This window comes from Phragmites australis, chromosome 1 (genome assembly GCF_958298935.1).
Source record: "Phragmites australis chromosome 1, lpPhrAust1.1, whole genome shotgun sequence".
Taxonomy (NCBI): domain Eukaryota; kingdom Viridiplantae; phylum Streptophyta; class Magnoliopsida; order Poales; family Poaceae; genus Phragmites; species Phragmites australis.
This window is the reverse complement of record NC_084921.1, coordinates 14,072,869-14,216,072: the sequence shown is the minus strand read 5'-3', so window position 1 is coordinate 14,216,072 and position 143,204 is coordinate 14,072,869. Positions and strand designations below refer to the sequence as shown.

At 41.8% G+C, this 143,204-nt stretch overlaps 5 protein-coding genes, 2 long non-coding RNA genes and 1 pseudogene across 15 annotated transcripts; 5 read left to right on the top strand and 3 right to left on the bottom strand.

Annotated features, from left to right (window-relative positions):
* The first annotated feature begins 30,562 nt into the window (after window positions 1–30,562).
* On the top strand, window positions 30,563–33,629 carry LOC133910659 (S-adenosylmethionine synthase 3). Of its 2 annotated transcripts, none has more exons than XM_062352979.1 (2): window positions 30,563–30,746; window positions 32,158–33,629. In XM_062352979.1, exon 2 carries the CDS (start codon window positions 32,168–32,170, stop codon window positions 33,356–33,358), a length of 1,191 nt encoding a protein of 396 aa, XP_062208963.1. In that variant the 5' UTR covers window positions 30,563–30,746; window positions 32,158–32,167; the 3' UTR covers window positions 33,359–33,629. The 2 variants fall into 2 exon arrangements, with proteins under 2 accessions (XP_062208963.1, XP_062208967.1); XM_062352983.1 differs by having other exon boundaries at window positions 30,630–30,751.
* Window positions 33,630–43,224: 9,595 nt separating this feature from the next.
* Window positions 43,225–48,466, bottom strand: LOC133910639 (squamosa promoter-binding-like protein 1). Of its 3 annotated transcripts, none has more exons than XM_062352969.1 (12): window positions 48,166–48,466; window positions 47,447–48,041; window positions 46,644–46,825; window positions 46,310–46,525; window positions 46,151–46,215; window positions 45,980–46,054; window positions 45,760–45,867; window positions 45,506–45,623; window positions 45,247–45,388; window positions 45,028–45,169; window positions 44,332–44,952; window positions 43,225–43,927 (listed from the first exon to the last, which is right to left on the bottom strand). In XM_062352969.1, the coding sequence occupies exons 2-12, from the start codon at window positions 47,953–47,955 to the stop codon at window positions 43,469–43,471; spliced, it is 2,637 nt and encodes an 878-aa protein (XP_062208953.1). In that variant the 5' UTR covers window positions 47,956–48,041; window positions 48,166–48,466; the 3' UTR covers window positions 43,225–43,468. The 3 variants fall into 3 exon arrangements, with proteins under 3 accessions (XP_062208953.1, XP_062208948.1, XP_062208958.1); XM_062352964.1 differs by having other exon boundaries at window positions 46,151–46,218; window positions 48,166–48,465; XM_062352974.1 differs by lacking the exon at window positions 45,760–45,867 and having other exon boundaries at window positions 46,151–46,218; window positions 48,166–48,465.
* Window positions 48,467–67,868: 19,402 nt separating this feature from the next.
* Window positions 67,869–71,917, top strand: LOC133910610 (pto-interacting protein 1-like). 3 transcript variants are annotated; one of them, XM_062352958.1, is made up of 9 exons: window positions 67,869–68,028; window positions 68,771–68,874; window positions 69,007–69,254; window positions 69,334–69,460; window positions 69,576–69,849; window positions 69,929–70,061; window positions 70,191–70,277; window positions 70,549–70,660; window positions 70,780–71,917. In XM_062352958.1, the coding sequence occupies exons 2-9, from the start codon at window positions 68,790–68,792 to the stop codon at window positions 70,782–70,784; spliced, it is 1,071 nt and encodes a 356-aa protein (XP_062208942.1). In that variant the 5' UTR covers window positions 67,869–68,028; window positions 68,771–68,789; the 3' UTR covers window positions 70,785–71,917. The 3 variants fall into 3 exon arrangements, with proteins under 3 accessions (XP_062208942.1, XP_062208933.1, XP_062208939.1); XM_062352949.1 differs by lacking the exon at window positions 70,780–71,917 and having other exon boundaries at window positions 70,549–70,680; XM_062352955.1 differs by lacking the exons at window positions 67,869–68,028; window positions 70,780–71,917 and adding an exon at window positions 68,086–68,275 and having other exon boundaries at window positions 70,549–70,680.
* A 656-nt stretch (window positions 71,918–72,573) lies between these two features.
* Window positions 72,574–75,349, bottom strand: LOC133910595 (nuclear envelope-associated protein 2-like). Of its 2 annotated transcripts, none has more exons than XM_062352940.1 (6): window positions 75,116–75,349; window positions 74,807–75,015; window positions 74,622–74,729; window positions 73,636–74,094; window positions 73,438–73,539; window positions 72,574–72,949 (listed from the first exon to the last, which is right to left on the bottom strand). In XM_062352940.1, the coding sequence occupies exons 2-6, from the start codon at window positions 74,993–74,995 to the stop codon at window positions 72,785–72,787; spliced, it is 1,023 nt and encodes a 340-aa protein (XP_062208924.1). In that variant the 5' UTR covers window positions 74,996–75,015; window positions 75,116–75,349; the 3' UTR covers window positions 72,574–72,784. The 2 variants fall into 2 exon arrangements, with proteins under 2 accessions (XP_062208924.1, XP_062208929.1); XM_062352945.1 differs by having other exon boundaries at window positions 74,807–74,988.
* Window positions 75,350–77,669: 2,320 nt separating this feature from the next.
* Window positions 77,670–79,697, top strand: LOC133910633 (uncharacterized). The gene is made up of 2 exons (XR_009908552.1): window positions 77,670–78,380; window positions 79,487–79,697. It is a non-coding gene; the product is annotated as an uncharacterized LOC133910633 (long non-coding RNA).
* A 5,338-nt stretch (window positions 79,698–85,035) lies between these two features.
* On the top strand, window positions 85,036–86,411 carry LOC133887923 (uncharacterized). The gene is made up of 2 exons (XR_009903673.1): window positions 85,036–85,117; window positions 86,224–86,411. It is a non-coding gene; the product is annotated as an uncharacterized LOC133887923 (long non-coding RNA).
* Window positions 86,412–108,504: 22,093 nt separating this feature from the next.
* On the top strand, window positions 108,505–109,539 carry LOC133931264 (uncharacterized; annotated as a pseudogene).
* A 1,533-nt stretch (window positions 109,540–111,072) lies between these two features.
* LOC133910576 (CBL-interacting protein kinase 1-like) lies at window positions 111,073–118,620 on the bottom strand. Of its 3 annotated transcripts, XR_009908551.1 has the most exons (14): window positions 118,234–118,618; window positions 118,038–118,100; window positions 114,606–114,677; window positions 114,401–114,508; window positions 114,152–114,232; window positions 114,005–114,058; window positions 113,791–113,916; window positions 113,495–113,701; window positions 113,292–113,393; window positions 112,864–112,980; window positions 112,702–112,773; window positions 112,537–112,611; window positions 111,293–112,451; window positions 111,073–111,219 (listed from the first exon to the last, which is right to left on the bottom strand). XR_009908551.1 is itself a non-coding variant. In XM_062352925.1 (13 exons), the coding sequence occupies exons 1-13, from the start codon at window positions 118,420–118,422 to the stop codon at window positions 112,332–112,334; spliced, it is 1,386 nt and encodes a 461-aa protein (XP_062208909.1). In that variant the 5' UTR covers window positions 118,423–118,618; the 3' UTR covers window positions 111,073–112,331. The 3 variants fall into 3 exon arrangements, 2 of the variants coding, with proteins under 2 accessions (XP_062208909.1, XP_062208916.1); XM_062352925.1 differs by having other exon boundaries at window positions 111,073–112,451; XM_062352932.1 differs by lacking the exon at window positions 114,152–114,232 and having other exon boundaries at window positions 111,073–112,451; window positions 118,234–118,620.
* Between the last annotated feature and the right edge of the window lie 24,584 nt (window positions 118,621–143,204).

The following is a 143,204-nucleotide window of genomic DNA, read 5'->3' as shown; positions in this document are numbered from 1 at the left end:
ATATGTCGAATAAGAAGAATACAGCTATATGTTGTCCATGCTATGATTGCAAGAATGAAAAGAAATATTCAAAATCAACGCGTCTACATGCACACTTGATTTTGCATGAATTCAAAGATAATTATGCATGTTGAAACAAACACGCTGAGGAAGAAACTAATGCCGGTGAAATGGATCAAGATCTCCCAGCTGGCAGTATGGGTCAAGGACTCCCTGGCCGCGATACAGGTCATCTCACTGACAATGGCATTTTAGATATCGGTGACGACTACGCCGATATTGTTAAGAATATGGACCATATGATGCGCGATGCCGCAGGGAACGATGAGTATAATGATGGTGAGTTTGCTAAATTTCAGGAGATGGTTCGAGACTTGAAGACCGGTTTGTATCCTAGTTGTAAGGACGAGCACACCTGGCTATATTTGGTCCTTAAACTTTTGCAATTGAAGGCAATCCATCGTTGGTCTAACAGGAGTTTCACAGCGTTGTTAGATTTGCTAGGGGACATGCTTCTGGTGGGGAACATGTTGCCCAAAACCACTTATGATGCCAAGAAGATAATTTAGAAAGAATACATGTGTGTAAGGAGGACTGTGTGTTGTTTTGTGGTGAGTATGCAGATCTGGATGAATACCCTGAGTGTGGAACCTCTCGCTACAAGCGTAGAAATGATGGGGGTGATGGGGAGATAGCCAGTAAGAAGAAAGGGCCTCCTAGGAAGGTGGTATGATATTTTTCTATAATACCCCATTTGAATCGTTTGTTTGCGAACAGAAAGGAGACCCAACTACTGTGTTGGCACAAGAAGTGGTGTAGAAATTTATGAGACTCAACAGATTTCATTCAGTGGAAAACCATCGATATGAAATTTGGAAAGTTTGCTAGAGAACTGAGGAATATTAGGTTTGCTCTGAGCGCAGATGGAATGAATCCATTCGGTAACATGAGTAGCTCACATAGTACATGGCCTGTTGTGCTGTCTATCTACAATCTTCCACCCTGGCTTTGTAACAAGAGAAAATACATCATGTTGACACTTCTAATCTCAGGTTCGATGTAGCCCGACAACGACATCGATGTGTATCTTAGACCTTTGGTGGATGATCTTAAATGACTCTGGTCTAATGGTGTTGAGGTTTGGGAATAGTACTTCACTCTACACGCCATGCTGTTCTGCACCATCAATGATCTATCGACACTTCGTAACTTGTCGAAGCAGAGTAAAGGAGAGAAAGATTGCCCCCAATGCTTAGATGACACCAAGAGTGTGTGGCTAAATAACTCAAAGAAAAGGGTGTACCTATGGCATTGACGTTTCCTTCCCAAGTCTCATGCATACCGGAAGATGAAGCTTCAATTGGACGGCAGAAGGGAGACAACGCCAGCTCGAAGGCATTTTAGCGGGGAAGATGTTCATAATCAAGTCAAGAATATCAATGTTGTCCTTGGAAAGAAAAGGCGCACTTCTATAAGTGATGGAAAGCTAATGTGGAAAAATAAATCAATTCTTTGGGAACTACCTTATTGGATGCACTTAGAAGTTTGCCATTGTATCGACGTCATGCACATAGAAAAGAATATTTGTGATAGACTCATTGGTACACTCTTGAACATCAAGGGAAAAACTAAGGATTATGAAAACACACTAGCTGACTTGAAATACATGGACATAAGGCCTGAGCTTTGTCTCAAAGATACCAATATAAACCTACCAACATCTTGCATCACTCTATCCAAGAAGAAAAAAAAGGAATTATGCAAGTTATTCCGTAGTGTCAAAGTTCCAATCGGTTACTCGTCCAACACCAGAAAACTTGTTTTGGTGAGGGAATTGAAAATGATTGGCATGAAGTCTCATGATTGCCATGTCATGATGACCATGATGCTTGTGGTTGGAACTAGGAACGTCCTACTGGTTAATGTTCGAGAAGCTATCATGAGCCTATGCTTCTTTAATGCAATTTCCCAGAAGATCATTCATGAGACATCACTGGATGACCTAAAAAAATCCTTTTCAAGACTCTATGTCTTCTTGAGGTTTATTTCCCACCAGCTTTTTTCATATCATGGTCCATCTCATTGCTCACCTTGTAAAGGAGATAAGATACCTCAAACCTGTGTTCCTACACCAGATGTATTTATATGAGAGATACATGGGCATTTTGAAGTCGTACGTAAGGAATCAATCTTTGCCTGAGGGATGCATTGCTCAGAGTTATTCTATGGAGGAGGTAGTTGAGTGATGTGTTGGTTACATTGACCCAAAAAAGGCCCATTGGTGTGCCTAAGTCTCGCCACGAACGAAGGCTAGCAGGGATAGGTTGTAACATCCCAGTTTTTAGCCAAAAATCGTTTCCAAATTCAATTCAAATCTATCCTCAAATCAATTCCAAAAGCCTAAAACTTTTTCCCTTTTCTTCTTGGGCCCAATCCATCTCTCTCTTTATTTTCTCTCAGCCCAGCCCACTCCCCTTTTTCTTTTTTTTCTTTCCCTGGCCAGCCCATTCCTTTTCCCTCCAGCACAACTTCCTCTCCCGGCCCACTGTCTCCTCTCTCCTTTATCTCCCACGTACCGGTCTGACCCAGCCTGTCACCGCCTTCTTCCTTCTCCTGCCGCACGGGCTCGCGCCGAGCATGCCAGGCAGCTGGACCCACCGTGCATACAATTGGCATTGTTCCGGCATACAATTGGCATTGTTTCGGCCATCAACACCGATGACATGCCCCACCATCACCTCAATCGAGCCAAGCTAGTCACCGGGAGCCTTTTCCCATCCCAAATCAAGGTCGGGATCCATCGACGGTGAGCTATCCGATGAGCTCCTACCGCAGATCCCCTCAATGTTGCCGCCCTCGTGCCGCCCTAGTGACCCCACCATCTAGCGCCGTCAGCCTGGTCGTCCCTGCCGTCACCTCCCCTGAGGCCGAAATGGGCTGCCTCGGCCCATAGGTTAGCCCAGTAACCGAAGCCCCTACACAGAAGCCGAGCCCTTATGCACAATAGATTTTCTCTTTTCCCCGAAATCCTATTTCTCCAGAGAATATTCTCCCCTTTTCCTTTTTCCAGGTTTAATCTGCCGACCAACTTCTGAAGCACGTATTTCCTCCGTTTCAACTTCGGTTCCAACGATTCTTTCACCAATATTCATCTAAATTTAAATCCTATCTTTTTTCATCAATTTCATATTTATTTAAAATTTATTTTATATTTTATTTGTATTATTAGTGTGTTTGTGTTGTTTGTATGCATGCGTTTTAGATACTAGAGAGTTCGAGGAGGAGGAGCTAGGAACGCAGGACTTCGAGGAGGACCCTCTTGAGGACTTTAGTGGAGACAAGTCTCAATCCATTTCCCTCATTGATCATATTGTACCTAGTTTTATCACCACAACCTGTAGCATTCATTTTCCACCAAACAATTGCCTAAAGTATTATTTATCGGTATAATTTGAATTGTTGATCTAGATAGTCCTATTGTAGATTAGTCAGCCTGATTGTTATCATCTCGTATATAACCTTGATAACCGTATATATTCGTCTTGGCAATATTGGTTACGCTAAGACAAAACCCTTGATACTAGTATGCTTAGGAATGTAGTTGTTACTGTTACTTCATGCTTAATCATAATTAGTTTTGCGAAATGGGTAAAACTTGGTGCTCGGTGCTGTGTGAGTTGTTGGGATGGGAATGTCCACTGGTTAATGATAACAACTGAGAACTGGTTAGAGCTGGGGCAAATCAGGTTCCCGTGGGGAATGCCTTGGGAGTTTTGGGCACTACCTGTGTGGCAGGCCCAGTGTGAATATGTTTGTCTTGGCTCGATTAAGGACCGAGTTGATGTGACATCCTACCTAGTATTTACAGTACAACCACTTGGCCCTATATGTGGTAAGGCTTACTCTAAACCCTGTCAGCTAGTCTACTGGTCGTCCGAAGGCAATGTGCAACGGGAGGCTATGGAGTAGGTGCAAGTAGGTGCAGACTTGTTGACCCGGTTGGAGGCCTAGTTAAAGGTCAGGAACCCCTGGTTAGCTCTCATAGGTGGCTATTGAGATGATGCTTGGGTGGGTAATGGCTTTGTTGAGTCGCACTGCCACGACGATGGTATGTTGCCAAACTCATCTTGTGGGTAAAGTGTACCACTATACAGAGGTAAAACTATTCGCATAGCTGTGTCCACGGTCATGGAGGTTCGGTCACAATAGCTAGCATGAGTTGCGTGTGCATCCTTGGAGTGTGAGTGGGCAGAGTGTGCCTATTTTTGGGAAATAGGTCCGGAAGGGTGTTGTGAGTTGCTGCGGATGGAGTGTCCGGCAACATTAAAACTTGGGCCATGGTGACTTCCACCACGGCCGGAAAACCTCCTTCACTTAATAGTATTGATATGTTATTTTCATAAACACCACCTTATAAAATGAACCTTGCAACTTTATCCTTGTTATTCCATATGCATGTATTTATACCCCTTGCCGTAGAGCAAGGGTTGGGATTTGCTGAGTACGTATGTACTCACCCTTGTTTGTGCTTTCGGAGGATGATCCAGACTTCACCGACGCAGACAGTGAGGCTGATGAGTAGTTTTGGTCGCATAAGCACCCGAGTTGCCTGTGGAGTGGCGTTTTCATCATGTTGTCCTTGGTGTGCTCGCTGATGTCTTGGACTCTCTTGCTCGTGCAATGTTGCTTAGTGCTGTATGTTTTATTAGCTTGGTGGAGTTATTTCACCACTCTCTTTATTGTATGACTATGATTTCACCTATTGTAAGACTCTTATTTACCAATGACTGATCCATGAATTGGTATAATAAAGGTTTTAAACACCAAGGATGACTCAAGGTGCTTCAGGTGGTATTAGAGCCATACTTGGCTGAAGGACGAGACCATAGACCTGGATGTGATAATTTCCTTAAAACTATTTTACAAATCTTCTTATACTTCCCCTTTCCATTGAAAAACCCTTTTTGATGAGCGATGTCTTTCTCTCTATAGATGGAATATCAAGGTTGGGTAATCGAGTACTCCTTGGACACCCCTGGTTTCCTAAAGGTGTTGTACGCTGCCATGACTAAGCTGGGTATTATGGAACACCCAAAGTACGTTGGCAGGGAGTTTGAAGAATATGACATCGAGCGTTGCGAGGTCACCATCCACATTAGAGCTAGTGAAGAACACCTCGACAAAAGCCATGGAGTGTGACCACCACAAGGTTTAGGTTTGCAGATACCTATCAAGTTGTTGCTCGCAAAGCTCTGTGTCACATCTACCAGATCTACGAGAAGCCCATCGGTCATACATCCATAAGGTTCTTTCCCCTAGTGGAGAGGAATTGTCCCACTTGGATGGCTCGGATGAAGACCCTAGAGGGCCTGGGAATGCGAGAAAGTGACCCGACTGTGGTGGCCCTGGCACGGTACCTGTTGGCCATGGACGAGCTATATGACCAGCAGGCAGTAGAGTTAAAGAGGTGCATCTGTCAATCCAAAGAAGCAGAAACACGTGGAAGATCTCTATGTATCCAGCTCGCAGAAGCCAAAGCTCAAGCAGCAGAAGCCGAAAGCCGCATCCTAGCAGCCGAGGAAGCAGTGAAGGCAGTGGAAGAACATCAAAATATGCTAATCAGCGAGGCCTACCTCACTGATCGTGCCAACTGGAGGATCCTCCACCTCCCTGGCATGGAAGAACACCCAGTACTTGAAGGTTTCCCCCTCTATCCCATGGGAAGCATTAAAAGGAAGTTCTTAGAAGTAGTTCTTGCTCCACCACCGCCAACGCCTCATGAAGCTACCGGTGCAGAAGAACCTCTCCCCCTGATCCAGTAGAGCCCCAGCATGGACAAGGATGAGGAGTACATTCTCCTCACCCCACCTGAGAACCCTCTCCCCAAGGAGAAGGAAGACCGCATCGACCCCGCAGAAGCCTAGAACTTTGGAAGAAGTGGGATGAAGCATCTTGGTCCGATCCTAGTATGAGTAGGCCTATGTGTACCCCCCCCCTCCCTTGATGTATCGTAGTTCTGTCATGAGTAGTAACCGCCAGTATTGTACCCCTCTCCCTTTCTCCATTGTATCGAGTTCGTTGTGCTAAGTTTGCTTGTGTGCTTTGCCTTGAGTGAAGTTTTCTCTTGTGTGCAAAGCAAGGCTTGAAGCCTTGCGATCTTCTCTAAAAAGGATTTACGTTTAAAAAAAACATAGCCTCCGCTCTCAACTTATGCTTCTCCTCTACCCTCTCGAGCAGATGGCACCCAAGATGTCCGCCAGGATCTAGCCGCGTCAAGAGGACCATAGGGTTGAAGAAGAAAATAAAGGTGAAAGCGAAGCAGAGAACCAAGGAGGAAATGAGAATGGTCAAAGACTACTAGATCCTCCTATTAATGACTTGGTGGTAGTTATGGCACAACAGACCCATCTGTTAGGAACTCTAGCTCAAGGAATCAACCAACCCTGACAGCAAGAGCAAGGACTTCCCAACAAGATGATTGAGTTTGTCAGGATCAAGCCACCCACCTTTGAAGGATCCGACAATCCCTTGGATGCTGATGATTGGCTAAGGAACATTTAAAGGAAGTTGGGTGCTATCAATTATGCTGGAAGATATAGAGTTTTACTGGCCTCCCATCAGCTTGCTGGTACAGATTGGGAGGAAAGCTTAGCTTGGTGGAGATAAGCTAGCTCAGTTGTACATCGACAATATAGTGAAGCTACATGGAGTCCCCAACAGAATTGTCTCTGATAGAGGTACTCGATTTACCTCAAGGTTCTGAAAGAGTTTGCATACAACCTTGGGAACCAAGTTGAACTTCAGCACTGCTTATCACCCATAGACAGATAGACAGACATATAGAATCAATCAGATCCTTGAGGACATGTTGAGAGCTTGTGCCCTAACCTATGGAAAAGATTGGGAGAAAATCTTAGCCTATGCCGAGTTCTCATATAACAACAGTTACCAGGCCAGTCTGAAGATGTCCCTTTTTGAAGCTCTTTATGGCCGAAAGTGCAGAACACCTTTGATGTGGTAAGAAGAAGAAACCTGGAGTTCAAAGTTGGAGAGTATGTATACCTTAAGGTTTTCACCAATATGAGGTATGCAAAGGTTCCGTGTCCATGGAAAGTTAGCTCTCCGGTATATAGAACCTTATGAAAGAGAAAAGTTGGTGACGTGGCCCACTTGATACAGCTACCACAAGAATTGGCTGACGTGCACAATGTCTTCCATGTCTCCCAACTGAAGATGTGTCCAAGGATACCAGAAGAACATGTCACCATGGAAGCCCTGGATCTACAAGATGATCTCTAGTATCAAGAAGTTCCATTGAAGATCTTAGACGTAGTCACCTGTCAGACCAGAGGATCAACAGTACGTCTATGTTGAGTACGGTGGAGTAGGCACACCGAAGCAGAAGACACATGGGAATGAGAAGATGCCCTCGGGAAAGAGTTTCCCTTTCTATTCGAGGAAGACCCCGATCTCGAGGCCGAGATTCTCCTTAAGTGGGGTAGGTTTGTAACATCCCAATTTTTAGCTAAAAAACGCATTTCAAAATTTAGTTCAAATCTATCCTCTAATCAATTCAAAAATCCTAATAACTTTTTCCCTTTTCTTCTTGGGCCCAATCCATCTCTCTCTTTCTTTTCTCTCAGCCCTGCCCACTCCACTTTTTCTTTTTCTTTCCCTGCCTGGCCCGTTCCTTTTCCCTCCAGCCCAACTTCCTCTCCCGGCCCACTCTCTCCTCTCTCCTTTCTCTCTTGTGCATTGGTTCGGCCTAGCCTATCACTGCCTTCTTCCTCCTCCCCCCATGCGAACTCGGGCCGAGCACGCCTGGCAGTTGGACCCACTGTGCTGACCACCTCTGTCGCCACCTACTACTTGCCATGTTGCCCTCACCAACCCTGACACCTCCCTCTTAGTGTGGTCGCGGCACGCAGCGCTGGCAATGTGCGCTTGCCGGCTGCGCAGCGTTTGGCCAAGCACCGCCCTGTCTCCCATTCTCTCTCTCTCTCTCTCTCTCTCTCTCTCTCTCTCTCTCTCTCTCTCTCTCTCTCTCTCTCTCTCTCTCTCTGCACTCGCATGCTCATGATGGTCGCCTAATCTACACCACAGCCCCTGATGTCGTTGATGTTGGTCCCGCCCTCGCCACACCGCACGTCGGTGTTTCCACCGGGAAACCGAGCCTTTCACCGTGGTAACTCCACCTACTCCGCCTATATAAAGGCCAACCCGAGATCCATCACACCTGACCGCCTCTCAATCGAGCCCCATGCAAGCTCCACTCCCTCCCTTCCCCCCTCCTCTGCTGCTCTTCCTCTTCGCAAATAGGAGCCATCGATGATCCACTAGGCAAAGCCGCCGCTGATCAAATTAACCTCACGGCGAGCTCCACCAGGCTCCTCCCAACATCCCTAGCCCCTCTCGAGCCACCACCATGCGACCTTTGCCTTCGTGCCCCATTGCCATCGCTAGCCACTATTGAAGCTTCACCGGTTAAGTCGAGCGCTGGTAGACCTTCCCCGCACACCTTCCATGCTCCTAGAGCCCACAAACCCAAGCCAAACCATCCCTCCACAAGTTAAACATGCCAATCACCACCACCACAAACTCTAGCATACAATTGCACTGTTACAGCACCACCATCACCTCCGTCGAGCCAAGCTAGTCACCAGGAGCCTTTCCACGTCCCAAATCAAGGCCGGGATCTACCAACGATGAGCTCTCCTGCAAGCTCCCACCGTGGATACCCTTGGTGCCGCTGCCTTCGCACCTCCCCAATGACCTCACCGTCTGGCACCATTAGCCCAGGTGCTGACATCGTTGCCCCTTGTTGTCACCTCCCCTCAGGCCGAAATGGGCCGCCTCGGCCCAGAGGCCAGCCCAGTAACCGAAGACCTTACATAGAAGTCAAGCCCTTGTGCACAACAGCTTTTCTCTTTTTCCCAAAATCCGATTTCCCTAGAGAATATTTTGGGAATATTCTCCCCTTTTCCTTTTTCCCGGTTTAATCTACTGACCAACTTTGAAGCCTGTATTTCCTTCGTTTCAACTCTAATTCCAGCAATTCTTTCACCAATATTCATCTAAATTCAAATCCTATATTTTTTCATTTATTTCATATTTATTTTATATTTTATTTGTATTTATTTGTGTGTTTGTGTTGTTTGTGTGCCTGTGTTTTAGAGACCAGAGAGTTCGAGGAGGGGGAGCCAAGAACGCAGGACTTCGAGTAGGACCCTCTTGAGGACTTTAGTGGAGGCAATACTCAATTTGTTTCCCTTGTTGATCATATTGTACCCAATTTTATCACAACAACCCATAGCAGTCGTTTTCCACCAAATAATTGTATGAAGTATTATTTATCAACATAATTTGAATTGTTGATCTAGCTAAGTCCTATTGTAGATTAGTCACCCAGATTGTTATCATCTCGTATATTACCTTGATAACCCTAGATATCCATCTTGGCAATACTGATTACGCTAAGACGAATCCCTTGATACTACTATGCTTAGGTTGTAATTGTTACAGTTACTTCAAGCTTAATCACAATTAGTTTTGCGAAATGGGTAAAACCTGGTGCTCGGTGTTGTGTGAGTTGTTGGGATGGGAATATCCATCGGTTAATGATGACAACTAAGAACCGGGTAATGGCTTTGTTGAGTCACACTGCCACGACGATCGTATGTTGCCAAATTCAGCTTATGGGTAAAGTGTACCACTTTGTAGAGGTAAAACTATTCGAATAGCAATGTCCACGGTCATGGATGAACTACGTACTATTGGAGTTTGAGTGGGCAGAGTGTGCCCATTTTTGGGAAATAGGTCCGGCAAGGTGTCGTGAGTTGCTGCAGACAAAGTAAAACTTGGGCCCTGATGACTTTCACCATGGCCGGAAAACCCCCTTCACTTAATAGTATTGATATGTTGTTTTCATAAACTCCACCTTATAAAATGAACCCTTGTTGTTATATATGCATGCATTTATACCCTTTGCTATAGGGTAAGGGTTGGAACTTGTTGAGTACATATGTACTCACCCTTGCTTGTGCTTTCAGAGTACGGTCTGGACTTCACTGACGCAGACAGTGAGGCTGATGAGTAGTCTTGGTCACATCTGCACTCGAGTTGTCTATGGAGTGGCGTGTTCATCATGCTATCCCTGTTGCGCTCTCTGATGTCCTGGACTCTCTTGCTCGTGCACTATTGCTTAGTGTTGTATGTTTTATTAATATGATGGAGTTATTTCACCACTCCCTTTATTGTATGACTATTATTCCACCTATTGTAAGACTTTTATTTATCAATGACTGAACCAGGGACTGGTATAATAAAGGTTTTAAGCACCAGGGATGACCCGGGCGCTTCACATGGACTCTTGGGAAAAAGGCAATAACTCCTGCACTAAAGGCATACGAACAAGCTCATTTCCTCATGTTACAACAAATGAATGAAGTGTCTACATATATCGACGAGCACAAGGTGTTGCTACTTCAAGACAATCCAGGGCGCAATGAATCTTGGATAGAGAGGACACATATGAAAACATTCAACATTTGGTTCAGAGATCGAATCAATAAATCAAGTTGTTGCACAAGTAAATTGCTTAAAAAACTGGCAAGAGGCCCCCTATCCACAACCTTGAGTTATCAAGGATATAACATAAATAGCTATATATTTTACACGGTTGCTCAACAATATGCAGAAGAGCACGTACTACGGTCAAAGAGAAGAAATCTAGGAGCTCAGCTACGTGGGCTTCAAGGTACTCCTATTTTGGTGTCGTTGGGTACAGGGCGTTAAGAAAGACAAGTATGGGTTCACTACTGTTGACCTCAAACATGTTGGATACAAGAAGAGCCATTTGTACTCGCGAAGCATGTTTCCCAAGTCTTCTATGTGATCGACATGATACAGAAGAAACGTCACGTGGTTCTCCCTGGAAAAAGATGGATCATCAGAGTTGAAGATGTCGTGGATGAGGATGGGTACAATCAATTTGATGAAAACTCCATAAAGAAGGGATCCTTGTGGCGAAACACCGCTGAAAACGGCAAGTAGACGCCGAATGATGCATGTGAATGTAATTTTGACATTGTAAAATAAGTAGAATCTGTGTCAATTTTCATTTGATTGATACTAAAGAATAGTATTCTAACTAAGTATAATTTCATTAAAGGGGCTGGAAAGGGAAGTCAAGTTGTCAGTTTTGAGGGAGTGAAGAAACAGTTGACCATTTTTTTCTTTGAGTGTTCAATGGCCAAATATTTTGTTTTACAATGTTCTTTTGGGATAAATAGTATTCCAACAATCAGTTCACCAGCTGTTTGATGACTGGTTGCTTAGATTTCCCAAAAATTCTATGATGTTGGTTATTGTCGGTTGTACAGCAGTGGTTGGTCGAACTGGAAAACAAGAAGATGTTTTTTTGAAAGCTGTCACTTCAGCAGCTGTTTGATCTGTGAATGTTTTGTTTGCCAGCTATGATGACCTGCAATCTGAAACTTCTGCTGGATATGAAAGCTTACTGTTATGAAGCTCTTTTAGTTCTTGATTACAGTGCTTTGTTCATAACATCTGGAATCAGTTTTCTCCATTTTAGCAAGAAGAAAAAGAAGCAGATATTGTACCTCCTCAATGAGCTTAAAATTGACTTTGCTGTCGATAACTTGATCACTAATCATGAAAAAAAAAACAAATTTGAGTTCCATGCAGGCATGTTCTTCGAACCGCTGAACTATGCAGTGCAGAATATGCATAGTGAACTAAATGAGGTCATCGCAGGCGGGTTACTAGTTGCCCGTCTGTGATGTATTCAGAAAATTAAAAAAACATGAGGTGCTCGAGGGTCGAACCTATTGTCTCAAACCCTAAGGCTCAGGTCCACCCCAACTATCCTCGAACACCCAACTTTTTAGGTCTTTAAGTCAAACAAATCAAAGAATATACTTTTGTTCATCAAGGTTGTCGAAGATTTGTTCCCAACAATATGTCCATAAATTGAACAAGGGGTACCTTCGAGATCAGAGATCAAGCACGAAACAAGACACACGATGTATACAGGTTCGGACCCCCGGTTGGAGTAATACCCTATGTCCTATGTGAATGCTGTTGTATATTGGTATCTCAAGTATAAGCAATGTGGCTAAACCTATTACAATCAAGTAAATTGGATCTAGACAAATCAAGGGTTGAAGTCGCCGAGTCTCTCAATTGCTAGGCCTTGGTGTCGCTTGCCTAGAGATGCACTGGATTACCCTTTTTTCCTTCACCTTGGGGATCCGAGTCCCCGCCTTATATGGGGCCGAGATACTACCTTGGTTTCAGCTGCAGTAGATAGGGAGTCTGTCAACTTGTCGACCAAGGCAAAGAAAATGAATCTAACCTGGATACTAGTCGTACTCGAGTCAGTCAGGTAACATTAGAGGCCTTCCTAGTATATGCCTTCTAAATGCTCGAGTGTATCCAGATTCGCAGATTCGGTTCTGCAATATTCGGAGTAGCTGAATGCGGGTATAGTGTACCTTGTTCGTATACAGTGTAGTCCTTATGCGTATATACATTGTAGTTATATATTTGACAGTAGCCCCCTAACTCTGCTCAGTATGGAGGGTTCCCACAAGTGCCCACTCAAGTACCGCCAAGTCTGGGCTTGGTCAAGTAAGGTGTATCAAGCTTGTAGTCGAAAGAATCTAGAACGACATGTCATGTTTCAAGCATCGAGTGAGAATGCAATTGGGTCGATGCCCTGCCATTGTCCGGACTCAAGACTCAAAAAGGCTAAAGACTCGACTTATCGACACCCGACTCTGGGTAGAATTAAAAGAGAATTCTGAAATTTGAACCATTGGGTATAGGAGCATTTAATGCGTGTAGATGGGTGTGCAAAGATTGGCACAACGCCATCATCCTGTCTTTCTCACCGATTGAGGCGCCATCGAGATGGTAGTGGTTACCAAAGAGACATTAGCTCGGACTATTTACCCATACAAACCTGAACTATAGCAATATTTCCTCGCTCTTGCCATCAGCCTTCTCGCACAAGCCCCCATCTTTCTCCGCCCAAGCGTGCGTCGCTACAAAGAAAACTTAGATTCATGGATCCCAATTCTCTTGTAAAGACCACCGCTCCTATATCACCGGAGAAGAAGTCCGACACAAAGACTGTTGATGCCTCACCCGAGCAGCTAGACGAGAAGAGGCTCCTAACTAAAGCCTGGGTGATTTCATCGATGCAAGAATCAAGGCTAAAGGAGCTTCAAGCTGAAGGAATAGTTTCTCCTCACGCACTAACAAATTGGATGCTGGCGTCAGGTGAGGAACTCCCTTCTTGTCAGTTTGACCATGAGATTGTGATTTTTGAATTATTTTTTCGTTGTGGATTCAATGTTCCCCCTTCTAAGTTCCTCCTTTCTGTACTCAACTTCTACCAAATTGAGCTCGACCATCTGAATCTGAACTCGATCACTATATTGAGTGTTTTTGTCCATCTATTCAAAGCTTTTTTGGTATTGAGCTGAGTCTGAATTTATTCCAGTATTTCTACCATCTGAAAAGGAACAATGAGAACAAGAGTGTCAGAGGTTGTGGCTTCCAGCTGCGACATGGAATGAAGAACTCCTATATTCCGTCGCTTTAATCTCCTCCATGAAAAAGGACTGGAAAAAAAAAACACTAGTTTTATGTCTTCAACCCCGACCCAGTCCACTCCCCCTTAGTCTATAGAGGCCTCTTTCCCCCACAAAATCTATCTTGGTCGCAGAAGCACCACGAATCCAACCACACTGCCTACTACATCATGAAGATTGGTGGACTCAGGCAACGTGGCATAACTGGGTGGCACATGGCCAAAGACTTCATTAGTCGGAGGTCAAGTCCTTTGAAAGCACAAGATCGCTTTGCCTGGGAGTATTCTAGAGATAAGGACAGCTCCAAGGACGTTGCTTTGGCTATGATAGTCAAGCTCTTTGGAGCGACTTTTTCTTTTTCTAGCTCTGTCTCTATAGGATACTATTGCTCGATTGAGCAAGATGGTTTCTAAAGAGGCACAACCATGCTCTGTGCAACCCTACTCCCTCGCGATTCCTTGACCAGAGGTGGGAATTTCTCAAGTAGGAGAGCAGTGTTGATTACTACTTGTTCAACCTAATTCAACCTTTTGAATTCAGGTCCTAGTCTTTCATCAAGAGCACATCCTCATGACTAAGGTCATTGATCTTGATGACACTTCCTCCTCTGGGGTTGGCCACAATCAAGACTCCTACTCCGCAACCAGCGGTGTTGCCCAAACAGCTAAGGCCAAGGGGAAAACTTCGGTCAATCAAAAAGTCGAAGGGTCTCTTTGATCCAAGAGATTGTCTTTGCTATATGATCCGTTACCCCTCAAGCGTACTCAAAGAAAGAGCCAACTGGTACTGACATCAAGTTGTCAGGTGATTATTTAGTGACTACTTAAACTATCGAGCATTTACCCACTAATGCCTAGCCTGATTGGGTGGCATTTCTTGCAGGAGACCACCAGATCTCCTACTCAATCGCCCCCTCGAGCAACCGGTACGTCTGATGACTCAGTAAGAAAGGTAACTAGAGTTACTTCCCCCACATTGGTCATTCTTCTAAGTATCTACTCTATAAGTCTAGAATGATGATAAATCATTTTGGGCTGGCTTTTTACAGGCTATGGATGCATTGGCTTCGTCTGACCCCCAAGTCAACCCTTCAACAAAACCGATCCAACCAATCGATATGATGAAGAAGAAAGTTACCATCAAGAAGCAGAAGTTGAACATCATCTCGCGCATACCAGTCGCCAAAATGTTTGATTCAAATGCTTATCTTGGCTTGTAACCTTCCTTTCCCTTCCTAACACTGTCGATTTCAGATTGTCGAGTCTAGCAAAATTGAAGGAATACATGGCAGGTAGTTTAGCCAGTCAAGTGGTTCTGGATTCCATCGTTGCACCGCCTTCGCCTCCTTGAGTAGAGCAATCTTCAGCATATGCTCCTGAAGTAAGCTCAAAATTCAGTGCACCTGAGGCTCCCACGAGTCCGCAACTATTGATCCTTGGGTAGTGCTCAAGGATCTCCTCAAGGCTGCAAGTGCCCAGGTGGCTGCTAGCAAGGCTCGGTATTTAGAAGTCGACCATAGCAATTGCCAAATGGAAGAGGATGCCCTGCTTGCTACTACCTGGACAGAAACCTGGACAGAATTGTCGGTTAGTCTACCCACCGATCAGTAGTATGTGATTTGAACATTAGGCAACTACTAATGATTGCTTTTTGTTCGCTTTCCCAGTTCTTATTGATGGACAAGTGAAGACCATCAAAACAAGGATAAATATACGAAACAACTCAGAGGTGACTTGAAGAAGGCGAAAGCTGACCGAAGTGCATTGACCACTGAATGGATCCTGATGGCCACTAAACGAGACACTATAGCTGTCGAGCGGCACACCATGGTTAATGCTTTGAAGAAGACAGATGGTGATTGAAATGTTGTGACTACCAGTCGAGACACTATGGTTACAACACTTAAAGAGCTGAGGGAATAGACCCTCAACCGCATGAACCAATCAATCTCCATCAGCACCAAGACAATGCTTGGTCTCCTCAAGAGCTACAACCCTGACCTCGACATATCAGTAGTGACGGAGGGGTTCAGATGTCCAATAGAGATGGCAACAAGTATCACGCAAAACATTGAGACTCTGATTCCCGCCTTCATCAAGTCTTTAGGACTCAACGTACCTGATGATAAAAGTGAGAGTAGTCCCTCTAGCGGATTTCCTGTTGTTTTGGACTTGAAACATTTGAATTTTTGATCCACAGCTTGGGGATGACTGTAACATTACTGTTATTTTGCCTGTCAAATATGCTATGCCACTGTTTCCTTATCTATGAAATAGTGTTAGCATAAATAGATGCAAACATGATTAGTATATGTTATGACCATCCTCAAAACCGATTAATTGTATATCCGTTGATACATGAAAGCTCAACTAAACATAGTATTAGATGCATTTGTTTTTGAGTTAACACTCGAGGCAACCAAAAGAGTAGGGAGAAATAAAACAGGTTAGTGCAGAACTAGAAAAAGAGATAACACAATGGTTTTTTGCAAACTTTTACTGACTTGCGTAATTAACCAAGATGTGAATGTGAACTCGATACAGAACACATATGGGGCCGACTAGAACTTCAAAAACTTTTGGGTCGTCAGGCGTGAGATGTCTGACAATCCCTTATGCCGTTATGCCTTATGAGGTGTAGTTGTCTGTCATTGACCCAATACATGCCTCCGTTAGTTCTATCCAATGTGGTTGAAGCGTAGGCAGATAAATTTTTGCAAAATAAATATATGTATGAAATATGGTATTATTATGTAGCCCCTGACTCTCTGGTCGAGGAGAAGATTTCTCGATTGGAGAGTAAGAAAGAACATACATGTACCCTAAAAAATGTGTGATGTAGCCCCCGAACTTTCTATTCGATGACTAAACCAAATGGAGAATAAAGTTGTAGCATCGAAAGTATATAATGTAGCCCCTGACTCTCTATTTGATATGATAATAAAGACATAGAGTTGAGCTGTAGCATCAGAGATATACTCAATGTGGCCCCTGACTCATTGATAGTGACTGAATCGAGTGGAAAGTGGAGCATAAGCGCTCATATTATGAAAAGTAGCATCTGGTTCTCGGATTGACGTGATAATCAAAACAGAGAGTGAAGCAAAAGCATCAAAAATATATGATGTAGCCCCTGACTCTATATTTGATGCGATAATCAAGACAAAGAGTATAGCGGTAAACATCAACACATTACTTTCGACCATATGCTCGAAGGAGCCAACCCCCGGTTACATAGCTGTAATTATGTCATAGTCATCGAGTGAATTCAAACTACCGGGTAGGTGAACATTAAAAATCTGCTCTCGTTCGTGCTCGTTTTCACCGCAACTCCTGATTTGACATTTCATAATGATGCATCATCCCTCTACGCTGAGTTTAGACATGCTATAATGTTTCGGTGATGTCTCGACTTCCGCCCAATTCGTTAGCCTGTGAATGCCATGCGACTAAGGCGTCCTCAAAAACGCTATCAGATCTTGATGGTCCCATTTGTACAATACGACCCGTTCCCACGACTATAAATAGGGGGACACTAGGTCGTTTGTTCTTCATCCCCATCTCCTTCCGTTCTTCCTAGCGCATTGCTCAGTAGCACTTGTAGAGATTGAGACCATGACCTCCACTCCATCGTTGTCTCCCAAGCGAAGCCAAGAAATAAAAGAAGCGGGATCCCTCACCCTAAAGCCTCTCACCATGGTTCCACCAGGAACCATCATCATCTCCTCCGATGAGGAGTTGAGTGACAGGCCTACGAGAAGAGAGTGCAGAGAATCCGCAAGAGGTCATCAACCCTTCACCCGATAGCTCCGGTGCTTCCTAAACACCTATGCTGCGGAGCGAGCGACACAGACTGCGCAAGAGGGGGATGAAGATGGTTGTGATCTTGATGAGATCATCGACCAGATCCCCATGAGGTCTTCGGTGATGGAGCCCCTGAGGCTCCAATGGTGAAAAAATCACGGTCGTCATCTCCATCGACAACCACTAGATCGCCTCCGTGTCCTACGGAGGGTCCTTCGTCATTGTCGGCATCGGTCAGTAGCTCCAACACGAATAGGGTCTTCACCTTGGCCACTCTCCCTGGCCCTTATGCTGGTTAGTGGTCAGGACAATCAGCTGCTACCCTAAGGAGGAACAGAATTCCTCAACTCGTTCGAGGGAAAGTAGGCCCTTCCCTGTTTCCAAGAGCTAGGCGAGATCTTTTTGTCAACTTTGCACTAGCCATGCAGGTTGGAAGGAAAAGAAAAGGTATGTAATAGAATAATTAGTCTAATCAAAAGTAATCGACTTACCTTTGATTTACGTTATCTATGAATGAAACTGTCAGAGTTGGTCGATATGCCACGATTTCTCGAGTACCTCACCATTTGGAGTAGATAGTCAAACTAATCCAGGTCGATAACTTATGACACTATGTAGGGCCCTTCCCACTTATGTGATAACTTATGACACCAGGCCTGTTTCTGCACCTTTCGTAGAACAAGGTCCCCAGTAGTAAGCTTCTTGGGCTGGATCTTTTGACTGTGATATCTACGCAATGCCTGCTAATACTTATCTTCTCGTATTGATGCTCAATCATGATACTCCTCGAGTAAATTGATATTTTTTGGTCATAATTTCTCTTTCCCTTCTTCCGAGTAACTTTCCACTCGAGATGATACATACTTTAACTCAGTCAGGAGTATTGCTTATGCTTCGTAGACTAAGAAAAAAGGAGTTTCACCGGTGGCTCCGCTAGTCGAGGTGTGAACAGCCCATAGTACCAAGGGAAGTTCTTTCACACAACATTTCGAGTAGGTTTCCAACCTATCGAAGACCCGAGTCTTAATACCTTGCAAGACTATACCATTTGTGTGTTTCACCTGATCGTTTCTCTGAGGGTGAGCTACTAAAGAAAAACATGTTTTAATGCCGAATTCTTTGCTAAACGCAATAAAGGTCCTGCTTTTGAACTCGCTACTATTATCTGTAATTACACGATGCGGAATGTCATATCAAGTAATTATGCTCATGAACTTCTTGGTTGCTTCAGCAGTGGCTTTTCCTATGGGTTCGACCTTGATCCACTTAGTGAACATGTCGATAGCCACAAATAGAAACTTATAACCCCCTTGGGCCCTTGGGAACAGTCCCAAGAGTGGTCTACCTTTGGAAAAATTGGCAGCTTCCACACTTTTTTACCAGCTCGAAAGCATCCTAGAGGGCAGTCGACCAATAGAATCCTTAGCAGAAAGCCTTCCCGACCGAGGTGCGATAAGACGCATGATTACCACACGTGCCTCCAAGGATATCGAGTAATATTTTATTGTCCTCTTCCTAAGTGATGCACTTAATTAAGATTTCGTTACTCCCCTTTCAATAGAGCTTGCCATCTACCAAAGCGTATAGCTTGGACTTATGCGTAATTTTCTTGTAAACGGATCATCGTCAAGGATCTCTCGACCTTCGAGATAGGCTCAGAATGGAATCATCCAAATAAGCTCGTGTTCAAGTAGTGCAGTTTCTGTGTCTGCTGTTTCTACCTCACTAACCTAACCAGGTTTCTGGTCGAGTTAGGCAGCATCTGTACACCGAACTATCGGGACAAATGGTTTGAGAAGTTTCTCAATGAAGACTCCCATGGGCACTGGTGCTCGAGAAGAAGCGATTCTAGCAAGTTCATCCGCACCAAAGTTATCACTCCTCATGATGTGCGTGACTTCTATCCCTTTGAACTTTTTCTCAAACATTCACACCTCGACCCAATAAGCTGCCATGTTGTCATCTAGGCACTTGTACTCCTTTTGCACTTGGTTTATGACAAGCTATGAGTCCCCTTTCATGAGAAGTCACCTGTTCCAAGTAACGTAGTTATGTGGAACTCGTTTACCAGTCATTTGTATTATGTAACATTATTGGAAGCATTAATATCTAATCGAATGACGTACCTGAGTTCATCGCCTGTCAAAGATTTGAGAACAATGCCAGCCCCCGAACCTTGAAGCGTGAGAAATCCATCAAAGAAGAGCGTCCAGTGGTCCTCGGCCATGTTCTATTTTGTCTCTTCAACATTTGTCCATTCAACGATGAATTCTTCTAGTACTCCCGCCTTAACGCCTGTACACGGTGTGTAGCTTATGTTAAACTTATTGAGCTCAACCGCCCATTATGTGATTCGTTTGGTATCCTCCCTATTGCATATAACATCCTTCAGAAGATACGTCAACATGACGGTGACCATGTGCGCTTGAAAATAATGTCATAGCTTCTGGGAAGTCATCAGAACTGCATACAACAACTTTTGCACTTGTGAGTATCGTAGCTTAGCATCATGTGTAAAACTTCGCTCACGTAGTAAATAGGCTTTTGGATGTTGGCCTCCTTATCGGGACATTCTTGCTCGACCACCAGGACCGTGCTTACAACTTGTGGGGTATGTGCAATGTAAAAAAAAAGCTCCTCTTTTTCGTTAGGCAGGGTTAGAATTAACGAAGATGATAAATACATTTTTAAGTCTTGGAAAGCCTTCTCCGCTTCTTCCGTCCAATCGAACCAGTCGTGTTTCTTTAGCAGTTTGAAGAAAGGCATCCCTCGCTTGCCCATCTTGGAGATGAATCGACTAAGGGCCGCCATGCATCCTATTAGTTTCCTTCAGTGTTCGAGATGACCACATTTGGTTAAGGGCCTCATTTTTCTTGGATTGGCCTCAATGCTTTGACTTGACACTAGAAAACCGAGAAGCTTGCCGAACGAAACGCTGAACATGCACTTCTCGGGGTTGAGCATCATGTGATACTTCCTGAGGTTCTTAAATGTTTCCTTGAGATTGGCAATCAATACACTTTTGGTTTTAGACTTGACTACGATATTATCGACAAAAGCTTCTACATTGCGCAAGCATTCTTCAAACCAAATGGCATTCTCTGCTGGCCGGAGGGGGATTTCGAGTTCATAAACATTCTACTATACCCTCCGGGCAGCAGAGAAGAGGGAACGGAGCCCTCGTCATTTACATAGCAAAATACACCGAAAGGAGTAATAAAAGCAGTTTTTTGTCATCCTCTACTCCCATACTAATTTGGTGATACCCCAAATAGGCATCTAGAGAACATAGCAATGCACAACCCATCGTAGAGTCGACAATCTGGTCAATATGAGGAAGAGGGAAAGGATCTTTAGGATAAGCTTTGTTGAGGTCGGTAAAGTTGGCACATATTCTCCACCTGCCATTGGCCTTCTTGACGACGACTAGATTTGCGAGCCATGTAGAATGATGAACCTCTCAAATGAAGCCCGCATTTAGGAGTTTATCGAGCTCCTCCGTATGGCTTGTTTTCTATCCTCCGCAAAACTTCATTGCTTCTGCACCACAGGTTTGGCGTTGGGTTTCACAGCTAGTCGATGCTCGATCACCTTCCTAGGGACCCCGGGCATATCGGACGGTTGCCACGCAAACATGTCTTGGTTTGCCTGGAGAAAAGCAATGAGATTGAGTTCCTATTTGGGGTTGAGGCTAGACCCTACCTTGATTGTCTTGGCTGGCTCAGATGGGTCGAGGGGTATCGCCTTGACACCACCATCAGTCTTCTTATCCGTGGCGTCGTTGCTGGCTTCACCCTTGATATTGTCGTCGGACTTGGAAGTACTGGTGAAGCTCATGAGCTTGGAGTTCATGTCATTGTCCTGGCCCTGGGTGGCGGTTTGACGCCTCTGACACTTAGACTCCAAGTTTTTGGAGGTATTCATTGTCCAGCATAAGTGCTCAGTCATCTCCAGGCTCTCCTTGTCGCACTTGACCACTATGCATTGATCGCCCTTGACAGTTATGGCACCCTTAGGGCCAAGGATCTTGAGTGTCTGGTAAGTGTAGTGCAACGCGGCCATGAACTTGCCTAGCATTGGGCATCCTAGAATCACGTTGTACCCCATCTCGAAGTCTGCAACATCAAAGGTAAGCTTTTCTGTGCGGAGTTGTCAGGTGCGCTGAACGTGACTAGCAGCTCGATCCGACCAAGAGGCATGTTCGATGAATTTGGAGTCATCCCATGGAAAGGCTCAGCTCCCGCCTTGATCTTCGTCCTTGAAATTCCCATCTTGTCCAACGTCTTAGCGAAAATGAGGTTGAGTGAACTACCCTCGTCGACCAATGTTTGATGGATCTTGATGTTGAGGATGGTAGGATGAACCACGACCGGTATTGACATGGGTGTGAAACCGCGGCTAGGTGGTTGGCTTGATCGAAGGTGATGGGAACCTCCGACCACTTGAGGTATCGAGTAGGCCCTATCAGAGCCAAGTTGACTTCGCTCTCGACTACCTTGTACCTCCTTTTAGATTCATACGTGGTGGATCCTCGAAAGATGTATGCTAAGCTCTGATCAGCCCCATAGAACTCGGGTTCATCTTTATTAGTGTCGGGCTTGGCATGTTTGCTTTTGTAGTCAGCAATTGTAGCCTTGAGTTTCTCATCAAGCTTCTTTCTAAAAACTTGGCATTCATCAAAATCATGCTGGTTGGACCGATGGATGGGACACCACTTCCCGCCACCATGGCTCTAGCCCTTGTTGTCTCTAGTGTTGTGCGACTTGCTTCTCTTAACCTCATCTACGATCCTGTCTGGACCCTTGAGCTGGTCAACAGACTTGCCCTTCTTCCCTTAGTCCTTCAAAGACTTGGGTTTGTCCTTGCCAGATTGAGGGTTTTTGGCGTGAGCTTGAGCCTCAGCATGCTTTGCAAACTTGTCATCCAACTCGAAGAGCTCCTTGACCGTCTGGATCTTTCAGGTAGCTAGGTTCCCTACTAGATCTCTATCTTTGATGCCTCTCTTCAAGGCAATGCTGACCGACCCATCAGAGATACCCGGGATTGTGTTGTGTCTATCACTGAACCTACAGATAAAGTCCCGAAGAGATTCATCCTTGCCCTGGTTCAGCTGATGAAGATCATCTTCCATCCCCGGGTGCTCGAAAGTGCTCTGAAAATTTTTCGATGAGCTGAGCCTTCAACTCGGCCCACGATCGGATAAAATTAGGAGGCAGGTTCAACAATCATCTTGCAGGTCTATCAAGGGTTGTTAGTAGGTAATTGTCCATTACCTTACTAACACTACCAGCTGCTGGAATGACAGTGGTATAGATCTATAACCACTTATTGGGGTTAAGCTTCCCGTCGTACTTCTAGATTGGACTTGCTTTGAACTTTTCAGGCCATCGTATCGACCAGAGCTTGGGTGCAAAGGCCTCACAACCTCCATTTAATTCTTCAGGAGGTGATGGTAGAGGACTATCGCGCCTGTTCCTTCGAATAGGGGAGACACGTCGACCGTGTCGTCCTGGAGATTTGTGATCATTATAATGACGATCGTCTTCATGGCGCTCCCCACGGTTGTTATTGATTACCTCCCGTAAGTCACATCTATCATGAGGGATGAGACTCCTCAAGTCATCTTGGTTTCTGCGCCTATGGATGGGGCAATTGTAATTTGACCTGCAGGACTGCACTCGAGCTCAACCATTCAAGCTTCCTGCCTGTGACCCCTTAACTCGGGGGTGTCTGCACCTGTGGCTTCTTAAACTTGTGCCCTTCGGTCTGGGGCGCCTGCAGTCGCTTGTATTGTTTACTCAAGCGGCTTGGATCTGAGCTGCATCGAGTAAAGTCTTTAGCTAGTTAACCATTGGCATTAAGGGATTTGCCGGATCCAACTCAGGTAAGGATCTTAGAATCAGGTGAGCTCCCTAGTTGTTGGCCTCTAGAGTACTAAAGACTCCACTACCGTGGTTCAAAATATAAAAATAAAAAATCTCAAAATAGACTTGAGCAGAATAGACACCGCCCAATCAAAGCCAAAAACTCAGCTTGATAAAGCACGAAATCCTTTACAATGTGGTCCATGATGTATCGGCGAACTAAGTTCAAGGAGGAACTGAGGTTCAATGACTAGGTTCAAGAGGAACTAAGGTCGTAATGATCGAGGATGTCATGCGGGATGTTCGAGCTAAGAGAAAAATGCATATGGAGATAAGGTTTTGCGATGGACACAGGAGACGGTCTGATCATGAGAGGACGTGAAGACTAATTCATGTCTGAGTTAGAGCAGGCACGAGAGAGTCATATGGTGGCTGAGCTTGAGACAAGAGTTAGTGTCAAAGACGAACTCCGAGTGGGTTAGGAACATGCATGTATGCATGTGAGATGTTGCATGCATGATTATGTGAGAGTTGTTGGCTAATTAGCTTAATTATAGAAGTTATTTGTCCTCTTGTGATTAGAGGAGGATAGAAATTGAATACGATTTAGAGTTGTAGTTCGATTCGGTCATGTTTGTGTGTGTGGCTATCCAATTAATAGTGAGGTTTGTTGTATTGGGTAGACAACGCAACAGAGAGAAAAATAGAGAAATCGTAGAGAGGGTGGTTTTGAGATTTTGTGAAAAGTCTTGTTGAATGCTTTGTAAAGGCATCTTGTAAACTCATCTATGCAATGAAAATCAAGTTTCTTAAGTTGATGAGTTGCTGATTCAGAATTTTCTCTCTGTTCTATATTATGTGTGCTTGGTTTTGGTTTTTGATTAATTTTGTGTTTTATTGAGTTTCATCTTGGTTTAATTCATCCAAAATCTTGCTAGATTATCTAGTGTTTGATCTGGGAAAAATTCAAGTGGCTTTGGTGTGTAGAAACAGAAAGCAGTTTTGTGTGTTCTTCTCTCTTGTCTCTGTTTCCTCCTCTTGTAGACAAAAAACTGATGTAAGGCATGTAACACATCTATTAATATTTCTTTTGCATTATGTACTGTTCTTCGGTGGCTGTGATAATAAGCTCCCCATAGAGAGATTTTTCTTTTAAGCATCTTCTGAAATTATACCTTGGGTATTTTCTTCAATTTGCTGCTAAACTAGGATGGCTTGTACTCTAACAAGTAATCATTTTGTGACTAATTGCTGCTGCTGCTGCTACTGGTGACAACTGCATCCCTGACAATCCTGATGATCATCTTCAGAAGCATGCAGTTACATCAGTAGGCATGCAAAAAAAAAAAAACACTGGCAAACTCCATTTAATTTTAAAATTAAATAGTAGTAATATGTTAGGCACGCAATATGGCTGCTAAGCTTACTAATTTTTGCTGATAAAGGGGAATTCAAAGGTTGGAATGTTAGGCACCAGTGATGATATTTGTATCTGCAATTTTTTCTGAAGTATGTGGCTATTTGAAACAGATGTACTAGCGTATTTTGTTACATTCGATATCTTGTGTACTGATGCATACTTATGTAATGACTTGGTTGTCTGAAACTAATGCATACTTGTGTATGGTTCTCAATGAAAATCCTTGCTGCATACTTGTTGCAGGTCTTTTGTGGGAAAAATCAGGTCCGTGATGAGTAACAGACGGGGAATAAGCAACCACGTCTATGATGAGTACCTAATCACAGACGGGGAATAAGCAACCATGTCTGTGATGTATACCTAATCACAGACGGGGAATAGTAAAACTTGTCTGTGATTTGTCCTTGGAGACGGGTATTAGGTAAAGTTACAGACGGTTTTCTCCCCATTGTAATGATCAAAATTACAGTCGGGTTGTACTATTCCCCTTCTCACATCACAGAGGCAATTTCTCATACGGGTGTCTCCGCCGTATGTGATGTCTGTTACTAACCGTGTGTGATGAGTTTTAGTGAATTTGATTAATGCTCTCTTGAAGACGGTATCACCTTTAACGAAGAATAACTTCCAACCAGGACCGTTTGCTATCTGCGCGTCGATCATCAAGAAGTGCCGATTGTTAAAGTTGTATCGTATAACTCGATTGTTATGTACATATATATTCTAATATAATGTGCATATATATGAATTAGTTATGAATTTACATAAAAATTTCAAATTCTTATTTTGAAATTTGTATGAATTAGTTATGAATTTTGTATATAACATGAATGTGACCTGCACCATGTGATATTACAGATTAAACCATAAATTTACACAAAGTTTTATCTTAATTGGAGTTTGTATGAATTAGTAATAAAGTTTGCATGTTTTAGTTTAGTTTAATAAATAGGTTTAATGTTCAAGTTTTTAACGAAGAACAACTTCTGATAGCATAAATTTAAATTTTGGGTTATAGTAACATGAATGAGACATACATCTTGTGAAAATAATCTCATTTGGAGTCTGTATGAATTACTTATGAATTTTGCAAGTTTTAATGAATTATCTGGAAAATCAATAGTACAGACCATCGGCAATAAATAACTGGCTATACTAATAGTCTAGATGATCCATAATAATGAGCCATCTGTACAATTAATAATACAGATAGGTCATTATTACATAGTGCAGACTGTAATAACAACCCGTCTGTACTATTATTAATATAGATAGGTCATTATTATGGCACGTGTGTATTAATGCCCCCCATATATTTTGGAGGATTTTACGGTGGTCTAAAATTAATATGAGTCATCTATTTTTAGAGTCCAACGATCCAGATTAACTAAGATACTACTCATTTCTCACTGGTAGTATAGGTAGTATATGTGAGTAGTATGGTAGTATTAGGGCTATTTTAGGAAGAAAAATACGTGGCATGAAAGTAATTCACTACAGTTATATATCTCTAAATAGAGTAATATTTTATTGCCATTTTAACATTCTAATCTGTATTCGGCATGAGAGTTCATTTGCTAACCATCGGCTAGGGTTAGCGATCCGATGCTTGCGGTGTCGATCAAAGAAGGCACGGGGTCAATCGGCCCCACGGTCGGCCCTCTGCTGACGGGGTACATCTCCGCCAAGAGCTGGAGTGTCGTGTTCACAATGCTAATGGCGTCGGCGCTCGTCGCGGGGCTCCTACTGTCGAGGCTGGTCGTGGCAGAGGTTGTTGCCAAGATGGAGCCCCGGAGGCCTGCTCCCGCTAGCGACCTACCAGTGTCCTCCATGGATGAACCTTAGACTGTGGAGATGGCAGAGCCTAGTGTGTTTTCGTGGTGAAGTGGAAGTGGCGGGAGAGCAAGCAGACCACCTCTGATTTTAGGCCTGAGGAGTAGGTGCCCTTCTGTCCCAAACTATAGGATCTTGCTCCTGGTGTGTTGTGCTTGTTGCGCTTGTGTGCACCATGGTATTTGTATATGGAATGCCAGGTTGTGGTTGCCGACGAGGATGAATGCGATCAGGCTACATTTCTGCTATTTGTTGGAGACACACATCACCATTTAGTAGTCCCACGATCTTTCTATTAGCAAAAGCATGGTGGGTAATTTTAACAAAATTGCTATAATTACCAAAATATCCAATTACGTGGATCGTCGGATTAGATTTATACTATCTCCTACCTCTAGGTAGTATGGACCACCATAAAAGAGCTCTATATATTTACACTCGCGCCTTCTCTGTTCCCACACTCGCACCACCTCCCCAAACCCTAGCTGCTTCCTCTACTTGATGACCCTAACAACCTAAACCCTAGTCATCGCGGGTGACCTCGGCGCTCCTCCCTGGCGACCTCCCCGGCAACCTCGGTTGCCACTCCTCCCTGGCATCCCCGCTCGTCCCGATGACTCCTCCTGACTTCTCCCGGATCTGGTGACCTCCCTCCCCGGCCTACAGCCTCTCTCTCCGGCGACTTCTCCCGTATCTGATGACCTCCCTCCCCAGCCCGCGGCCTCCCTCCCTGGTGACCTACCTTCTTCATCTCCTCCTTCCTCCCTTGCCGACCAACAGAGGTAAACCCTTTATCCTTGCAGATGACAACACATCTGTAGCAAGTAGCAACAATGTTTGGAATCTATAACAAGTCAATGTTGAGAATGTTCCCTACTCACAGAATTTGGAATCTGACTTCTGGTTCTGTGCAACCAACCTAGATCAGGAGCAGCTGCTTGTGACTATTTTCATAGATCTGGTTCTGTGCAACCAACCTAGATCTGGTTCTGTTTTCATACTGCTACAATGCACAAGTCAATGTTGAGAATGCACAAGAGAATCGTTTTCATAGATCTGGTTTTGTTTTCATACTGCTACATTCTGAACTACATTCTGAACCAGAATTACGAAACTAATGAATTGGAATAATTAATTATGAAACTAATTACACAATTACTTGTTTCATTGGACTAATTAATTTTATTTATTTAAACATTTAGCTACTGATTATCTGTTGTCGATGGGTGGCGGTCTCTCATCAGCTGCGTGACAAGCTACTGGTATGCATATGTTTAGTCTATCATATCAAAATTCAACACATAAACATGAGCAGCGATTAAGTATCGATTATCAATATTAGCCTCAAAGAAAAAAAAAGAAATATCCTGTTTGGGATATTCAAACCTAGTTTCTAAGGCTACCTTCCTGATCAAGATAATCGATCCAGAGGAGTTTGTAATAACAGCAGGAACGGTTAGTAGTATGTACTGAAATATTCTCAAATTATAAGGGCGCAGGGCATATCTTATAACTATGAAAGTTAAGCTACATATTCAAGTAAAGAAGCTAAAAGTAATTCTGTCAAGTGCAGGGGAATTAATGAATAACTCATCAAAATACAGTTTAATACTCATATATGTAAATACTTTTAAGTATAGTGGAGTTATTAAATCATGTACGCAGTCTTGAAATTCAGTGTAGCCTTCTGATTATGTAAATTTTCATTAACTGTTATTAGGTGATGGTTCTTAATAGAAGTCCAATACATGATCATGGGTACACTGTTGTAGGACTTAATCAGCTCAATATTTTTCAACAGTGATAGTGCTAATCTGTACATATTTTTCAACAGCACATCTTGATTATCTTCTGTCTGATGTGGTCACCTCGGTTATCTCTGAATTTCATCTCACCATGCTTTCAAATAGGTGCTGCTAGCACTTCAATTTGAATATAGGTTCTGCTAGCACTTCAAATTAATTATTTCATCTCTACCTATTACTCTAATTTTTGTATAACTCTCCTATCTCAAGAATTGTGCTGAAAAAAATGATCCATCTGATCCCTGAAATTTGACAATATAATCCACATATAGTATTCTTAATGTCTTAATCTTACTCTGCTTCTTAGTCCTCTTTCCTGCATCCATCTCCTTCTGCTCTTCTCTATTTTATCAATGAAGTAATGATCAAAGGCATATGCATCAAACACTGAACTGATATTCTAAACGACAAGTAAAAAAGAACCGAGATAATAGTTTCATATTTAAACACATGTATTTTTGCAATGTATGCAATCCTCCGTCTAATTGAAGCTGTTGTAGTACATTTTTCATTTTTTTTTTCCCGAGTGTTGTGGTAGTATTGGTAGTTAAAACGAGGGCCTCACTTAGAGTTTAGCACAGGGCCTCCAAACTTCGTGGGACGCCCCTGTTCAATATCAATGATACAGAGCAACAAAACACTCTATCAGTTGTCCACCTCACACTCAATCATTCATTCAAGTAACTACAAGCATGCAACCTTTGATCAAGATGTGGTACTATCAGTATCATCCCTTTGACATCACTATGTATTTGCTCTCCAGTCATAAAAAAGTGTTGTTTTAAAAATTGACGTAGTTAGCAATATATTACTTTAATCACTAGTTACTAAGAATAAATAATATGCAAGATATAACAAAATTTCAACATTACGAAACAACTTTTTAAAACAAACTGAGTTCTATCATTTTAAAAAGTTCAATTGAAACATATTGACTGCATAAAACCAAGAACAATACTCGTTTATGACTATAGGGAATACCTAGCTGTATACTCCATCCATTCTCAAATAAATATCATTTAGGGATGCATGCTGCCCAATTTTATAAACTTTGACCGCTAATATACACAATAATTTACATATAAAAATAATATTAGTAAATTTGTCATAAAAAATACTTACAAGCGATTATATTTTTCTGTAATTTTTAGTAACAAATGCTTAAAAAAAACAAGTATAAAAAAATATGTACTAGAGACTATCGATGTTGTACACGACGAGTAAAAAGTAACGAATGTGACATGTAAGTTGATGGAGCTAACACCAACAGCACTCACAACATGCCACCAACTTAGCACGGCACATAACTCAAATTTGTACTCCATTGTGGAACCTGAGCGACGTAAGAAAACTGTTGTTAGCTAGGTTTTCATGGAACCTGAGCGACCTAAGAAAACTGTTGTGAGCCTATGGGTGCGCATGGAACAGGGAATTGCGACTGCCTAAATAAGGCTGTCGGATCGTGCGCGCGAGGGGCTCTGCTAGCGCTCGTGTGCTAATTAGCCTGTAGATGTGGATCGCGACTCCGACTCCACTCGCACTTGCCGGGCCGGATACAGCGAGGGTGACGCGAGCCCCCCCTCACCTGCGAGGTTTTTTATTTTCATATTTTTTAAATAAAAAATTATAAATATATATTTGTTTTGAAAATTTTAAAATCTATACTCATACCACCTGTGTCAGGTTTAAAAATAAAAAAATAGTATGTTTTAATGCTCTTAAAATTCAGAATGCTATCGAAATAATCATGAAAAATTCTAACAAAATTTTATGGTGTAGTGGATCCTAACATCTTAGCTCTTAAAAAAATTTAGATAAAAAAATATGATTTTTACAATGAGAAATAAAAAAAATAAATTTCAAGGATTCTAGAATTTTTTCTTTTTCTCATTGCATAAGTAATTATTTATGTTGATTTTTTTTGAGTCAGATGATAGCATCCGCTACATCGTAGAATTTTTTCATTGTTATTTATATAGTGTTTTGAATTTTAAGAGTATTGGAACGTAATATTTTTATTTTTAAACATGTCTCTACTTCCAACAGGTAACCGAGCATATATTTATAATTTTTTAAAACAGATATATATATATTTACGATTTATTATTTTAAAATAAAAAATAAAAAAATTCCTCACGTGGCCTGCGCTCGCCTTGCTGTCGGCCACCCAACCCCCGTTACTTAACTACTCTACCGCTATCCGGCCGATCCCATCCGGTGGTCACTCGCCTGCCTCCCCCCACCGCACCCGGTGGAGAGAGCTATAAATACCATCAGCGAGCACGCACACGGCCCTGCGTCGGCGGCTGAGCGGGTCGGTTCTCCCATACGGTTCAAGCCTAGCATCGTTCCGTGTTGCTGTCTTCCCATTCGCATCGCCGCCGCCGCTGCCACGAGCTAAGGTGAGGTGCCCTTCTACCGTTTCTGTCTAGCTCCCGTTCCGCTGCTACCCTCGTTTGATCTAGTTCGTCTACCATACTACGCGAAAGGTTAATTGTTCTTTCTTTCTTCTTTTCATTTTGAGGTCTCCTGGGTTTTGTCCCGTAGACTGAGCAAGAAGCGGCCGCTTCTTGATTTGTTCCATCTGCCTTTTCGGGCGCGGGATAGTGGTTATTTTCTGATCAAATTTGTTGTTTAGTAGCCGTGTTGCTGCAGTGCCGAACAGTAGATTACTAACGGGCAGATCACAGCTAGGTCCTCTCTGAGTGGAGGCCAGATCAGGAGTCGCTTCTTCTTGCCAAGGTCTTGTTCTTTTTGGTATCGAATAATATGGAAGGATTAACGCGTAGTAATGGTGAGTGCGCGCTTCTTTAGTTCTCGGCATCTTGCTATCGCGTCCGGAAAGCTTGCAACTTTAATTCTTGTGCACGCGACTGGGAAGTCGAAAGGCACAATTTTTATGCTACCACTGAGTGCGCAGCGAACTAGAATTGGGAGTAGTGGCTTGGTGACGGTGCAACTGGACGGCTTTTGCTGTGAATAATAGCGGATTCGATCTTGCCCTGTTGAGAACAAAGCTAGTGAGTAGTGATTTAGATGCTTCTGCGATGCAAGGTTGGTTATTCACGCGCAATAATAGTAAGGAATGGAGTGGAGTGCGATTTTTTATTCTTTTGTTCGTGGAATCTTTTGCACCTTCGGTAAAATTATGAATTGTCTATCCAGCAGATTCGAGTAGTATCTAGCATATTCCTTAGGATAACCACTTCGGAGTAGTTACAATTGTTAACAGCATTGAATTGGGCACATTTTCGCTGCTGATGATAATTGTAAATAGTATGATTTTTTAGCATATCATGAGGTGCCAAATGCTTGCCTTTTGGGGAAGTTCTAGAAAGTTTACTCTTTGTTGCATGATATTTTCTGTAATATCTACTGTTGTTTTACCTGGACAATTGGTGTCTTAGAGCATTTTTTACCCGTTGTGCTTGCTATATAAGCATCTTCCACAACTGACTCGCTTAAAATTGGACTAAAGTTTTGACAAGACAGTTAAAGTTTTTCCAAGAAATTTCTACTTGGTTTAGTCAGGCCCTGTAAGATAGCACCTCATCTTAGATTTTTCAGATGCTTGCATAGCTAGTAGTAATACTGGGTAATCTCTTGTGATCTTTATCTTATTTTCACTCAGATGCTTGTGCATTCATTGGCTTTCTTATCTTTAATTAATTCCAGCATAAATTTTGCTGGAAAGTAATTTGGATGTATGTCAATGATCAAATATGTTCATCTGAACCTCTTGGAGTGTTAACCATTTTATGGTACACATGTTTGTTCTGACATCTGATATACACATGTTACCGTGTTATGCAGGTCCAAGGAGATGGCCGAAGTTGACACATTCCTTTTCACATCCGAGTCCGTCAATGAGGGACACCCTGACAAGCTCTGTGACCAGATATCTGATGCAGTGCTTGATGCATGCCTCGCTGAAGACCCTGACAGCAAGGTTGCTTGTGAGACCTGCACCAAGACCAATATGGTCATGGTCTTTGGTGAGATCACTACCAAAGCAAATGTTGACTATGAGAAGATTGTCAGGGATACTTGCCGTGGCATCGGTTTTGTGTCCAATGATGTAGGGCTCGATGCTGACCACTGCAAGGTGCTTGTCAACATTGAGCAGCAGTCACCTGACATTGCGCAGGGTGTCCATGGCCACTTCACCAAGCGCCCTGAGGAGATTGGTGCTGGTGACCAGGGGCACATGTTTGGATATGCAACTGATGAGACCCCTGAAATGATGCCTCTCAGCCATGTTCTTGCTACCAAGCTTGGTGCTCGCCTCACCCAGGTCCGCAAGAATGGGACCTGCTCGTGGCTGAGGCCTGACGGGAAGACCCAGGTGACTGTAGAGTACCACAACGACAATGGTGCCATGGTCCCCATTCGTGTCCATACTGTGCTCATCTCTACACAGCACGATGAGACTGTGACAAATGACGAAATTGCTACTGACCTGAAGGAGCACGTAATTAAGCCTGTCATTCCAGAGCAGTACCTTGATGAGAAGACCATTTTCCATCTCAATCCATCTGGTCGCTTCGTCATTGGTGGACCTCATGGCGATGCAGGTCTCACTGGCAGGAAGATTATTATTGACACTTATGGCGGCTGGGGTGCCCATGGTGGTGGCGCTTTCTCTGGCAAGGATCCAACCAAGGTTGACCGCAGTGGAGCCTATATTGCAAGGCAGGCAGCCAAGAGCATTGTGGCCAACGGCCTTGCCCGCCGCTGTGTTGTCCAAGTATCATATGCCATTGGCGTGCCTGAACCGCTCTCAGTGTTTGTGGACACATATGGCACAGGCAAGATCCCTGACAAGGAGATCCTGAAGATCGTGCTGGAGAACTTTGACTTCAGGCCAGGGATGATCATCATCAACCTCGACCTGAAGAGAGGCGGGAACGGCCGCTACCTCAAGACGGCGGCATATGGGCACTTTGGCAGGGACGACCCGGACTTCACCTGGGAGGTGGTGAAGCCCCTCGAGCGGGAGAAGCCTTCTGCATGATCAAAGACTTGCAGCCAGTTCCAGTTTGGAAACCATTTTAGTGTGTATCTTTTCAAGTTGTGATGTTATCTCTGGTACCAGCCAGTCTACCTATCACTGCAAGTTCTCTTTCACTTTCTCCACTCGCTGCTCTAGCAGCAAGTGTGCGTGGGATCTTACGCTCTTAAAGGAGCTTGTGTTGTGGGTGTGCTGCTTGCTTTCTTTTCCTGCTCCTGTAGTGTTAAGCGAAAGACAAACTACTTAAGAAATGAAACTGCCATATTTTTGCGAATCGTCTCGTCTCCGGAATAATTCACTCCAGGGTGATCTCTTGATCAAATTTTTAGAGCTATTGCGTATGATCTTTGCCAAGGCAAGGTAGATGGCTTGTTCCTTTTGAGAAAACAGGTGACCTCTTCTTATTGCAAGTTTGCAACATCTTGGCTCGTCTGATTGCAAAATCTCTTAAATGGTAGGCTTGTCTCGCCTTTCAGCGTTAGGTGTTGATTGGTAAGCGACTGACGCTAGTGTGTGTCCTGATCAGTTTTCTGGTGGGTAATTTGGCGCCATTACGTTCCTAAGAAATCAGTGGAATTTGTCTGGTCCACTGACACTCCGTTAAAAGGCATCAACTATGGAATGAAAATGATGGGATAAATTGAGCATTTGGTTGCCTACCATGATGCTCAACCTAGATCTTACCAATTCTTTTCTATATGAACAAACAATCTTCCAAAAAAATGATAATAAGCATGATAACTAGAGGATGTTTTATCTTTGACTGATTACATGGTTCCAAGATCAACCTAGCTTGAATCAGTAGGATCCAAACTTATGTAGTGCTCATGTACTGTAGCACTCTAGGATAGTGGTAACAGTAATATTACTCAATTTGCTTCAAGCATTTGGTAAGCTGCTGTTGCGCATGTTGGACACAACCTAAAACAGCTAAACCTTATTTGACCTTGTCCTCTCAATCAAAACACGTAAAAGTTTGCTTTCAGTCAAGATCCTCTATCTTCATAACTAAATATTTTTTTTATAACAATCTATAGCTATGTCCAACATACTCTCAGTGCACTACAAGAAATCTGATTATCGATGTTGATCGTCACAATATAACGATATTTTTATCATAAAATAATAATAATGACATACTTTCTATGTCACTCGCTTCGTCACAGAATCTGCATCATAGAATATACTTAGTGACGAAGTCCACGAAATCATCATAGAATGTATTACATTTTTATGATGATTATAATATCATCATGTAAGAGAGACTATTCGGATATTTTATTTGTCATGCAATGTGAGATTAAACGTCGTTATTGGCTTGTGTTCCGTCACTAAAATTCCCACAGCCATTGCTTGTCTATGATGAAATAAAGAAATCATCGTATAGTTCTCTCTATATCATCACGCATCCCCTGAGAACATTAGCAATATAGAAACATATTACATAACAATATGAACATTTAGACCATCTCATTACATCAAGTCACATAATCTTTCACAAAAATATAGACAGCACGGGTCAAGTTCATAGGTGCAAAATATAAGCATGTCTACATCTTGTCATGCATGTAGTCATCACAGACTTCAAAAGGTATTTTATACCATGTTCTACTAAAAACATGATTATCCTGAACTATGCATTCATCAAAGACTTCAAAAGCCACCTTGATCGCATCGGAACGTCCCCTTGATCCATGTACTCTTGTTGTTGCTGCTAGTCTCATGATGCCTACTGTCGGCGAAGGCATAGTGATGGTTCAGCAGGCTTATAGACAGCCCTGTGTACAGGGCAATGGTTAGGACCCTAGCCAGGCACTGTGCCATGCTGACAACCTTGGCCATCTCCATGGGCTCCTCAACCTCACCACTTCTAACCTGCATGTATACAATTTTATTTTAACACAGGAGAATTAGTTGTGTATTTTCGTATGACAGCCCTGAGTGCATTGTGTTTCTACAAATGCAACCAATGCCCACTTCAATAAGTTTAGCAGTAAGTTCTCTTTTTAATAGTTAAATATCCATTCCGTTAGTCTAGTATTAGTTAATTAGGAACCAGAAAAGTGTTGACAAATCATATTAAAGATAGGGTACAAGAAAAAATAAAATCCATCAGGCCTGAAGACTGACAAATCATGTAATAATGCTATAAGATGTTTATGTTATGCATCTCGAGATTAAAACAACAAAGAGTCACACTAATAACACATTACGAAATAATATGACACATCAAAGAAAATTAAATTCTCAACACGAATTGCAATTCTCAAAATTTCACAAATAATGTGGCAACCGAAACGACTTTCTTTCTTTATTGCGCCTACAAACCATCTCTGGAGCATCACTTTTTTTTTTTGACAAATCATATTAAAGATAGGGTACAAGAAAAAATAAAATCCATCAGGCCTGAAGACCGACAAATCATGCAATAATGCTATAAGATATTTATGTTATGCATCTTGAGATTAAAACAACAGAGGGCCACACTAATAACACATTACGAAATAATATGACACAACAAAGAAAATTAAATCCTCAACATGAATTGCAATTTTCAAAATCTCGCAAGAATGTGGCAACTGAAATGACTTTCTTTCTTTATTGCGCCTACAAACCATCTCTGGATTATCACTTTTTTTTTCTCCCTTTTACAAAACCATCCCTAGAGACTAAACAAGTAATTGTCAAAGAGGCATCTAGCAAACATCTATCCTGATAAGCAGCATGCATTCTAATGTTAATCTGCAACAGCCAAGCAATATATCAATGGGGCATACTGTGGGTGCCAATAATAATTAAGCAAATGGAAATGAGCATCACGAGATCATTGGGAGCTAACATCGTCACACAATACAATTAAAAATGGGAAGAAACTAAAATGTTGATTTGCATAACAAAATTAGTCAAGCACTAATCAATGATGAAATATCTATGTGCCGCAAGACAAAATTTCTGTAATATGTTGCAAAATATTTTCACAGAAAAAGAAAAACATAAGCGTAACACAGTAAAGCAAATATCAAAAAACCAATTATCTGTCTCCACACAGATAATAGGCCACATATAAGACGTTGGGATTAGTCAAAGTTGTGTATACGATCCGTGGTCCTACTTGATCTGGTCACAACCATGAACAAAAATGTTAATATAACTATCAAACAGAACTTAAAACATAAGAGAATAAGCATGCACCTGACCTGAGCTCGTCGCTGGATAGCCTATGTGCCACCAATATCCAGAAGGAAAGATCAAGCTGCCCCCATTGTGGTAGTACACTGTGTATCAAAAAACACAAGAAACAAAAAAATTCAATTTCTTGCAAGCATCAGGATCTATCGATCCGGATCTAAAACGCCTGCAACCAAAGATCAACCCAAAGAAAAAATTGTTCAAAGTCACAGGTTCTAATCACCAAAGAATGGAAAGCACTATTCACCCATTGCAGGTCGTGGATGTCACAGGCTCCTAATGACGGAGATGCGTGATGGTGATGGAGACGTGTGATGGCGGCACAACGCATTGGTGGCCGTTTGAGAGAGCGTAGCTGGCCTAGATCTTGCGGATGTAAGATTGAATATACATTTTGGTAAAAATGATGTAGAGAAAGATCCGTTGGTCGGATTGCCCTCAAATTTGGAAAGAAGAAACTAGATTTGAATATGAAAATATTCCAACAAGAATCAAGTTAATCGGATATGTGGATAAAGAATTATGCTAGTCAAAGTAGACTGTATCAACTAAAATTGAGTAGATTAAAATCTAGTTGAGTTGACCAAAAAGCTACTCAGATCAAATCAAAGCTACTTGGAATTTTCTCAGGTCAGACACTAGATATTCTAGCTAGGTTTTGGATAGATTAAACTAAGATAAAACTCGTTAAAAACATAAAATTAATCGAAAACCAAAACCAAGCACGCAAAATGTAGAACAGAGAGGAAATTCTGAATCAGCAACTCATCAACTTATGAAACTTGATTTTTATTATATATGTGAGTTTACAAGATATCTCTCCAAAGCATCCAACAAGGATTTTCACAAAATTCCAAAATAGCCCTCTCTAGGGTTTCTCTATCTTTCTCTCTATTGCGTTGTCTACCCAATATAGCATACCTCTCTATTTATTGGATAGTCATACACACAAATGTGACCGAATCGAACTATAACTTCAAGTCATATTCAACCTGGTCTCTATCCTCCTCTAATCACAAGAGGGAAAACAACTTTCGCTAATTAAGCTAATTAGCCAACAACTCTCACGTAATCATGCATGCAACATCTCACATGTATACATGCATGTATGTAACCAACTCAGAGTCCGTCTCTGACACTAACTCTTGTCTCAAGTACAGCCACCACACGACTCTCCCCTGTCTGCTCTGACTTGAACACGAATTAGTCTTAACGTCCTCTCACGATCAGATCGCCTCCTGCGTCCATTGCGAAACCTTGTCTTTATATGCATTGTTCTCTCAGCTCGAATGCCTCTCATGACATCCTCGATCACCACGAGCATTAATAGCATATCAGACATACAGGAGTAGGGTATTACGCTCCATGTGACCCGAACCTATCTAAAATTCCTTGAGCATTTACTCCTACTAGCCGACGATCATCCGTCCCGCCTAGATCTCATACATTCGCATTAATCTCATGTACGAGGTAGATCCAGAATCAGCGCTCCGGCCGAATCTCAAAGGGGGTTCCTCAAGATCCCCGCTTGCGGTGTTCATCCACCGACAATGTTGGTGGTCAAAATCGTGCACCACTAGTAGAACCATGTGTGGGTGGTCAATTTTGGGCATCTATTCCGATTGTGCCTTCATCTCCACTTCTTTTCGCGCAAAGGGGCATGTGGATGGTCGCCAGCTTTGCAGTGGCAGTCAGATGCATGGTGCACCACTGAGATCTACACAATAGCGTTTCGTGGGATCTTTGAGGTGGTTGGCCAGATTCACTCGACAACAGTCTATTCCAAGTGATGTTGTTGCTGCTATAGATGACTTTGGTGATGTCACATATCAGGTGGGGTGGCCTGTTGATCGGGCTTGCATGCCGTGCGCCACCGTTCTTGTCTTCCTGAGACGCTTTAGCTCCTCCCCTTGCCTGTTTGATCTTCCACCCGACCTTGTCTGCGGAGAGCTAGGCGGCTTTGGTGATGGCTCAATGGGCAGCACGAACTAGCGTTTGGTCAGTTTAGTGGCAATGGTGCTTCGGTCCTCTTCTCACAGCGCGCGTCCTCATCTCGGTGTTTATAGCTTATGGGCTCCTCCCTTTGTTGGTTCTGTCTCTTCCCCCAGACCTAGCCTGCGAGGAGCTCCGAGGCTTGGCGATGTCTCTTTGGAATATATGTGCTTGAGGGGCTAACATTTGTGCCGTTGGTGGCGCTCCTCCGGTGACTGCAATGTGCTATGGCATGATCGTGTTTGCCCTCCTCTACACATTTTGAGAGTGGGAACACCTATAGCAAAAGCCCTGCTTCGGCCTCCTGTCGATGCTAACACCAGCGACACCCTCGGGTGTCGTTCTCTCATTGGAGGCGGTGTTGTGATGCTTTCTTCTCTAGGTGGTTCTCTGGGTGAAAATCCATTTTAGTTTTTCCAGATGGATGATGGTAGTGTCTTTGACATCATTACCTTCTTGGGGTGTCGTCTGGGAGTTTTCTTCCTTGTGTTTTCAGTTTGCGGCTGGCTTGGGTTCGGCACTGGGCTGTTTTGAAGCGGAGTTGCAATGCCTCAAGCCTAGTTTACCTAGGTAGTTGCCTGTTGTGTTGTGGTTTTCAGCTTAAGTTTTTCCTAATTAATTAAGCGTTATTGCCTATCAGGCTCTTCTTCTTATTAATATAATAGGTAATTCTCCTACCAGTTTGTTTCAAACCCCTTGATCGTACATCAGTGGCAAAAGGAAAGGCACCTAACCGCATAATGGAAAAAAAGAGGGAACCCTCTTTTTCTGATGGTAGAAGAGAGAATATGAATGAAACGGATGGGGAAAAGGGGTAAAATTCTCATATTATATTTTTTGTACACATTATTAGCTGATAAAAATTAGAAAATATTATTTCAACTACATACAGGATGAAGTTTGTAATTGTTGACAAAAACCGTGCGTAACTCCAACTAATCAATTAGTTAATTCACATGTATCTATCTTTCACTATATGTGATGGTGGATTTTGAGTGTCTCTTGAGCATTTTGCAGATGCATTGATATTAAGGAGCATATGTGCAGGTATTCATAAATGAATGCTTGTATTTTAGTTTGTATATAGCTAGTGCTTCAACATTGATAGCATGGTATCTGCCACAAACAAACTAAAAGAGAATTCAAATTTTTAAGTTCAAAAAACAAAAAAATGAGGATCATATTCTTTTATTGTATAGATAACACAAAATATGTAGACCATGAAGGGATTCACTTATAGTAATCATGAATATCTTAGATATATACATAGGAAGCCGTTGGAAATCTGTATAATAATATATCCTTTATAAATGATAACAAATCTAACACCATGTATACACATTAATTGATCAATTAATTCACGAGTATCTATCTTTGACTACATCCAATCGCAGATTTTTAGTATCTGTCTAGTGCATTGAACTCACAGTTGCTAGATGCTTTGCTATATATAAGAGCACAAATGTAGGAATCGGACATACAAAAGTCAGTTTAATCCATTTGATCTTTACTTGGTCTCACAGATTAGCAACACGATGGCTGGTAAGAACGTAGCTCGTCTCCTAATATTTGCAATCGTGTATTCCTACAAAGTGAGTGCTTTCAAGGGGATAGAATGTGCAATAAAAGATGACTCTTGGCTAATTGCCATGAATACATCAAAGACGACGGGACAAAACGCGTAAAAAAAATCCCACCAAAAGATTCGGTCTGTTGCAAGAAGGTTCACGAGGTGTTAAACATCAACACCCTTATCGAATGTCTTACAGACGACGAAAACAAGATTGTCAACATTTGGAGAATCAAGATGCTTCCATCCCATTGCAAGCCAATGTAATTGCCGAAGGTAATAAGCGTCTAGGGAATTCTCCAGTTGCACGAGTAAATACTACCATCATCAGTTACTGATCTAGTTTCATAATATATACATCACATATACAGAGACAGTAGTATTTCCATGGATAAGATATGGTATATATATAATGTTTAGCCATCAAGTCATGTAGTAATATACTAGTTTTGACATCATACTAGAAAGAAGCGTGTTATACATATGTCCATAATACATTGACCACCTTCCTAACAGCTTTGTTTAGAACTATTTTCCCAGGACCTGGTGTTCAGGGGCGTTGTCATTGCAGATGGAATGCATGCCCGCAATAAAGAGTTTGCAAGAATATCAACTCCCTAGTTAATAAAATCGACCGAAAGTACCATACTTGTGAGACAGATGTTATATTAAGGGAAAGTTACTGATAAATAATTGGGATGCGCTCTTTTTCCATCACGGTTTTGCCAACAAGTGCTGCTATACACATAAAAACTTATTCGTGAAATCCACTCGAAGAACTCATCGTCACATGATATTTTTTTAAACAAACGGCATCAGACAGTGCCCGTTTTTATTATAATATATAGCAGAAAAAAATATAAAAGTATAGTCTTAGGAGGTTATAATCAGAAAAAGGAAAAAAATACAACAACCAAAATAGTAAGCAACTACAACAATTAACTACTTGATCAGTTGGACATAGGATCGTAACAATCGAGCCACCATGACATCACCTGCCACATTATCAAGAGCATGGCTGCCCTTCACCGAACCAACCACCGTCGAGCCACCGTGCCCTGCAAGGCCACCACCACCGCAACCATCAGACACCGGCCGCCATCAACGAAGCACCACCTAACCACCAAAAATACCATATCACCAAGAACTGAACTAGCCGCCGCCATGCGGGGCTAGCCGCCACCGTGGCGCCAAGCTGTCGCTAGCCCCAACACAACTCGACTCTCACTTGCAAACATCAAAACCCTAGTCTTGACCGAAGTGTAGAGGAATTCATCGCGAACCGCACCACACCAAGAAGATCGTCGCTGGGCAAGACCCGACGTCACAGTGCTGCTGCAGCACCGCATATACCCACCAACCAAAATATCACACCAGATCTGATTATCTTCGAGACCACTCAATCATTGTCTCGATCACAACACGCGTCCCACACATATCATTAGACACCACATTTTGAATCTAGTTTGCCTCGCTATCAGGGATGCAGCCCCGCACTGTAACTCGTACAGATCCTCGTAGTGCTAAGCCGCCCCAAAATCTCGACCTGACCATACGCACAGATGCCGAGATACTGTCAGCACTCAGCAACACCGATCCAACTCAACCTCAAAAATCCTTCGCCGCGCTGAGCCGCTACCAAAATCACGACCTCACCATACGGACAGATACCTAGATGCTATCCTATCAGCAACACCGATCCGACTCAACCTCGAAAATCCTTCGCCGCCTCCACCCCTTGCGACCACCAAAATCGCCGCAGCCACAATCACCGCACCAACCACACCGAGCCTGCCGCTGCTAAGCAAGGCAAGACGCCGCAGGCCGTCACCGCGCCAACTCACATGCCAGCTCTTGCCGCCCTCACACGGCCACCACCACGCGACGTCCCGAATCGAACTTGCCTCTGCCCTGCGAACTGGCCTCCAGACGCCTCCAGCCACCGCCCATCATCGTCATCGGCGCGGCCCCGGCTGGATCTGATCGGCCCCACGTCGATCCGCCCGGCCCAGACCAGACCCGGCCCCCAGCCGCCACCAGCCACTGCCAGTTGTCGTCGTCGGCGCGGCATCCCCAAGAAGCTCAACTGAGGGAGCCAACCGCGCACTCCATCATCGCCGCTACATTCCCAGCCTATCGCTCGTCGTCGTCTCTCCGGCGGAGTGCGCCCCGCAGCACGAGCTTGACCAGCGCCACAACGCCCCCACGAGGCCGCCACAACACAGTTTGGCGCGCCGACGGTGCGCTCACCACCGCCTCCGTCCGATAGCTCCCAGGCCTAGCGAGAACCAACCGTCCCAGGCGCGGCGATGCTAGATCAGGTCGAATCCAGGCGCATCGACGCCGAAACCGGCCGCCATGGATGCCCCAGCCGCCGTCCCTCAAGATGCCACGAGGGAGAGGACAGCGACGCGGACGGAAAGGCTTGCCTTCATCGCATGATCGAAGGCAAGGCTTGATTTAGTTCGGAACTAATTAATGTAAAAAAGAAAGCCATCTTCGTGCTTTCTTGATCCGTGAATCAGTGAATGTTTAGTACTCTTGCTTATGGACTTTGCCAAAACTGATCCGTGAATCAGTTGGTTTGTTACTTTTGACAAAACTGATTGCAACATTTTCTTGGCCTGGGAGCACTTCTGAATCCGGTTGCAACATCTCTTGGACTGTGGACTTGTCTCTCTTTTCAGCACTACGTGTTGGTTGGTATGCGACTGAGGCTAGTGTGTGTCCTGATTGGTTTTTTGGTAGTTCATTCTGGAGCCATTATGTTCTTAAGAAATCAGTGGCATTTGTTTGGTCCACTGACACTCAGACAAATGACATCAACTATGGAACAAAAATAATGGGAAAGGTGAGAATTTGGCAACCTACCATGCTGCTCAACCTAGATCTGACCAAATTTTGGTTTATGTGAAAAAACTATCTTCCCTAAAAAAATGATAATAAGCTGCACAACTAGAGCTCCTTCATCGCTGAGCTCTCGCAACAATTCCATTATCATAGCTAGAAATCTCAGTATGATCCAAACTCATGTACTTACCACTCTACGATAGTGGTAGATGGACAAATAGTAATATTACCGAGTTCACCCAGGCATTTGGGAAATTGCTATTGCAAATGTTGGACATAGCCTTGACAGCTATTTGAACGTTTCCCTCTCAATCAGAACCAGTAAAAGTTACATTTCCAGTCAGGATGCATATGCATGGGCAGTATGGATTCCACAGATTGTACAACAAAAATATATTGCAATCTAGTCTAATAAATATGCGCATTACAAGAATTTAGCTTCATTTTCAACACAAGCAGCTTCCTATATTCACCGCACATTGAATTGGCTTTGTAATTGCTTGTGCAGTCGATCACTTGGGGCCCCAATTGATGTGATCCCAGAGGAAAGGCTTCATGATACCAACTTGTGGTGGGCTCTTCATTAACAACCCCACACAGACACAGACAGCAGCAATGGCAACCAAGGAAAGCACCGCAGACCTATTCGACAAAAACCTGTTTGTCCGGGGGTGGTATCCGAGGTGCTGGACACACTGTCTGCAGCTCAATGGTTGCTTGATGCTTTGTTGGCCTTTTTCCACATCAAATGTTGTTTGATCAGTAGACTTCAATTGAATAGCATGCTTTCCGATGGCATTAGTAGTGGATGGTCCGCTGGGGATGGCAACAGAGACATGAGCTTTGGGTATTCTGCTGTCGATTTTGTCCTGAACCATTTTAATGTAGGATATGTGGCCTCTCTTTCGAGCGTAATCCTCAGGAGTGAACCCAGTAGCATCACGAGCATTCTTCCATGCTTTGATTCCCAGCTGTGACATTTAGGCAAATAGAAGCCAAACAGTAACAATTAGTTTCAGCATGTGCAACAAATCATCAAAGTAAATTTAAAAAGGTTGAGGGTAAATATTATTGATCCTACACATTATGTAGAACTCGATGTGATATGATATACCCAACAAGATCTACTCAACAATCAATTGACCACACAAACCATGTTTTGACAAAACTCCTTGCGGTTTTTTCCTTGAGAAGTAGAAAATGAATTTCAGATGAAAATGTTTCATGTGCAGACTTAGTTTCGTATACTAATTGGTTGTTATAGGTTTTCTTCCAAAAGAGGTACACGAAGAATCTGAATCTTAAGCTGCTTTGAATGTAGATTTGCAGTTTTTTTAGAGAAAGGAAGCTAGGACAGGTAAGAACATCAAACTACCTGCTGAGGATCATCAGTTAAAGCATCTAGAACACCAGTAGCATCATTCATTGTGGCTGCAATATGAAGAGGTGTAATATTTGACGGACCAGTCATGTCAGGAGTAAACAAGAACTGATCAGGAGCCACGTCTCCACTGTACACTAGAGCATGGTTTGTTGGTGTGTATCTTAATAGAAAATCAACCAAAGGCTTTGATCGTTTCTTGGTAGCAGTAAGTAGTAAATCTTCTCCTAGGGAAAATTCCACTGGTGAGAGGACATCTAGATCAATATCACCCTGGAACATGGTGTTCAGAAGCTTCCTTATGACAGCACACCATTCCTGATTGATCGCAAAAGATAGCAGCCATCTAAATCTTGCAACAGGAAAACCCTCTGTACAATACTGTGGCGGCTGCTTAGATGTAGCTCGCATGTGGCTCCTTTGAAGAAGCCATCCGATTTCTTGTAAAAAATGTAAGGCTCGGTTGCGAGAAGCCATCAGATCATCTATTCCTTCCAAGGTTTCATCAAATGAACTCAAACTCAATTCATGTTCCAACATTCGAATCTCAGAACATACATCTTCTTCGGTGACAACAAAGGGAACAGAAAGGCTGCTTTGATCATAATCCTCAACCTGGAAAAGGAGTCAAGAAATGGTGAATAAAAAGGTAAATGAGAATAGACATAAAGAAATACTCGAAGCATGCACCTCTATGAATCCTCTTCCACTTATACTAGGAAAGGAACAAGAGAAGGTCAGGCACTGAGGGCCTTGCTGCATTGTTGTATCTTCAAGTAGCATTTGTGTTTCTTCTTGTATTAAATATTTCTCACCAAATATACAAAGTAATCTAAAATGAAATTAATGCCATCAGTTAAACAAAACTTGGGTCAGCAGAGATTGGTCGATGTGACAAAATATACGTACTTTGTGGTTGGCTGAACTATATTGTAACCTTTCACGGAGAAATTTGCTGTCGAAGAACAAGCAACTGCAATAGGGGTTACACACAGTCTCTGATGCTTGTCACCAATTACCGGTTGCCAGGGAGATGCTAACATAAGACTACCTACCAAAACAAGGAAAGCAAAAAAAGTGAAGCTAGTCCTTGAATTTATGATGAGAACCTATAAGGATTAAGGAAGCAAAATAAGTACTCCAAATATAAAGTGAACAGACAACAGACCATTGCAACTCAGTGTCAGGCAGTCCTGTACCCTAGCATACACCCATCCTGTTCTCCAGAAGCCATCATTGGACATGCTAATAAGCTTTTCTATCCAAGGAGCTGGATCATCGTCAAGCTTTAGAAAAATAAAAAAGAAAAGAAAAATAACAGTAAGCAGTTTGCTTCTTTATACAAGGTTCACAGTTTAAAATTTGCACGCATATGCTTTTAGAGAAGACAAATGTATATATAAAGCTCCGTTACAACTCTACCTCATCCCACATCCAATTAGGGAGGCAAAGGTAAACAGTTAGAATAACACAACCAGGCCTAATATAGCTCTCCATATCACTTGGGTAGTGTGACAACCAGTTTAGGATCTGTAAATTGTAACCAGTTAATGAAAGAGTTTGCATTAGCATCCTAATATCTTCTCACGGATAAAATTTTATAACAGAACACACAGTTCCAGTTTGCAACATGGTAAATGACCTGTGCCCGTAGATCTACAGGAAAATCCGTCGGCTCTTTTCCAAAGAGCTTGAACACAATTTTATCTGTTCGGCTCTGCAAATGTTATGTGCATCACAGCATCAGAGATATTGAGGTAACTCAAATTGAACATCAGGAATACATCTAAAAGAATCAACCTAAAAAACTTACCTCGACTTCTTCGATGTAAACATCATTCAAATCAAAATCCTGTACTCGTCTTTTCACTGGAGGCTCTTCTGGCAACACAAGTTATGCACACATCATTTCTTTCAAAGATTTGGTATTTATCATACATAACAGCAGCAAGTAAACAATGAAGTGTTTTACCTTCTGACGATTCAGGGCCAACAGGAATTGGTCGTCTAGTTTGTTCATGCACAGTAAAGTCATTTGCGACATTATTACCAGCATTTGATGATATTAAAGTTGAATTTGCATTCTTTAGCATATCTTGATATGCCTGTGTGCTGGCAATAGCAGCAAGGTTCTTCAAAAGGTTAACCAAATAATTAGGATGGTTTATTTGTTCAGAAGAGCTACCAGCTGCCATCAACACAAGAACTCAGTTAGCATGTCTGCATGACCATGACTGGATTGCATATGGTTTGAAATATTATTGTACCTAAACCTATTAATTGAATTCTATAAAGTAGAAACTTACACTCTAGCCCAGAAAGTTGTTTTAACAAAAGCAATAACGTGCTGCTTAAAGACTGATTTTCATTCATGGAATTCGCATCCACACCAGCCTGTGGCTGAACTTTCCTTCTCCTTCCATTATGTCTTGCTAGACGTGAACGGCAGCTCTTCTTCCCTTCATCAAATTCTTGAAGAAGGTGAAACCTAACATGGCATACAAATAATTCCTTTTGTTTCAGCTCATGAGAGAATGAAAAGATGCTGAAATACTGTTTGGCATATGAAAATCTGAATTCCAACTTTGCTCACGATTCTTTCTTTTACATACATCTTGAATTTAGTATCACGCTTCAATTTGGAGACCATAATAATTCTACGACTTACAAGAGAACTATATATAAATGCCTACAGCAAATTGCTTCTCAATCAATCGAACAAGTTAACAATTTTGATTTCCATTCATACCCCCAGCTATGTCATTGAGTTATATCTGTGTTCTTGTTTGTGATGCAAAGAGGTGAGAAACTGTGATGCCACATCATCAAAGTGAACCTTTAGCTGTAATATTAGATAGAGCTTCGATTACGGCCAACCTTCCCAAGATGCCGATTATTAATTGAAGCCATCACTTTAGCTACTCTTCAAATAACTTCAGCTATTCATAACTTATTTTAGATTATAGTAACAACTAGAGCATTTCTAAACTCTAAAGGTACATGATCAGCGCCAACTAGAATTCTGTCAGGGGCAAAAACCTACTAAGTTCAGCATTTCTCAAGGTACATGATCAACAGCGGTAATCTCACAAAGAAACAGATGACTAACCTGCTGCACTGCTGGCAGAACCGATGTTCCACGCTCTTGATGCGAACCACGCTCGACCTGGTATGTGCTTCACATACCTTGTGCCTCTTATGGTAGTCCCTAGCACCACTGAGATCCGCCTGGCAGCCGTCAACCTGGCAAGACGGAGGAGAGCTCGAGCAGGCACCTTTCCGAGGCCTCTCCTCGTTGCTCCGCGCTCTCTGAACAGACACCACATGGCTATCTCCATTTGCTAAAGCCGAATTGCTGCACCCCGCACTGCCGTCCTCCGGTGAGACTCGCCTCCTCTTGTCGACGCCGACGCCGAAATCGATCTCCCCCTGAGCCTGGCTTAGTTCCCTGCTGCTGCACTCGGACGGCGCGGCGCCCACCGGCGTGGCCAGGAACAGATTGGCGTCCCATCTCCAGTCGTTCAAATCCCATTCGAGGCTCTTGTTCTTGAGCCCGCCGGCCATTCTCGCCGCATCAGTTTGGTCGCCGTTCTCTTTCCACAGGAACCCGGCTTCCATTTACTCTTCTTTTCCTCCCCTGACCCTCCTGCTCTTCTCCCTTTTCTTCTTTCCCTTTCTGACACGATTGATCCTCCAGAATTCAGCTACATCCCCAACAACAGATGAAACAAGCACACAGAATTAAACACGAACACATAGGAGGAGCTATCAACCTCGAGACCAACTTGGAAACGAGTACAAAAGAAAGGGACAAGAACCAAGAGCTACCTTAGCTCGGGCTCGGCGGCAAGAACGACGCCGTGGTTATCCATGGCAAGCAACACACGGAAGACGCGAAATGGTTAAAAGAAACAGAGTAGTACGCTCTCAGCGATGAGGGAGCAAGTCAAGAATTGGGTACGGTGGGGTAGGACCGTAGGGGAGGCTACTTTTCTTCTCCCGGGTCCTGCAGCGGTGGAACTGATGAGGACGAGGAGCGTGAGGGCTGGGGTGGGGGGAACGCGGGCCGAAGTATCCTGGGGAGGCAGGAACCCCCGCCGCCACCCCCTGTTTCCCGTCTGGCTGTCGGGCAGCGACGACTTGGAACAGCAAGACGACGCAAGGCAAGCGGCGCGGTGATTCCCCTCGTTGCCTTCGCAATCCGCTGGGCGGTCGGGCCCGCGTTCGAGGCTGCGCTGCAGCTAGGCAGCAGTGGTCCTTCTCGATTGGCCGGTACTCCGTTCACCTTGGATGTTTCCATGTATTTTCCGTTCGCTTGCGATGTGGTGTTGGGGGGGGGGGGGGGGGTTAGGGTGTACAAATTCGATTTACTAATTTAGTGAAATTTAATAAAAACGGTTGAATTTTATCAACTTTTTAGTTTGATTTAATATAACCATTTGAATTTAAATTTGATTGGTAATCGTTTAATTTCTAAATACAGTGCGAACAGAATTGATCTGTAACCACGATAATCAAATAGTTACTGTTGCATTTTCGAACTCTGACGAGGGCCAGAGAGATGCAGACTTGAGACTCCCAGCAAAATCCTAGGACTGAGAATGTCATAGGACAACAGTACCGCGATTTTGAGGACCATATGATTTAAAACCAGAGATTCCGATCAACCTCTACAGTATTTTTTATTACATGCTTTCCGAATACAAATCCCTATTCGCATAGACACGTATCAGTGTTCGTCTCTATTTTACCCTTGCAAAATCAGAGCATCCGGTTCCGACTCCCACATCCACCGCATGTGCCCCGTCCGAAGAGAAGCGCACGCGAGAAGCTTGGCCGACGTGTCTACGAGCGACCCAGCATGTTCTCCGTCCTCTCCCCTTGATTCCCATGATGCTCACATCCCTGTGCCCAGTCGACGCCGGCTTCTCCTAGACACGTCTTCCAAGGTGCCATGGCGCATGCACACACGACACAACCAAGAACCTGTTTGCCCTTGGTGCATATATTGATATATAGAACGTGTACGATGCACGAGGGTCAATTTCTTTTGGCTCAAACAAAGCATTTCGCTAGACTTTTCCGAGTTTAGCTGTACCATGCTGTGATCCAAACGGTCAGCTACATAAAGATCGAAGCATAGAAAGTACTGTAAGACGGTAATTGGATGCGGAGAAACAACATATTGACAAGTGCCTTTTGCCAACGCACAACAAAGGAACGCATCATCGAGGCATTCCTCGTCTCGTCGGGACTGGACCGCCGTGTCGACGGCCAAAGAAATGTAAAAGGGAATAGATGAAAAATAAATCTCTTCGATTCGACAACGGGAGATTTTACAGTACTTTGGACCGTCCAATTGCTCACGATCCAATGGCCACGATTTAACATGATTAATTACCTATTAATATGTCAACATATAATCATTAATTTGGCAACAGTAGCATGTCAATATAGCGCATTATTAAATGAGTATCAAATTTGCAATGGAGCATCATAAAAAAAAACATTCGTTTAAATTACCTTTTACCTGAACCTGTAGCCAGTTTTCTTTATGAAGGAAATTATATGAATTTGAATCGATTACTTGTTCCCTTTTGTGGCCAACTGAAGTCAATTCTATGTAGCTTTGTCAAGATTTGATAGATAATTAGAAAGTTGCCGAGTATCAATTGCTCTAGTTTCAAACAAGACGGAATTATTGCAAGTTTAAAAAATGCATGTAGAAGCATCACAAGTAAAAAAACTTCTGCACTAGACAAATTCACTTGTTTCAATAGGTAATCAATTATACAAGAAAAGAAAGGTTTTTTGGATGCAAACTTCAAGTAGTGTGCAGTTAGAACTCAAATTCATTTGTCTCTTATATAATATGTAAAAGATTACGATTTGAATAATGGTTCAGTTTAAATTGTATCCTAAATAACATATTTGCATTAAATTTTTATGTGAAGCATAGAATATGAAATGACTTGTTATAGCTGCAACCGTGATCTTCGGAATGGAATTGAACTTGCAGCCGTGATCTTAAAAAAGGGAAGAAAATTGGATTCATAAATTAATTTCATGGGACGTAATAAGCAAACTGAATCAACTCCTTGATTTGTGGAGTACAATTACTGAAGACTTCCTGGTTTGGACGTGCTATTAGTCCAATTTAGGCGTCAAAAATCAAGGGCCAAAATTTAAAGCAACTTCACCCCTGTGGAGTACCGTAAAAGACTCTTTCAACAAAATGACGGTAATGAATAGCAATATACCATTTGAGTCAAATCAATCTGCAGGATAGAACTCTTATCCAAACAAGGTGAAAATAAAAAGTTTAATCCAAAATCACAAATCACGGGAGAAAGAAAGGAGAAGAGGATACCGCAAGGCAAGGTTGTACCCACTAGTAAAGAAATATTTTTTTTCCCGTGAGCGGATTACAGTCAATTTTTGGAACCGATGATAATAAATCTACCACAGTTGGTTCTGTAGCTTACACCAACTAAAAGTAACCATCTAATCAAGAACCAACTATACTAATAGACTATTTCAGTTAATTTGTGACATAAACTGGCTATAATATTTTACAATTAGTCTTACTATAAACTAACTGTACTAATTAAATTAGTATAGTTAGTTATAAACAAGAACATAAAAAATATGTTATAGTTGATTCCTACATAAAACTTAATATAGGTAGGACTATGTACAGTCGGTTCTTTACCCTATCTCTTTTCCAACAAATGAGAAGAGATCATGGCAAGGCAAGGTTCCTGTACCCTATATACAGTCGGTTCCTGTACCCTATCTCTCTTCCACCCTGTGACTAGGATAAAGAAATTGAATGGAATTCAGAAAAGAAGGGTGAGTTTGACATACCATTCTATCAAGGAGAAAGACAAGATGTTCTAATGAAACACACGTACGAGGGACTACATGTTTAATTTACTAGGTGATCATCCGTGTGTTGCAACGGAAATATAAACTATACATAGTGTAATATCAAAGTTGTGAGTTAAATCGGCAAACGCTGAGAACCATAAGAAATTTACATGAAACAAAGTTGAGTATCCGTGCGTTGTAACGGGAGCTAAAAATTTACACAAAATAAAGTTTTTTTCTTTCAACAAACATCTCTCCTGATCAGGCATGCAAGACGGACCATGTGGTTTTGGTGTCTCAGGCACGTACAGATCGTGTTTTGTTACGCATGGAAAGGCTGCTGGAGTTACCGGCTATTTTAGCAGGTGCGTGTGGGGCCTATGCGTGTGGCAAGCGGCTCAAAAGTGCGTTGGCTCATAAGTGTTTGTTCATATGTAGAGGTGAGCAGGCCAAGGCAGAGCTTGGTGGCTGGTGCTATCCCAGGTCGGCTCGACTGTTGTGGGCAGTAGCCCAGGCGGGGCTACGGTGGAGGGCGGCTAGGCCGAGCGGCCTAGGCTCCTGGAGCAGCCTGTGTGGTTGGAAGTGTGCCACGGAGAAGGACAGCCTAGGCGTATGAGGGGCGCGGTGGCCCAACGAGGCAAGAGGCTTGCGCGGCCTAGCTCGGTGGGGCGGGCCTTGGTGCAGGAGCCCAAGTGGGCGTGCTCCTGCTACGTAGGACGGTGTTGCGCGGCTCATATGGCCTAGGTGGCAGGACATCCTGTCTGTTGAGAACGGATCACTGTGTATTTTTTTTAAGTAGTAGAGATAAAATAAAAATAGACATCTAAAATTGCATCACAGTAGATTCAAACTTACGTGGTCTTGATGTATATCCACACTCTACGTGAAATGCAAGATGTCACTATGGAATCCATGAGTGGAGGTGGGTCCAAGCTAGGAGTACATGGCGCCCTTCTTCACAAGGTTGCTTTTATGTAATTGCGGCCAAATCAATACCAACCTTGCCTACTTCACTGTTATAGTCAGCAAAATATCCTATTTAACCAAAATTGAGTATAAATGTGATTGAATACACTTGGCGCTCCTCCACTATTGGGCGAAAATCAAATCGCCCAAGGAGCATCTTCCTCCTTGAGACTTCTTTAGTGTTTCTCCTCTCTCTTCTTTGGTACCACCTTATTGCTCCCCTGCTCCGGTGTGGGCTCCCATTATGGATTCACTATCAATGTCCTCTGTCTCGCTAACTAATTGGCTCAAATCAACAAGATAAACCTAAACCAATTTCTATTTAAATATGATGTAGGTCTAATGTGCCTACTCCAACGCAATAAAGTTTTGTACATTAAGTTCCAATCCTACAAACTACACATAGCAAGTATAGGAAATGTGAATGTAGAATTTAACAGCGCAATAAATAAGTGTGGAATGTAAATGAGTTAGAGAGTACAAACTCAGTACGACAACTTTTTCTCATGGTATTGATGAGTTGCCTCTCACCCCTAGTTCACGTTGGAGCCCCTCGCAAAGGACAGGCTCCCTAGTCGACTACTCCATGGGTCCTGCCATTAGATCTCCCCACAATCAAGCAGATCTCCTACTAGGTCTTACCCCGGATGCTCACCGTCATCTTCACTATGGTAGTGCTTCGCCGTTCCATTATGGGTCACTCCTCCCACATACAAAGCTCATGGCCTCTCTACAAAATTGGTTGGAAGGTATCGCAAAACATACCACAACCAAGCTTTCTAGATGTAGGTAAACACCAAGAGTAACAAGTGTGGATCACTCACTTGATCCAAGTCTAAGCTAATCACCTAGCTAGATGCACACTAGACCTAACTAGCACTAATTAAGTCTTTAATCTTGTGCTAATTGCCTTGATCTTCATTATCATCAACTTTGTGGATAAGAAACTCTAAATATATGTGTGAACCTTCCCTTGAGATCTAGCAACCTTAAATGGTTTTTGGAGGGATATTTATATAGCGAATCCCAAAAACTAGTCGCTGGAGAGGATAAACTAGACGTTACAATTCAATTCCTTGTCACCGCATCATACGGTGACCCCACAACATCGTGCAGTGAGTAGGAGCCTAAAAACCAGCCTTTTCTGGAGTCATATTATGGTACATCGTCCTATGTCACCGTATCATGCAGTGCCCACCGTAACATGCAATGTAGCCCTCCGTATTTTGGCCATAACTCCTTGCTCTAAACTCTGATTTTGATTATCTTAGTATCTATAGAAAACTTACAAGGATCTTTACAAATCTTCTTGTGGCTCCTTGAGCTAAATTAGTTTTGAAAAATTCAATTGACACCTAAATGCGTTGACCTCACCGTAACATGCGGTGACCCCAAAAATTGTAATTTGTCTTTCGGCCATAATGTTTTTTACTTCGAGCTCATATTTTAATGATATTAGACTACGGAAAGCTTGTGAAAAGTTCTACATATTTCTACTGAGATCCTAAGCTCAGTCCCATTTGATGAAATTCAAATTCATGGGACAAGTCTAATCCATTCTTCTCTTTATCCCGGCTTTGGTTCTTTGATGTCTTGAGACTTCTCTTGGTATGTTTAAACTAGATAACCCTAGTGTGCATCACATATTAGGTAACTAACCTAAAGACACTAGATCAAACTATTAAATCTAAATCCCTCCTTATAGTATGATCAAATAAAATAAACCTATCCACATAAGTGATATTCTCAACATCATGATCAGTTGTCTAAAGGGTAGGTCCTTATGAATTTAGTAAGCTTTTCTTTGACCTTAATGTTGAATACTTTGAAGTGCTTGGAACCTTAAGTCCATCTTCTTCATTCATGAGACTAAATCTTTGCATGTTAACAAACTTTGTTATACACAATGATCTTGTTGGCATTAATCACCAAAACATACTAACCCTATGCTAAGGTCATTGATCTTTCAACCTCCTCTTTTTGTGATTGATGATAGCACAACAAAAGCAAGAGATAAAAATAGAATTAAATACGATTGCATGCTTGGATGCATGATAAGAACAAAAATTAAAGATACATTGCTCTCACCTTGACTTCTTATTTCTCATCCCCCTTTCAAGGTTATGCTGAATGTAAGGTTCCCCCTTAATTCAATGACCATTTATTCTCTTCCATTTGGTACCAACCATTGCATCCCTCTTGATACCAATTCAAATATGCCTTACTTGCTTTCGTCCTAAAAAATCTCCCGCTTTGAAATCAAACACCAAAAAGGGAAAATATTAAAAGCATAAGGGAAGACATATGAATCAAAATTTATAAAGTCTCGCAACATAGACTATATACTCCCCCTAAATTTGTGCATACATATAATGGAAGGCAAAATATATTGATGCGGGTGTTGCCCGATCTTTCGAAAGGTAAATGTGATAAGTTAATTTAGTGGAGTTTCGACGTTTATGATCCAAAGGCTCCGACCAGAATAGACCGAGAACTCTCACAACCACTACACCACTACTCTATGGTTATCAACCGTGCCGAACAAGGTCGACTTCACCAAGAAAGTTTTTCTTGCAAGCGAATCAAGAACACAAGTAAGAATACGATAGATACAATCTGAATATTGCTAATTACCAATAAAGAACTTGAAGTTAGGTTCCACAAACTGATATACGGTGAAACTATCTAAAATAGAATAATCTAAGAAAAACCTGAGCCTAAATAATGATGACTATTGTATATATAAGAGGATGTGAGGAGGTCAACCTAGGGTTGTTCAGCCATGGGGAGAGGCATACGCAACCTGGACTTCGACCCCGACACGCTTACAGGACCCGACAAGACCCACAACGGTGACACAACAACTTATTTTATTAACTATGATTAAACTATAAGGAATATAAGGGTGATACTAGATCCATTAGAAAGGACTTGTCATAAGCTTTCTAGTAGGTCCAAGAATGCCTCAATTGAACTCCGTATACGAAAGTTATATCTATTTTTTATTAACATGATGTCCTGAGACTCTGAACTGAGTTTGGAGTCTTGGAGTCTAACTTGGGAACGACTTGAAGTCCAAATAGACTTGGCCTTTGAGGGGTAACGTCCAGATGAGGTTGTGGTGTTCCTCACAGGTTTCTAAGCAAAATATCAAAATAATTCAGTAGTATCTCATCCTCTACCATGAAAATATTAACAACGAGAAACAAGTTCATCTTGTGTGTATACGAAGGAGTGGTGTCCTCATCATTCTCCCCTTATTTACAATAAATCATCCTCGATTTGTGTATAGCATTATTTTGATCATAAACTTTACACAAAGCAAAATACATAAGGAACTCTTGTTATGTAATATCATAAGTTTTTTATCAAATAATTACAATTCTCTTTAAAGTGATTGTACCTAATTATAGTTTGCCATACTAGACAAAATTGGTACAATGTATGCATGTGTCACTTCTCGATCCCCTTCTTTAAAAAATATAGTATTGCATTGCAACCTGATATCAATTTGTATCTTTTTTACAAAGAAAAATGAAACAATGTTTGTGGTATATCGCAACATCCAACAATGCGCCCACTCATGAGAACTATTCCGTAGGTTGCAAACAGAACTAGAAAAACTTGACATGATATTATAGTGGTACTATAGTCCTCTAAATGTTCACTTTGTGGCATGATAGTAGAAGGTTTTAGATTTAAACAAATATAAATTCAATCACCATATACTGTTCTTTATCATTGTCTTTACTGATAACATGAAAAGTATTTTGTGACAAACATAGCAAGTCACAATTAAGTTTTAAATTCACCTCTAAACTATTTAGATCATAAAAAACATCAAATTCAATATAACCTAAAGTGTTTAGAGAAGATAGTAATTTCAGCTCTTTTTTCTCACTAGCAATGCATTAAACATGTTTAATTTCAGAACAAGTATTCATTTGTAAAACAGAATTAACTTGTCCATGCACAAGTTATGGTTGTGATATAGGTGAAGCATTATAATATAACTCAGAAAGAACAACAAGTAAATCATCATTCAACAAATATAATTCAAGAATTGGTTCCACTAACCTTGCTCTACATTAACATCATTGGTGGACAATTTGTGCATGTCAAAACAATTCTCACATTGAGTGATTGTAGCAAGTTTCTCGTTACATTTGTTTTCTTTCTCAGCTGATATAGGTGCATTAGCATTTGTATCTTTTTTAAACATGCATGGGGCTGCTAGTGTCTCCTCTTTATCCTTGTTCTTCTTCTCTTCATCCATTGCTTTGTTAATTTTGTTATCTTGCAAAAGGTTAGCAACAGCGGGAGGAAAGAGAACTAGATATATCCTCAATTGTAACTAAGGCATTTTTGCATTTCAAAGCATAACATGTCAGCTCATTATTATAAATTCTAGCAAGATTAGATTTAGTGGTAAACATAACATACCATTTCAATTTAATTTCATCTAACTTAGAATTTGTTGTTGCTTTCTCCTTTTTTTTTGGAAAAATAAGTTTTTCTACTTGCTAATTTTCATATTTATGCTTGTACTCTTTTCTCTTATTTTTCAGCTATCTTTTTTTCACATTTTAGAATTTCAGCAAGGGTTAAAGGTAGAAAAAATTATTTTCTTTCCTTTATGCATGAGGGCGTACTTATTACTTCTATCATGATATGTTGCATCAGTATCAAACTCTCATGGTCATCCTAACAAAAGTGAGCATGCTTGCATTGGCACTATATCAAAATCAACACAATTATGGTATGAACCAATTAAAAAATGCACTCTACCTGTTTGCATTACCTTCACCTTACTGTTGTTGTTGAATCACTGAATGTAGTAAGGGTGAGGATGTGTTCTTGTCACCAAGTCAAGCTTTTTTTATCAAATATGAACTTAACGAATTGTTGCAAAATGAAACAAACACGACAATCCTTGACTACAACGAACATATAAAATAAATTATTGTGTTGTAGCTATTTTGCTTGCTCAATTTGAATGCTTAACACTTGTTGCACAATGAGGGTCCTATAATTCTTAATGGCAGAGTCACCCACCACTTCCTCATTGTCGATATCCATCTCATGTTCATCCTCATCGCCTGCATGGTTAGCTCAAGAGCATATTCATCCTCAACATCACTGGCACTTATATATCCACCATTTTCTATTGCAATGTACGCTTGCTAATTTAAGCAATAATTCATGGCATGATCCATTCCCTTGCAACAATGGTATACAATTCTCGTTATACGACCCGTAGAAGTAATCGAAGAAGAGCTCTTGGCTGGAGCCTGCACACTAGTAGATTTGCTTACCTTAGGTGTATGTGACGCTGTCGGAGGTGCCGCTAAATGTGCCCTACTCGAGAAGCTGTTTTGACTTATCCCAGCATTGATCTTGTTGTAGCCATGCTTCCAAAATTGTTCTTTAGTCTCTGTTGTTGTCCCTGCAATTCTTTTCCTGTCAAATATACTAGTTGAAATAATCTAGGAACACTATTATATTCTTTGTAATCAACTATGTCCTGAATTCCACATCTTAATCCTACATAAAAGCATGCCATTGCAGTCTCTTCATTCTCAATAATATCGCAACGCAGCATACTAATTTCTAGTTCCTGATAATATTCTTTTATGGATATATTACCTTGGTTTAAGCACTGTAATTTCTTATGCAAATCATATTTAGAAGAGGGTGGAACAAATCTATTACGTATAGTAACCTTCAAAGCATCCTATGTAGTAGTCACTAACCTATCGTTGCATACCCTATTCCACCAAATGATAGTAAAATCTTTAAATTCACTACTGGCTTGTCTAACTCTATGCACTTCAGGAACTAAATGAGCATTAAATTTCTATTCTACTATCATCTACCAATCTAGATATTTTTTAGCATCATAAACACCCGCAAAAGATGGTATGATAAACTTAACTTTAGCAAATTGATCATCATTAACATGTGCGTTATGTTGCTGAAAGTTATTACCTCTCATACCTTGATGGTTGAAGTTCAATTGGTTCCTTTGACGTGCATTTTGGGCTACAAGGGAAGCATTGACATCGTGTTCCTACCTCAAAATTTTATCATCTGCGACGGACTCCTCATGTTCATGGGTTGCACCATAAGGATCTACACACCCATTGTTCGGTGGCTGATTGGCTAACCTATCAAAGCATGCATTGAGTATCACAATACTATCATTGAGTTATTGTAATGCAGTATTTGTTTCCACAAACTTCTTATCAATATCATCATTAATAGCAAGGTGGTGCTCATCCAACACAATCATGAGTTATTCTCTCAAAACACACTCTTGTACATCCGATGCTTCACCTATCATGGTTAGTAGTAACAAGAGACAACAAACATTTATTATCCCTATCAACTACTAGGTGGTGGAGATGGAATCACACACTTTCAAGCATCTTACCACGCTCTTGCAAGTGTTCTTACCGGTCATAATAGGTGGTACAACCGATGGCTGGTTCGTGATACCTTATCAGGTGCGAGTGAGGTGGTTGCAAGGGGAGAACTATTTTGATCAAGAGAATGTGGAGCTCATACAAGCAATATTTAATATCAAGGAATAACAATAATGAAATTAGATTAGCAAAGCTGAATAAAAGTCTATGGTACTTATCATAGTTGTTGGCATGAACGTGTTCCTAGAACTAGTTCAAGCAAGTCAAAAAATAGGATAGATATAAGCACAATGGAACAAAATTTCCAAAGCAAACTGAATTCTTCTTCTTCTTCTCTTTTTGAATTCATCTTTTATTTTGTACTCTCTTTTTTTGGCACTCTTTATTTCTTGCTTTTTTTTTGCGAATGTGACACAAACTCAAAACTCTTCTACTACTTTTTCTAGGTCCAATGAGGTGAGTGGGACATAAACTTTTTTCAAGAGTAGGGGTATAAAGGTAATAAAAACTATCTCAAAACTCTCTCTCTCTCTCTCTGAACTTTGGTTAGCTCTGTTTCAGCTGTGGAATTTCTTCTAGGACTTTGTTTGGCACGACACAATATGATGTGTGTGTGGGGTGTCTGAGAGTAGCCAGAAACAGGTAGACTCTGACTAGATTGTGGGGGAAATCTGAGTAGGTGGTCGAATCCGAGTAAGTGGTCGAACCTGAGTAGGTGGTTGAATCCAACTAGATGGTCGAACCAGAGTAGGTGGTCGGATTTGATTAGATGGTCAAACCCGACTAGGTGGTCGAACCTGAGTTGATGGTCAAATCCGAGTAGGTGGTGAAAGCAGCTGGTTACATGATCCTGACTGTTATAGCAGAACAAAACCCTAATTACAATCGATGCAACCAAAGGAAAGCCAAGATACACGATGACTAAACCAGACAAAACTCGATGCTAGAAACTAGAACATCATGACTGGACCAGCAAAAAAGACAACGACGATAGACTGGAACTCAACAACAAGAAAATTGAAAATAAAATTGAGAAAGGCACAAAGTGGTTTGGATAACAGAAGAACTAAGATATAAATCTTCTTATGGGGCAATTTTCTGGACTCTAGGTAATGAAACACAATTAAACAAAAAGGGGTAAATGAGATTACCTAACAGGCAACCGAAGCTATGATACCACTTATCACATTACCAAAACTACCCATAATAGGTGCCTAGGACATCCTATAAACAAGGAAGTTTATCTCTAAGGACGGGAAGTAAGACTCCAGAGGACTACAACACCTCCATATATATACAGAGTCTGCGGCTCCTGCGGAAGACAAGAGCCATTAGAAATCGAAGAAGTCGCTCAAACATTTTGACAAGCCAGAAGACACTCGAAGCTGAACAAGGAAGTCGTCGAATAGGTTTAGATCCATCTATGATAGCCACATACCCCCTGGTAACAGGTTCAGATCCATACAAGATAAACATAACATAGGATTATTATCCTCAAGGAGGTCCGGACCTATATAAAACCCCAGTGTGTTCTTCTATGATTCATATACTCAAAGCACCGCTACCTCTACAACAAATTCGTTAGATCAACAGTTCAAAAATCGTCAACAAAAAGCATAAGGCAAGGCATATGGATCAAAATTTATGAAGCCTCATAACATAGACTATATACTCCCGCTAAATTTATGTATACATATAGTGGAAGGAAAAATATATGCACAATTCAACATTTAAATCAAGTGAGAATTTAAGCTATATTATGAAAGGTAACTAGTTATAAAATCAAGATGGAAGGAAAGACCATTAACCATTTGTAAGAGTGAAAGTATAGCATACCTTTGGAGATTTTATCAATTTGACATGAGACTAAACAAAGATAAACTTGCAAACATGTTAGTATCACAATCACAAAACATAGGATAGGATCCCCTAAGTTTGTGCATACAAGTAATTGAATTACTTGCGGAAGACATACACATTGACAATGAAGACAAGTGAGGAGTGTACCCTATAATTTGCACTTATAGCACATAAAGGATAGAAATTAAACATGTGCCACAAACTAACCTATAATTAATAAAGCATGTAGATTGCTCATGAATAGGAATTAAAACATAGACACCTACTGTATGAAAGAACATTTAGGCATTGCATGAACTTTAAAAATATACCAAATGTAAAAACATACAACAAGTAAATAGACATGCTCATGCAATTCTAGACATTTATGGGTACTAGATGAAATATATGTAAGAAATTGAATCTAGCTACACTATTTTACCTTTATATGGAGGATTTGAGCATATGATGATAAAAAATTCCACTAGTATGCTTGATTCTTGTACTTGGCTTCTTTTGCTTGAAATACATCTTCATCTTTTCTTGTGAGTCAAGCCTACAAATCCTCATGAGTCCTTTAGACTTAAGTCATCTTTGGAGCCCAAATTATACTGGAACCCTTCATATTGTTGATGACATTCTTGGGCACCCAAATGGTTTGGTTCCTTCCCCTATCTTGAATTCTAACTTTGTAGGCTACCACATTATCATCGTTCTTCTTCTTGAGGAGATAGTGGGGATCTTTGATCTTCTTCTTGTTGGTCTTAATGGTGGTGTTGGAGGTGGTAGTTCTCTTCTTATATTTTTTTCTTCTTGAGTTTCTTGCATTGATAGGACTTGTCACCTTCTTCATGGCATAAATAACAAGCCATATTTACTCTCTCTGCAAGCTTCTTCTTAGTGGACCCTTTCCCTTGCCTTGAGGTAGTCCCATGGACCCCTACCTCAAGTTCATGCCCATGTCCACCAATATCTGGAGGACATTTGGTATTGCTTTGCTTCATTTCTTCCAAGTCCTTTTCGAGCTTCTCTATTTCTTGCTTGAAATCATTGTTCTCGCATGCAAAGTTAGTCTCGATACAAATATTTTCACTGAAAGTATATTAGTATGATATATCAATTAAATCACACTACTACAGAAAGGGTCATTCCTTCCCCCTTTCACCGCTAATTCAATGATAACTAGCACTGTCTGTTTGTAAGCTTTAGGCGCACATAGCCAAGCTAGCAAGAACTAGCAGTGATAGTAGTTATCTCTGCTGGTTCTTGTTACGAACCAACAGTGATACTTAGTAACACAAACTGATAATATTCAAATTATCACTGCTGGTTCGTAAAAAGACATTCATAACAAGACATGTCTTTAATAACCGGTAGTGATAATATTTATCATTGCCAGTTCATAGTCCAAAGCGATAGAGCAATATTGATGAAGATGACCCGGTGGTGTTAATTATTATGACTACTGATTCGTATTTCAAGCTAGCAATGATAATTCTTCTATAAATAAAGCTCATCTCCCTCTACTGCCCCTATCTCACTTCACTTTCAATCTCATGAAGCCCCTCCCGAGGGGTAGTGGCAGTTGAAGTGGAGCGGTGTTCACCATCTCTAGTGTGGCCGCCTATACCCCTTGTGCCCAGCTACCACACGTCCTCCGAGCTAGTCGCAGTATCCCGAGCCATAGCCACCCCACGATCGCCAAGGCTACTTCATGACTATCGTCTGCTAAGCTCATCATGCTCCCAACTCCAAGAAGCTGCTCCTGAGGGGTAGTGGCGGTCGAAGTGGAGCGGTGGTCACCATCTCCACTGCGACTGCCTCTACCCCTTAGGCCTGGCCTCTCCCAAGCCAACTCGCGACCACGCGCCCTTGTTTCTCCCTGTCTCCTCATCTCCTCTCCCCATCTCCTCATCTCCAAAGCGAATTTTGTGTACATTAAAAATTATGGTAATAGGTACATCTAAATGAATGACAAAAAACACAAATGTGTTGAAAATGATTGTGTTTTTGCCATTCGTTTAGGCTTACTATTGTCACAACAAATGTAGATTTAGATATTGTCCTTCATTCAAGCTAGATTGTTGCAATAGATAAATCTAAATGAATGGCAGAAAATATATTTTCTAATAATCATGGATTATCACTATCGCTAATTTACTGTCAGTTCAAAAAGCGACAATGATGTCAATTTTGAACTGACAGTGATAACATTTTATGTAGTAGTGTCATCACAAGAAGTAGAAGCATCCATATTAGAATTAATATGAAAAAGTGAGATGGATGGTTTCTTTGAGACCTTATGTTGTTGCTCAAGATTCTTAAAATTTTGCACTAAGCTCTTCATACTCTTTGTTTAACAATTCGTATTTGCTAGATAATCTTTTATTATTAGTAACAAATGGAGCATGAATATATTTAAAGATGTTGAACTTCTTAGATAGTTTTGCTAAGGCCTTATGTGCTCTTTAACTATTTTAGCAAGCTCATCTTATAGGAGGATCGGAATCAGAGTCATCATCACTTACATTGCTTTTAATTTTACTTTTGGCCATGAGGCACATGTGCGACGATGATGACAAAGGAGGTGGAGGAATTAATTCCTTGATGGTGATCGCAGCTAATCTCTTCCTAAAGATTGATTCATCATCATCGCTTGAGCTTAAGCTTTATGCATCATTATCCTCCACATCCACCCACTTGCCAATGTTTGTGAGTGCCTTTTCTCTCCATGTCCTACTCTTCTTCTTTTCTTCCTTGAGGTTGTCTTTGTTCTTCTTTTTGACAAGATATGAGCAATACTTAATGTGGTGCCCTCTTTATTTACATCTAAGACATTTGTTCTTTTTTTGTTTTCTCCTAATGTGTGAGTAGACGGCATCTTTGATTGTCATTAGGATGCCCTTGGAGTTGAATCTTCTTCAAATTTTGTCTAATTTCTTGATGATCTCAAGAACTTCTAAATCAACTTCATCTTCACTTGAATCATCATCATCGTTGTCTTCTTCACTTAAAGATAGGACTGACTCTTCCTTATTCTTCTTCATCTTCATCTTTTGTTGCTTGCTCGAAAGAGCAATGCTGTTGTTGCTTGATGAAGAAGCTTCGTCTTCATTCAAGAAAAGCTCATGTTTGTAGAGCTTCCAAAGTAATCTTGTGAAAGTTATCTTGCTCAAATTTTTAAAGTTGTGTATGATGGTGATGATCTTGGCATATTTTGGCTTGAGAAGAACTTGGAGCATTTTCCTCACAACATCTTCATCTTTCAATTGTGGCAAGCATATGCCATTGATTTAATTGACAATAACATTTAAATTTGAAAACATGTCATTAGTATTTTCATGAGAGCATGAAAATTTTGTTAAATTTAAGCATGACATCATGATATTTTTCTTCACGCACATCTTTTGTGTCATCATGAATTTCAACATGCATTGAATTGCAACTCATCCTTGTCGTCTTTTGTAGGATTGTTAGGCCCACGAATAGGCCTAATACTGACATTAACCACTCTCCATACATCTAACCCCTTGGTCTCGAGATAATAATACATGAGGATCTTTCAATGGAAGAAATTCATGTTGTCAAAGTGAGGACCCCTACTAACATCTATTCCGTCCCCAGATATCACTTTCTCACCAGGTAGTGAAGCTTGAAACATCAATCACCTTCCATACATCTAACTCCAAATATGTGTGTGAATTTTTCCTTGACCTTGAGCAGCCTCAAATGGTCGGGTGGAGAAACTTCAACCATCCTCCATACATCTAACTCCAAATATGTGTGTGAATCTTCCCTTAAGCTCCACCAACCTCAAAGTGGAGGGATATTTATAGACCCAACCCTAAAGACTAGTTGTTGGAGAGGCGAAACTAGCCATTACAGCTCAATTTTTAGTCACCGCATCATGCAGTGGGTAGGAGACCAATAAAAAACTTTTTTCTAGAATCATATTATGGTGCACCATCCTATGTCACTGCATCATGCGGTACTCACTGTGACATGCGGTGCAACCCTCCGTATTTTGGCCATAAATCCTTGCTCCATACTCCGATTTTGATGATCTTGGTGTCTATGAAAAAGCTTATGAGGAGCTCTACAAATTTTTTGTTGCCCCTTTAGCTAAATCAACTTTAAAAAATTCAATTGGTACCGTAAAAATTCAATTGGCACCCAAAAAATTCAATGACTTCTTGCTTCGTGCTCTAATTTAGATGATCTAGGACTCTACAGAAAGCGTATGAAGAGCTCTACATATTTCTACTGAAATCCTAAGCTCAAACTCAAATTCAAATTCATAGTATAATTCCAATTTATTCTTCTCTTTGTCCCGACTTCAGTTTTTTGATGTCTTAAGACTTCTCTTGGTATGTTAGAGATCACTATTAGGTAACTAACCTAAAGACACTAAATCAAGCTAATAAACCCAAATCCCTCTTTATAGTATTGCAAAAGAAAACAAACATATCTACACAAGTGATACTGTCAACATCATGATCAGTTGTCTAAACAATTATAGATGATTAGTAAAGTCAATTTCGCAAATATTTATTTAAAGTAGGTTACATGGTCATCAACTCTATATATCGAAGATAATGATACAAGATTTTATACAAGTTCAAAACTCTCTTAGGATAACAACCCTATGTCATATGCTACCTTGATTAATCTCTCGAGAAGACAATTATAATGGGATGTGTCTAGATATACTCCTATGAATCGCAGTGAGTTCTTCAACATCTTGATGCTTTTGTCAGATGGATCTGATCGTGGCTTGAATCTATTGTTGGTTTTAATGGGTTGTTTCTTTTTCTATCCGACCTCATATTTCTTATGTTTGGCTCTCTTTCTGGCTTTTCCTAACCTCCCTCTTCTACATAACCCCTCCCCTCCTTATATAGCCAGGTCAGAGAGGCATGCCATACTCAAAATCTTAGACGTAACCTGCTTGGGATAGTTTCTATATGGAACACAATGAACTGTCTAAAATATCCACACATGTCTTATTTACCTCATGGCCATTATTAAATCTAATGTATGAAGTAACAAATATGTGTACGATGGTACTCCATCCTTAGGATATAATGTATTTCCTATAATTTCTTATTATTAATTATCAAATCCTTATCAGCTAGCCCCTAGGCTGAGGCAATTTATCCCCCTTATTGAGAGAACAGCTCCACTCGATCGCTTCTGAAGTTGCAGCATAGCAGTCGGCCATCTCTAATAGTGCCTTGACACTTTGAGGAAAATGCATAGCCATATCTTCAGTTAGCCTTCTATTATGCACTCTTTGTCGGAAAGCTCGGATCACTGAAGAGCTAGTAATTACGGGAATTGTATTTCTAATGTTACTGAATCTCTTAATGAATTGTCATTGAGTCTCATCATTCTCTTGGGGAAGGTGATGCAAGTTGTACTCCTTCCTAGGATGCTCATAGGTTCCTTGGAAGTTAGCTAGGAAAAGGTTACACAAGTGTTCCCATGAGTAGATTAATTCTATGGGCAAATTGGTCAACCATGATTAGGCGGACCTTTAAGTGTCGTAGGGTTGTAAATGGACATAACTTTCTTATCCCCACCATTGGATAACCGTTGTATAGACCTAGAGGAATTCTAATAGATTAGAAATTTCATCATACTTCTCTGGCGTGGTGGGTCGGAATCTATCTAGCCAGCATACTACTTGGAGATCAGGTGTGAAAGCATAACACCCAGTAACCACTATAATGCTTCTCTGATACTTGAAAACATAGCCCCGACCTTTAAGAAATGTATTGGCATGATTCCCGAAACTTGTCCTATCCCTTCTAGGAGATCTATCTTGATGTTCCACTCCGTTGTGATATTCTTCGATGTTGTGGCATAGATCTCCCACATAGTGATCTCTGAGAGGCATTGCACTACATGCTCCACAGTCATGGGTGTGCTCACCGGTCACGGGTGTGTGTCCTTCCATAGAATGGTCTAGCCTCCCTCCCCTGACCTAGGGAAATTTGGTTGGAACTGTTTCGGCATGAGCTACTCGTCCGAGAGGTTTATCTCACTGAGTTGGAGGCTTCTACCCATTGATGTCTGTCGGTGATAACCCCGGCAATGTTCTCCAACCAACATGCTTCTTCTAAAGTATTCAACATCCCTTCCAGCAGATTAGAGTGTAGGATTTTTGCACCTTGTAGATGCTGGGCAGTTTTGGAAATAAACTGGCCACCATTGTTGTGTGCTATTCAACATCCTTATGACTTCATTAACCTCTTATTTGACATTAATATTGAATACTTTGAGGTGTTTGGACCCCAAGTCCATCTTCTTCATCAGTAAGACTAAGCCTTTGCATATATCAAATCTTATTATTCCCATTGAGCATGTTGACATTAATCATCAAAGCATACTAACCCTATGTTAAGGTCATTGATCTTTCACTAACCTAGTATAGACGGACCATTTCTTTGTGTCCCCGCCGCTAGTACCATCCACTGCTATCTTGCCACCTACAACACCCTAATTTGTATCGAAGAGGATTCGAACTTGGATGAATTCACACCCTTCCTGAAAGGCAAGATATGCTCATAGTCATATGCAAGATATGTTCATAGCCATAAAATCCAAAAGGTGTGCCCAAGCTAGGAAGATAAGGCACCCTTCTCTGCAATGCCGCTTTAGTGACGGTGACCGTGTCAAGGCCAAACTTTCCTACTTTACTGTTGTAGTGAAGCAAAATGTCCTATTTAACCAAAATAGAAATATATTGTATTTTTTTCTTTGAAGAAAAATAAGGGACAAACCACAAGCTAGTCGACTGTAAATGCAATTGAATACACTCGGCTCCCCTCAATCGTTGGATGAAAATCTGACCCCCCCAGTCTGTCTTCCTCCTTAGTCTCGTTATTGCTCTCTCTCCCTCCATATGTGTCTAGCATAGACTCCCACCGCCATCCTATGCCTTCTTAACTTTGCATTGTTAGCCTATTTCTTTGCCTCCCTGTCGCTAACACCATTCACCAACCTCTCATGCCGCCAGCACCACCGCTATTGCCTCATCACACGCCCACCATTGATCCAACCACTACCTCGAGCATCCCTCGAAGACTAAGTACCTCTGAACCCGAAACACTAACCTCACCAGTAGCAGGTAAAATCAGCCTTGAGTGTAAAAAACTATGATTTCAGTTGATTGTAGTATAAAATAGGCTGAAAAAATAATGTGTTCACATGTCAATCATTTCAAAGATTTTCAATCTTTAGGGCATAAATGCCATCCGAAAGCTTGATCGTTCGAGAGTCGCTGATGATGAAATGATCCATTAGATCAAATCTTAGTAGGGCAAGGAGTTAAGTTTGACCAATAATAGAGGCTGCACAACCATCCAAGCCCGAGATCAAGTGGCCGCACAGCGCACGGTGTGAAACTGTGAAGTTTATCCTCACCGCGAGTGAGCGGAGAAAATCTCCAAGACCGACCGAAGACTCAGAACGAGTACACCGAGCTTTCCTTCTCTCCTCTCGCATCTGCGGCAGCTTCTCTTACCCTACGCGGCCACGGCTCGCCTGCGCCGCCGCCGCCTTCCCCCCGCCTCTGGGGAGCCTAAAGGTGATATTTTTACGCCGTACTCGCATTCCCCTTTGCCCAGTGCTTCCGAAAGCTTCTTAAGGGCGTCTATAGGGTGATCGTTCCACCAATCTCGCATCGGTGAACGCCTCCCGTGCGCATGACGCCCCGGCATGCCGCAGCCCGTTGCAACCGCCGTCGCAGTCTCCGGTGTGCCCTGGTGAAGCCCGGCGGCGGTTTGGGAGCAGTGTTACCTGGGCATCGTATCCAATTTTTTTTGCTGTTATTGGTTAGGTCTTCCCCCCTTTTGTTGTTAGTGCTTTGTGATATCTCAAATGAAAGTAAGTTTAAATCATAGTGCAACTCTTATTTTACTGATTCCTGATAGTTGATACTAAACACTTAAACAGGTGTCAGTTGCTTTGATCTAACCGTAGCTCCATGAAACTTTGTTCTCATGTTATTTGGAAATTCTTTGTTATTATTACTTTTTTCAATGGAGAAACACATTACTTATTGAGTTTTATTACAATCTGTATTCTGTTGTTGTTTTGGTATTCACGTGTTTAAAGGCACATTTTTGTTTAGGAAATTGTGTAGGTCTATCAGGTTACTAATGTCTACCATAGGGAATTAATCATTTGAAATTCGAACAAATCTTATTAGTTGCCAGTGCTTTGCCACATAATTTACGCCTATTTATTTTCTACGATTTAGATTCCTTACTTTTGGATATTTTTTATTTATTCTGCTGCTTATAAGAAAAAGGTGCTTCATCTCTCAGGTCTTGGCTAAGTTTGATCATGTCATGCTTTGCATGCTGTGGTGGCGAAGACACTCAAAGAGCACCTGATAACAGAGATCCATACCCTGGTGGCTACCCAGCAAGTAATGTTCCTCTGAATTATATATGTAACTTAGCACTTCCTTCAGCTGTTATCCAGCCTCATTTCTCATAATCCAAACTACTGTCTTTAGTATTTGACTGTAAAATTTTCCTGAATTATAATAAACCTTCAGGGAATGATGCTTATCGCACTGCTGATCCAACTCCCAAGGGTGCTCAACCTGTGAAAGTGCAGCCAATCGCAGTCCCCACTATTCCTGTAGAAGAAATTAGGGAGGTGACAAAGGGTTTTGGTGATGAAGCTTTGATTGGTGAAGGTTCTTTTGGCAGAGTGTATTTTGGTATCGTAAAAAATGGTAGAAGTGTGGCGATCAAAAAGTTAGATTCAAGTAAGCAGCCGGAACAAGAATTTTTGGCGCAGGTGTGCACCGATTTTGCCCATGAATTGTTCATCTTTGCTAGTTTTTCTGCTTCTTACAAAATGTGTCTACACTCTGCAGGTCTCCATGGTGTCAAGACTTAAGCACGACAATGTTGTGGAGTTACTTGGTTACTGTGTTGATGGAAACACCCGTATCCTTGCTTATGAATTTGCTATGATGGGTTCTCTTCACGATATGCTTCACGGTATGCCTCTCTATGCTTGTAAAATCCAGTGTTCTCCTTGTTGATAAGTTTTAAATCTATTATATACTTGAGCTTCTTTCCTGATACGTGATGAGTGTGAATTTTAACTCTGCAGGACGGAAAGGTGTGAAAGGAGCTCAGCCTGGTCCAGTCTTGTCTTGGACACATCGAGTGAAGATTGCTGTTGGAGCAGCAAAGGGCCTCGAGTATCTTCATGAGAAAGCGCAGCCTCGTATCATACACAGGGACATCAAGTCCAGCAACGTTCTTCTGTTTGATGATGATGTAGCTAAAATAGCTGATTTTGATTTGTCAAACCAAGCTCCTGATATGGCAGCTCGACTTCACTCGACCAGGGTTCTTGGAACATTTGGATATCATGCGCCTGAGTATGTGCAGTTCTCTTTTCAGTTTTATGAACAGCTTCCTGTAACCATTTTCTCTTAAATGTTAAAAACTTTGTTCTAGGTATGCGATGACTGGACAGCTTAGCTCTAAGAGTGATGTCTACAGTTTTGGAGTTGTTCTTCTGGAGCTCCTGACTGGAAGAAAGCCCGTGGACCATACATTACCAAGAGGACAGCAGAGCCTTGTGACATGGGTAAACATCTATATTGGCCATTATACATTCGCATAATCCTACAGTTAATAAGTTATCTTGCGTTTATGAAATATTTTACATTGTGTGCTGCTTTACTAACCAATGTGCTGACTATTTTAATGCCTGTAGGCAACTCCACGGCTTAGTGAGGACAAAGTGAGGCAATGTGTTGATTCAAGACTTGGAGGGGAATATCCTCCTAAATCTGTTGCAAAGGTATTAGAGGATATTTCGGCTCTAATTTGTGTGATCTTTAAATTGACTATTAGTGATGAGTTCTTTTCTCAGAGGCTACCAAAAGAAAATTAAGTCCTTTATGACAGTATCTACTTACATATGACATTGAATTATCAATAACCGATGGCATGTTAGTTGATTTTTCTTCCTCTGTTGTTGTGTACCCTCACTTGATGTTGAACTTTTAATTGCTTAATGGTTTTGAAACCATGTTCACCCCTTTTCCCTATTCCTTTTGTTCTTCAAATAGTTTGCAGCTGTTGCTGCACTGTGTGTGCAATATGAAGCGGATTTTCGACCAAACATGAGCATCGTCGTGAAGGCACTCCAGCCCCTCCTGAATGCACGTGCATCCAACCCTGGTGAACACACTGGATCATAATCTTCAATTTACTATTTGTGATGCAGAATATGCAGTGTCAAGGTTTTTCTGATCAGCTTTTTGCCTTAGTACCTCATTTGATTTTCTGATGTCATGCAGGATGAGTGAATGACTGCTCTTGCTTGTACCTGACGCAAGTATGCAATTCAAACAACTATGTAGCAATGAACATAGAAGTGTGGTTGTTGGCTTAATGTAGTTGACCTTGGATGTTGATCAGGATATAACTCCTTTCCTTTGGTCATTGTCAAATACAGTAATACAGTTCCTGGATGTTACCAACTAGTTTTTGTAGTTTGTACAATACCCGTACCCCGAGGGCCATTGCCAATAAACCATACGCCGATGTGCGATTCCATTTCATCTGTTGTCATTTTGATTTTTGGGCTAAAGTAGCCTAAGATTCGAAATGAATCTGTAAAATTCCTCATTGTAACCTCTGATCCAAACTATTCTGTAAAGTTCCTCGTTGCCTGTTACGGTTTGAAAGTTCATGCCCTGCCTGGAAAGACTAATTCGAACAACTATGTAGCAATGAAATAATATAGAAGTGTGGTTGTTGGCTTAATGTAGTTGACCTTGGATGTTGATCAGGATATAACTCCTTTCCTTTGGTCATTGTCGAATACAGTAATACAGTTCCTGGATGTTACCAACTAGTTTTTGTAGTTTGTACAATACCCGTACCCCGAGGGCCATTGCCAATAAACCATACGCCGATGTGCGATTCCATTTCATCTGTTGTCATTTTGATTTTTGGGCTAAAGTAGCCTAAGATTCGAAATGAATCTGTAAAATTCCTCATTGTAACCTCTGATCCAAACTATTCTGTAAAGTTCCTCGTTGCCTGTTACGGTTTGAAAGTTCATGCCCTGCCTGGAAAGACTAATTCGAACAACTATGTAGCAATGAAATAATATAGAAGTGTGGTTGTTGGCTTAATGTAGTTGACCTTGGATGTTGATCAGGATATAACTCCTTTCCTTTGGTCATTGTCGAATACAGTAATACAGTTCCTGGATGTTACCAACTAGTTTTTGTAGTTTGTACAATACCCGTACCCCGAGGGCCATTGCCAATAAACCATACGCCGATGTGCGATTCCATTTCATCTGTTGTCATTTTGATTTTTGGGCTAAAGTAGCCTAAGATTCGAAATGAATCTGTAAAATTCCTCATTGTAACCTCTGATCCAAACTATTCTGTAAAGTTCCTCGTTGCCTGTTACGGTTTGAAAGTTCATGCCCTGCCTGGAAAGACTAATTCGAACAACTATGTAGCAATGAAATAATATAGAAGTGTGGTTGTTGGCTTAATGTAGTTGACCTTGGATGTTGATCAGGATATAACTCCTTTCCTTTGGTCATTGTCGAATACAGTAATACAGTTCCTGGATGTTACCAACTAATTTTTGTAGTTTGTACAATACCCGTACCCTGAGGGCCATTGCCAATAAACCGTACGCTGATGTGCGATTCCATTTCATCTGTTATCGTTTTGATCTTTGGGCTAAAGTAGCCTCAGGTTCGAAATGAATCTGTAAAATTCCTCATTGTAACCTCTGATCCAAACTATTCTGTAAAGTTCCTCATTGCCTGTTACGGTTTGAAAGTTCATGCCCTGCCTGGAAAGACTAGTCTATAGTTCAGTTATCATCAAACAAGAACTTAGATGTCAATGCCTATTTTGCCTAGCGGTCTTGTAGTTAGCAAGGTATCACCATAATTTTTCAGGCATAACATTCTCCGGAGTCCGGACAGTGCAGCCACCGGAGGATCCAAGCTCTAGAATACCTGAAATAGCGTGTACAGAACAACAGTAATCGCTGCGGTAGATGCATTTGTCACAAGTCATTCTTTCCCAACTCATGGGCTCATGACACGTAGGCTATAATGTGGCTGAAACAGTATAGTCTTACTGATTTACCATGGACTGCGCAACAAAATTACATCGCAGGCCAGCAAATTTGGTCTGGAATCGTGAAGCAAAAATTGTTTGCTCCATGGCATGTTTATCTTCTAAACCATGAGCTAGCTATTGATCCTAACACTACGACATCTACGTCTGGATTTTTTGTACACAAAAACGAGACCAGGACACGAGTTCATCGCTTCGCCAGCGTAAATAGGGCCAACATTGACATGGAAGCTATGAGCTTAAAGACTGAGCTCTCCCAGAGGTTGTGCTTGTCGCCTGAGCCGCCGCCACTGGGCTGCTCCACGGCCACCTGATTTCTTAGTTTAAGAGATTTGTCCCTTTTCTTTCTTATCTGCGCAAAGAAAATGCAATTAAAAAAACCATCAGTAATATGAAAATACTTAACTTGCAGTAATAACCGCACTAGATTTGAATACAACCTCATATATATTTCAAGGTTTCAACAGTCAGCATTGCTGCAGGCTGTCAGCATCCATGCATAAGTTACCAGTTTGACTTGACTTGAACTTTGCAGTATTTGCTATTGGTTTAAGTGCAAGCAGGAGGGCTTCTATCATATGGTCTGGATTTTTTAATTTTATCATGGTTAATAAAATATTAGATGAATAAACAGTGAATCTTGCAGAGCTCATTCATCAGTTATCAGTTCTGACTTGGACATAAAAAAAATCTTGCATGTGTGATTGTTGACACCTGCATAGTAGATATGTTTCATATGATACGGTCATTTTCAGGCTACTTGGAACATTTGCATTTTTGTTTGATTATACATTTCCTGAAAATTGTTCTCTGAACAACAACAAACGTCAGAAATATTACCCTCTGGAGTTTCCACAACCGAGAACGTGGTTCTTGGAGGCCGAATTCAAGTTTCAGTACCTTCCTTTTCAGCTCCTGAACTGTCCTCCTATGCTTATCCAACTATTTGTGAACAACAGATCTCAGATTTAATAAAGGGATTCCATACCAACTGAGAGATATTCTCAAGTATCATTCATGATTCAAAGTAAGGTCTACCTGTGATTCCAGTTCCTTGCTTTTGTTTGTCCAGTGGGCAGATAGTACCATTATACCCACTCTCAGCTTGGCAATACCATCATCCTCAAGAATCAAATCCTTGTCAATGTTCTCACTGTTTGGTGAAACATCAGACATAATCTTCAGAAGCTCGTTATCGTTATCAAACCCAGATTTGGCAAATGCATCCGTGATGTCAGACTCGGTTCTCAAAGAGTAACCTTTGAGTTGCATTCGTGAGTAATCTCTGCCCTCGGGGTACCCATGAAGATGATTGACCTGCTCCGCTAAATTGTTCCCTGGAAGTTCGCGCTCACTCAGCGAATTGTCCTTATCATTCAGCTTTCCCAACAAGGATGAGCAATGCAGCAGCACTCTCATGGCTGACACGGCGGTGGCTTCTGCAGTAGCTTGGGTAACCGAAAGTTGTGATCTGAGACCATCCAACTCGTTATGATACTGTCAGTGAGAAGAATTTTCATTAGTGAGCTACTAGCTGATTTGAATCGCAACTCATGGAACGGCGAGGACAAGAAATAGACAAAAAAAATAGAACATTGGCATGAAGACATCAGTACATCACCATTACATAGGTCGTGGAGAGTGTAGAAGTTACAGGATTCTTTCCTCCATCACTGAATAGTAGACGGTCGCTGAGTTATAAGCTAATCCACTAACCGATCGTACCAGAATTACATGAGAAAATGGTTACGTTATGTGAAACTGGTTGAGGCGCAAATGAAATAACAAGTTGTATGTGCGTAAAGATGCATAAAAGCATGGCATATCAGCACTTTAGATACCATAGACAATAATTTCAGTGCCATTTCATCAACATAAACAGCAAGCAAAATTAGTTCATCACTAACAGTAAGCAAACAAGAGTGCAAGACAGCTTCAGAACAAGAACAGATTCTTGGAAAGCAAAAATCTTGCAGAACAATGGCATGGCAGCAAGTGGAGCGAGCACAAGGGGAGATGATCACCTGTTCAGTGCTACATAGCGATAAACGCAGCAGCTCATCTTTGTCCTCTAAGCATTTCTGCAGCTTCCACACCTCCTCCTCTAAGTTTCTTGCCTTCAACTCGGCAACCTTTCATTAATTTTTTAATTCATTGCAACTGTCACGAAGAGCACCAAAACTTCCAAATTACACAGAATCAAACATACCTTTCTAGTTTCTGATTCCTGAGCAAATAGCAGTTCCTGTGAAGCAAGCTTGTTCCTGGCATCCTTGAGCTCTGCAGCCATTGAAGTCACTTTCTTCCTCAAGCTCAGCTTCTTATCAACAAGATCCCTCAACAGTGGATCCAACTCAAGCGAACAAGATGGAATCGCTGCCTTCTCTGAAACTGGCATCGCTAAGGACCATGAAATGTCTGTTCGATATTTGCAAACACAACAGGCATGAAAAGCCAACAAAAAGGCTTTATTCTTGAAAATATTAAATTCTGTTGAAGAGGAAGCAGGAGGCCTCACGGCATCACGATGGCAAGGCTAATAGAAGGAAGCTGAGCTCTTCTTTGACAAGAAGGAAGTATCCAACACTTTCTGCAACCTGCAAGAACCCCTAGTGGAAGCTTCTCTAGTTCCCTCCTCCATTAGCCAGCATGGTCCAATTCAGTAGTTTTTGCTAAACGAACAGCAATCCGGTTTGATGCGATCCTAACAAAAAGGGACAATAACTGTGCTTGCTGCATGAAACGTGCTGGAGCAATGAGCCAAAGCTTCTGAACCTAAATCTCTCGCTTTCTTTGGATCAAGACCACAAACTTGTGTGGAGCCAGAAAATTGCAACTAAATGACAGACATGTTGCTTTCATTAGCCATTCCAAATAATTCTGTGGTGGTGATGAGGGAGCGAAAACATACCAGTGTATTGTTCATATGATCCATTAACATGTTATGACTGAGAAGTTCACTTGTGATCAATCAGCATGTCTTCAGTGTAAGAAATGGCCTTTCAGCATAGTGACGAAAATAATCGAACTTTTTATGAACATAAGATAATTTGAGGAAATAGAGTTGGCAAGGAAATAATCACCTCCACTGAATTTTCCCAAAAGTGCAAGACCGCAGGTATAACAAGATCATATATTTCACATTTTCATTATCAACTTTACAAGTCCTGGTGGAGGCATCAATCTTAGTAAAATCAAGCAAACATTTATATGACTCACAAGATTTTTGATTACCACCAGCTGCTCCCCGTATCCTCCAACTTGTAATAAGATACATTTCCTGTGCATAGACTATGAATAAGTATGGTACAAGCCAAACTACCTAGTTCAAATCCAATCTTGAATGTCGGGAAAATGGATCGATCAGTTCACTCAGAAACTCACGAGAAATTCGCTCAAGCTCACTGTCAGCCAGAATCTCGAACTGACGAACGTCAGTGCGTTGTCGACAATAACTCAAGCAGACAAGAATTCAGAGAGATTTTTGTGCCGCACTCGATGCGACGTTTTCTTGATTTAGCTTGAGAATAAATAGAATAGAGATACAAGGTAGTGGTAGATGATGCTGATATGCGTGCCATAATCACCAGGATCGTGCCATCCCACGATCTGATCACGTCGCGCATATAGGTACCGAAACAGACGGAAATTCAGAGAAAAAAACATCCTGACAAACTACTGAACCAAAAAACAAGCTAAGCAACCTAAACAAGCGCCGAGTGGAAGAAGTGGCAAGGATTGGATCCTGTCAATCCCCCCCCCCCCCCCCCAATACTTGCACCAGTTTATTTGAGATCAATAACGCCCACCCTTCCGCATTGATTCAGAAATCTGACACGGCCAAGTGACTTGATGAGCATATCAGCGAACTGATCTTCAGAGCCGATGTACTCTAGGTCGACCTTGCCTTCTTCAATGCAGCTTCGTATGAAGTGAAACTTTGTATCAATGTGTTTACTCCGATCATGAAAGACTGGATTCTTGCTCAATGCAATAGCTGATTTGTAATCGACCTTGAGCTTCGGTGTTCCTTGTATTTGTCCCAGGATTTCTTCCAGCAGACGGTTGATCCATACTCCATGACAAGCAGCAACTGTAGCAGCTATATAGTCTACTTCACAAGATGATAACGCTACTACTCGCTGCTTCTGAGACTGCCATGAGATGGGATTTTTACCAAGAAAGAAGATGATGCCCGAAGTACTCCTCCGATCATTAATATCGTCTGCTAAATCAGAGTCATTGTATCCTGTCAGACAAACACCATCAGGACCTCCTTCTGAATACTTGAGGCCATATCCAATTGTGTCGGCTATATATCATAGCAAATGCTCCACAGTAGAGAGATGCTCTTGTCTGGAATCCTCCATAAATCGACTCACATACCCTACTGCAAAAGTGATATCCGGCCTAGTGTGCACAAGGTACCTCAACCCACTGATCAGACTTCGATAGTGTGTTGCACCACCTTGTGACCTGAGCTTGCCTTAGATAGCTTCAAACGAGCTTCCATAGGTGTTTGGCATGGATTACATCTTGCCAATCCAGCTCTCTCAACCAGCTTCTTTGCATAAGCTGCCTAACAGAGAATGGTTTCTTCAGACTTTTGCCTCACTTCAATGCCCAGGTAATGAGAGAGAAGACCGAGATCACTCATCTTGAAAATCTTTATCATGTCCCATTTGAACTTGCTGATGACACTCTCATTTGACCCTGTGATGATCAATTCGTCAACATATACACCGATGATCAACCGAGAACCATCCTTCTAATGTGTATAGACAGCATGTTCAGTACTGCTTTTCTGAAAACCTAGATTAAGCAGACTTGTATTAAGCTTGGAGTTCCATGTTCGGGGGCTTGACGAAGACCATACAATGCTTTCTGAAGCTTCAACACTTCGCATGGATGCTTCTCATTAACAAAGCCTAGCGGCTGCTCAACATAAATCTCCTCCTGTAGATCCCTATTGAGGAACGCTGTTTTCACATTCATATGATACACCCGCCACTTGTGATGCACTGCAACTGCAATCAGCAGCCGTACTGTAATACTGAATTGTTTGGGAAAAAAAAAGAGAGAGTTGACCAAATTTTGACTTTTTGATCCGTGGCTCGTATCGACGATCGGAGACCGTGGTTGCGTTCATCTCGTCGAGACGAACCCATTTTGCTATTCATACGTCCATTCCGGGCACTTTGAAACCCGTAGCGAGCCCAATAAATTCAGACCGTTCGTTGTTTTAAAAAAAATAAAATAAAAGAAAGGATAAATACTGGATCGATCCATCCAGACTCTTCACGTCGTGTGTTTCTCTCTCTCTCTCGCGAACTCTCTTTCTCCTGTTGCTTTGCCGCCGCTGCGCTGCTCCTGCCGCGGCGCCGCTGCTTGCTTGCGCCAACACGCCGCCGCCGGCCGCCGCTGCGTCGAGCCGCCGGTCGCCGCCACGTCGCGCCGAGCACCGGACGCCGTCGCTCCCGCACACGACGCTGTCGCCGTCCGCCGGCTAGCGCAGCCTGCATCGCCGGACTGCGCGCCGCCACTGCCGTGCACCGCTGCTGGCCGCTGTGCGCCGCCGTGCGTCGCCGTATAGGCAAGCCAGCAGCAACCGGCCGAAGAAAACCAGTGCAACACGGAAGAAGAAGCCAGGAGAAGAAGAAGGAAGAAAAGAAAGAGAAAAGAAAAAAGAAGAAGAAAAGGAAAAAAAAAAGAAAAGGGGAAAAAGTTGGAAATTTTCAAAATTTCGTCGAATTCTTCGTCAAACTTTCGAAGGCGAATTTTCGGTAATTTCTGGACGACTGTGGTTTGATTAAATCAAATCAATCAATTCCTGTCGTATTATTTCATGTGATTAATAGTCTGTTTCGTTTCGATAATCATTATTGATTCGAAGATACGACATCCGAGTCGAATTATTCTTTTCGTTCATCGAAGCGAAGTCTAATTAGTGAGATTTTAGTTCGACTCTGGATTGAAAATAGTGTATCATTTCATGTGATACAATTGTCTGTTCAGTTTTTCGGAATGTAGGCGTATACGTGACGTTTTCAGACGTAGAATTGACGCTTCATATTTTATGTGTTTTAAATGTGTTTTAGTTCTGATAGTATGCCTGTACAGGTGATACTATTTCCGGACGTTCTTGATCGAATTTTCTTCATCGTCGGTAAAGGCAAGTGAATGTATTGTATGACTATGCTTTAACCTAATATTGGGTTGCCTACATTGTTTAATTACAGTGCATTCATCTAATCTGAATGACTGATTCTGGACTGAGTACTATGTTGTTTACGTTTCCAGAAGTTTACTCGATGATTGATTTATGAAGTGCAGTAGGCACAATATGCCATTCTGCAGTTGTTCATTAGTGTTGTATGCGATGTTTTTTTTGAAGTCTCAAGCATATTCCGGAAGTTATGTTGGTTATGCTTGAAGCACGTCATACATATATGTCTCATGCATTGGAAGTTTGTCGTCGTCTTCTGGCCGCGACCGTACCGGTACAGTACCGTATGTCACCCGAGAAGGGGTACGGTGCACACCCTTACGTTACCCGAGGAGGGGTAAGGGTGAGAAGAGCATGTCATGTGCATGGTTATGTCTTCTTGTGAAATTCAATGAATTATTCATATCAAATCTTATTTCCTTTAATTAGCGTGTATATAGATATATATGCGGCTCTGAAGGCTTATACCAACCGAATGTTAAAATGTTTAATGTTATCGTTGGATTTGCTTAGTCATAACTGTTTCTCCTGGTGTTGGCGGTCTGTTTCATTACTAGTTTCTATTTAGAATTGTTAGCATATTCAACTGTGGCTAAATAGTTTTTTGTTAAAGTACCTTTCACTTGCTGAGATTTTCGAATCTCACCCGTATTTTCTTTACAGGTATGTTTAGATGTTGACGTGCATTTTGGGGATGGATCTCGGTAGCTGCACACACTAACTTATCACGATGTCGATAGCTCAACCGGTGTATACAAGTGGTGTGTCTGATGGTCCGTCGTTTGTTTTTGTTTATGTTGTGGTACGACGCTGGTAGCGTCATGGCGGACTCTATATATATGCTGGTTATATCTGTTTCTGCTTGCCTGTGATATTTCTTTTGGTCAGTTATACCTCTCTATAGAGGAAATACTGCCAAAATTTCCTTTTTTATATATAAATAGGCTTGGTTGTAAAGTAGGGTGTTACAGCTTGGTATCAGAGCCTAGGCTTTAGATCCTAGGTAATGGAATGACGAACCTGACACACTTGCACAAATAGGATGGGTATGGGATGCATTTCATTGCATACGTCTTGTTTATCTTTGTTCGCTTATGTTCGCTATCTCAGATAAGTACTATTGAAGTTACTTGTTTGATTATCTATATATTCTTTAGTGTTTTATCATTGATCTATATTGTTAAGTTGTTGGAGTCAGTTCTGTTGGAAGGGTGAAATAGTCAAGGCGTTAAAATGGTTACCTTGGTCATTAGAACCTGAGAAGCTTCAGAGGATCAATAGCATATTTTTTTTTATATGGCACTGCAGATGGGTTAAGTGGAGGGCCCCCATGATGCCTTTTCTGCATTGCCAGGTGAGGTTGACCAAGAGTTAGGTTTGCGATCCAATTATCCACATATAGAGCGAATATTTTGGGTACGAGATGGACTGGCCCCCATGTCGTTGACCCTAACTATTCGTTCTCGGAATATTGGAGAAATGGATCGATGTGTGCCTTACCATAGAAGATAAGGTGTTAATGTTTTCAACCTAACCATTAGAATGGTGTAGGATTTCTTTTTCCCATGAAGTCGGGGTGATCTTTTTGCCGATTGTGTGAAGATGTGTTGATAGTGAGATCCTAATAAGGTTCTGGGAGTTTTTCTAATCTTTTGCTAGACTTGTACCCTAGTTGTTGATGTGTTGAGGGTTAGTTAACACCTCGTGTTTAAGTTGAAATGTTTACATATCTTATGTGTCAGTTTCTTTAATATCTGAGAATAATCTTTTGTGGTTGGAATATCTATGCATGTTTTTGAAATGATTATTTGAGGTAGTTATTTTGTTAAGTTAGCCTTTGTGGAATAGTCTACTGGCTATGGGAGTTGGAGTTATTGATTGCGTTGAAACAACCGATTTGCATCGAAGTGATGCTAATGGAGTGACACCTTCCTTAAGGATGCATCAGTTATTTCAGACCTGTTTTGTGAGGTTTCACAATTGAAATACCTAAGGTTGACCCTTGTGGGGCTGAGGTAGAGATTTTGGTTGAATCGTGTTATATTTCTGATATCGCTTAGCTAAACCTGTCATCTTTGACATGGGGATTCGTTTGCTTTGAAGCTTGAAGCTAAGAATATACTTGGGTTATAGAAGAATTGGCGTTATGAAGGGTTTGTTGAATAGTCTATGACCTATAACATCATGATAGGATGCTATATTGGCTTGTCACCATTGGAGCATTATTAATTGAACCTGGTGAGCTTTGCTCGTTGAGTGAATATTGAAATTTAAGGTCGCCTGAACTTTTCCTGACCTAATAACCGAAGGTGTTGTTAGGGCTTGTCGTGGTGTTTTATCGACATATTTTTAACATGATCCGTTCTAGAACTTTGTTTCTTGTTGGCTCTTGTGGAGTGAATGAAGTTAAAGAAGTAATTGACTAGTTTCTGACTTGAAAGTTTTGAATTTCTGTTGGTGACCCAGTTTTCTCTAAGAATGGAGATTTGACTGAGAGTTGCCTGAGTGGGTTTACATACTGGAAGTTTGCCTCTATTGGGAGTAAGTCTATCTAAACCCTGGTTCAAGGGAAGAGAGTTGTAAAAGTGGAGTTCATTCCGGAATTTAAGTGCTGAGATTAGAGTTATGTTTGGGAGCTAAGGGTTGCTTCCCTGTTTAAAGGAGTGTTGTGAAAGAGGATGAACCGTTGGGGTGTATCTTTGTAGTTTGTTTGCTGTTTAGGAGAGGGTATGCCTTCTAAGGACCCGGAGAGAAGCATTGTATGCTAACGCTCAACCCGTTGATGGTAAATTGGTGTTGCAAATGGTGCTTGCTAAACTAAATTCGCAAAATAATTAAATTGGAGTTGGATTAACAAGGTTGAGTTTGCAGAAGTCATATTTTCAACCCTCTCCATGAGCCTTCCGCAGTGATCATCCTGTCGGTTAGATTAACCGATGTCTTTGCAACTTTTGAGGAGGATGTGTTTTGCATGCAATTTTACTTTGAAGAATTTGTGGCGTGGTTACCAATAGTATGACTGTCCTAGGAATGTGAGCAAGATGTGAAGTTCTTTAGTATGCCAGTTTGGCATGTTTCTGAATGTACCGGTCAACACAGCTTACCTATTGGTGCAACTGCCTCTGGATGGAAGTGTTTTGGTATTCAAGATGGAAAGTGCAAGTCTAAACCTGTACCATGAAGGACAAGTCGTTAGATGTTTTGGAAGGATTGAATTAGGCAAGTGGTTGTAATCTCCTGATCACCCCTTCTAGACTTGGTGATATATCGGGATGAGAATGACCAACTAAAGGTTTATATTCCTATTGGGGGTTTCGACCCGAGTTTGTGGAGTTAGCCAAACAATATTTTTGATGTGCTTGCATCCACCAAAAAGGATGTTTCTGGGCAACTAATGCCTTGGTTTTAGAACTAGTCGAAGAGAGTGTCTCATAATTGGTTGGTATAGTATTAGTAGAAATGTTGTGTGTTCTTGGATTCGTTTTCCCTTCTAAGAGTGAGAAGGCAACGGAATGGTAAAGATCGTCCAATGTAACCGAGATTCAGAGTTTTCTTGGATTCGCTGGCCATTACTGACATTTTATACAAGGTTTTCTTTTATTGCAAAGCCTATGATTAGACTTACCGAGAAGTGTGTTCCATTTGTATGGACTGATGAATGTGAGGTCAGTTTCCAAACATTAAAGAATAAGTTGGTGAACGCTCCTATTTTGGCTTTGCCCAAGAGTGGTAAGCGTTTCATAGTTTACACTGATGTTTCTCGAATTGGACTTGGCTGTGTCCTTATGCAAGAAGGTCGGGTAATTGCATATGCTTCTAGACAATTGAAAACTCATGAACAGAATTATCCCACTCATGATTTAGAATTGGCTGTAGTGGTTTTTGCCTTGAAGAGTTGGAGGCATTACCTGTATGGTGAGTCATGTGATATTTTCACTGATCATAAGAGTCTCAAGTACATTTTCACTCAAAGAGATCTGAATTTGAGACAACGAAGATGGTTAGAATTAATCGAAGATTATGATCTGACGATTCAGTATCATCCCAGAAAGGCAAATGTGGTAGCTGACGCCCTTAGTAGAACAGGTGTACCTAAAGCAATAATGTCTTTATATTCAGACTTGGATCGGATCAGGATATCTTTTTGTTTTGCTGGCACTGTGCAGATAGAAACTCAAATGATCATCCAATCTGCTATACCTGAACGTGTACGTGAAGCTCAACAGCATGATCATCTTCTTTTAGAAGTTCGAAAGAGAATTTCAGCAGGAGGATCAAAAGAGTTTAGTGTGGATGAGCATGGTGCAATACGTTTTAGAGGACGTCTCTGTGTACCACAGAAGACAGATGTGAAAATGGATATATTGAGAAAAGCTCACCGGACTCCTTATACAATTCATCCGGGGGGAACCAAAATGTATCGAGATCTAAAGCAAAATTTTCGGTGGAAAAGGATGAAAGTGGATATTGCTAAGTATGTTGCGGCTTGTGGTTTCTGCCAACAAGTAAAGGTTGAGCATAAAAGACCTGCGGGATTAATGCAATCCTTAGAAATTCCAGAATGAAAATAGGAACATATCACTATGGACTTTGTTGTTGGGTTGCCTCGTTCACCTCGAGGCAGAGATGCTATTTGGGTTGTCATGGATAGGCTTACAAAAATCTACACATTTCATTCCAATGAAGACAACCAGTTCGGCACATGATTTGGCTCCCTTGTATATCAGGGAAATAGTGAGGTTGCATGGTGTGCCAAATTCGATCATTTCAGATCGGGATTCCAAATTTGTATCCCAGTTTTAGCAGAGTTTGCTTATAATAATAGCTATCAAGCAAGTATTCGGATGGCTCCTTTTGAGACCTTGTATGACCGAAGGTGTGTTTCCCCTTTGTGTTGGGATTTTGTTGGAGAGAGATCACGTCTTGGTCCGGATATGGTTCAGCAAACATCAGAAAAGGTGCACCAAATATGTCAGAACCTGTTGGCTGCTCAAAGTCGACAGAAGAGCTATGCAAATATCCGGAGACGAGACCTTGAATTTTCAATTGGTGACTATATTCTTCTCAGAGTGTCGCCAACCAAAAGTGTTGTACGTTTTGGTATCTCTGGGAAGCTTAACCCGAGGTACATTGGTCCATTTCTAATCACAGCTCGAGTAGGCAGTTTGGAATACCATCTTGAGTTACCAGACTCAATGAGTGGAGTACATAATGTCTTCCATGTTTCTATGCTAAGAAAATATCTGACAGACCCGGAGCATAAAGTTGATGTGGAATCAATCACGATAGAGAAAGATCTGACCGTAAAGTACCACCCGGTACGTATCCTGGATTCCTCAGAGCGAGTTACGAGGAGGAGGACTATCAAGTTTGTGAGAGTCCTTTGGACAAATCAAACAGAACGAGAAGCAACTTGGGAACTCGAAGAACAAATGCGCAAGAAGTATCCTGAGCTCTTTGAGACTGGAGTCATAAGTTTTGAAGTATTTTACCTCTGTTCCATAGTGCCATGGAAGCGGCAGAATTCGGGGACGAATTCCTTTAAGGGGGGAAGAATGTAATACTGAATTGTTTGGGAAAAAAAAAGAGAGAGTTGACCAAATTTTGACTTTTTGATCCGTGGCTCGTATCGACGATCGGAGACCGTGGTTGCGTTCATCTCGTCGAGACGAACCCATTTTGCTATTCATACGTCCATTCCGGGCACTTTGAAACCCGTAGCGAGCCCAATAAATTCAGACCGTTCGTTGTTTTAAAAAAAATAAAATAAAAGAAAGGATAAATACTGGATCGATCCATCCAGACTCTTCACGTCGTGTGTTTCTCTCTCTCTCTCGCGAACTCTCTTTCTCCTGTTGCTTTGCCGCCGCTGCGCTGCTCCTGCCGCGGCGCCGCTGCTTGCTTGCGCCAACACGCCGCCGCCGGCCGCCGCTGCGTCGAGCCGCCGGTCGCCGCCACGTCGCGCCGAGCACCGGACGCCGTCGCTCCCGCACACGACGCTGTCGCCATCCGCCGGCTAGCGCAGCCTGCATCGCCGGACTGCGCGCCGCCACTGCCGTGCACCGCTGCTGGCCGCTGTGCGCCGCCGTGCGTCGCCGTATAGGCAAGCCAGCAGCAACCGGCCGAAGAAAACCAGTGCAACACGGAAGAAGAAGCCAGGAGAAGAAGAAGGAAGAAAAGAAAGAGAAAAGAAAAAAGAAGAAGAAAAGGAAAAAAAAAAAGAAAAGGGGAAAAAGTTGGAAATTTTCAAAATTTCGTCGAATTCTTCGTCAAACTTTCGAAGGCGAATTTTCGGTAATTTCTGGACGACTGTGGTTTGATTAAATCAAATCAATCAATTCCTGTCGTATTATTTCATGTGATTAATAGTCTGTTTCGTTTCGATAATCATTATTGATTCGAAGATACGACATCCGAGTCGAATTATTCTTTTCGTTCATCGAAGCGAAGTCTAATTAGTGAGATTTTAGTTCGACTCTGGATTGAAAATAGTGTATCATTTCATGTGATACAATTGTCTGTTCAGTTTTTCGGAATGTAGGCGTATACGTGACGTTTTCAGACGTAGAATTGACGCTTCATATTTTATGTGTTTTAAATGTGTTTTAGTTCTGATAGTATGCCTGTACAGGTGATACTATTTTCGGACGTTCTTGATCGAATTTTCTTCATCGTCGGTAAAGGCAAGTGAATGTATTGTATGACTATGCTTTAACCTAATATTGGGTTGCCTACATTGTTTAATTACAGTGCATTCATCTAATCTGAATGACTGATTCTGGACTGAGTACTATGTTGTTTACGTTTCCAGAAGTTTACTCGATGATTGATTTATGAAGTGCAGTAGGCACAATATGCCATTCTGCAGTTGTTCATTAGTGTTGTATGCGATGTTTTTTTTGAAGTCTCAAGCATATTCCGGAAGTTATGTTGGTTATGCTTGAAGCACGTCATACATATATGTCTCATGCATTGGAAGTTTGTCGTCGTCTTCTGGCCGCGACCGTACCGGTACAGTACCGTATGTCACCCGAGAAGGGGTACGGTGCACACCCTTACGTTACCCGAGGAGGGGTAAGGGTGAGAAGAGCATGTCATGTGCATGGTTATGTCTTCTTGTGAAATTCAATGAATTATTCATATCAAATCTTATTTCCTTTAATTAGCGTGTATATAGATATATATGCGGCTCTGAAGGCTTATACCAACCGAATGTTAAAATGTTTAATGTTATCGTTGGATTTGCTTAGTCATAACTGTTTCTCCTGGTGTTGGCGGTCTGTTTCATTACTAGTTTCTATTTAGAATTGTTAGCATATTCAACTGTGGCTAAATAGTTTTTTGTTAAAGTACCTTTCACTTGCTGAGATTTTCGAATCTCACCCGTGTTTTCTTTACAGGTATGTTTAGATGTTGACGTGCATTTTGGGGATGGATCTCGGTAGCTGCACACACTAACTTATCACGATGTCGATAGCTCAACCGGTGTATACAAGTGGTGTGTCTGATGGTCCGTCGTTTGTTTTTGTTTATGTTGTGGTACGACGCTGGTAGCGTCATGGCGGACTCTATATATATGCTGGTTATATCTGTTTCTGCCTGCCTGTGATATTTCTTTTGGTCAGTTATACCTCTCTATAGAGGAAATACTGCCAAAATTTCCTTTTTTATATATAAATAGGCTTGGTTGTAAAGTAGGGTGTTACACGTACTGAGTCGAGTCTTGCCACGGGCTTGACGATTTCTTCAAAATCCACGCCTTGCCGCTGCGTGTATCCCTTCGTGACCAAACAGGCTTTATGCCAGACCACGTTGCCCAGTTCATCCCGTTTGATCTTGTAGACCCATTTGAGTCCAATGGCGTGTCGATCTGCTAGAAGGTTAACAAGATCCCAGGTCCGGTTTGCTTCAATTGAAGCCAATTCATCTAGCATAGCTTGCCTCCACCCGTGATGGCGGTCGGCCTCACTAAAATTTGCTGGTTCTTCATCTACTGATAGCGGAAGCTCGTCTGACAATAGGAGTTCATCGAAACCGAGTTCCTGGGGCATCAGGCCTAGCAGAGATGCCAATCCGATGAGATTGTCATTGCGGCGGAACCGTAATGGAGCATCGTCATGCTCCACATCCAACGAAGGCATGTTTGAGGGTGGCGAGGCAAACTCCATACCATGGGACACCGAGCTCGCTTGTGATGGTATGTTTGGCTCCACTGTGCTCCTCCCACGCTAAGCACTCATAGCACCTGGTGCCGTTCTCAAACCTGCGTCCAAAATGACTGAGGTGAGTTCAACGCTGAAGGGCTCCCTAGAGTTGTTCATTGCCTTGCCATCTTTGATCTAGTCCCAGCACAGGGATTCATCGAAGACTGCATCGTGCGTCACATGAACTCAGTCACCGACTGGATCATACACTCTGTATGCTTTCAATCCAGCCTCATAACCAAGGAGCACCATTGGTGTACTCTGATCCTCCAACTTTTTAGATTTGGCCGCACCACCTTAACCAAATGTACAGAAGTAATGCACTGGGGGTTTCATTCCATACCAGGCTTCGTAAGGCATTCTGCCTGGAACGCTTTTCGTCGGTGCCTAATTGAGAATGTGAACGGAAGTAGTCACTGCTTCTCCCCAAAAATTCCCCGGCACCCGACTTGCCTTCATCATGCACCGCACCATCTTGAGCACAGTTTGATTCCTCCTTTCCACGACGCCATTCTGTTAGGGAGAATAAGCCACAATGAGTTGCCATCGGACATTGATTGCCATGCAGTGTTCGTCAAACTCGCGCACCGTGAACTCACCGTCGTGGTCCGTCTGCAGAGCGCCCAGCCGGAGTCCAGACTCCAGCTATGTGGTTTCTTGGAATGCCTTGATGGCCACCGATGCCTAGTCCTTGGTGCTCAGCAGGGTGATCCACATGCACTTACTCCGATCGTTGACGAGCAGCGAGAAGTACTTCCTTCTGCTCGGAGTCACCGGCATGACCAAACCGCACAGATCTCCATGGACCAGCTTGAGGTTTCGCCCAGCCTGATAGTGAGCTTCCTTGGGGAATGGACTCCATCGTTGTTTCCCAGCAAGGCAGCTATCACAGAGTTGGTCAACCTGCTCGATTCTCGGCAACCCTCTCACTAGCTCCTTCTGCGTGAGCTCCCTAAGCCCCTTGAAACTCAGGTGCCCGAAGCAAGTGTGCCACTACCATGCGTCCTCATTGCTCCGCATCGAGAGGCAAATTGGCCGCACAATGTTTAGGTTCAATGTGTACAACCGGGACGGTGATCGTTTCACCTTTGCGAGGAGTTGATGATGTTCATCCCTGATGCGTAGGTAGCCATCGCTGATGTGAACTTGGCAGCCTGACTCATCCTATTGCCCGATGCTGACGATGTTCACCATGAGATGGGGAATGAAGTAGACTCCAGTGAGTGTGTGATGTTCACCGTTCTTGCACGTGAACAGGATGATGTCACGCCCCTCGATGTTGACGACCGATCTATCTCCGAAGCGCACGGTTCCATGAACACCGGAGTCGAGCTTGGAGAAGGCCGACCAAGAGCCCATCATGTGATTTGTAGCTCCTGTGTCGAGCACCCACTTGGTGTGGCCGTGTTCAGCCACCTAACCCAGCTAAGCGAAGACCTTCGCTTCTTCCAGCTTGAGCAGCTCCGATGGCGCCAGCGCACACATGGGAACACGCGGCTCCTCCGCCACCTCAACCATCAACAGTGCAGGTTCATCCTCCTCCACCTGGGTGACGTGTGACTGCTCGCGGCCCTTCTTCTTGCTGTGGCAATCTTTGGCCCAGTGGCTGATTTTGCCACAGTTCTTGCATTTGTCATTGGAGACATCTCGGCTCGAGCTGCTCCCTCCATCACGCATGCCACCAGAGCGACCATGACCATGGCCTCTGCTGCGATGCTTGCCGCACCCTCCACGGTTGACACCTTGATTGTTGCCCTCCTGCTCGCACCTTCTCATTCAGGTGAGCAGGAGTTGGCCTTCCTTCTTGCCGATGCCCTTGAGCTGATAGCGTTGTTCTACCATGTGCAATCTCTCAGTAACCTCTTCCACCGAGAGTTCGTCGAGGTCCAAGAGCATCTCGATGGAGATGGCAACTTGTGATAGCTGGCCTGGCACCACCTACAAGAATTTCCTTACAATCTCCGTGTCTGAGATGTTGTCGCCGAGAACACGAAGGTTGTTAGTGAGCCCGGTGATGCACATGGAGAAATCGTCGACTGATTCCCCATCATTGAAGATTATCTCACCGAATTCCTAGTGAATTTGCGCATTTGCTTCTCAGATGCGCTGAACTCCGACATGCATAGTTTTCACCGCCTCCTAGGCATCCTTCGCCATGTCCTTCACTACCATGGTCAGCAACATCTCCTGGGTACACTTCGGAGAATCATTGAGAGCACCAGACGATCTTCTCTGTAGTCGTCGCCTCCTGATTCAATCGCCTCCCACAATCCCTATGCTTGCAGATTAACACGCATCACCAACAACCACTCCTGGTAGTTTGTGTGTGTGAGCATCAAATACACCACCGTGCTTGAGCTCTCTCTGACTACCCGTTGCATGACTATTGTCATCACGATGTCGAGGTCTGCGTGAAGGCGGTGACGGAGACACTCGGTGACCACGGCGTGGAGGCGTCTGCGATTGCTCTCCTCCTGGAGTCCACGAGGACATCACAACGTCCCTTGAATCTGCAACTTGGCTTTGATGCCAATTGTCGGGGAAATGGATTGATCAGTTCACTCAGAAACTCACGAGAAATTCTCTCAAGCTCACTGTCAGCCGGAATCATGAACTGACAAACGTCAGTGCGTTGTCGATAATAACTCAAGCAAACAAGAACTCAAGGATTTTTGCGTCACACTAGATGCGATGTTTTCTTGATTTAGCTTAATAAATAGATATACAAGGTAGTGGTAGATGAGGCCGATATGCGTGCCTTAATCACCACGATCGTGCCATCCCACGATCTGATCACATCACGCATACAGGTACCGAAACAGATGGAAATTCAGAGAAAAAACAGTCTGACAAACTATTGAACCGAAAAACAAGCTAAGCAACCTAAACAAGCACCGAGTGGAAGAAGTGTCAAGGAATGGATCCTATCGATGAACACTGTATATATGACAAGCAGTTCCACCAAAGAAATTAATGTCTGTTCCAGAGATTTACAATGCTCTTCAACATACTCACTTCCCACGCCATGCTCTCTTCAGCCCTATTGACCTTACAGAACCCACATATGATGCTATCGTTCCTTCGCACCAATGGCTGCAAGCCCTTAGCCAGCATCAACCTAAACAAGTCCACAGCAGCGCACACCTGCCCTTCCTCACACATGGTGTGAATGAGTAGTGTGACGGTCAACACACTTGGCTCCAAACTAGAGGATAGTAGCTGCTCGTAAAATCCCCATCTCCTGGAACAACTTCCCACACTTGCATAGGCCCTGAATAATCTATTATAAGTGATCACATTATGATCTATCCCATTTGTCACCATTTCCTCAAACACCTCAACTGCTCCGTCCACCCTCCCATGAACACAAAACCCTGTGACAGTAATATTACAGCTGACGGTGCTCTCCTTCTTCAACCCCTTGTCAAGCATTACATCACATACCTTGCGTGCATTCTCGAAATCACCAGGTTTGCAATGGTAATCTATCCCACATCTTCTGCAAATTGTATGTGCAGCACATTTTGCATAATCCGTCGATCACCATGGTGTAGGTGACTTTATCTATGTCGTAGCCCCGTAGCTTCATCTCGTGGAAGACGCACAAAGCCTCGCCACCCATCCCTGTGGGTGAAGAGTTTATGCATGATGTGTTGTACACAACCGTGTCCTGGGGGCACCCGTAACGAAGTGTCAGGACCTCACGATGCAGAGGAGAAATTATTGACCAATTCTGAGAATTCAGTGGGATTTTGGTGGAATCCACCAGTGGTGGCGATGGACTCACAGGAGAGATGAACCCTAAACTACGAGATAGTAAACTAGAGAATAATTCTTTCTTGATTCTCTCATCTCAACCATTCCGGTCATAAGCATCTAGCCTGAAAAATTACATGAAGTTTAACAGTTAAAATGACAGGTTTACAGTTCATTAACCGAAAATAAACATATAACCAATAGTCTTGTTCCTGCGAAAACTCCAGCTCGTCCTACGCTGCTAGATCTCCATCAAATGGTCCTTCACGCTCCATACCGCTTTGGCTAAGACTAAAGAGCTAAAAAAAAGTCTGACGAACTGTGTTTTCTAACGAAACTAAAAAACTAGCTGCTTCTCAGGGTCCTAACAATTCCCCCTCCTTGAGATCATCCATGTCATATTAACCCAATGAATCAACCATTGTACCACTGCTGCATTATCCCTTGGGACAATTCTTCTATCTAATACTAGATGTGATTCATTCTTGATTTTACCTTCTACTGTCACCAATGGTATATTAGGTAAAAGAATTGTATAAGCACCCAAAGTTTCTTCAATTGACTAACATGGAAGACATGATGAATATTAGATCATTCAAGCAACAACATCTTATAAGCTACCTGTCCAACCCTTTGCAAAACTGTGAAAGGTCCATAATACTTAGATCTCAACTTAATACCACCTCTCAGGCCAAAAGCATTCATCCTATATGGCCGTATCTTGATATACACCATGTCTCCCTCTCTGAAATCCCTTTCAGCTCTCTTCTAGTTAGCAAAGTGTTTAATTCTTGATTTGGCTTTGGTCAGATTTTCTTTCAGATTTCTCATCATTTCTTCCTTCTCTTCCATAGTAACCCTTGCCTCCTTAGATACATTACAAGGAATGGATAATTCTCCTATCTTAGGTGGCGGATACCCATATAATGCTTGAAAAGGAGTTGTGCCAAGGAAGTGTGAAATGAAGTGTTGTACCACCATTATGCCATGGTCAACCACTTTAGCTAATATTTGGGATCTTGGAAAGCCATGCTTTTGAGATAATTTTCCAAACATTGGTTAACTCTTTTGGTTTGCCTATCTGTTTGAGGGTGGTAGGCAGTACTCAACCTAAGTGTTACACCAACAGACTTGAATATCTCTTGATATAGCTTACTAGTAAAATTTATATCCCTGTAAGAGATTATCACAAGTGGGAATCCATGTAATCTAAAAACCTAGTCCATGAAAACTTGGGCTCCTTGTTGGACTGTATAGGGATGAGACATGGCTATAAAATGTGCATACTTGGTATATTTGTCCATAACAACCAGTATAACATCATTCCCTCTCACCCTAGGAAGTCCCTCTATAATGTCCATGCCATATCTGGCACCTCTAAAGGATTCAATAGCCCAGGCATGTGCACATTTTCTGACTTAGTGATCTAACAATTTGGATGCTCAGCAATTAGTTGTTTGACATTAGACTTTAGCTTAGGCCAATAGAACAATTTTTTTATTCTGTGATAAGTTGCCCTTTTGCCAGAGTGCCCTCCCACTGCAGAAGCATGACATGTGTTAAGTATGTCCCTCCTTACATTATTTCCTTGACCTACATAGATCCTTCCTTTATATCTCAGCAAGCCAGCTGCAACTGAATACCTTCCCAATGGGTCTGGTTCACCATTCAGCTTCTCTATGATCAGTTGATATTTGTCATCCCCATTGTAACTTTCTTGGATATTATGTACCCAACCTGGTTGGACAAAAGTGATTGAGTAACATTCTTGACTACATTCTGGTACTGACCTCCTAGACAAGGTATCTGCAGCAAGATTATTGTTTCCCATTCTGTATTCAACTTTATAGTCATACTCCATCAGTTTGAGAGATAATTTGTGTTGGATGCTTTCTGTAAACTTTTGAGTAGAGATATACTTTAGGCTTTCTTGATCAATCCTTATAACAACATGATTCCCCAATAAGTAGTGTCTCCATTTTTTTAAGAGCCTCTATAATTGCCATGGCTTCCTTTTTATAGACAGATTTGGCCATAGCTCTATTACTAAGGGTCTTACTAAAGTATGCAATAGGTTTTCCAAATTGCATAAGAACAACACCTAGGCCAATTCCACTAGCATATGTTTCTCTTATAAAAGGTAGGGAAAAATATGATAAAGCTAGCACTGGGCAAGTAGTCATAATCCTCTTCAGGTTTTCAAAAGTTTCAGTATGAACATTCTTCCAATCAAAAGCATCCTTTTTTAGCAAATCAAACAAAGGCTTACATATTTTGCTATAATCCTTTACAAATAGCCTATAATACCATATCAGACCAAGAAACCCTTTAAGCTGAGTCACATTTTTCTAGTTTTGGCCAATGCAGAACATCACTAATTTTCCTGGGATCAGTAGACACTCCTTGTCTAGAAATCATGTGACCAAGATACTCTACTTGTGTTTGAGCAAAGGTGCACTTGTTTATCTTGGCATATAATTGCTCTTTTCTCAATGTCTCCAAAACAATTTTCATATGTGCAATATGTTCTTCCATACTCTTACTATACACTAGTATATCATCAAAGAAAACTAGTACAAATTTGTCAATGTGTTCAAAGAATACTTGATTCATCAATGATTGGAATGTGGTAGGGGCATTAGTTAGATCAAAAGGAATAACAATGTATTCATAATGACCCAAGTGGGTTCGAAAAGCATTCTTTGGTATATTAGCCTCCACAATTCTGATTTGATGGAACCCAGACCTCAAATCTATCTTTAAAAATATGGTAGTCTCATGTAATTCATTCAGAATATCATCTATCACGGGCATAGGAAATCTATTCTTGATTGCGAAAGAATTCAGGTGTCTGTAATCAACACACATTCTCTAGGAGCAATCCTTTATTCCTTACCATAACTACAGGAGATGAATAAAGACTGACACTTGGCCTGATATCATCTGATTTTAGAAGTTGGTTGATGATATCCTCCATGGTAATTCTTTGCTGATGAGGTACTCTGTATGGCCTTAGATTAGGAGGTATAGCATTAGGCTTTAGTGGCAAAGCATGAGCACAGTTCCTCTTGGGTGGTAAAACCCTTGGTTCTTCAAAAATTTCAGGGCAATGCTTTAGCAGTTCTCCAATCTCCCTTGGAATTTCTGAGTCCATTTCAGTAATAGCATCCTGTATAAGCTTTGCTTGAATTATGCACCCATTTCTCACCATCTTCTGCAATTTTTTAGCATTGATCACATATATGTTCCCAGGGACAATATGATCATGAATTAACATCTTCTTTCCTCCTTTAGTTATAGACAATAGCCTTTTTTTTGTAAATCTAACTCTATGGGACTATACTCATATATCCAATCTCTACCTAAAATGATGTCCTAGCTTTTGAGCTTCAATAATCTAAATGGTTTGCAGAATTGTTCATCATTGATGATATATAACTGATCTTGAACTATTGCATCTGTGATCAGCTCTCTCCCCCTCCAGCTACAGTTACTTTCTTAGCTGTCACGTAGCTCAACTTCAACCCATGTTTAACAGCAAATTCATAGTCCACGGATGAATTGGTGCTTCCACTATCAACAAGAGCAACAACCTTCCTATTGCTAATGTTTACAAGTAAGGAAAATGTCATTAGTCCAACTGATCTATTTACTGCATTCAGTGACACCAACATCAGTTCTTTAGGAGCCTTAGTTTGCAATGGTTGATGTGGGTTGCTTGCTACAGTGGCAAATCCCACTGTAGCTGAATTGTCTCTGGGACTGCCTCCTTCATCAGGGTGCATCTTCACCTGTGGCAAGATCCATCAGCTTATCTTTGACAATGGCTTCACTTCCTTCATCCAGAACTAATGCCATGAGTTTTTTCCTCACTTTGCAATTATATTGGGGTGTCCAAGGCTCCTGAAAAAACCAACATTTGCTCATATCCTTATTTGCAGCTTGTGGGGTTGTATCCCTAGTTATCCTGGGTCTAGTACTATTTCTACTTGTACTAACAGGTTGGTTAGCAGGGTAGGCTCCTTTGACTGACATAGCTTGTTCAAGGTGCTTTGAATACAAACAGGCTCCCAAAAGGCTTCTAGGCTGATAACAAATTACATGATGTTTAATGATTGGTTTCAAGCCTCCAATAAAGCAGCTCATAAAAAAAGCCTCATGCGGATATGGATGGTCTCTCTTTAAGTATGTCATGCATTCCTCAAAGTTATCAATGTAACCTATCACTGAACCCAATTGCTGCAAATTCTGAAATATGGATACTGCCTCATGTGCACCCATCTCTGTAAACCTATCAATAATCATCATGCACAGCTGATTCTAGGTAATACAGTGCCATGGTACCCCTAGCCCATTGTAGCATAGTTCAACTCTTCCCACTAGATAAGCAGTAGCCAAGTTCACCCACTGGCCATAAGGTGTGCCTCATAATTCAAAAAACTTCTCACACTGTTTAATCCAGTTCAAAGACTGCTCACCACTAAACAATGGTAACTCTAATTTTGGTCCACGAAGGATAGCTTCAGCATATGGCAAAGAGTTCTTATTAGCATATAAAGAATAAATTCCTCATGTGCCACTGAAAATTCATCCATTCCCTTGATGTGTTAATGACATGTGGGTCTGGACCCACATGTCATTGACACATTTAGTGGCATATAAAGGAATGGATGAACATTCAATGGCACAGAAGGAATTATCTCGCATATAAATGCATGTTCCTATCAGTTGGGTGTGTGCATGCTCTAGAAGACTCTCCTCTTGGATTTATTTCCACTGCCATGTGTTTCCTATTACCTCCAACTAATGCACTTTGATCAAGTCCATAGGGGTTAAAATTAGCCAAACTATCATCCTTTGCCAAACAATCATATGCGTGTAAATAGGCTCACTATGGTTAGGTACCAATAAAACCTTACTCCTACTATCATCAGCTACCATCTAACAATTGGTAAACCCTTCTTCAACTATACTACTACAACTGATCATGGGTAGAGAGGTTGTGATTTTTACCTGTTCTCCAACACCTGCTAGAGAATTCACTGCTCCAGGATTAGATGGCCCAAAATTTGCATGCACAGCACCCAACCCTCCTTTGGTTGCTGCTCTAGACCCCAAGGATAACAAGATCTATTTGATGTCGGATAACTCTCCTTTAGACGAGCATATCCCCACCTTCAAGGCCTTCAACTCAGTGATGTCGTTCCTCATCTGCACCAACTCTTGCTTCACAACCTCTTCTTCCCCAAACTCATGCTGATATGCACTTTTTTAGCACGGGTCTTTACCATCCACCCACTTCCAAGCTCAGCTTAGATCAGTTCCTCGCCTTTAGCCTCAAAATCTCTCTGCAGCCTGGAATCGAAGAACTACCAAGGGATTTTATGCAAGAACAAGTGAAGCAACTCGAGTCTGAATCTGACTCTCCGTAGTCGCCTCCTGGCTCAGTACTGCTTTTGGCGTTGGGATTTTACAGAGTGGACTGCTAGCAGCCGCTCAAACCTACGCCAATCGACAAAATGAGTCCACAATCCAAGGATGTTTCGAGCTCTGATACCCAATGTCAGGACCTCATGATGCAAGGAGAAATTCCTAACTGATTGCGAGAATTCAGTGGGATTTTGGTGGAATACGCTAGTGGTGGCGACGAACTCATAGGAGAGATGAATCCTAAACTATGAGACAGTAAACTAGGGAATAATTCTTTCTTGATTCTCTCATCTCAACCACTCTGGTCATAAGCATCCAATCTAAAACATTACATGATGTCTAATGATTAAAACGACAGGTTTATAGTTCATTAACCAAAAATAAACAGACAGCCAATAGTCTTGTTCCCATGGTAACTCTAGCTCATCCTATGCCACTAGATCTCCATCGGATGGTCCTTCACACTCCATACCACTTCGGCTGAGAATGAAGCGCTAAAAGAAGTCTGACGAATTGAACTCCTGTTGTCTGACAAAACTGAAAAAATCAGCTGCTAATAAGGGTCCTGACAGGAGGTCAACGGTGGCAGCAGGTGATGGAGGGGAGCTATGCAAGGCGGCATCCCGGGGAGAAGGAGGCCGTCTAGATTGCACCCATCGACGATGCAAGCTTGGGAGAGATAAGGAACTGGGCGGACGAGAAAGCGGAGAAGAGGCTGAAGACGAGGTCAGGGTGCACGATGCGGTACGCGGTGTTGAGGGCGGGGAGCGAAGGTTGGCGGCCAAGGTAGGATGAGAAATCTTTTCCATCCATTTGAGATGGAATGGCTCACAACATTTTGAAGTCACCTTGACTTCAATTCTTCTGAAGTCAAAGGATCCCGATTTGGAAGATGACGGCGCTGGGAGGAGGACGCGCACAGCGAAGGAACTATACTGAAGGTGTCCTAATTGGTGAGGCAGCGTCCGTTAGAACCCTTGTGATAGTTTGTCAATCTAAACGAATGGAACACAAACTAGGTGACAGAACCCTTCTGATTAGTGGTTAGATCACGAGCTGATATGAATACGGATACTATGCTTAAATACAAAGAATGTATTGAATTGAATGAGTTAATTTCTCCAAGCCACGTATTTTTAGTTGGGTTGCCAGACGTCAACGTGCAAGAGCAGCTGGAATATGTAGTTTGTGACACAATGACACATGAAATATTTAGTTTTGCAACGCAACTTGTTTAATCTGTAGTTTCACGATTCATTGATACACTGAATCAAAAGTTTTTCGAGATAAATTTTAGAAATATATAATTTTGTGATATCCTTGCCAACTTATATGTAGTTTTATGAAATTTACGAAATGCAAAGTGAATAACTAGTCAAACTGTCAAACATGATCCAATATGAAATTTACTTAATAGTGACACGAAGCTCTGAATGCACACTAAATTAAAATCTTACTCAACTAGCTGGTCATGGGAGCACAACTGGAGCTCCCCTGGGCACAAGTGCTCGGACGACTCTTGCGATTGCTTTAGCGACAGGGGTGTGTCACGAACTTCAATCGAATCAAGCAATCAAACCAATACACAAGCACCAAATTCCCTCAAATTCGGTATCTATATTGCCACAACCAAATCCGAGTACAGAGAGGGATACAAATGAAGATAGAGAAGCACGGAGGGGAGAATAGCAGCAGTAGCCAGTCTGGGATAAGAGAAAAGGAGTCCAGGAGGAGGATAGAGCCAGAGGTAGAAGAAGGTCCGAGGTGGGAGACGGGAGAGGCCGGTTCTATTCTTACTATGATGATTTCCCGTGCCTGGCGGTGACCAGCTCTCATGCGCCTCTGCTCTCATCTGAGTGGGCCTCAGCCCATTGCGGTCTAGCTCATCATCCAGCCGTCGGCCTAGTCCATGACATTCCTCCTCTCTTGAGACTCGGCTTGCCCTCAAGCTGACAAAGCGGAGAACTTGCGACGCACCTGACCTCCGAGCTCCCACACTTGATGCTTCTGGATAGCTGATCATGGCCTCCAGCTCTTCAGGTTCAAAGAGATGAAGGTTCCACGCTGTTGCTGCCGTAGCTGTTGACCCATGGAATTCCACTTGTGTTATTTTCCAGACTCCTTTGAACCTGCTTTGTCTGATCACAAATGAGATTCCAAGCACCTGCAATCTCAGGAGTCGTTACGACAGCCCCCAATGGTAGGCCATTGCCACTCCCTTTTGCTATTGTTACGCTGTCAGGACTGACACCTTGTGTCTGGAATCCCCAGTAATGACTTCCAATGCGACCAAAACCAATCTGGACCTCATCAGCTATACAAACACCGCCAGCCTTCAGCACAACATCGTAAGCTAAGTTTAGGTATCTAGGAGCCAGGTAGTGCAGCGGCACCTCCAACAACTTGAAAAGTTTCCGCAATGAAACTTGCAATCCTTCCTGAGTTTCCATAAGTGATATGTTCCTTGACTACATCTTCTACCAAGTTCTTACAACATGTAGAAACAACAAACACTTCCAGTAGCCGTGGCTCAAACACCATGTGTGTATCAGCTGGAAGCAAGAGAGAAACACCCCTGACCTTTGCCTTTTCAAGAATAGGTTGCTCTTGTTCTTCTTGGTTGCTCAACGTTGGTGCCTCTGCAACAAGATCTGGCGCTGACTCCTCGAAGCCTTAAGCATCATTGGGCCTGTGGTGAAGTCCATTAGAAGCAATACATTCAGATGTTGATGAACCTTCGCACATGTATGGTTCCTCTTCCTTTCCCTGAATTTGGTACCCAGCACAACAATCCTCACAGTGCACATCAGCATCCAAACTCTCATTTGTGAACTCCACTATCACCAGGTTGCTCCCATTGACATGACTCAGTAGCTCATCGTCCAGCGCTGCACCAGAGCTCTGGGCAAACACTTGCTTTGCCTCCTGAACAACAGAAGGCATTTGTGTAACCTCCTGAACAATAGCACCCTTGGGAGCGGACGCGTGAGGATTCTTCTTCAGGATTAGCTCCGACGGAGAAAAACTCGAGGCCGAAGTCCGGGCCGACGTGAACGATGAGGACGCGGAATCCCATCCAGATGGCTCGCTCCAGGCGGTCACCGAGTGCGGCCCGACCGACACCGAGCGTGCCAGGCAGAACGCGCACTGCAACTGGCCGAGCGGGCCGTCATGGTGGAGGCCACAGAGCAAGCCGCGCGTGCGCAAGTTGGCGAGAGGGACGCTGCCCACCACGACGTTGAAGCACTGCTGGCGTGGAGGGACGAGGAGCTGCGGAGCGGCTGCGACCCAGCGTCGAACACGTGGCGTGCGCCTCCGCTAGGTGCGTAGTAGGATTCATGAAGATGTTGTCGGAGTCGAGGCGCGGCGTATCATGCTCGGCAACGATGACAGGAAGCTGGTCCCAAGGAATGGCGTCCGCGGAGGGCAGCACAATGTTGGCGGCGCCGAGGACGGGGATGCAGTCGAAGACCTTGGCAGAGGAGGGCGTGCACCCCGACGGGTTTAGGCAGAGGAGGGCGCACGTCGGTGTGGGCGTGTCACGCGGTGGCTGAGTCGTCTACTCATCGAGCTATAGCTAAGGTTTTCTGATGAACCGATGAGACCTTGTGAGCTCCGGCTAGCAGAAAATTAAAAAAATTGTAAGTGACACGTGTCGCCTGTTCACCAAACGAGATTTTGCTATCTTACAGTGAACGAGCGACACTTTTGCCTCGCCCATTGAACAAGTGACAAATAAGGTTTCATCTCATGAAAGGATGATGCCTTTCTTTGGCCAAAATAATTTAATTTGTACTATAATTTTTTTTTGTCGAATCGTCCAATGTCATTATATGTTAAATATGGTGATTTTAATGGGAACTATGATATACACGGGTATTGACATGTATGTTACACGATCATTATGATCTAAACAAGTACCACATTTAAACCTAACATGCCTTAAAGAATGTAAACAACAGAATTACAACACTGGTCTACTGAGTGTAACGTCTATCCTAGTTATACGCTGCTTCCTCTCCCTCTCCACCTCACGGGCCTCTGCTAGCATATGGTTATGCTCCTTCCTCATCTTCTACTGCTCCTCTTAAATACACTTGCTCGTAGCCTCTCTTCTCTTATCGGCTTCCATCTCATGGAAGCATCTCTAAGCGGCGTGGTGCTCAGTGCGAAGGAGGAACACATCCGCTTTCGTTTGCTCAGTATTCATCTACTGTAAGAAGTCATATAGTGGTGGTGACGACTGCAATAAAGACCAAAATATTAGATGGTAAATCTTAGTTATTTTTATAGTAGTTTGACAAGAAGTTATTACCGGGAGGTGGCAGAAAAATATTGGTGCTTCACTAGGATGGATCATACTCGTAGGTGTGGCATATAAAGAACATCCTTCTGTAGGTTTAGGAGAACTTGGAGAACTTTATCACCCTACAAATATCTTCACACCAGCACATGGGCACTTCGACCCTATCAGGCGGAGTATCTACCATCTATTTCTTGGGAAAAGGATTGGATGCCATTTTTGTCAAAGTTGTGGAGGTTGAGGCTAGTGGTTTGGTTATACATGTGGGCTGGAGATCATGTATTTATATAGTAGAATCGTGCTGGTGCATGGACTAAGTCCATGGAAATATTTGATTCTGCGGTAAGATATGGTCATACGAACTAAAAAGGTTACTTCTAAAAAGGATAGATCTGAAAAGGCTACTTTTTAAAAGCCTAGGTTTGAAAAAGGTTGCTCTGAAAAGACTACTGATGAGAAGGCTAATTCTGAAAATAGTAGGTCTGAAAATGCTAGGTCTGAAAATGGTAGGTATTAAAATGGAGTACATGTTTAGTAATGTGACCAGTTCTAGTAAAAGTTGTCAATTTTGTTATCACTGTTGGATGTGTGCGGGTAACACAAAGTTGACAGTAATATTACATTGATGTGGATAGGAAAAGGCATCTACTGGGTGGACTGGGCATGTCTCCCCCTTCGTTGACGTGCCGCTTCGCCCTCAACCTCTTCTTATCAGCGCAGGAGTGCTTTACGCATTTGTAGGTGTTCCTCATACCTTTGAAGATCAGCCTCTTACCTCCTTAGAATATCCTATAGAAGGCGATGTTCCTCCTCACACCTCTGAAGTTCTTCGGTCTGTCATTTGTGTTCTTGTTCCTGGTGTTGATGTTCTTATTGGCGTTCGTGCCTTGCCTCCTGCTAAGCTGTGCTTCCTCCATCCTAATCTCGTACTCACATTTTGTTTCAGTCTCTCTGATGTATCCCCACAATATGGTGTCCTGAAATGGTCGATCCATTCCTTGAAACGACAATGCTTAGGATAATAAACCCAGAGTTAGAAGTGATATACTCAAGGTATAATTAGGAGGTGTGGACCAAGGCAAAAAGAGAGACACATCATGAAATCATCGTGAAGCTCTGGACACATAAAGAACCTCATACCAAAGGTCAGGACCTCGAAGGATGTCGACATTCGAACTCGATCGCCACACCTGCACAATGGATGCTCGTGCCATTATGACACTCCCATAGGGTGGTTCTCCAGGAATCCATGACTACCTATTTCAAGGCGGTAAGAAAAGATAATTATTATCACGGTCTGAAAAGGCTAGATTTGAAAATGGAGTACATGTTTTATTATCACGGTTGAATGTGTGTGGATAACACAAATTTGATGGTAATATTACGCTGCGGTAAAAGGATGTATGCTGCTACAACGCATCTATAAAAGGCTCGTGTATCTAGAAATTGAAGCCACAACGATCAATGGAGGGTAGGGCGGGAGGGTACGAGGAAGAAGGGGGCGGGGAGAATGGCAGTGAGATGGGAGGGTTCATTTTGTCCAACTAAGTACGATGAGCCTCTCTACAGCTTCCCTTTTATAGGATAGGAGTGATTTTCATCCTTCAAGTCACCTAAGGATTTACAAGCACCTAAATGACCCCTGGCCCAAGTGCTCCTATGGGTATGACTGCATCGTTCAGATGTACGATGGGTGCATTCATAAGGGTCATCGATTCTTCTGATGTCCTCTTGGTAGGCTAAAAACTATATCATCATAAACGTTTGTATCCTTTTTTGAAAACATTATATATTATGACCTTCACATTTCTGTAGGCCCCCGATGATGACCCAACAACTGCCAGCACACGAAATGGGTCAATCCTCCTATTCTGTGGCTTATCCAAGATTACGTGCACCACCTGCGGGACCAAACCTTCGACTTGCAGAGGGAGGTTGAGAATATGCCAAGTCCTCCTGTAATACACCTGGAGGACACTTCTGTATGCATTGATCGGTGGTGCACCTACCCGTGCCACAATAGGGATGCTCCTCCACCACCTCCTCTTCCTCCTCTGTAAATGCAATACGATGCTGGAGATTATTAGGACTCAGGAGCCTCCTCGTAGTTCACTCTATGTCAGTATGATTAGAATGACTGTCAGGACGGCATTGTAATTTTTGTATCGTCCCATCGATCTTCACCCTTTTTACATTCCCTAAGACATGTTAGGCGAAACTCTAGTACACCACTAGAGATATTATATATGCTATTGTATGTTCATTTGACGTGTTTATTATGATTGTTATAGAATGCTCGTGGTATGCCTCGATGGTCTGAATAGAATCACAATACTAAAACATGGTACATAAAAGATATTATGACACTAACAATAACATAGTAGCATGAATAAAGTATAATTACATTGATATTAATGTAGTACCATAACACCGAGAATAGCATAACACCGTGAACTAACAATAACATAGTAACCTTAGGTTACATCTCCTCTTGGGGATGACTCCCCTCGTCGCATCCGCCCTTAGGACCTTGCGCCTTTGCGTTCTCACCTTTTCAGCTAAGTACGTCAACAAGTCTGGTGGCACGATCATCCACGTAGGCCGTGCAGTGAGCAGTGGAGTGGCGTAGTCATCCTGGGAGGGCTATGTCCCTGTAAGTGGCACGCCAGGTAGTTGCAATGCATCGAGATCGTCACTATGTCTGAAGATGTAGGAGTACCCAAGGACTTAACTACCGTCCCTAGTGAACAACTCCATGTAGCTATCCCGTGCTTCTACGTCCTGGAGATTGTCGATCTCTGCACATGGAACAATGAAGAAAACATGCTACCAACGACAAAGTGTGACATACGTAACAATTAGTTATGCATGAAGCGAGTGTCGTACCTAAGCTGGGGACGTGAGAACTCGAAGGACTTGGGTCCATGGAGGAAGGGTGTGTGGCTTGATGCCGGTGTAGAAGTGGTCACCAACACTAATGAAGGCTAGCCTAGATGCTGTGATATCGTAGCGAGGGTCACTGGTGCTGAAGAATGAAAGACGAGGCCACGCGCCACTGTAGTGCGGGTAACTAGCCCCAGTGAAGGAATGCCTCGTCATAGTAGGGGTGAAAGAGAAAGTCAGGGTGGAATACGGCCTCGACGGCTCGGAGATAAAGGTTGGACATACCGGTGGTGAGGTGGCTCAGTGAATGTGGCCGATGGGCGTGGCTGAGAGGAGCCAATGTTCCGAGGACGAACTGCATCTTAGCGACCAGAAGACCTTGTTCACCTACTAGATGATCCAGCGTAATGTTGCGCTCACCTTGCCCCTGGGGACCATGAGGCAATTGTCGATTCCTACCTTGGTCGCCTGTGCCTTAACCTCAACTTGGTACAGTATGTCCCTCTGCAAAGAAAAGTTTCATTTCATTATACACTTTTTTTTGTACCAACAATTGTTCGGAATGATGAGTTGCGTATTGTTATTTGTACCTCAAGCGAATGCACCTAATCCCTGTGCGTCGGGTATGTGTCGCTCATGTCTGGCACGTGCCACGAAACCTCGATCGGTGTGTATGTCACCCAGATCCGCGTCCGAGCCATGAACTAGGAGAGGTACTCCACATACGCCACCTCAGAGTGTGGTCGATCCTCGTCCATGACATGCTCGATAGCTTGATCCCATTCAACAACTCACGTGTGCACATGCTATGAGCCCCCTTACTGTCAACATGCAAAACATAAGGACATAAAAAAAAGATGCAACAACGTCTTGTATGAAAAATGTAATTACAACATTATACACTTGTGTATGTTGGTAGGCACCGTCCTAGTCAGTTGTAGTGAAAATGCTTGGAACTTCCCGAACTGCTGCATCACGTGATGCGGTGAGTACTCCTCGACATAGATGTTTAGACAATGGCGCATCACATAAGCCAGTACTCCCAGTCCCGTAGGCGGAGCACCGAAAGTCCAAGGGGAGCGCATCGAAGTACCTCATCCTCCGTGTACAGCCTCCAGCAGACGTCGTTCACCGTTAGCTCATCAAACTAGTGAACAAAGTCCAGATATGCACAATGTGTCTAGACGCTAGAATAACTAAGCTGTGAAACCAAACTAAGTTAGAGAAATAAAAAGGAAGTAAAGAACATATACATACACAAATATCATAGCACTTACCCTACGTCTGCACCATAATAACCCCATGGTTGGCCCATTGACATCATCCGCAGGGAACTGGTATGTGCTATGGTCATCAACGGGCCTGCTGATGGTGAAGTGCTCGTACGACCACATCTGAAGTAGCAGGGGAACACTCGGTGAGGATTGTGTTGTTGTCAGTCTTTATACAGGTGTCGCATAGGCCGCGATACATCGCAGCTAGCATAGCAGAAGCCTAGCTATACTACGAGGCATCCCCTGGGTCGGCGTCCACAACCTCTCTGCCGTAAGGGATCATGCTCCTCGTGACCGTGTTGTCATGGGTCTCAATGAACATGACCCACCCAAACAACCGCAGGAGGTACGCCTCCAAGGGTGGGACACGTCCTCACCGCTTGCCAGTGGGTGGATGTTGTCCGCTATCAAAAAAAGAACAATTACAAATATCTTCATCTGCTAATAACATAAAGGAGAAAACAAAATAGTAAAAGACACATGTACCAAAAGTTGAAGAAAGGCCTCTGTCGGGCTATGCTTCTCGTTCCCTGGGAAAGCCCTGAACGAGCCTAGGTCGTCCCTCCATTGAACGACAGAGAAGCGTCCCAGTAGTTCATTGCGTCACGTCACACCCACGTCTCTTACCCCAACAGCGGTAGCCGTACAAGGCAGACCCATTAGGAGTGAGACATCCTTGAGCATGGGCACATCTTGTTGCACAGGGAGGTAGAACATGTGTGTCTTAGGACGCCACTTGTCATAGTTGAACCGTGTGGGCACCTCCGAGCCCCCCACCAACGTGTCCATCTAGTTGCTAAACTATCTAACCTTAATTCTAAACATAGATATACATTCTAACCTACATATAGTGGTTGTCCTACTAGGTTTGTAAAAAAATCTTAGATCTAACCTTTAATCTATATCAAAACCTAACGCTAATGGTTATCCTACTGGGTTTGTAAAAAAACAAAGAAAAAAAGCATACCTCTTTCCTCCGATAGAGCTTTGCGCAAAATTTCTCCTCCCCTCTCCTCTCCTCTCCTCCTCTCCTCCCTCTCTCTTGACTGAATTGGAAGAAAATGGCCCGCTGACGTCGGCAGGGCAGCGTGGCCGACTTATATACCCAAAAGGTCTCACCCACTATTCGAGCGACACCTTTTGAGTGGGCCCACCAACGTCGTAGCGAGAAAGATCTCGCCCGTTCAATGGATGAGATCAATGGTTCCTCCGCTGAACAAGCGAGACCTCAGGGAAGCATTTACTATGCCCTGCCAGTTAGAGCCCATAAGTTGCTCTCGCCCGATGAACAAGCGACGGTAGCATATTACTGCTATTTTTTGAAATTACCATGTAATTTTACAAATATGAAAAATATACATATAAAAAATTCTAGATAGACATCAGTGTCAATCTAGACTCCTCGTCTCACCGACAGGCATGATTTCCAATAGACATGGGGTTTGGCTCATCTATCCTAGGACTCGTGGACACGACTACATCTTAGAACAGTGGATCATGTGTAAGGTTGTTAATCCGTTCTTTAAAAAAATGGTTGTTTTTTATACAAGTCGGATGCACACATAGCGTATTCACCATATTCACGTTCACATACTAATGTGAGTGTGTCCTATGACACGTCTAAACATAATTTTATAGGGTTGTGCGTGCAAGTACTTATTGACTCGGTTGTTAATTTTATACTTGTCTTAAGTAGTGTAAATATGATAAGGTTAGCTGGAATTTTTACAAGAGCCGCTTCACACTTGTGTCGCCTCTCATCATAACCCAGGCTGCTTCGGCTTCTCTTCTACTTGCATTCGCTCACTCTAACACGCATCATGGCCACCGCCTCCACCTGCGATGGGGAATGGACTCGTTTGGATCAGTTTGGTTCAACCAAGTAGGAGTGACAACAAGTTGCACCAAACAAAATTATGATACCAAATACAAACCATGTATTTGGGGCATGTATCCAAACCGCCTTTGCCCCCCCCCCCTGGCTGAGTTTTTGGACATAGCGGCACATTGTATCTACATTGTTTCTTTTATGTCAAGATTCGTGCACACATATACATGAAAACAAAACAAAAAAGTATCCAGATGTATCTCAGTCTTGTTATCCTCCTCTCCTCGACGGTAATGATTGGGCATCTGCTCGAGACATGGATGCACATATTGAAATACAAATTGAGGAGCACACTAGATTCACACATAAGTGCACAAATCTCGAGGTAAACCAATCTATTGGCAAGATGTAAACACATGTAGGGGTTGTTTGGTTGCTGCCCTCAGCACCATGCCTGAGTAAAAAGGATGCCTGCTCAGGCATGGCTGGCTTGCCAGATTAGGCATGATGTGGAAAGTGTTGTTTTTGCCTAGGAAGAAAACGTACAGCTGAAAATACGCTTTCTCAAGAGAAACACGTGAGCACGAAAGCGCCTTCTTCCTCCCAGCATCTCACGAACAAACTAGATCGAGGAGTTCGCTGGCAGCAAGGCTCAGCCGAAGGGGTGTCAGCAACCACCAAAATGGATTCGTTAGGAGATGTATAAGATAGTGGTGTGATCAATTTGATCCAATTCATGGTTTGTGTCACAATTTTGCGGATTTACGGTTACTGTTTCAAAAGAGAAAAATGCAAGAACTGCCGGATTTACAGGTCTCCTCCACTGGCAATGGTGGCTGCTCTACCCGGTCACAGTCGTGGACCAGGCAGAGGCATTGGTTCCAGAAAGGACCAAGCAATACGAGATCCAATCGATAGAGTGGAATGGACCAGAAGGATCATGAGCTCACCTCGACCATGTTGGTGGAGGGGGCAGGATACAGTGGCAGGTTCTCGGCATCGCGCAGCGGGAGAGAGGAGGTGGAGCTGGCGGCTAAGCTCACCTCATGCTGCCTACTATAGTGTGGGAGCGTGAGTAAGCTTAGAGCTTGACGACTCAGGCACGTATTAGACGTAGTAGCGAGTTCTCAAGCATTCATTTTCAAGCGCCTGAGCCTGAGCCTGAGCCCCTTGCCTAAGTCAGGCAATGAATGAGGGTAGCAACCAAACACAATTGTCTTGAAGCCTGGTATGCTCAGGAGGCTCAAGCAAAGGGCAGCAACCAAACAACCCCGTACATACAAACATATTTTTGATTTGCTCCCTCTAAAAAAAAAGAAGTTACATGGGATTGGTATTGATCTATTTTTATATGTTGGGGAACGGTATCTAATTTCCTACTGTTTTCTACATAATCGATTTGAATCGTCCGATTAGATCTTTAACGCAACGTGAATTCTAGATGTCTAACAATACAATCTCACTGTCTCTAAACTTTACAAGGGCATGTGACTACATTACCAATGGTTGCCAACTAATTTTGTTTCTTCGACCATGTTACCCACCATCATCAACCATATTTCCAAGTGTCGTATATCTATTGCACAACAAACAAACCTTATCATCACCTTACCCTCATCATCATCCATGTAGCCCAAATCCATAGCCACCACTCCCCCCTTCCATGGGAGAAAAGGCTACAACCACCTTTGCTCCCCACCATAAATAGCCCACCTGTTTTCCTAACCCTAGTCACCACCGTTCTATTCTAAAATGGTACTGCCACCTCGTCTTTCTACCACAAATAAATTTCCCATTCGCTCGAGATCTAAAATGAGATCATGATAGAAGATTGGTGTACTCCCTCCTCCGATGCGCCGCCATGGCCACCGGACCGCCATCGCTGAGAAGTGGTATGCTGTCCTCTAGCAATTTCCCATAGAAAGGAAAGGGGGAAATTTTCTGACAGGTACTCTCTCTAAGGAGATTTCGCTGATTATGTGAACTGTGGGGGGCTAACCCGGTCTCTCCCAGGAAACCCTAATCGACCAACACTGTTCCTCTTCTCCCGCCCCAGCGCCACCGATGAATCCACTGTCCAGGCCCTGGCCATTCGAAGAGCTTCACGCCTGTGACGGCGACGGCTGCGCCTCCGGCCTGGACACCTGGCCGCTCCACCACGTATACCGCCGCGGCGCGCGTTGCCGCCTCTGCACCTCCTGCATCATCCTCTCCCACCGATCGCTTTACTGTTGCTGCTGCTTCCTCCTCCTGGCCCCCGCCTCGCCGTCGTCACACTACGACGACGGCGACCAGCTTTGCGCCCCGCCCGCCCCGACCGCCACCTGCCAGGTGCCCAGGTCTGCCGCACCGCCGTCGCGCACCTCGCCTGCCTCTACCCCGCCCACGGCGTCTTCGTCTGCCCTGCCTGCAGCGCGGCCGCGGAGGGGAGGCCCTTCACCTACGCGCCGCCCTGCAGGGCGCCGCTCGACGGGCGCGCAGCGAGGGTGCTCGTCCTGGGGACGCGGATGGCGCTGGCGATGCTGCAGCAGGACGCCGCCGCAGTGCTCGCGGAGGCGGAGCGGCTGACCCGGGATGCCGACGACGCGCGGAGGATGGCGTACCGCGCGCTCGGCGTGGCCATTGGCATCGACACGGAGGAGCCATCCTGGAACGTTAACGTCCAGCCGGTGGCGCTGCCGGCCCTCGAGAATCACCTGGCGCAGGAACAAGGCAGTGAGGCGAGCGTGGACGCGCCGCTGGTGCAGCGCTACGCAATGCCGCCGATGGCCGCGCTAACCATCGGCACGGGGGGCGTCACGGAGGTGGCAATGGCTGCCACAGAGGTCGCCGCCAAGGACAGCCGCACGCCGCCACGGACGCTGAAGCTGTTCGGCGTCAAGGAGGTGGCAACGGCTGCCGCCGAGGCGGCCAGGGCCAGCCCCACGCCGCCGCGGATGCTGCAGCTTTTCCCCTCCGAGGCCAGCACCAGCCACGCGACGCCGCGGACGCTGCAGCTGTTCATGGACAAGACTCCGGATGAGGAGCGGGCAATGTAGGGATGCCCAGGACCGAGCTTGACGTCGTCTAACTGAAGGGATGTTGTGATGTTTTTGCTTACCATACCTTGTTAAAACTTCTTTATTGCTTCTTTGTCAATGATCTGAGATGGGGTATATCTGCTTTATGCATGCCTCCAGACTCGTGATTCAGAATTTCAGATCAGTTCTTTGTCAGTGAATTGTTAGTTTCTCTGACATGTATCATCTCATATAGCTTGGTTTGCAGCTTGTGCATGCCATGTGCAATGTATGATGCTATATATTAGCAGTGAACAATGTAATGGATGCAGGGTATTCTGAAAACATGATGCATTATGCTACTTTAAACTTTAAATCCTAGAAGGGCTAGAGCTCGTGGTTTTTTTCCCTTTTTCTCAATATCCTTACAGTTTGCAGTTGGAAAAAACTGGGAGAAGGAACTGAAATGACTACGAATTGGAGTGCATTTTTTGTCAGTCTGAAGTTTCTTCGGTTGCTTAACTTTTTTCGGTAACTCAGTTTTTAGTTCACTTCCTCTGATGTGGAAGTACTCGTTTGTTTTCTTGAGCTACTGGATAATTTTGAACACTACTTGGTCGCGGTAAGAATTACATTGCATTCTTGTCAGTGACATCATACTGCTTCCTATATTGTGATCAACCAGTTTTCTGCATCAGCATCCATTGCTAATGATTTCGTAGTTAGGTATGAGTCAGAGAGAGGTAAAAAGATAGACAAGAACGAATTATTTTTTATGTATATAGATATATTTATAAATAACTAGCTATAGAATATCCTATACTATGGTCAGACTCAACTCACGTATCCAACCTAGCTATTCCTGAATGACCCGACCCAACCTATCTGCTCAAACCGTCCCAAACCAAAATAGGCTGAGCCAGCCAACCCATCCTCCTGATTGCGTCCATTTCCTTTTTTCCCCAAGGCCACGTTTAGCAACTGAGAAAAGAGAGGTGTGATTGCGTCCATTTCCTTTTTGGTCCATCCCTTTTCGCATGTGTAATTATTGTAAATGTTCTGCGAATTTTGCATCTTGGTTATGTGAATTATGAATGAAATTTGCACTGCCCGTTCGAGTTACCTCAACTTCGTATTAGAGCCTGTCATCGTCAGCACATGTTCAAGATCATTTCTGCTGACATGCAGTAACTGTACATGAAGCTTTCTTAGATATGGAAAACCTCTGAACTAGGCAGGTAATTTCAGAGAGAAAGCTTAGATCCATATGCTATAGATGTTATATGCTTCCACTGTCTAAAAGTTTGAAAGCAAACGCATATCGATCATATCGTTTGTTTCATATGAAGATAACAATCACTGTCTAAAATTTTGCACCCAACATCTATGTTACTTCATTCAGACCAATGAATATAACAAAGGATAAATGCATTATTTATACCGTTTTGACTTCCAAAAAGTGGTACATCCATCTCTGGCCTCCCCAGTTCGCCCCTAATGGTCGCACAACAGTCACTTAAGAACTAAAACACAGGAATATTTGAAAGGCAGCATATTTACGGAGAATTGATGTACCTGAAATATACCTTCATACCCTCTGTTCTTCATTTCTGCAGCAATGTCTCAAAACCTATCCACCTCCTTATTTCTGCCGCAACATTTGATTGACCAAACGTCTTCCCGAGAGATGGATCGTGGTCCAGAAGACCTTCACAATATCTATGAGGAAATGTCAGTAGTCCATTCTTTCCTACAAAACAAGTATTCAGAAATACTGTAAATGGAGGCTGACTGATTCACTAGTTTCTTCTTGGTGATGCTCTCGTCGATGGCCCTCTTTTGCAGCGACGTGCAGAGCGTCGCTTCCGGACTTGTTCTTCCTGGTGAGGCTCTCCTTGTCGGAGTGTTTGAGCAGCTCGGCGACGATGTCAAGAAACCCCTTCTCGGCAGCGATGAGCAGCGGGCGGCGGTCTCCTCTTTGGCCTCGTTCACTATGGTCAGAAACCGACGTGCGTTCGTGTTCTCGCCGAGACAGAAACCAGATGTGGTCGACGCCTGCGCGTTCGTGTGCTCGCCAAGAAATCAAACCATATCGCGCATGCATGCAGGCCTTCTTGTTGATCAGAGAACGTTTGTGTGCTGAACTTCTTGTTGATCAGAGAAAGCTAACATTAATCTGCATACTAGCCGAGAAATCAAACCCGGCGGCGTGCATGCATTATTTGGAAACAACTGAATCAAATCGACCTAATCATGTTCTTCAGGTAATCATGCACTCTCATTTGGAAACCTGCATTTAATGTCGCATGCATGCAGGCCGGCCACATTCAAAACGCACCCGACTCAACGGACGCCCTGGCTACAGAATTACAAATTTATAGCTAGCTGTATAATATACCTATCCATTTTGAATATTTTTATTTTCACATCTTAGTGCTTATTTTAATTGCACCTCTATACTATTTAATATGTTATGTGAAGATGCAAATGATGTGAAATTTTTTCATTTATCCGACTAACTAAAAGCTTACAGCACTATCTACTCGGACTCCGACTACGAGAAAAAAATATATGATAGGATACATGATGCAGAAATAATTATCTGGCATCCGGACTCTGAGAAAAAATATATAATAGAATACAAGATGAGCTATATATATGTCCATATCCGATCCGATTTCACCCGTAGTCCAGCATGTATATATATTCAACCCGGTGGCTAATTTGCGCCACTCGCTTTGTACATTAAATGCATGATCCTAATCTAGAATTGCGTCCGGAACGGACATGTTCCTCATCCCCTGTACCCAAAACGACGAGGAGAGCACCGATCAGAAACCAGACAGAGATGCTTCGTTGTCGAAGCTCGATAAATCATCATCCACCGATTCCATCCTCACAGTCTGCTCCGTCTTGCACACCCCAAGCTCATCTGAGAGTCTCTCACACAGCTGCAAAACATTAAAGAACAATTGCACTTAGATGCTGTATTGTGCATATGACTGCATTTGCTTTGTCTGACAAAAGCATTGGTACCTGTCTATACAATGTAAGGTCTCCATGGTATTTCTTCAGTTCAACAACATACAGAGATGGCCCAAGCTCAAACACCTGAAAGATCAAAAGTAGTACTGTAAGTATCAACTGATATATATTCCTTCCTGCATTGACCAAAAGGAAGGTATCCAGTGGCATTTTTACCTCAGTACACACCAAAAATGATGAAGGATTCCTGGGGTTCTTGGAACCTTTGCAGTTTTTCATGACTTTGAGCTGCAAAATAGAATGCCTCTTTAGTTTATTTCAGCTATTCTACCATGTATGTTAAAACAATGTTATGGTGAAAAATCCATGATTATCTACCTTGCTCGGTCCCCTCTGGACTTGGAATCCCATCTCTGTCACTACATTATCTATCCTGTCAAACAAATCCTTGGGTGAATGTGTTGATGTGAACCGTATCTTTCTTTGAGCCACGTCCTGCAATGAATCCAATAACCAGAAAGTGATGTGAATGATTGATGTCTTGCTGTCAACACTCAACACTTAATGTGCAGGTAGCTTAGAACAGGCTCGCGGGGGTAATGTTGAGTGAGTTATATATGATTTAAAGAGAGGATGATACGAAGAAGAATTTAAGATTACTTGAGTGGTATAGTGGTTATTTCAAGGCACAAACGATGAGAGATGGATTACACTAATGTCGTGATGTTAAGTGAACTACACAAAATCTTTTCCGATTAAGATCTGGATGCACATAAAAGGAATCACTGAAAAGAAACTGTACAAACCTCTTCCTCGAAGAAACCAGAAAGATCAAGGGAAGAAGCCATTCCGATCAACTGAAATGCGTTGATATGAGTAGGCTTTTCATGTGCTGGTTCATCAGTTTGCTTCAAGAGAAAGAAATCAACAATCACCTTTAATGAATAAGAAATAGCAAGTACATGCTAGTTTCTATCCTATTCCCGTCGTCTCTCCAAACTGTTTATACCTCTTCTATAGGGATCGCTGAACCAGGAAGGACGTCTTCATCGTCATCATATGGAACAACAGGAACATAGTCCTTCTGAAACCACTCATGCTCTTTGATACCTGAAATATTGATCCTCTTCATTGGATTTGGTTCAAGAATCCTCCTAAGAAAGTCCTGTGCGGCAGGTGAAAGCCACTTTGGGATCTGACAGTCTCCCTTGAAAATCTAAACCAACAGAGCAATTTGGCACTATCAGGATGGTCTGAACTTTCATATAGAGGAAAGTTTTAAAGCTGCTTTATCTTAATATCAACCTTCTGATAAAGGACAACGAGATTCCGGTCATCGAAGGGAAGGCAACCGACAAGCATTACATAAAGAATTACTCCACAAGACCAGATATCTGACAAGGAGCCATCATAACCTCTATTCTGCAAAACCTGCATGAATTTGTCATAGAATTAGTACCAACAGAACAGTGAATGAAATCGCTTTGTTTAATAATACTTTCTGTTGTCTGATTTTTACCTCAGGAGCAATGTAATTGGGGCTGCCACATGTTGTATGCAAAAGTCCATCATTCTGAAAGTTGAAGTGCACATCGCATTAAATCGTGCATGTAGAGCACTAATTTATATGGAACAAATTCAATCAAATCATATCATATCGCCATACCCCAAAATGTTGAGGTAAAGCACTAAGGCCGAAGTCAGAGATCTTGATGTTGCCTTTCCGATCAACAAGAACATTCTCTGGCTGTAATAGTAGAATAAAGAAGAAAAATGCTGTCACAGAAGAATAAAACCTACTTGGGTGTCTTGCCCATATGTATGACAAAAGACAACAAATTTGATAGGTATTTAAGTTCTTGTAATTGTAGCATCTATAAGGTGAGTATCTGAAAACATAGAATATTCTAGGTACCTTAAGGTCTCTGTGGTAGACACCTTTATCATGGCAATAGCTCACACCATCAATTAGTTGCTGAAAAAGCCTCCTTCCTTCATGTTCAGAGAGTTTCCCTTTTATAGCCTTTTCATAGTTGCAATAAAAGCAGGAATCAGAATTAGCATGTCCAGGCACCAGTGTTGCATGCAAAAGCAATATTTGCTACAAGTTCGTTACTTACAATCTTGTCAAAGAGCTCCCCTCCATTGACATACTCAAGCACCATGTAAATCTTTGTTTTGCTAGCAGCTACCTGTAAAAAAGATTAATCCCAACATCAACTACCGAGCTTTCTTTTCGATTCCACACAGACCACAGAATTATTGTCCTAATAACCCCAGTGCGTTTGGACATTTCAGCAGTTATGGCCTGAATGAGACAAATATAGAGCAATTGCTACGCAGAACTGCATATTCGACTTTCGAGTAATGGCTTTTCTTGAAAAGAACATTAATGGAAACCACAGATTGCTCTACAGATAAATTTAGCAAGGACGATCACACCCTGAACTTTCCTTGCATCTTTTCTTCGGCCAACTTGGTCCTCATGAACACCCTGAACAGATTGTGGTTTCGTTCCTTCCAAAGGTGCCAAGCTATAAGCAGAGCGTGTTAGTTTCTCTTCACGCACCAGTTGGTTGCACGTTGACAACCTTACGTAACAGCTCTTTAGGTTTTCCTGACCCTTGCTTTTGACCGTTTCTCGGTTGTTGTACAAACTTTATTTTTCTCTCTCTTAATACAAAGATACGCAACTCTCCTGTGTATTAAGAAAAAATTTGATCCTCATGTAACCAAAGTTTACAAATGCGTTTTACCTTTGAAAACTGCTCGGCGACGGTAATCGTGGTTACCGTGATAACCGCACAGTAATTAAATGGAATTCAGTAGAAACCGGTCAAATTTTTAATTTATTTTTAATTTTAAATTTAAATTTGATCGGTAAGCGCTCGGTTTATAAAAATAGTACGAACCGAATCATCGGACTGCTGGAGGCTTGTTTTTCTAGTACAATTTGTCGGAGCAAGCATATATCGTGGTTTGGCAATGCAAGCAAGGGAAAAGGCATCGTTAGTGGGGAGCCGCCATACTGTTCACCGGCTCACCCCGTCCAGAGAGAGACCGCTACAGAGCGCAGGGACCGAGACCACCCCCACCAAGAGGACGACCTGCTCGCAGCGATGCGTGGCCTCACGCAGGCACGCGGAATGGGCGGGCGCAACTGTGCACGGACGGAGGCGAGGGCTCGTGAAACGCGTGTGCGAGGCCGAGGCCCCGCTTGGTAAGTCGTACTGGCGGGCCCACGCGGCGGACCCAGCTTCCAGCGCGTCCGGTGGGCAGGCCGCGGGCACCGGGTCCACCTGGGAGCTGGTCACATGGCTCAACGGGTAGCTACGTGCGTTTGATTGGGGGAAAGATTGGATGAGAGATGGTTGTCTCGACACGGTTGGATAGCGTGTAATTGATTATCAGTATGGGTGTTATTTATATGGATAAGTTGATATTATTTTTGTTTTTAAATAGATATCATTTTAGAATGTGCAGTTAAATTTTAGAAACTTTGATCACTAATAAATTTTAAAAACTTTGATAACTAATAGTAGTGAATTTATCATAATTTTTTTAACATCATCTAATTTTTATTAACTTTTACTAAGAGATAGTTATCAAAAATAATGGTTAAACGTGTTTGTTGGAGACCGTGTCGATGTTCTAAATAACAAGTAAAAAGAGAATGGAGGTAGTAGTAAGCAAATTGAGTGGAGTCATATTTATTGTAAAAAATTATTTGTTTGGTTGTATATGTCTGGATAGACTGACCTGAGTTTCTGTTTGGTTGACCGAATATGAAACCGTATGAGCAGATGTAAGAATTGAGACTGTGATTGATTGCTTGTATGAAAATAATTTTGTGTCTGCCTGCATGAGCAAATGCAGGCTCCTGTATCCATCGGATCAGGCTATAGAGCTTCCCTCCTGAGTCAGACTACGAGTGTACATTTGCATCTGCTGAACCAGACTGGAACAATACATGCGAGCAACCAAACTCGTTTCTTCATGAGATTATACGTATCTACTGGACCAGGTTACTTTTATGCAAGTAACTAATCAAACCCTTAAAGGATAGATGGCATCCAACTTTGAGGAATATTTTTCACCGATGCTGGATAGACTGAGCTACTATTTTTTATTAGATGAGACAATCAACATTGTCTAATCATGATCATTAGGAAAATGATTAGTTATAATCAGAATGTTATATTGCTAATTAGTATTTATTACTGTGAGATTATAGTTGATAAGAGTTAGTTTGTTTATTAGTATACTATTAGTGTGTCGATTAGACTATAATTAGTAATAATTAGTATGTTTTGTTGTTAATCATTAATTATTACAACAAAATTAGCTTTGACAATATGTTGATTAGCGTATGATTGATTATTATTATTTGAAATTAAAAGATATAATTTAGTTAATTATTCTCATATCATTCATCTTTATCCTCTCAACCAAACATAGAATTAAATATCCTATCCAACCAACTAAAACACTTAGATGTCAATATCCCTAAAAACGTGATGTTCATGACCTATTCACCAAACCCACCCCAAAAGACAGAAAAAAAAAATCTATAGGACTAGGTTTCAAAAAACCTTCTCTCCCAACACGACACATGCCCTCATCATTCTCTCTCCTACATACGCTAACCGTTGGATCGGAAAAAAAATGACATAGATTAAAATCTCACAGAAATCTTTCTATAAAAGATCATATATAATTTCCCTTAAAAAAGCATAGAATATGCTAGTTGTCAGGTGGGCTATGCTCTTCAACACTTCTGTGGGGATCGGAAACCGTCGGTTCACCGCTTGTAGACGTATCTGACGCTTTCAACAGGATGGTTTCGGAACAGTGGAAGGCTAAGAGAAAGCCTTGCTCGGAAATTGGATGCGTTGTTTTCACAAAAAATCTGATAAAATCACACCGTGTTCTTGCAAAGTTTCTGAGTTTCAAAGAGCCCGTGAACCTCTCTATCGTAGCAGCTGGGTGTGGCGAGGCGTAGGCAGCCTTCATGGCGTGCACGCTTCTTGACGAGAGCGGCACGTTCTGTGGTGACTGGTGAGCCTAGGTGTGTAGACCGCGTCTAAGACAACCTAGTGGCCGGAGTAAACGCCGGCGAGGTGCCGTGCGGCGGTGACGGTGCCTTGCCTTGCGTGCACGAGAGAAGGCAGCTGCTACTATATATTACGCAGGCGTACTTCGCGGCCAAAACTACTCCGTCAATCCCCTCGCATCACATGCACGTATGTAACAACGGTGTTTTTCGAGAAACGCCGCCAGCAAAGAACCGAACATGGGAGAATTGTTGTTTACTATCACAGAATCCCATCCGCGCAAGCAAAAATCGCTAATCCCTATCTTGTTCTGAGCAAAAGCCAAACGTTTGCGTTCCTTGCAAGTTAGCACAACCTGATCGTCTTCTACTGCATCTAAAGAAAAAACTTCTACTGCCACTTGGTCAAGCGTCAGAACCGGAGAAGAGAGCTCCCATGGAATCCCACAAGATCAGAAGCAACGGGAACGAAAACCGAAACGAAGATTAAATGAGTTACCTCGTGCAAGCGGACGACGTTGGGGTGCTTGAGCAGCTTCAATGTCCCGATCTCCCTCCGAATCTACGCACGCCGCAACAATGGAAGGAACCGATATATGTTAGTTAATCTGTCCGACCGAACGGCGGCAGGGGAATCAACCAGCAAAGCTGGTCAACCGATCAACCAGAAATGGAGAGAACATATGTGTATCTACCTGGTCGTCGACGCGGACAGAGAGGATCTTGCTGCGGTCGAGGATCTTGACGGCGAAGTGGCCGCCGGTGGCGAGGTGGCGCGCGTACTTGACCTTGCCGAAGTTGCCCTCCCCGAGGATCCGCCCGATCTCATACCTCCCCAGCAGCGACGACCGCGTGCACTCCGCCTCGACCTCGCCGTTCACCATTCACAAACAAGACCCTCCCTCTAGAACCAACTAACAACTCCTTAATCCGCCAAACGACCTCTGGCAATCTCGTTTCTCTCTCTCTCTCTCGCTCTAGCTCTGAGCTCTGGGAAGGAATGGATGAGGCTGGGGTGGGTACTTATAGCTCCTGCTCTTCTGTTCTCCCAGTCGTCTACTCTTCCCTCCTCCCTCTTAATTGTCTCTTCTATTGCTCTCCCTTTCCTCTGTTTCGCTGTCTCTCCACCCACCTTCCCTCATCCTGAGGTTCCGTAAGATGTAACCGGATGTGCAACATGTAAAACGCACACGCAGAAGACTCGTGAATCATAAAGCAATAGGAAAAATCACACGGTCTTCCAAAATACTATGTCACCAAGTGAGTGTTTAGTTCCAGAGATATTCTAAATGAGATATGGTCATTCAGTTTTTAAAAATGGTCAGTTCAAGATCAAATATGAATAGAGTGATTATTTTTTAGGAATATTCTCCTGATGCTAAATAAGATATGGTCATCCAGTTTTCAAAGGTGATTAGTTCAAGAGTAAGTATCAATAGAGCGACCACCTTTAAGGAGTATTCTTTTGATACTGGATAAGTCCGTTCGCAAACAAACGTTGGATAAAGCCATTTATGTTTTTTATGAGATTTATTTCTGCTGATGTGGTATATTTTGGTTGGTTAGAGTAATTTTTTTAACACGTTATAACTGATATTATCTTCTAAATTATCTATCTGATTTGTGATCTGATTGTACCATTGTATTCATTGCAATTAAATCAACAAAATAAGATATTGCATGATTATATTTTAACAAAAAAACTAAATATATAATAAATGAGTTCTACAAAATTTTGACTGATACTATCCAAGTTGTATCCGTCCAATCAAATAAGAAATTTAATCATCCCATCCAACAAAATATGAATGGACATATATCATCCAACCAAACGCACCCTAACAATCTATACCTTTAAGAGAAAAAAAATAGTCGGTGTTGTAATTTGTTAGTCAATTTGCTCACTTTCGATCGAGATTTACAAGAATTAAAAGTAGACAACAAGATCTAGCCCAAGTTTCTCTCAACTTTATTGAACTTGGTTGTGTGTACGTACGCTAATTACAATAGCTAGATTTATTATCGAGCAGTTAGGGCCTTGACAATAAAAGGGTATATATAGTCCTCTCATCTACATACGCTAAAGAGATATAGGACATAATTTTTTTTAAATTTGCCTCTCTGCATCTCCACTAGAAATGTGAGACTAAACAACATACCCTCTTTTACTTATTGGACCTTTAAGATTTGTTAAAAAATATTCATAAAATATAATGTATCAGGCTGATATATCATTACAGCATATACATAGGAATCCAATGTTTTCGTGTCTAAAGCATGTCTCCTATTCAATTCTCCATCTTGTCGTCTTCATTCCTCAACAAACCAAGTGACCGATAAATCCTAATTCTACATGCGCACTGAGCTATGATCAAAGGGCTTATCGAACCCAAAAAATGAGCTATGATTCTCCACCGAAAATGAAGCACTTCGCTGCAAAATCTCGACTTGAATGCTCACCATTTTCCTAAAAGTACACTACACCCGTGCTAGATAAGAATACTCTACTAGGTGATTATTTTCTTTGTTACAATATTTCCTATAAATTGCTTATTTGCCACTGCAATTCCATGGAATCCTTAATTACGTTGCTGACTTAGTACCTTATATACGATATTTGCTCTATGAAAATATGCATTATTTAGGCAATATTTTAACTACCAAGTCATAAGCTTTGTAGATTTAAGTAAAAATATCATATAGTTTTAAAGTATAAATATCATTCCCCTTGCCGGCCACTGAATTATTTAACTGTTTACTACTAAGGCAACGAATGATATTATATAGGTAAAAACATGTGCTTGTTGTGGGTGGCTTCACAGTTTCTTCCCTTGGCTCTTGAAACTGAGGGAACGGAGGAACGAGGCTTGACGTCACCGGCCACGGATGTCGATGGAGGTGGGACATAGGATCATCATGTCAGGGGCGGACCAGTAGAGGTTTAGTGCAAATGTCCGGTCTCTGATATGATTTACTCTATTTTTAGGCTCGGTAACTGATATGGTTAATTAAATAATCTAGTGATATATACGGTAAGTCTATATGACGACTAGCTCAATTTTAATTATTATTATGTTATCTTTAGTTATAATTTAAAAAACTATCAGTTATAATCCACGAGACAGGAAGATAAAAAGAAACATAAATAAAAAATTTTGAGTTGTAATTGTATTATAGATGAATGTAACTTCTGACGAATTCTTTATCTAATGATGTACAATCTAAGAAACACGATTGTAATCATAGTACGATCTAAAACGTAACTACAATCCTTTTATATATATATATATATATATATATATATATATATATATATATATATATATATATATATATATATATATATATTATAACTTGTTAGCTTCTCGAGTTGCAAATATGTATCTCTGAATGTGTGATTGTAACTGGTTTACCTAACGGATTGTAACTTATAGTTTTTAAGTTGTAACTAGAGATAGCACAATAATAACTAGAATTAAGTCTAATCGTAGTATAGACTCACTGTATGCGTTTATATATAAACACACACAGAAACGGTTTTCTGTTAGCGTAAGTTAGTTGCCATAAACACCACTGGCTTTTATGTCGATCATCCTGCTACTAAACCTTTGGAGGGTAATTTGGGAAACAAGCAGCGGTGAAAAGTAGCAATAGTCACGGATAAACAAATAACCGCAGTATAGACTCACTGTATGCGTTTATATATATACACACACAGAAACAGTTTTCTGTTAGCGTAAGTTAGTTGCCATAAACACCACTGGCTTTTATGTCGATCATCCTGCTACTAAACCTTTGGAGGGCAATTCAGGAAACAAGCAGTGGTGAAAAGTAGCAATAGTCACGGATAAACGAAAAATGACATGTCAGCGATCCCACTAGTTACTGTATTAGAGCATCTTGAAGAGTTTCTTTAAAACTGATCACTTTCTACATTTTTATACAGAGTCATTTCTAGAAGATTCTCTCTCTAAATCTTCTTTATCTTCAATAAACATCTAAAACCCTATTTCCTATATATCCTCTGTTGTGTCACCGACAGATAGACCTCATCCGTCATCTCTACAACATCGTCAGCGATAGATGGACCTCCCGCTCCTCACCCTGGCTAGGTAGGATGCCATCAACACCTTCGTTGCCTACCACCCGTAGTCGGCCCTCCTGCTCCTCCGCCGCTTCTTCAACAGCCGATTACCGCCACCTCTTCACGCAACTCTCCTTCGCCAGCCTCTTCGAGCACGTAAGGCCCACCCCAAGGTGTTGCTCTGCATCATAGTTATCCTCTTCTGCGCGATCCTATACCTCGTCCTCGTATGCGCCGCCTTCTCTGTGCACCTCCTCGTCGAGCTCCATCTCGAGCTGTCTCCACTCCCCTCCATCTCTCCCCACCTCAACTTAGCTCACTGCAGCAGAAGCTTCCCCTTCTACTTATCTTGCTCCTACTGCTCCTCGTCAGGGAGGGCAGCTCCCAGCTCGCCTCCGTCGGCGACCGCGACATGCTACACAGAAGCAGTGAAGGAGGATGCTTGCATGATGGCTGGGCTTGCGGAGGTACCGAGCCGGTCGGCATTGGAGTCCACCGCTCGCAGATGGGAATCAGGGTGGGAGGTGGCAGTCGGGCAGAGAAAGAGCGGAGGCGGGAGGAGATGGTGATGGAGCTAAGAACGAGGAAGAGCACGTAGTTGAAGGCAGAGTTGGAGAACAGGGAGGCGGCGCCAAGCTCCGGTGGGTGGGGCTAACTCCCAGTGCGCGGATGAGGGGTGGGCCTGGGGCGGTCTGATGTTGTTGGGAGCGAGGGAGCGTTCCCCATATGTAGTTAGCGAGAGGGACGATTTTGAGGTTGGTAAATATTAAAAGTGAGATTGGAAAGCTGTTGAAATTAAAATTTAAGATAAAATTTCTTAAATTTAACTATTAGGAGCGGAATTAGGAGACTTTTGAATATGCTCTTAGCGCTTTGGTGTTTGGCTAATGGTCATAATTTGTGTAGCATACTGCCTTTACTCTTTGATTAGTGGGTCCAATCCAATAGGCATTTGCTTCTGGGCCTCCATCCAGCAGCTCCGATCTAGGAACCGCGTATAAGTTTCTAATCCATTTGATTAGTAGTCTTAGATTTGTTCATGGTTGCTGTAGTGTGATGTAAAATCTAATTAGTTACAGGAATATTTGATATTTATAGTGTGATTTTTTCTGTTACATATTTTTAAAATATGTTTCTAACTAACAACTGTACCAAAAAGTAAAAATAAATAAATAATTTTGAAAAACCACCACAACATCAAACTAAGCCGTGGGGGGGGGGGAGGAGGGTTGTCAATTTTTGAAAGTTGCATGGCCATTGTTGCTTCTGTAAAGGGAGTCTCGTGTAATTTACAGCAACCTCCATCAGCAAATGATTAGTAGGTGATGACCCTGCCCCACCACTGGCTTTGTCTCTCGATCGGGGAGGCAAGCTGCGTGGAAGGGTGGGGCCTGCTGGCCATGTCGGACCAGCAGGGGCATGGTGCCCATTGGTGGCATTGTCACGGGGAATGAGATCCCGTGACTTCGGTAATGTAGCATTAGGTGATTTCAAATTAATGTAAATAGTTGGATTTAAGCGGATGAATCAGATCTGATATTACAGTACTGTTACAGTATTGATATTACAATATTTTTGTCTATAGTGCCATTCTACATTACATTTTACTACACAGGACATGAACCGTTTGAAGTTATGATACTGTTTATCATCTCACATTTTACTGTTCATTCATAACTCCACCATGCTGGAGTGAGAGGATTTCGATCCGTCACCGGGTGGTAGTTCCCTCCAGCTTTAGAAGCCAACCTGGGTTCGAGCTGTTGGTCAGGCGTATAGCGGCAGCGCCCCCACTCATCCTGGGATCGAGCTTTAGGAATCTCGGGTGCGAACAATTTAGGTGATATTGTGTGCATGTGTATTTGTATAAAAAACCTCTGCTGTGTCTAAATGGTGAACTGTAAAATAAGATGACATTTTCTATTACTAGGTAGCTAAGAAATGTTGAGCACCGGCCGGACGTTCCTCTTCAATATATTGGTAAGGCAACGAAGTGATCAATGGAATAGGCACAGATCAGCTCACGGCTCATGCTTTTTATGTCGTCTTGTGTACGCTTATGACCAAGTTAGCTGTTTGCATTGGCCATTCTTTTTTATTTTTAGTCATTGGGTATATTAATGTGGACATCATAGATACAACAAAGAGAAGGGCAAAAGAACGAGTGGACTGAGATAAACTCCTAAGTCCATAAAAATACAGTGAATTGCAATAATGCACAAGTTTTAGGGATATATTATCACATTGCACTATGTTTTAGACTTTGTTTACCAGGTTGTAGCACAGATCTTCTCGCATTGCACTACTTTTACCTCTTACCAAGCCTTGGCCCACCCGGCGGGAGATCAGGGCCATTGGCGGGCAATTGTGAGCTCGTTTTCCCATTCTGTCGCTGGATGGAGCCTCGCTGTCCCCTTCGTTTTCTCATCAGATCATCTTCAATCGTTTCCCATCAGAATCTAGAATTCCTTTACGAAAGGATTTTTTTTCTTTTCAGCGCTCCAACGATTTTCCTTTACAGTTATCGTCACGAAGGGATTATCAAGATCATTCCCTTCAGAACGAGATTCTGTCTCTTTTTTTTTTACGAATCCCTTTAAAGTGAAGCTGTTAGAGATAATAGAAAATAAATAAAATGAGAACGAGAAAGTGAATCAGAAAGAGAATGAAATAAAAGGAATATAGTTGGAGATAATCTCATAGTTGAGCAACGGAGCAAAGCAGAACCAAACCAAGGCGACATCACGGAATTGAGCAGAGCACTCATGATGTCTCTAAGTAGCAGCGTGCACGAAATGATTTTTTCAAGGGATGGATTACAATCAAATTTTTTGAAACCGACTGTAATAAAATTATTACTATCAGTTTCATAGCTTAGATTGACTAAAACTGGTAGTAGAGTAAAAAACTAACTGTAATAATAGTTTACAATCTATGTCACAGATTGACTGTAATAATTAGACTAACATAATTGGTTCTAAACAAAAATCTACTGAAATATGTCGGTTTACATGTTATTAGCTAGATATTTGGAAATTCATAAAATACTCATATAGAATCGGATAAAAAATGATTTATATAAAAATTATAGCTCTCGACAAGATCTATAACTTTTTAGGTAACAAATTTTTGTTTGATGTTATTTTTGTATCCAAATAATTGTCAAAATTTTAGACAAAAAGATCAAAAGGAAAAATATTACATTGCTCTCAACAATCAGTGATATGTAAGATGGTAAGGAGACTCCTCAGCGCAAGGTGAGTGGTTGCGTATTTGACTCCTATAAACCACACACATATGTATTTTATGTGAAAAATTATGTAACTTAGGGATGCACTGCCGCAAAAAAAATCATAATTTTTTTAGATTTTTTCAACGCCGTAATTATGGAATTCAGGGACCAATTAGTATTCAGTACAATTTTACATCCCAAAGAGTCTCACACTCTCCAAACCCTAGTATATAGTCCAGATTGAGAGTTTGATCCTCACACCTAACTCCCGCTCGCCTCTACCTCCCCCAATTCTCCTTCTCTCCCTCTCGTGGTATTTGCTTGGATCTGCACTATGGGCAATTCGTTGGCCTCATCCGGGAACAATAGAGGTGAGTGACTTTCTCTCCTCCTCTATGGTGTGACCTATGTGCGACTATGATGTGTGCCCATTGCTCATCCTTCATGAAGGTACATACAGGTTGATGAACCCATGCCTTCTTCAGATACAATCAATACTTTCAATAATCCTCAAATCATATAAGGTCCAATTATAAGAGCACGTGCATGACAATTAGACCACCAGTTGAACTCGTTTCTCACTATTGATGCTTCCTCGGATGGATTCCTACTAAATTCTTACAATGTTTTATTGCTTAGGAACGTGGGAGAAACACCACAACTTTACCCGGACGTCGCCCCTCGAAAGCCAAGTCTACTCGGACTCCAGACTGAGCTCTAGTCATGGTCGTGGTCGAAGTCGTGGTCGTGATTAAGTCGCAGGACAATACGTCAGTAAAACAGGCATAACTCTCTTATACGGACTCCGTTTTAGGCAATCTTGGACACTCTGGAAAGCTTACGACGAGCCATTTTCAATAGATATGAGATCGACCAAATATTCCTTATAGTTTAGTCAGAGTCAAAGAAATAAGGTGTTGCGTCACCGTTTTGGACCTAGTTAGGTCTTGTAATCGTGTCGGGGTAGGAGTCCAGGTTGTGTATGCCTCTTTCTATGGCTGCATAACCTTAGATCGACCTACTCACACCCCACCTATATATACACTGTAGCTGTCGTAATTTAAGTTTGGGTTTTGCTTAGATTATTCTGTTTTGTACAGTTTCGCCGCTTGTTCGGTTTGTGAAATCTCAACTTTAGCACTTCATTAGTAATTAGTAATATTCAGACTGCATCTACCTGTTCTTTCTTGTGTTCTCGATTCGCTTGCAGGAAAAGCCTTCTTGGCGAGGTCAACCGTGTCTTGGCACGATTGATAACCACGGAGTAGTGGTGTAGTGGTTGCGAGGGTTCTCGATCTGTCTTGGTTAGAGCCTTTGGATCATCAATGTCGAAACTCCACCAATCGACTTATCGTATTACCTTCAAAAGATTGGGCAAACGTGCATCAAGTGGTATCAGAGCTTTGGTTGCCCATTAGGTAATCTCAGTTATCCCATTTATTTCATCATTTTTAATTACCTAAAGTCCAGAAGATTGCCCCCCAAAAATATTTAAGTTTTAGTTTTTTCGCTATCCAAACCACTTTATGCCTTCGTAATTTTGTTTTTAGTATTCGCGTTGTTGAGTTTGAGTCCATCGTCGGTGTCTTTGTTGCTGGTCGAGTCATCGTGATCTAGTTTCTAGTGTTGAGTCTTGCTGTTTAGTCGTCGTGTATCTCGTCCTCCCCTTGTCTGCAATAGCCAAGATTGTGTCTCTAGTCGTGTCGACCATCTACTCGAGTCCGACTATTAGTCGCTTCAACCATCTACTCGAGCTCGATCACTAGTCGAGTCGACCATCTATTAAGGTTCGACAACTAGTTGTTTTGACCATTTACTCAGGTTCGATCACTAGTCGTTTCGACCATCTACTCGGATTCGATCACTAGTTGTTTCGACCATCTCCTTGGATTCGACCATCCTTTCGGGTTCGACCACCTAGTCGGATTCAACTATCCACTCATTTTTGCCTCCACAACCTAGTCAGAGTGTATCTGTTTCTGGCTGCTCTCGGACACCCTACGTACTCATCATATCGAGCATTGTCCGACAAAGTTCGAGTATCACACAATAGCCCAAACAGAGGTAGCCAAGGTTCAGAGAGAGAGAGAGAGTATATTTTTATTACATTTATACCCCTGCTCTCCAGAAAAAGTTTGTGACTCATGTACCTCACTGGTCTTAGTAAAGACAATAGAAGAGTTTTGAGTTTGTGTTACATTCGCAAAAAAAGCAAGCAAGAAGCAAGGAGTGCAAAAAAAAAGAAGAAGCAAAGAGTTAAAAAAAGAGAGAATTAAAAAAAAGAGAATCAATTTGCATTACGAGTTTTGTTCCATTGTGCTTGTGTCTGTTATAGTTTTCGGCATGTTTGAGCTAGTTCTAGGAACGTGTTCGGTCCAACAACTATGATGAGTACTGTGGACTTTTATTCAGCTTTGCTAATCTGATTTCAATTATTGCTATTCCTTGCTACTAAATACTGCCTATCCAAGCTACACCTCCTCTTGATCAGAAGAGTTTCTCCCTTTGCAACTACCTCACTCGTACTCGATAAGGTATCACGAACTAACCATCGATTGTGCCAACTACGGTGATAGGTAAGAACACTTGCAAGAGCGTGGTAAGACGTTTGAGAGTGTGTGACTCCGCCTCCACCACCTAGTAGTCGATAGGGATAATTTATTTTCATTGTTTTCTATCTTTGACTAACCATGGCAGGAGAAGCATCAGGTGTACATGAGTGTGTTTTGAAGGAAGAACTCACAATGGTGTTGAATGATCATCAACAAGCTATTACTGACGACTTCGATAAGAAGTTTGCGGAGACAAACACTACATTACAACGACTTAATAATAGTATTGCCATGCTTAATACACGCTTTGATTGAGTGGTTAATCAGCCACCAAACCATTGGCATGTGGATCCTCGTGGCACAGACCATGAGCAAGAGGAGTCCGTCGTAGATGATGAAATTTTTAGGCAAGAACAAGACACCTTTGATGCACAACAACGGGACCAATTGTACTTCAACCGTCAAGGTATGAGAGATAATAATTTTTAGCAACATAACCTATGTGTTAATGATGATCCATTTGCTAGGGTTAAGTTTACCATTCCATCTTCTGTGGATCCTTATGATGCTGAAAAGTATTTAGATTGGGAGATGACGATTGAACAAAAGTTTAATGCTTATTTAGTTCCTGAAGTGCATAGAGTTAGGCAAGCTACTAATGAATTTAAAGAATTTGCAATTATCTGGTGGAATAGAGTATGCATTGATGTGTTAACACCTACCATATGGAATGCTTTAAATGTTACTATGCGTAATAGATTTGTTTCACCCTCTTTTAAATGCAATTTGGCGTAAGAAATTGCAGCGCTTAAACCAAGGTGATAGATCCGTAGAAAAATATTATTAGGAGCTACAAATTATTATCTTGCGTTGTGATATTATTGAGGATGAAGTGTATGCAATGGCACATTTTTATGGGGGTTAAGGCGTGAAATTCAGGACATAGTTGATTATATAATAGTGTTTCTAGATTGTTCTAACTTGCATGTCTGGCAGAAAAAGAATTGCAGGGACGAAAACAGAGGCTAAGGAGCAATTTTGAAAGTATGACCACTTCAAAATCAACACTGGGAAAAGTCAAAATAGTCCTATGTTCAGCTATATAGTTTGATGCCCCCTTCTCGAGTAGGGTACGTTCAGCAGTACCTTCGACACCATCGCACGCTCTCGAGGTAAGCAAATCCGTAAGTATGCAAGGTTCAGCCAAGAGCTCTTCTTCGGTTGCTTCTACAGGCCGATCGACCGGGATTGTATGCCACCGATGGAAGGGAATGAGCCACATCATGCAGGATTGCTCAAGTCAACGAGCATACATTGTAACAGAAGGCGGTGGATATTTAAGTGCTAGTGATGATGATGAATATGATCTTGCAGCTAACCATGCAGATGATGAGGATGATCATGAGACGAATATCGACCATGAGGAAGTGTTCAATGCCATTGTCACGGAGGATTATCAGACCCTCATTGTACAGCGAGTGTTAAGCACTCAAATAGAGCAAGCGGAAAATCTACAACACCATAATTTATTTCAGATGTTCCTTATAGTCAAGGATTATCGTGTTCGAATCATTATTGATGGAGGAAGCTACCTTCTGATCAGTACCAGATATAGACCCATCACTAATGATTGGTCATTAGTGACGGGTTGTAACATGATCCGTCACTGATGATAATAGTGACGGGTGACGGGTCAAGTTGTGATCTATCTCTAATGACTAGGTCATTAGTGACGGATCAAGTTGTGTTCCGTCACTAATGATAAGGTCATCAGTGATGGGTCGTCCTAGGCCAGTCACCAGTGAAGGATCAAGTTGTAACCCGTCACTAATGACTAGGTCATCAGTGACAGGTTATCCTAGGCTAGTCACAATTGATCCACTCATCAGTGAAGGGTCGTTCTATGACAGTTATTAGTGATATGTCAACTTGTAATCCATCACTAATGACTAACTCCAATCACTAATAACAGTATTCGTAAATATTTTTTATTTTATTTTTCTCTTATTTTTTCTCACCTCAGCAGCACTAGAATAGGAACTATTATACATTTTTGGTCAAGTATGATGTGAGATGTGGCAGCTATGGACATAAACGTGTGTCCCGAAAATGGTGCAAAAATTTTTTAGGGCGAGAACTCAATCTTCCAAGCTATTTTTGGCCTCAAAAAATTCTCTAAACCCAACAAAGTGGGGGAGGAACGGATGTAACTTTTTATGTAGATGTCCATGGAATCAAAAAATATCAAAATTGGAGTTCATATGCAAAAGTTATGCCTGTTTACCAAATGCACTCCGGGTCACCTATCAAATTATAACCCTCGACAAAATTTGGTAAAATTAGTCATTAGTAACAGGTCATAGTTATAACGTGTTACTAATGACCTTTGACAAAGAAGGTTAAAAGGATAAACTATCTGGTTTCTATCATAACTACGTGATAGCAGATGTGGTAAGCTGGCTATACACGCGAGGAGGAGGTCGCAAGTTCGATTATCATAGAACACAAACTTGAAAATAATATGAAAAAAACGTGGCTTGTGAGGCATATAGGATAGGCCTGAGTTGGGATGGCTCGGGTAAAAAATTTTTTTTTTTTGACTCTTTGTGTCTAAAAAATATAAAAAATGTTCATCGATCATTAGTGACGGGTCAAGATTACAACCCGTCACTAATGACATCATTAGTGACGGAACGTCATCCGTCACTAGTGAGCTATCATTAGTGATGCGATAAGAGTGACAGGTATAAAACCCGTCACTAATATCGGTTATCACTCGTCACTAATGACTTTTTTCATATAGTGTATGACTATGACCTGATGCTTCGCTATAGTCATATTGCATCCTTCAGGGTACTCCTTGATGCTATCTGGAACCGTCAACTTGTCACCTTGTTTGCCTCTTTAAGTTCTTTAAGTGATTGCGATATGATATCTTATAAGACAATCCGCATACTGTCTTGAATGACCCGAGCATATTTAAATGTTTTATGTGCAACATTTTATCTAGGTCATCCTCATCTTTAGCGACAAAAGTATCTTCGAACATCGACATATCGATGTCTTCTTCAGTTATCATATCGTTGTCTCCGTCTTCTTCGACTGTGGGCTGCTCTTCATGCATAACCTCCTATGTTCACTACGCTCGGTCCAACGGATATAGCTAGGCTTGAAACCCCTATGAAATAAGTATGCACGGATCTGTCGTATGCATGAGAACTGTTTCTCATTTTTGCAATGTACGCATGGACATCATATATAGTGATAATCACGCTTATTTTTTAACTTCCTATATGCCACGACAACCTTCAAAAAAGCCTCTATGCCATGAAAGAATTCTGGCCCGCGACGGTCAGCCTTGTACATCTATGTTCGGTCCATCTGTAAATTTATGATTATCATTGCGTTTCAGCAATCAATAAAAAACTATTGAACTGCTAACTATGCAATATTTTAAAATACACATCTTATTTATTGAATTACCTTGCATCTTGATTGCTCCATATTAAATGGCACATCACCTTCCGGCACTTGGCCCGGGTCGGAGGACCCACCTTCTAAATACTGCCACGTCCGCTTGCGACTAGCGGGTGGATGTGCCATCACTACATCACAAGATTCATATTCAATATATTGATCTATTTAGAGGTGATTTTAATCTTTTTTTGATAATTCACTACTAGGAAATTGGAGCTAGGTTTTAATCTATTTAGAGGTGATTTTAATATATTTTTTAAATTACTACTAGAAAATTGGAGATCTAGGTCATCATGGCATAATCATATGCTTTCAAATCTAGAGCAATCGAATAAATAAATCTAACCACAAATGAAAAGTAAATCATCTCTATGTACCCTACAATAAGAAAATTGTAATTTTTCTCAATTAGAACTCAATTGGAGCTCTAGCTCCTCCCAAAATTTATCACCATAGAGCAATCATATAATTTCAAACCTAGAGCAATCTAGCAAGTAAATTTAAATAAAAATAAAATATAGATCATCTTACTAAATTTAGAGCACTTAGACACGTAGTTACCTTCAAATTTTGAAGTCTCCAAACACAAGCAGAAACGCCATGAATCAGTCCATGCACATTGGAACAAAATCCTTCACAATCTATTTTAAAAAAATGAATAGGAAAAACACAATGCCATGAATCAGTCCACATGCATATAATCTGCCATGAAACGATTTTGTAAACGAACGTTTAAAAGGATGGAGCATTCGACACTCAACATAACAGTAGTAAGCAAGCAGGAACGCCAAGTTGGCGAATTATATTGGTGACTGTTAGTTAGCTTTGCCCCATCATTGCTTTGTTGCTCGTTGGCAAAGCTTTCCCTTTCTCTGTGTGTTAAGTTGATTGCGTTGTGCACGACGATTGCACACATGTACTTGTCATTCATTTATTTAAGCTGGATTCGTACTTTTTCCGTTTGAACATTCCATTTTTCATAATTTGCATGCGATGTGATATGTCCTAAAACTAATTATAGAGATGATTGTATTTATATTTATATATTTTTAAATAATATGTTCTTCTATTTTATAAATAATTATCATTATAATGATAAACAAGCATGTAGCATGTTCACGAAACTCTTTGATTATATTACGATGTTATTAATGTTTCACGGATTATAGATATTAAAATACCACATCGATAATTTTGATATATCTTAGGAACATAATGTTAGATTGACTCACCTCAAGACACTAATGGATTATTATGTGATTTTCCTTTAGTTATAGTCTTTGATAGTGCCTCTGTATGATCCTAAAATATGTAGCAGCGTACTTAGGGACTGTCCAATACTACTCTATAATTGGGGATATTTTGGGATTTTAGACAACAGACACCGCCGTATTTGCGAAAATAGACAACATGTTGACGTATTTACAAATTTAGCATCAGTATTCGGAACCTTAAACGCCGAAAACTGACTTTCGGTAACTTAGAATCCGAAAACAGTCCGGCCCCACAATTTTCGGCAATTCAGTTGCCGAATACGACACTGTTCACCGTATTCGGTAACTCAGTTGCCGAAAACATTGTAAACAGTGCCGGCCTCTGCATGCGCCGGCGCCCGGAAGAAGCTAGCAAGCAAAAGTGTATAAAAGTGCATATTTTTTATTTAATTCATGATTTTTTTTGAAAATACAAAAATAGTCCAAAAATTCTTAATGTTTTCATGATCAAACTAGAGATCACCAGCAACCCATTTTAATTAGTTTGGTCCAAAAAGCCTGAGCCAATATTTAATTAGAATTCTCCAAATAAGTCAACTTTTATAAATTCTAGCAATATTTAATGCCTCAAATAATTTCTAAAAATCTAGAAAAATTCACTAATATTGTTATAATGTGATATACTAATTTATAAAAATATTTTCATCCCTATGTTATTTGGTGAAAAAGTGAGTTCCTTTGTAATGCTTCGTTTATATGCATTTTTATCATTTCATGTGATATTCTCTTTTTAATTCAATTTGAATAAAAATAATGCAACATGCACAAAATTTTGGTTCTTATATTAATATTAAGCCTTTGTAATGCTCCATTTATATTTTTTTTATCATTTCATGCCAAATTATCTTTTTAATTCAATTTGAATAAAAAATTATTACATCAAAGGATGGATTGTGTAAACAAATGTGACAAGTTATGCTTGAAGGACAGCACATTAAGTTATATTAAGTGTTAGCTGCAATGGAACTATTTGGACATTAATACAAATAAAATAATTACAGAAGTTAGTTTTCCCAAGACGTATGTTAAACACAAAAGGTAGTAGCACAAACTATCTTAAGAATGAAGTGATAGCCTAGTGAGAAGTAGGTGTTGAATACTGCGAATCGTAGAGCAGATAATAATTGTATGCTCATTTAATAAGATTTGCACAGGCTGAATTAATTATAAAAATGGATAAACAAACAAAATTGTCATCATAAATATCCATCACAAAATGTGACAGAAGCAGTCTACCTCCATGCGATATCCCGCTCTTGATGCACACATTGCATGGTAATAAATAGAGCATTTCCAGCACTGGGTGCAGGCACCATGCATCTGCTTGCATATAACGCATGTCTGGAGTTGACATGAAAGCATCACGTTAACAAAGATTAAGTGAGATTTGAACAAATAAGCACAGACAATAAATATCTTGCACAAAATTGAGAAAATACCAAATCAAAGTATTAACCTTCTTAAAGTACTCTACAGGGATGCTCAGTATGCCCATTGCTGGCTCCATTGTCGCATCAACTAGAAAAGAGACTTTAGGTTGAAACCAGGCGCGTGTAACATGAACCCACAGTTGGTCAACATCTGTTGGCTTGAGAGCACCACCTGTGGCAATGCAAAAAGGTGGTAAAAGTTTAATAGCATGAAACAGGGTAATAAACCAGACTGGTGAAAAAAACAGATACCATCAAGCACTAGTAGAATATATCTAATAAAAGAACACAACTTGAGCATGGTGTGAGGAACAGCAATAATATGAAATATCATTTGAAGATCCTACTGGTTGATGAAACTATGGAGCAAGTGAACAAAGAAGGTAACACATCAAAATAAAAAAATAATACCTTTGACAGGACATGAAATGATAAAAAATGCATATAAATAGAGCATTACAAAGGCTTTAATATTAATCTGAGAACCAAAGTTTTGTGCATGTTTGAATTTTTTATTCAAATTGAATTAAAAAGATAATTTGACATGAAATGATAAAAAAAAAATGGAGCATTACAAAGGCTTAATATTAATATGAGAACCAAAATTTTGTGCATGTTGCATTATTTTTATTCAAATTGAATTAAAAAGAGAATATCACATGAAATGATAAAAATACATATAAACGAAGCATTACAAAGGAACTCACTTTTTCACCAAATAACATAGGGATGAAAATATTTTTATAAATTAGTATATCACATTATAACAATATTAGTGAATTTTTCTAGATTTTTAGAAATTATTTGAGGCATTAAATATTGCTAGAATTTATAAAAGTTGATTTATTTGGAGAATTCTAATTAAATATTGGCTCAGGCTTTTTGGACCAAACTAATTAAAATGGGTTGCTGGTGATCTCTAGTTTGATCATGAAAACATTTAGAATTTTTGGACTATTTTTGTATTTTCAAAAAAAATCGTGAATTAAATAAAAAACATGCACTTTTATACACTTTTGCTTGCTAGCTTCTTCCGGGCGCCAGCGCATGCAGAGGCCGTATTCGACAACTCAGTTGCCGAATACGGCACTGTTTACAGTGTTTTCGGCAACTGAGTTACCGAATACGGTGAACAGTGCCATATTCGGTAACTGAATTGCCGAAAATTGTGGGGCCGGACTGTTTTCGGATTCTGAGTTACCGAAAGTCAGTTTTCGGCGTTTGAGGTTCCGAATACGGATGCTAAATTTGTAAATACGTCAACATGTTGTCTATTTTCGTAAATACGGCGGTGTCTGTTGTCTAAAATCCCAAAATATCCCTATAATTGGATAACTATAAATATTGTTTTCAAATATACTATAAAATATATCATAGAGTATGAGCGATCAAGATACAACTTTCTCATCTTAGATAATAGGAGATATATCTTTGAGTTCTTCGATATGGTTGGATTAAGAAAGTGCATAACCATACCAATGTGATTAAAATGTTAATCATGAGTTAGTAATTTCCTCCCGGATAGAGTAAATAGTCACATTATTACAAGAATAGTACACATCTTACCTTGAGCTTATATGATATCGTGAGATAAAGGGATTGATATATGTATATATTAAGGTTCTGTCGATATGATTTTTGTGTGTGTTCGGAAGTTAGTATGTTCTATTAGGTATCATTATTGACTTACGGTAAAAAAAGGTTTTTTGATAGTAATAGCTTACACTTACGTCTAATACATCACACATTTAACAGGTTAGAATACTAATTTTGATTGGATCCGTATGGGGCTACATGGATAACGATCTGTGAGGGTTTAGAGTTATGCATGAAACATTTGGCCAATCGCTACGGAGGAAAAATCACAAGAATCAACCTGCTATTTCGGAGGTGGATTTCATCGGGTCTGTTTTTGGTCGTTTTTGTTTTCGTGGCATTTTCGTTCTGTTTTTCAGACAACGTTTAGCCATGTGATTGCATGGCCACGATGGTTTTGAGAGTTGTTCATATGTATGTGGGTCCTTAATGTGGAAAATGTAGGTTTTCACGGTTCTTTTCTCAAACTTTAATACTCCATCCGTCCTAAACTATATGGCATATTATGATTTAGAAAAGTCTTTAAAAATATATTTTGATCATTAATTTATTTTGTAATATATTATCAATTTTTATAAAATTAATATCATATTAAAAGATCTATAAAATATAGATCTATTAATATAACTTTTTTACATTATAATATACGTATAATTTAACTAATTATTAGTTAAATTTTATAAAATTTAATTTTTTAAAATCCTAATGCGTCCTATATTTTAGGACAGAGGGTATGTTTTGCCAGTTATATGTATAGTCGGTTCTAAAGATTTGTCACAAGTCTGTGAAAATAGTTGGATCTACAAAAAGAACTCTGGAAATAGTTTGCTTTGCTACACTTCTTTTGTAATTTTCTGTGGAATAGTTGGTTATGAAGATTTGTCAAAAAGTCAGCAAAATGCCAAGCTTTCCCCTTTCTGGCCCATATGTAGCAGTTTCGGGTCGGAGCCAGATACAAATGGTGTCAGATGCAGATAGTCTCGGTCACGAATATAAATCGATATTGATCAAATATATAAAAAGTTAGATGTAGACAATATCGGTCGCGAATATTTCTTTAGATATATAGTAAAAGCAATAACTATATATATCATATATATTGTTCGATCATTTCACGTGTCTAAAACTTAACAATATTAGAGGCCTAATAAGCAAATCAACAATATACTCCCATAGAAGGAGTTATGTTTGAGCAAAATTAGATAAGTTACGAGTGTCTAATATGCTGATTGAAGAGTCTATTAATTATTTAAACATATTAATAATTTCAAATGAAAAGAGTATCAACTACGAATTTATAGATCTCATAGAGAGTTATAATTTTCATATAAAGATTATCTTCATTTAACTTCATATAAAAAAATTACAAGTTTAAAAAGAAAAGCTCATAAGGTCATCAGATAGTCTTCGAATATATCTGATTTTATTATCAGATATTCAATATCCGATGGATGCCAAAGTTCCTACATTCAAATCCGATACAAACATCCGACTCCAATATAAAAAAAAATTCCCGAACATCTGATTTTTAAATCCAAACTACTATCCAAATCCATTCACCTTTGCACGGACGGAAAATATCCGACCTATTTTAACCTCTAGTTTCGGGGCATACGATCCAAAGTAAACAAATATGAGTGTACTGTAACTTTTGAACCAAGACAATGGAGGTGTGACTCAGAGTTGCCAGCTCTACGATGCATATGGGAAATAATGTACATCTTGAGCGCCACTTTGTTTCGAGGAATTTATTGGCAGCCGGATAGAGAAGGAGATGGGGGAGGCGGCCTATATGCGAGATCAACGAGAAACACCAAGGATAAATCCTTAGAATCACGGACAAATTTGACAAATGATAAAGTATCGGCGAAGGGCGTACCTAAATTTCAACTTCCCGACTTAAAAGTCATTTCTCAAAACCTCAACAATTTTTTTCACCAAATCAATTAACTGTGATATGTGTGTTTCACGTGATTGCAACGCAGTGCATTTATTTATGATCCTAATACCTAACTTTCTTTGGAGGCTTATGGAGGAAATACGAACGGGGGCTCGAACCCCCGCTCCCTAGGCTCGTCCGCAGTGCATTTATTATTTATATAATATGTTAGCGGTTTACGTCGTCGATGAAGATTCTGATGGGTCGATTCCAAAACCGACGTCCTAATTGGATTAGCCGGACTGCGAATCACACGTCACGTACGTGCCAACCTGCTATCGATACAGATGTCCCGTCGATCTTGTTTAATCGTTGGTTACCTTATTTACATTATAAAAACATAGTGTATATATATATATATATATATATCATATAAAAAACTAGTACATATATTTGTTAAAATGTAGCTATACCAGTTCGCTTTCAGAACGCGTATTATTCTGGTGATTCGGCATTTCGGTCGGATTCTAATCCGCCGCACACACGAATTCAATATAATGAATCTGATGGCCGCGCGTCGGATTCGGTGCAGCTAACCGTGCACGTGCCCCGTGCTCGCTCGCTCACCCGTCACGCGAACAAGCTGGTGGCCGTGACCATTTGCATCGATCGGTTTGGAGGCCAGGGCGATTCCGCGCGTCGGCCGTGGCGGCACGGCTCCCCGGCCCCGGCTCGTCGCCGGCGAGTATAGCGATTCTCGCAGACAGCATTCACTACTAATCCATCGCTCGCATGTTGCGGTGGCGGATGCCAGATGGGAGGGATGGACGTGCGCCTGCCTGCTGATTGTTGGTAACCACAAGTCCGTAACCATCACGGGATCAATCATCAGGTCGATCCGACGGTCTCCCTCCCCCGGGAACGACCGCCCCCGGAAAGCACCTCTCTCTGCGCGGTCGGCGGCTGATCAGCCTCGCTTGCAATCATGCAGTAGTACTATTATTCCAGGGCACAAGAACAGGCCGCCTCGGATGACTCCAGTCCAGCTCGGCGACGGAAGGGGATCTTAGATAAATGGATTGAATTTTTAATTACAGTATCATGAATGCTACAATATTTTTCTACAGTATTTAAAATCGTGGTACTACTCCTCATCTCACATTTTTACTGTTTCTATCTAACTTTATTATGATGAAGTCAGAGGATTTTGATCTCTTAGCGACACCAACCAGTCAGCCTCGCTCACCTCAGCAGCTCACCCCTGTTGATTGTAGAATAATAGAAGAGATTGAAATGGAGAGAATTGATCGGTTGTTTATTTCATTAATTGTTTAATGTATATAACATTATGAAATGGTGTCCATATTCCTCTCCAACTGACACTAACGACTGCTATTAGCAGTTATAGAATTTATCATCTATTTTCACTCGTAACACTCTCCAATATCGTCATCTGTATATATCAAATTAAATACTCCTCCAAACGAACCTGTGAAAAATATATGAAGAGAAATATTATAATAGCATGCTATTGAAAACTCTTTTAAAAGTTTAGTGAGAAAAATATTAGAAGAAAATGATATGGCATACATGAATGCTTATATTTAATAATGCCCCATTAAAAATCTTATATGAGAAATCTTGGGAAAAAATCATATAGGAAAAGAGTACAATATATATGATCTGGTGATCATAAATATATTATAATTTAGGAATTTATTCTTCAAGAACTTTGCAATTCTTGAAATTGTCTCATACCTATTTAAAAACAAAATTTTAATATAAAGATGTAGGTAAAGACTTTGTGAATAAATCTGCAAGACGTGACGTTGTTTGCAAAATATCCATCTCTCTATTTTTCTGTAATTCACGGGGATAAAATAATTTAGGACAATATACTTTATGATATTGCTCTTTATATAACTTGTATGTATTATTATCTTCATAGATAATGGTAGGTGATTCTAATGAACTAATATCACATGATTCTTATATGTGGTTAATCATTTTGCGAAACTATACACATTCATGTGATGCTTTATATAATGAAATTATTTCATAATGATTAGTGGAAAGAACCGCGAGAGTCTATTTTGCTGATTTTAATGAGAAAGTTGTTCCACTATATAGAAAAGCATGTCTGTGATATGGCATTATTGGAATTGGATAAATAGGCAGGATCAATATATCCCACCATAGTCACGCCTCCTTTAATAATGTATTGGTGTTACAACTGGCCACTAAATATATTTCCTCCTCAGTCCATAGCTCAAGTTAGGGGTATAGATCAACCAAACACTTAGGGGTGTGACACTTCTTGGTATGATGATTTATATATTCACACTTATGACAAATTTACCAGTTGTTATTGTGGTTATTTTTCTTGAAATTATCTGTACCCTTGTTAGATCCAATGAACTTTTACCTATTGTCGTGTTTGCACTTTCCTCTCAATTTCTTTTGGTGCCATTTAAAAATTATCAATTTTGTTTGCATTCTGAATGTTCAAATGTCTTTTTATGCAGTGGTTCTGCACCCGTTGGGCAATTTTGATGATTCTTCATTAGAAGCTCATACTGGTTTTTTTTACCTAAAGTAGAGTGTAGTTTAATTCAGAATACTTTGTATACTTCTGAGTATGGTATTGCTGTTACAATACTCTGTTAGCCAGAAACAAAGTGGACATAGTCTTTTCAATCATGTCCACGTCTGAGACGGGTTGATCATAGAAATACAATTTGGAGTACATTTATGAACAACGGAGTTATAATCTATCACAAACTTAAAGTCATGAAAATGAATGAGTGATCATTCATGTATTGTTTTTAGTAGAATTATAGCCTTTTGCTGATTATATCGCTCTTTGAGTGATGTCCAAAGAGCACATGGATAATCTTCCATCAGATATTTATTTTTGAGATCTGGATAGAGGTGATGTCTTAAAAAATATAAGACAACATATTTAAATTGGTCATGTAACTCAGGGGCTTTAGGTTGAGGTTCATTTATTGCTGCAATTAGACATAGAGACATTAAATAGTTTTTTACGTCCATAGCTCAAGTTAAATAGTTGTTATCCTCTAACGCGAGTTCATTAAAATCTCCGTTGGAGATATGAGCTATGTACTAAATGAAATAACCATATATTCAATTAATTCCTATGATAGAAAATTAAATAGCATGAAAATACTATAATTTGTGAAAATTTTAAATTCAAGATGATTCTTAAATAACCATGGGTGTAGACCAGGAAAGGAGAATAATATGTTGCTAATATCTTGGAATCCACTTTTGAGGAAGTGGGTGACCTATAATCACTGCCAAAAATATATGGCCTGTTTAGCAAAGTTCCCAGACCAGCTCTTAGAGTGGAATAAGTGGAAACTCTACCAAAGGGTAGTTTGCAGTTTTCAGCTCCTAGAGTGATTTCATGGGAGTGATTCTCTGAAATGAACTAGATATTAAGAGCTAAAAAAACTAGCTTTACATGATTCACTTCTCCCATATAATCACTTTTCTTAGAGAACCACTTCCCCTAGAGAATTTGGATCAGGGAGAGCTTTATCAAACAAACCCTGCACTGTTTAAATATTAGTAAAACATGATGAAGATAATCACCATATCATAATACAACATGGTGTAGACCTCGCAGCAATGTGCAAGAAACTCGCTGCTACAAACATGGACTCCGTCCACCGAAGGCGGGCGACACTACATTCACAGCCGATGTCATAGACTCTACTACTTTATGTTTTTGCCAATATAACTAAAAGTAATAAACAAAAAGAATTTTGCATAATATTCTATAAATTATTTAAGCTAATATAAGGCTTAAATAATTAAAAATGAAGAAAATAAATAAATAAATACAATTAAGCAGTTTAAGAATGTAATAAACTACAAATATATTAATTAATGTAGTATTACTAAGGTAAAACATGTATATTGTATTAGTACACAATATTGTGCAATTCCTGATGACCTAAAGGTCTATAATGCATATTTACATGAGGTAAATAATGCACAAAACAAATTATTAATAGTCAAGGGCTAAACTATAAAAACCAAAGGGTTTCATATAAATTTGTGTATGCTGGCGCTTAATATAGGAAACACCTGTGGGATTTTTCGCAAATTTTGTTGGCCTATTAATACAGTCAACCTGGGCCTGAGGCCCAAACTAGTTTAGGGTTAGGGTTCCTAGGGCAGGTGGCTGCCACCGCCGTCCTTTGCATCGTGCACCACTAGGAGGAGCACGACCTAGGGCCGTTGATGTCACGAGGTCACCAGATGGGTTGACTCTACCAAAGGGCGAGCATTGACTGGGCCATACTTCCACCATGAGGGCAAGGCGTCACCGACCGCCACCATGGGAGGGGACCACCGCTAGCCTCTATCGACTCCTGAGGACAAGTGCCGCTAGAGGGCTGCCATCCTATGGCACATCTCCCCGTAGGGGCTCTATCGGTCGTCCTTCGCCATGCTCCAGCATGATGCGTCACCATAAAGCGATGGAGTCACTGCTGGTTGGGCGCTGGCTTATGCTGCCTCTAGGAAGCAACCACGAGGGTTGCTGCCACCATAGAGTGACAGTCGGTGATTGGCTACAACCATGGGAAGATCCACCGCTGACCTAGGACTGGGAAACAAGATTGAGGTGATGTTAGTTCGTCGTCACCTGGCGATCGGCGCGAAGAAGACACACCATTCTAGCCGATGGATGCTCGGTTGTCCAGCCACTGCTGCCTTGGAGAGGCGACATTTATGCTGGATCTATTTGGCTGCCATCGCGAAGCCGCCACGTCGGGTTAGCGCTAGCCTCTACTGTCGGTAGGGAAACATCCATCTCTATTGCCTTGGAGAGGCCAAGGGCGACGGTCGACCATTGTTGCCTTGAAAAGGCCACACATGCTTTGGACTAGGTCGGTCATCGCTGCTACTGCCATGGATAGATGGCACTCGCACCAGATCAAGTTGCACTACTACAAAAAAATGCATTCACTGCTGGCTGCAAAACCACATTCACTACCAGTTTTAGAGCCGACAGTGGGTAACAGGCAGTGATAGTCCCCGACTATCACTACCGGCCTGGGGACCGATAGTGAAGGGGGTTATCACTGTCGACTGAAGGCTTCAGCTGACAGAGTGATAGTCAGTTATCATTGCTGGCTGAAGGCTTTCAGCTGGCAGTGATAGTCAGTCCTCGATCGATATTTTTTGCCCTGAAAAAAGTGATTTTTTTTATTTAGACCAGGCACCCATGCGTCCGCACCATCGCAAGTCACAAGTCAAGTGATTTTCCACTCAAAATACATGCACATACGGTTCATGATACTCTAATCTAGGATCTCTCAACTCACACGATACGTCTTTACCATCCCATCACAAAAGTACGAGTGACAACAATAGCATATGCAATCCTTTTGGTCTCTTGTATCTGAAACTTCAAACGACTATTTGGACAAATAAATGACTTCAAATGAAAAAGTTTTTCAACTAAAAAGTTATAGATCTCATCGATGACTATAATTTTTAGATAATATTTATCCCCATCCAACTTTGTATGAAAAATTTATGAATATTTTAAGATAAACTGTTATACATTATCAATGTCGGTTCATGTTACGAACCAACAGTGATACTTAAACTATCACTGTTGGTCGTTGGTTTTAGCCGGTAATGATGATGGAGCTAGGTATCACTGTCAGCTCAAACCATCGGTCAGCAGTGATGGCTCTTATCACTGTCGGTTTATAAGTCATATTGGCTAATTTTTTTCACGCGGTTTATGAACCGTAGTAATGCCCCGTCACTGCCGATTCATAATAGGTCGATAGTGATGGGCTAACATATAAGATCGGTTCTATAGTAGTGCTGGTCGCTATCGTCGACACATGACAAGCCACAAGGAGCACCTAATGGTGCATGGGGTGAACAACAACGAAGGAGGCGTCCATGATGATGGTTGTAACAATGTCACGGTGGACATCCTGATGGATGTTGTGGCCGACGCAGACGAAGCTTAAGAAGAATGGTGGTTGCAAGTGTCATTGGGATGGTAAGTTATTCAGTAGATTTGAAAGATTCCATGGTGCTTACCCTTCAGTGATGGGTCTTTGTTCTTGTTCTGGCGGTCTTGTTA

Excerpts from the sequence above, each read along its gene's own strand:
- LOC133910610 (XM_062352949.1), top strand. The coding sequence starts at position 68,790 with ATGTCATGCTTTGCATGCTGTGGTGGCGAAGACACTCAAAGAGCACCT. Across the intron at positions 69,461-69,575 it reads TCTTCACGATATGCTTCACG|GACGGAAAGGTGTGAAAGGA; the intron begins GTATGCCTCTCT and ends TTAACTCTGCAG. Across the intron at positions 69,850-69,928 it reads TTTGGATATCATGCGCCTGA|GTATGCGATGACTGGACAGC; the intron begins GTATGTGCAGTT and ends ACTTTGTTCTAG.
- LOC133910659 (XM_062352979.1), top strand. The coding sequence starts at position 32,168 with ATGGCCGAAGTTGACACATTCCTTTTCACATCCGAGTCCGTCAATGAG.
- LOC133910576 (XM_062352925.1), bottom strand. The coding sequence starts at position 118,422 with ATGGTGAACGGCGAGGTCGAGGCGGAGTGCACGCGGTCGTCGCTGCTG. Across the intron at positions 114,678-118,037 it reads ACGTCGTCCGCTTGCACGAG|GTAGCTGCTAGCAAAACAAA; the intron begins GTAACTCATTTA and ends TCTTTTTTACAG. Across the intron at positions 112,612-112,701 it reads CATTTTTGGTGTGTACTGAG|GTGTTTGAGCTTGGGCCATC; the intron begins GTAAAAATGCCA and ends TTGATCTTTCAG.
- LOC133910639 (XM_062352964.1), bottom strand. The coding sequence starts at position 47,955 with ATGGAAGCCGGGTTCCTGTGGAAAGAGAACGGCGACCAAACTGATGCG. Across the intron at positions 46,526-46,643 it reads ACAACTTTCTGGGCTAGAGT|CTGGTAGCTCTTCTGAACAA; the intron begins GTAAGTTTCTAC and ends TGTTGATGGCAG. Across the intron at positions 46,055-46,150 it reads TTTACATCGAAGAAGTCGAG|AGCCGAACAGATAAAATTGT; the intron begins GTAAGTTTTTTA and ends TAACATTTGCAG.
- LOC133910595 (XM_062352940.1), bottom strand. The coding sequence starts at position 74,995 with ATGCCAGTTTCAGAGAAGGCAGCGATTCCATCTTGTTCGCTTGAGTTG. Across the intron at positions 74,730-74,806 it reads AGGAATCAGAAACTAGAAAG|GTTGCCGAGTTGAAGGCAAG; the intron begins GTATGTTTGATT and ends AATTAATGAAAG. Across the intron at positions 74,095-74,621 it reads CGCTATGTAGCACTGAACAG|TATCATAACGAGTTGGATGG; the intron begins GTGATCATCTCC and ends TCTCACTGACAG.